The 141,412-nt window shown below is 43.1% G+C and overlaps 7 protein-coding genes, 2 long non-coding RNA genes and 1 other non-coding gene across 18 annotated transcripts; 6 read left to right on the top strand and 4 right to left on the bottom strand.

Annotated features, from left to right (window-relative positions):
- Nucleotides 1–8,984: 8,984 nt before the first annotated feature.
- Nucleotides 8,985–14,587, top strand: LOC139081043 (rhox homeobox family member 1-like). Its single transcript, XM_070604783.1, has 2 exons — nt 8,985–9,273; nt 9,452–14,587. The coding sequence occupies exons 1-2, from the start codon at nt 9,075–9,077 to the stop codon at nt 9,748–9,750; spliced, it is 498 nt and encodes a 165-aa protein (XP_070460884.1). The 5' UTR covers nt 8,985–9,074; the 3' UTR covers nt 9,751–14,587.
- Nucleotides 14,588–30,672: 16,085 nt separating this feature from the next.
- NKAP (NFKB activating protein) lies at nt 30,673–48,756 on the top strand. The gene is made up of 9 exons (XM_070604779.1): nt 30,673–31,289; nt 33,670–33,750; nt 37,379–37,449; nt 37,630–37,770; nt 39,406–39,469; nt 41,210–41,319; nt 41,412–41,487; nt 42,475–42,624; nt 45,728–48,756. The coding sequence occupies exons 1-9, from the start codon at nt 30,904–30,906 to the stop codon at nt 45,900–45,902; spliced, it is 1,254 nt and encodes a 417-aa protein (XP_070460880.1). The 5' UTR covers nt 30,673–30,903; the 3' UTR covers nt 45,903–48,756.
- AKAP14 (A-kinase anchoring protein 14) lies at nt 48,752–64,569 on the bottom strand. Of its 3 annotated transcripts, none has more exons than XM_070604782.1 (6): nt 64,443–64,569; nt 57,692–57,858; nt 57,511–57,602; nt 52,570–52,749; nt 49,466–49,518; nt 48,752–48,920 (listed from the first exon to the last, which is right to left on the bottom strand). In XM_070604782.1, the coding sequence occupies exons 2-6, from the start codon at nt 57,846–57,848 to the stop codon at nt 48,836–48,838; spliced, it is 567 nt and encodes a 188-aa protein (XP_070460883.1). In that variant the 5' UTR covers nt 57,849–57,858; nt 64,443–64,569; the 3' UTR covers nt 48,752–48,835. The 3 variants fall into 3 exon arrangements, with proteins under 3 accessions (XP_070460883.1, XP_070460881.1, XP_070460882.1); XM_070604780.1 differs by lacking the exon at nt 64,443–64,569 and adding an exon at nt 63,644–63,792; XM_070604781.1 differs by lacking the exon at nt 64,443–64,569 and adding an exon at nt 60,989–61,090.
- Nucleotides 64,570–68,203: 3,634 nt separating this feature from the next.
- Nucleotides 68,204–71,351, bottom strand: NDUFA1 (NADH:ubiquinone oxidoreductase subunit A1). Its single transcript, XM_008508938.2, has 3 exons — nt 71,217–71,351; nt 70,211–70,300; nt 68,204–68,350 (listed from the first exon to the last, which is right to left on the bottom strand). The coding sequence occupies exons 1-3, from the start codon at nt 71,316–71,318 to the stop codon at nt 68,330–68,332; spliced, it is 213 nt and encodes a 70-aa protein (XP_008507160.2). The 5' UTR covers nt 71,319–71,351; the 3' UTR covers nt 68,204–68,329.
- Nucleotides 71,352–71,631: 280 nt separating this feature from the next.
- RNF113A (ring finger protein 113A) lies at nt 71,632–72,719 on the top strand. The gene has a single exon (XM_008508939.2). The coding sequence runs from the start codon at nt 71,632–71,634 to the stop codon at nt 72,664–72,666; it is 1,035 nt and encodes a 344-aa protein (XP_008507161.2). The 3' UTR covers nt 72,667–72,719.
- Nucleotides 72,720–90,958: 18,239 nt separating this feature from the next.
- LOC139081041 (uncharacterized) lies at nt 90,959–97,416 on the bottom strand. Its single transcript, XR_011535986.1, has 2 exons — nt 97,311–97,416; nt 90,959–91,099 (listed from the first exon to the last, which is right to left on the bottom strand). It is a non-coding gene; the product is annotated as an uncharacterized lncRNA (long non-coding RNA).
- Nucleotides 97,394–113,113, top strand: UPF3B (UPF3B regulator of nonsense mediated mRNA decay). Of its 5 annotated transcripts, XM_008508940.2 has the most exons (11): nt 97,394–97,880; nt 98,774–98,880; nt 99,052–99,158; nt 103,083–103,181; nt 104,620–104,730; nt 105,762–105,805; nt 106,272–106,454; nt 106,851–106,889; nt 108,716–108,876; nt 109,200–109,494; nt 112,116–113,113. In XM_008508940.2, the coding sequence occupies exons 1-11, from the start codon at nt 97,725–97,727 to the stop codon at nt 112,260–112,262; spliced, it is 1,449 nt and encodes a 482-aa protein (XP_008507162.2). In that variant the 5' UTR covers nt 97,394–97,724; the 3' UTR covers nt 112,263–113,113. The 5 variants fall into 5 exon arrangements, with proteins under 5 accessions (XP_008507162.2, XP_070460875.1, XP_070460878.1 ...); XM_070604774.1 differs by lacking the exon at nt 106,851–106,889; XM_070604777.1 differs by lacking the exon at nt 98,774–98,880 and having other exon boundaries at nt 97,475–97,880.
- Nucleotides 113,114–119,348: 6,235 nt separating this feature from the next.
- Nucleotides 119,349–127,412, bottom strand: LOC103542031 (uncharacterized). Of its 3 annotated transcripts, none has more exons than XR_011535985.1 (8): nt 127,291–127,402; nt 124,731–124,979; nt 124,322–124,553; nt 123,880–123,932; nt 123,348–123,647; nt 120,963–121,260; nt 120,709–120,764; nt 119,349–119,699 (listed from the first exon to the last, which is right to left on the bottom strand). It is a non-coding gene; the product is annotated as an uncharacterized lncRNA (long non-coding RNA). The 3 variants fall into 3 exon arrangements; XR_011535984.1 differs by lacking the exon at nt 119,349–119,699 and adding an exon at nt 119,886–120,100 and having other exon boundaries at nt 124,731–124,911; nt 127,291–127,412; XR_011535983.1 differs by lacking the exon at nt 119,349–119,699 and adding an exon at nt 119,886–120,100.
- On the top strand, nt 127,366–130,747 carry RPL39 (ribosomal protein L39). Its single transcript, XM_070604778.1, has 3 exons — nt 127,366–127,505; nt 128,975–129,078; nt 130,505–130,747. Exons 1-3 carry the CDS (start codon nt 127,503–127,505, stop codon nt 130,551–130,553), a joined length of 156 nt encoding a protein of 51 aa, XP_070460879.1. The 5' UTR covers nt 127,366–127,502; the 3' UTR covers nt 130,554–130,747.
- On the top strand, nt 129,892–130,024 carry LOC139081239 (small nucleolar RNA SNORA69). Its single transcript, XR_011536361.1, has one exon. It is a non-coding gene; the product is annotated as a small nucleolar RNA SNORA69 (small nucleolar RNA).
- Nucleotides 130,748–141,412: the final 10,665 nt, after the last annotated feature.

Here is a 141,412-nt window from a genome sequence, read left to right as displayed (position 1 = left end):
TGCCAACAAATTAGATAATCTAGAAGAAATGCATAAATTCTTAGAATCACACAACCTCCCAAAAGTGAATCAAGAAGAAACAGAGAATCTGAATAGAACAATCACCAGTAAGGAGAGCAAAACAGTAATCAAAAACCTCCCCAAAATGAAAAGTCCAGGACCAAACGGCTTCCCTGGTGAATTCCTCTGAGCATTCAAAGAAGACTTAATACCTATCCTTCTCAAACTCTTCCGAAAACTTCAAGAGGAGGGGAAGCTTCCTAACTCGTTCTCATTACCCTGATACCAAAACCAGACAAGGAAAACACAAAAAAATAAAATTACAGGCCACTGTGGAACCTGATGCAAAAATCGTCAACAAAATACTAGCAAATCGAATATAACAATACATGAAAAATATCATACACCATGCACAAGTGGGATTCATTCCAGGGATGCAGGAATAGTTCAACATCTGCAAATCAATCAATGTGATACACCACATTAACAAAATGAAGAATAAAAGTCGCATGATCATCTCAGTGGATGCAGAGAAAGCATTTGACAAGATCTAACATCTGTTTTTGATAACAACTCTGAATAAAATGAGTATAGGAGGAAAGTATCTCAACGTAATAAAGTCCATATATGACAAACCCACAGCTGATAAATCCTTCCAACAGATAGTAGAGAAAGTCACACCAGCATCAACTAAAAAATCCAGTTCCTGATCGTCTACTTTAAGTTTAATGGTAGGCTCAGGGGTGCGAGTGAGGACCAGCTGACCCCATCATTTTAGGGAGAAATGCCCCTGAGGAGGAGAAAAACAAGCCTTCTGGGGGTTCTGGGGCCAAGCAAGGATAATTTTTAAACTTTCCCTTCTCTTAAGAGCAGGACATTCTCTTTCCCAATGCCCTGCTTTCTTGCAATACCTGCAACTGTCTGGAGGTCAATAGGGAGGCCTCTGAGCGGGCTTTAGTTTACTTTCAGAGCTGCCTTTTTGCTTCTCAAAAGATTCCATTTGTAAAGCGAGAAGAGTTGTCTTTAATTCTCTTTTTCTTTTACTCTCCTGCTATTTTCAAAGAATTGTGTAGCAGCTACCATTATTACATGTAATGGTTGCCCTGACCCACCAACCACACTATTTTGAATCTTTCTTGTATGTCTCAGGAAGAAAGTTTCCAACTAAAGCAGAAATTAGGAGATTCCTATGTTCTGGGGCTTCCGGGTTGAATGCAGTGTGGCTTTGAAAAGTTTGTGTAAAACGCTCAACAAAGGCTTCCGGATGCTCCCCTTTTTTCTGAGGGCATAATTCAATTTTTGACCAATTAACTTTGGGAGAAAACGCCTCTAAAATTGCTCCTATTAAACCTTGAATATCAGCCTCTAGTTGCACCACTTCCTGGTCATTTGCAGGCTCCTGGGAGAGGGTCTGGCCATCAATCCCCCCCCCACCCCCCCTACCCCCCCCACCCCCCCCAGCCCCCCGCCGCCGTGAGGGGTGTTTTCTCCAGGGAGTCTTCTGGCCTGTCTGATAACTACAGTGTAATCACGGGCTGGAAGAACGCCCCTTAGCAGCCAGTCAAGATGTCTGTGGGTGGGGTTATGAATAGCCACTAATCTTTCTTTCTTTCTTTCTTTTTTTTTTTGAGGAAGATTAGCCCTGAGCTAACATCTGCCAATCCTCCTCTTTTTTCTGAGGAAGACTGGCCCTGAGCTAACATCCGTGCCCATCTTCCTCTACTTTATGTGTGGAACGCCTACCACAGCATGGCTTTTTGCCAAACAGTGCATGTCTGCACCCGGGATCCAAACCGAACCCCGGGCCAACGAGAAGCGGAACGAGCGCACTTAACCGCTGCGCCACCGGGCCGCCGGGCCGCCCCGCCACTAATCTTTCTAATTCCTCTCTAAACTTAGTAGGATCTTCTGACAATGGAGGCAGGAGAGTTTTATAGTTCAATAGATCGGCTGCTGTCCAGGGGACGTGAATTCTCTGCGGAGGAGGTCCAGGATCCATCCGCAATGGACACTGCATAGAAACCCCTGAAGCTGGCACAGCCTGATGACAGAGCCCTGGAAAGCAGGAGGAGTTGTAAGGGACAGCAAAGCGAACCTTTCTGCTTTTCCTGGCCACCTCTACTAAATTCACCTCCTGGCTTTCAGCATTTACACAAGTAACCTGTATGCCTCTCACTTGGAGGTCAGGCCTGAGTGCCCCCTGTAAGTCCTCTAGAGAGACAAGTTAAAACAGGCAGCTGAAAGCCCTTTGGAGAAGTCGGCATTCTAGGATCTAAGGGAACTGGCTGAGGAGCTAAGTCCTGGGGGAGAGGGTTTGAACCAGGGTCCCAGAGATCCAAAAGATCTTCTGGGGAATCAGGGACAGGGAGCTGGGGATATAGGGGAGCATAGGAATGAGGAGAAGGGGAATTCTCATTGAATTTGCTCCTTTTTTTTTTTTCTGAGGAAGATTAGCCCTGAGCTATCGTCTGCCACCAGTCTTCCTCTTTTTTGCTGAGGAAGACTGGCCCCGAGCCAACATCCGCAACCATCTTCCTTCACTTCATATGTGGGACGCCCACCACAGCATGGCTTGCCAAGCAGTGCCATGTCCACTCCCAGGATCTGAACCAGGGAACCCCAGGCCGCCGAAGCGGAACATGCGAACTTAACCACTGCGCCACTGGCTGGCCCCTGAATTTGCTTATTAATCTTTGCTCTAAGTCTGACTTCTGTTCTTTCAATTTATTAAGAGATTCCTTAAGGCTAGCCATGATATTTTGGGGGGTTTTCTTTTCAATTTGATCTTCCCATAACTACAAATAAGGCAGCTGCTTCTTATGAGAGCTCTCTAAAATATTTTTCAAATATAGAAGTTTTTCCAATTCAAAAGATCTGTTGTCTGGCCTTTGACGAGTAGGATCTCCAGTTGTATATTTATTCCAACAGTAACTCAACCCAATAAGCCTTTTTAAGGAAAGACCCAGAGGTAACTTTCCAGGCTCAGAATAAGTCTTTACCATGGACACAAGAGGCGTCCCTGGAGAGGGCGCAGGTGATGCAGCCCCCATGACCCAAAAGTTCACTCCCAGAACTAGTCAGAGAAAGGAAAGACCTGCGTTGCACAGGCGGTAAGGATGGTGTAGTGAAAATAGCGTCTCCGGTCTCCCACGAAAGTGTGGGATGCCTCCAGTCGGAGACCTGCTAATCTGTGACACCAGGCAGGTGCTACTGGAATGGGATTTTTCCAGCACTATCAAGCAACGAAGGTTGAGACGACAAAGGCCCTTATGGACTGGGCCCTTTATGACAAACTCTCCTGAGAGCTTGGCACAGCCGGACAGAGAGATAGCTCGGAACCCCAGGCTATTTGACTGGCCACCAATGTGCACTCTGGTAAATGCCCCTTCCATATGGTGGAGACCAAGGAGAATATTCTCACTGGTCAAGAAGCCGAATTCTCAGGACACAGAACAAGACAGAAGGAGAAACCTCATCCAGTTTTTTTCTTATATGCACAGTGACAGTTTTAGCTAAGCCTTGGGTCCCTTGGAGCCAGAATAATACCTAGGAGGGAGGTGCCAAGGGGTTGGGGATTGTGTATGCTTTACAGAGTGCCTCGTCGTTGCATGGACATTTTCTTGAAGTTGGCAGGGGACCCGTGTCATCTACCCCATTCCGTGACCAACTTATCCTTCCACGAGAGACTTTTTGAGGTGGCGAGCTCCCTAATGACTCTTACCTGCTTCACCCGCGCCCGCCAAAGTTGTGGTCTTTTTGGCTTCCAAGATGCCCTTAGCAATAGCTTTCACTTCGTGTGCACATTAACCCACAGCAAAGTTTGTCTAGTTAGACGCCGGTCTGGTGAGACCACCAACTCACCAGCCTGTGGGGCCGGCCCGGACCACAGGCTTACAGGGCCTATGCCTGCGTCCTACCCTATGTACACACGACACGAAAGACAGAGACAAAAGAAAAACAGTGTCTATCTCTGGGAGGAAAAGGATCAATAAAGCCAAGAGTACTCTACCCAATTTACCAGAGTCACACAAGAAACTAGTTTCCCAAATATTTTCTCCTGCTAATCTAAGTTTAGAAAGAGAAAAAATTCTCACTACTTGCTTCCACCGGACCCCGCAGATAGAGATTCCCATGAATCGCCGATAGGACTGACATGTTCCAGTGAGAAGAGGCGAGTTGAGAAGTATTTGCTTTTCAGCCTTCTGCCTTCACTTAGTCATTCAGATCATATCCAGTTACCTCTGTATACGTCTACACTCGGTAAACCCCCTTACTTGCAGCACTCCTTCCACATGCTAAAGAGATATGGAAGTGTCGACGAGAGAAGGAACAGTGGTTTTCTCAACATCATCAATAGACCAGTGTACCTTGTTGTCTCTAGATACCGCTGATCAAATAGCTCCCTAGGTAGGACCAATGTCCTCTTGGACTAGTGCACACATTCAACAGCACAGAAGCAGCTAGATGTGAGAATAAGTCCCTTTCCATTTCCTGGCTGCATGTCATGATCACCTGCTATCTCTACTCAACTTGTGGCCTAGGGACCAGTCGCTATGTCTTGTACTAAGTCCCTATTCCAACAAGAGATAAAAAGCTAGTGTTGAGAAGAGGGATCTCCCCACTTCCTGGATTCATCAGTTCTCTTACTCACCTCCAGTTAACTCTGGTAAAGGAGCTGCCCAGGTATCACTAGTTCTCTCCAGCTGGCACTCATCTAGGATTCCAACAGGAAATGTGAATTTAGGGTGGAAAAGATGGTGGTCTTCACCAGGCCGAAAATGGCCTCTGTCTACTGGCCCCAGCCTGTTGATGTCTTCACCGCAGGCTGACACCTATGACCTCACAAGCCTGCTGGAGACACGCTCCAATTTTCACACATGCAATTCTTTCCAACATATAGGAAATAACCACATTTTTGGCCATGGAGAGCCCAGCTCCTCGACATGCTCCGTGAAATTGTGCCCATCATCCGCTGGCCACAGAGAGGAGAAGACCTGGGCCCCAAAGCCCATAAGCCACCACTGCCCTTTGGGGCTCTGTGACCCAGCTACTCTCCGAGGTGCTGCTAAATGAGGTCACCTAGACCCATAAGCCCCCCGCACTGATCCCCTTTTCCCCCAGGCGTTCACTTGCCTTCCTCCCCTTCCAAATGGTGGCACCCGTGAACCCTTGCCTGTCTCTGGACAGTTCTCCTGCTGCGAAGGACTTCCCCACACCCAAAACTCTCAAGTCCTGGCTCAAAGAAAGCTTGTGCGTCCTACTGCCCCCTTGTGGTCATAAGTTTTCCCTGGGTCCGCCCAGAAAGCCCTCACACACCTGCAACTCGTTTTTCTGGTTCCCTCAAGGTAGCCCTAGTTATCGCGTTCCCTAGATCCCACGGGATAGCCCTACAATTTGAACTCGTGATTAGAACAAGGAGGAAGAATTTGGACATGAGAAGATTGTGGTGCTCAGCTTCCCGGTTGGGACTGGTTATTCTAGCTATCCCTCATAATCTAGACTCAACTAATCATCCAGGTCCCCCTCAGTGTCTATCATACTAACCCCTTATTCCAAAAGAAAGAATTTCGATTTGAGAAGAATGTCTTTCTGCACTTCCAGACGTCAATGAGTATCTGTCATTCTCTCTAGATAGCTCCTGTAAACGAGGTCCCTAGGCACCACTGTTCCTCTCCAATTTATGATGCATTCAACATGAAACACCAAGTTAGATGGAGAGGATGTGTCTTCCACTTCAAGGAAGGCCTCCCCTCCTTCTACTCACATTCTTTCGGGAATTAGTTCCCTCAGCCCCAGGATTCATCTACACGATTAACTCATGAGCCCGCCAGGAGACAAAGAATTGAGAATCCAGAAGAACCTACATTCCTGCTCCCAACTTCAGCTACTTCTTCTGGACATCTCTCCCTATCGCTAAGGAACTAGACCCCAAGCGCCAGTCTCTATAGGACACAATCGTTACTCCACCGAGAATTGAGACTGCTATGGTTTTCCTGCAATAAAATGCACATCACATAAGATGTGCCATCTTCATGCTCTTTCAGCATACGGTTCAGTGGCATTAAGTATGTTCCCGTGGCTCTGCAACCATCACCACCACCCATCTCCAGAACTTTTTCACCTTGCCACACTGAAACTCCACCCCCTTTAAACCATAACTCCCCAACACCTCTTCTCCTCGCCCCTGGGACCTACCACTCTCCTTCCTGTCTTGATCAATTTGACTACTGTAGGGATCTCATGTAAATGGACTCATACAGTATTTGACCTTTGGTGTCCGGCTTCTTTCACTTAGCTTCATGTCTGAAAGGCTCATCTGTGTTGTAGCACGTGTCAGAACATTATTCCTTTGTAAGGTTAAAGAATACGCCACTGTGTGTCTAGACCACGTTCTGCTTCCCTGCTCTTCTGGCGATGGACAGGTTTCCATCAACATGTTTCCTCCTCTCAGCTGTTCTGTATAGTGCAAATATCTGCTCACGTCCTTGCTTTCAGTTCCTTGGGGTGTATACCCAGAAGTGGAATCGCTGGGTCATACGGTAATTCCAGGTTTCACTTTCAGAGGAACCACCACAGCACGATGTCTTCCACAGCAGCTGCACCATTTGCATTCCCACCAGGAAGGCACAGGGTTCCAGCCCCTCCACGTCCCCACCACGCTTCTCATTTTCTGTTTTGTTGAGAATCGCCATCCTGCTGGGTGTGAAGTGGGATCTCCTTGTGGTTTCGATGAAGACTAACACTGAAGAAAAATGTGTTTTTAGCCTTCTGGCTTCAAATATTTTTATTTATACGGTTAACTCTACTGAAATCTTAACTAAGTCTTTGTCATGATCGACATTACTAAGTGAAGAGTCAAAAAAAAAAAAAAGAAGAAGAATGCAGAAGAGCAAATTTACCAGCACCTTAGATTCAAAGTGTTCTAGATGTCTGGTAAAGTAGTTACCAGGTTACTCCCAGTTATCTATATTCCTGATGCATCCTTTCAATGAGAAATAAGAGTTTTAGAAATCTTATTGTAAAGAATGCCAATATGACATATATTTTTTGATGACTATAAAGAATTCATGGAAATCTCAGATGTGAGAGACTACACAACCCCAAGTGTAAGGGACGTTCTAGCTCATCTAACAGGCCATGAGCATCACCACTGTAGGTCTCTCCTGTGATAACGGATCCCAAGCCAAAACTGATCCCAGGGTATCCAGCCAGGGAAGGGGGAGGCCTGTAGAATCCAGCCAGGGCCAGCCTAGGAGGAGACACCTCCCTCAAAGTCAGGGACAGGCTGTGGGAGTGAAATCCCTTGGAAGCTTTTTCCCAGTGAATCCAACCATCCTCCTCTAACTGGTTTCCTACCCACCCACCCTCGGGGAACAGGAGGCGGAGGCCACGGATCTTTAGCTGTTTTGCACAGTAGCTGAGGTGAGTAGGGCCCACGCTACTTTGAGGAGCCTATGAAAATGATTGCAGCGGGCCGCCCTGTGGCCGAGTGGTTAAGTTCGCCGGCTCTGCTTTGTCGGCCCAGGGTTTCCTGGGTTCGGATCCTGGACGTGGACATGGCACCACTCATCAGGCTATGCTGAGGCGGCATCCCACATGCCACAACTAGAAGGACCCACAACTAAAATATGCAACTATGTACTGGGGGGATTTGGGGAGAAAAAGCCGAAAATGATTTCACGTAATTTATTAAATGGTCTGATGATGTGTAGATCATTGAGACCTTGTGAAGGTCTAAACGGGATAAATCTCAGACATCGTCAAGCAGGGGCCATTATCAGAAGCTGGTCCCAATACTACTCAGGATATCAACAGGTCCCAGGGCACCTGCAACACACTTCTTGATGGAGAGACAGAGGCCTCACTCTGCCCTGGCTCTCTTTTAGGTGGCCTGTATCAGTGGAGAGCAAGAGCTCAGGAAGACAGGTCTAGAGGAAGAGAGGGAAGAAGAGGAAGAGGAGGAGTAGGGAGAGGAGGGTATGGGAGGGCAGGGGGGCAAAGGACCCGGAGCAGGAGGGGCAGAACAAAGCGGGAACTAACCCCAATCCCCGGCCCTGCCCCAGGACCCGCACGGGAACCCCGCGCTTTCATAGGGAACCTGCGGCCAGAGCAGGTGGCAGAGCAGAGCAGAGCCCAGCAGACGCTGCGTGCTCCGCAGTCGCCACCAGGGCCAAAGGAAGGGCCAGGCGCAGTGGAAGCATTCTCGGAGGCACAGAACACCGGGCAGGGTTCTGCCCTTGTACTCTGACGTGGGCTCCTTGCTCCGACCTGGAGGACTTGTTGCTTTGGCGAGGGACGGCTTGGATTTCTGGCAGTGTGCATCTGAGCAGCGAGAGTGCTCTGCAAACCCAGCCCCAAGCTCCCGCTTCCCCGCACCGGTGGCGAGCAAGGCGGGCTCCGCTCTCAGCGCGTCTGGCAACCACCCAGCAAGCAATCTCCTAGCTCACTGTTTCATCGGAACCCCTAGGCTGCTGTGTGGACTTTGGGGGAGAATGGAACACAACCAGAGTCCCATTCCTCATTGGTTACGGACTTCCTGGAGGGGAGCGTCCTGCTCCCAGCCCACAAGGCGAGGAAAAGTCCCTTCCCTTCAGCGCGCTGGGGCCGCCAGAGGCTCGGCGCTTGCTCCAACGCCAGGTCTGCGTCTCTCGCTCCTCAAGACCTCGGGGCCAGGAGCCCCGCGCCCACGGGCGGGCCTCGAGGGCCAGGCGGAGAGACGTCCTCCCAACATTTCCCCCAGGGCTAAGGGGCTTAGCGTGACGTCTCGTATCCCCCGGCTCTAGCCGCGCCCCTAATCGGCTGGCACCGTCCGGCAAAGCCCCTTCCTCAGGCCAGTCCCCCGGCCCCGCCCCAGACGCGGGGAGGGCGGCGAAGCTGCGGGGTGCAGCTCCCCTGCCCCACCCTTACACGCCCCCTCCCAGCCCCCTTCTGGTCCGAGCTCCACCTCCTTTAGGGTCCCGCCCTGGCCGCGTGCGCGACCCCGCAGGTCCCACCCACCAACGCACCGCGCGACTGGACGTGATGGGAATAGCGGTCCTCTAACCCAGAGCCTGCAGACCTTGAACCGGAGGTAGATGCACTGTGGACCGGCAACAGGAGCCGACCCGGGCATCGCGGCGGCTCTCGGAGCAGAGCACAGCCGCAGCGACAGCGCCCGGGACAGGGAGCCTCCGCCCGGGTGCAGCCGCCGAGACCCTGGCTCCCGCAGCCGGGAGTCGAGGAACCCCGGCTCCCGCAGCCTGGGAGTCGAAGAACCCCGGCAGGAACTGCAAGGTGAGTGCCTGGCCCGGGACAGGTGCTGTGGCCAACTCAAGGAAGCGTCCTTTCCCTGGGAGAGGGCTGAGCACGGGCCACCGCTGCTGTGCGGCCGCGGTCGCTGCTCTCAGGTGGCGAGCCTGTGCCCCACGCTTCCTGCGCTCCAACGCCCAGACGTCTCTCTTTTCCTTTCCAGATACCAAGCCTGTCGTGATCTCAGGGATTGGAGCAGGGGAAGACGTCGTCGAGGAGGATCCAAGGTCCGAAACTGAGCAGGAAGCAGCAGCAGAAGGACAAGGCCACATTGTCACAGGAGCTCCGGGCCCCAGGGACCAAGAGAAGCAGCAGCAGCAGGCGGCCCACGCGGCCACCGAGGGTCCGCAGCCCCGCGACAGACAGCAACGTCTCCACCGTCACACGTTCACCGGGTTGCAGCTGAAGGGGCTGGAAAGCGTTTTGCAGCGCACTCAATACCCCGACGTGTTGGCGCGGTAAGCGGCTTGCTCTGGAGGCGCGCATTCTCTAGGACACTGGACTCCTCAGTCCCGGGGTGCCTTGGCTTCTTTCCCAGCTCTCTGTCCCTCCCCCCACCCCCACCCCCACCCCGGAGCCAGAGCTCCCCAGGGGGCTCCAGCCACTGGCGTCTGCCCGCCCTGGAGCCTGAGGTGGGGGCGATGCCTCCAGGGCATCAAGGGAAATACCTGCAGGCCGTCCCTAAGGGAGTCCAGTCAGGAAACCGGGGCTGCGCGTCTGTTTTGGTAAAGAACCTTCTGTTGCATCGGGATGGAGATCAGGGCGAGGAGACGGAGGCACCGTGGTGCGAGTGCGCGGTGGGATCTTGCCTTTATTTCAAACTGTGATCATTTGGTCGTCGTGGGATTCTTGTGCATTCGTCTTGAGTTTTAAATACTCCCTTAAAATGTACGAATCCAGAGAGCTGAGCTTTTCAGTGCTCCCTTCAACTTGGCACACAAAGGAAAATCGTCCCTGAGGCGAGCCTGCAGCTGGGGCTTACAGAAGTGCACGATGCTGGGGCATTTGGGAGAACAGAGCTTGGAAAACAAGCATGAAACCTACCTTATCTCTCGGGTTTCCTCCGTGACTCCGAAGCCGGTTTGCCATTTTCTCCCCTCAGAAAGGAGCTTGGACTACTTCTGGATGTGGCTGAAGCCAGAGCGCAGGTCAGGAAACCTGCAGAAAGCGAATCTGCAGGGCAGCCACTCTAAAACCTGCTTCAGGACTTGGATGCTTTTGTTCTCGACAATCTCACCTTGTTGTTTTGGTTGCCTTCTGCATGTTTGGGAAGTGAGTTTTGAATTTTGGGGGCTTGGGCGAGTCGAACAGGGGACGTGTAAAGCCCAGCTTACCAGAATGGTGCACTGTCAGAGGGAACTTGAGGTCCTAAAGGGAAAACAAAAAAGTCCAAGAGAACCAAACTGCTTCTCCAGTTCCCTGTCCAAAGGGAAACAGAAGTAAAGGTCAGTTCCTTCTAACACTGGGATCTCCTAGGGAGCACTTCTGTGTGGAGTCATGTCGAGGCTCCGTCTCATCTGGGAAGGAGGGACCTTCATGCATCGAGGTCTTAGGTTAGGAGAGGGGTCCACTGTATTAAGTTCTTGCAAAGATTGAACACCGGGCCTGAGCTCTTAGCTAAAGGAGCGAATGTGTGCGTATTCAGGCACTGGGGTCAGGGAATGATCCCCACTCCAAGAACACACAACCCGAGCAAGGCGCGCAGGTCTATTTACTGCCACCGAGACGGAGACCCTTCTGGACTGGCAGGCCGGCTGGCGGACAGCTGAAAAGTCCCAGGGCCTGGGCCTCCTGCAGTGGCTGTTAGCCTGTAGGAAAGCAGGGCAGCAAGGGGCAGCCCTACCGTTCGCTTTTCTCCCATGGTCTCCTGGGTCAGTCTGCAAACCTTGCTGAGAGCATGACTTGATGGTGGAGGCTGAGAGAGAGGTTTGTGAACTGGAACTTTGTCTAAAGCTTGAAACAGAGTAGAACGATTTTGGATAAAGTCCCACTGACCCAAGAAGGGTGAACTGGTTAGAAAAGAGTGGCATCCAGCCCAACTTGGGGCGCAAAGCCAGCATTAGGAGTGAGTATTCTCTTGAGGAATTTCTGACCTGGAAGGGTCTCTCTTTGGGACGGTACTGTCTGGAAGAGGCAGGTTCTGTGGCATTTCTTTGGTGGGTCGAGGGAGGCTTTCCATTCCTCTGAAATACTTTTTCCTTGGCTCAGGCAGTGATGTCTGACTCCTATGTGAAAGGTTACCATGCGAGACCATAGAGGACCATCAGTTGTGTTAAGAGAGAATTTGTCCAAAATAAAAACAGCGTTCAGGATGACCTTCTTTGCTCTGCTCCACAGCACGTCCGGGAGTGCAGTGAGGGGAATGGGCTGCGGGTCTGATGCTGGTGAATGTCAGTGAATTTAGACCCAGTTGGGCTAAATTTTCCTTACCCCTATAGGCTGAAATAGCAAGGCGGTGTCCAGGGCATCAGCAACTCTGAGATCCCAGTCAGAGGAGCCACACACCCCTGGGCCCTCCCTGACTAGCCCTTCCTTGTCACCCCATCTTTTCCCCTCCCCAGAGGTTTCAGAGGGTGAAGGACCCCTTCGATACCCTTGAGGGAAACCTGTTCCAAAGTCCACCCCCCTCCTGCTGGATGTGGACTTTAGACTGAAGGAGCTCTCACCATGCTCAGCTTCCCCCACAGCCAGGGAGACACGATCCCCCGAGAGCACGGGGCAGAGGCAGCGGGACAGCAGGATGCTCCACTGTCAGGAGACCGACACTGCTTCATCCTGTGACCAGGCACGGCATGAATAGCAGGAAGAAAGTGCCATTCATCAGCTAGCCCCACATCCAAGAGCCGGGAAAACCCTCCAAGAACATCGAAGGCGGGAGGAGAGAGACAAAGCCAGAAGGCTGGTCCAAAGCTCGGCACGTCATAGATGGTCACTGCGGGTGAATGGAGGGGAAGGGGCTGGGGTGGTCACTTTCCCAAAATATCTTACCAACAAAGACCTAGCTCCTCCCAGTGGTGTTGACAATCTGATGTCATAAAGAAGTTTATGTTGTAGTGCTTTTCTATTATGACGTTAATTGCTTAATATACTAGGCTAATCTCTTTTTTCTCTGACTCAAAGTTTGGTTTAAGTACAGGAAATCAAATTGAGAAAATCTCAGAGGGCATTAGTGTTCAGAAATGTGCCCCCCATCTTTTTTTTAAAAAGGGCCCCCAGCCACCCTGTGAGCGTAATCCTTGAAGGGCCCTATATGCCATCCTTTTTCTGGAGTCCAATTTGAAATGAGTTCTTCTGAAGCCACTGTCACCAGGGCAGCCTGTGCCACCCATGCCTCCTCCACCCTTGCCTCCCTTTGGCCTTGCCTCTTGTGCCCTGGAATGGGCCCCTATCATCAGTGGCCATTTTGTGGTCCCTCTTTACTAAGTTATGGTCTCCATAACTGTGTTTGGAAAACAGTGTTCTGCCACATTCTAATTGTGCATAGCACAGCCTCTAGAGCACTTGCCCAAATGCCTGTTAAATGAGTTGAATAAATGAACAAAGTCAGTGCCCTGTTTATTGAGTAGGGCACACTTTTGTATTTTTCACTAAAGATGTGCCTTCTCAGCATGTTTGTTTTTGTGCATCAATTGTAGTTAATAGCGCAGGGATGGGAATTTCTAATGGAATGCCATTCAAAGAGAATGGCAAGGAGGCCTCCTTTCATGAGGTGAATCCCTGAGTCACCATCAATAGGTCTGTACACATCACAGAAGTTTTCCAAGTACCCAAGGCTTGTTTACGCTGACCCACACTTTTTCTCCTCTGTCTTCCATCATTCCATCCTCATCCTCACCCTTTGGGACCACATGCATATGCAAGATGAGGCGGGATGAGTCCCTAGTGTGAGAACAGTGTGTTTCTAGACAGGGTGGAGCCCCATCCAGGCTAATTTGAACATTTAGGCCCAATGCTGGACTATAAGGGAACTTCCTAAGAGGCTAATCACAGGGCTTTATGGGAAGGTGGCTGCTGAACTCTCATTCAGTATGCTCAAGATTCTGTTCACTGTCCTCCATTTTTGTGAAAGACGTTGGGGAATAGGAGGCATTCTGGCCCGAAGGTCCTGCTGCTTCCAAGGAAACAGAAGAGGAGACTCCATCAAGGCCAGAGCGAGGCTTATTGTACCTGCCCCAGCTCCAAGGCAGACAATCACATCTTCAAATGTGTTATGTCACCTGCATCATCCTCGAGAGAACCTGGATTCCTGCTAATTCAACGCTGAAAGGGAATCCTTTGGTTCATGGCTGCTCGAAGCAGGGAGAGTTGGTCCTCTGAGGAATGACCCAGAACATCACTCAGTAGATAGAAGCAGTCGTTTGTTCATGATGCCTTCTTCATGTGAAATTTCCAGCATAGAAAATGACAAAGACAAAAATGGAGCACAGAGAAGGAGGCCAGGGCACTTTTTGAAAAGCATTAAGTTCTTCTTAGTACAACCTTAGCTTTGAGCAATCTCGAGCAATGCAACGCTTCTTGAAGGGAGGTTTCTGTTAAAAGTGGGGAATTGTGAACACCAAGGTCCTACTATGAAGTGAATGCTAGGATAAGGTGCCATGGTTACAGCAGAATTTCTTCCCACAGTCAAAGACCAGTTTCAGGGCCGGCCCGGTGGTGCAGCGGTTAAGTGAGCTCGTTCTGCTTCTCGGTGGCCCGGGGTTCGCCGGTTTGGATCCCGGTGCGGACATGGCACCGCTTGGCACGCCATGCTGTGGTAGGCGTCCCACATAGAAAGTAGAGGAAGATGGTCATGGATGTTAGCTCAGGGCCAGTCTTCCCCAGCAAAAAGAGGAGGATTGGCAGTTGTTAGCTCAGGGCCAATCTTCCTCAAAAAAAAAAAAAATTAAATGGCCAGTTTCACAGAGCTTATATGCTCCCGGTGGAAAGAAAGGTCTATTTTTTGAGGAAAGCATGTGCTTTTTGCTACGTTGTCCACAACTTTCACTCCTCTCTTCTCTCCTCCCTTCCGACTGGTAGGTATTAAACGTAAGCAAAGCAGTTGCATGTAACGTGGGCCTTCTGCACAGAGAGGAGATTAATGCTACCCTGAGGGGCCAGCCCGTGCTGGGAGTGAGGAACACCCAGGAATGCACCTGTGCATGCCCATGGCCGGCCACACCAGATGATTCGGAAAACAAAATTTCTTGTCTCCCAGTGTTGACCCCATCCTTCTTTTTGAACATCAGGTTCCTCAATGCTTTAAGTACCCTAAGAACAGAACTACAGGGTCTGTACAAATAAAAGCCACAGGACACTATCAGACCAAGTTCTGACTCTACTCTCTGTTCCCAATCGAACACGTGACTTTGCCGTGCTGGGACTGAAAGCCAAGTGGTCCTCAGCTCGAATCCTGCAGTTAACACTCATATCTAGTCTCACATGCTCTAACAGAGAACATGCTTTTTCCACGCTCAGGGTGCCTGGAAGAATAGCGAATACCCTTTCCCATGACATATGGGGTCTCAAAGAGACATATATACTGTTTTCAATGCATCTCTACTTCTTCCAGGTTCCAGAAGAATTAAGTCAGGGTGCTGAGATGTAGCAGAGGGTATATCCAAAACATTGCTGCAGGGGCTGGCTCCGTGGCCTAGTGGTTAAGTTCGCGCGCTCCGCTGTGGCGGCCCAGGGTTCAGATCCTGGGCGCAGACATGGCACCGCTCGTCAGGCCACGTTGAGGCGGCGTCCCACATCCCACAACTAGAAGGACCTGCAACTAAGATATACAACTGTGTACCAGGGGGGTTTGGGAAATAAAGCAGAAAAAAAAAAAAAAAGATTGGCAACGGTTGTTAGCTCAGGTGCCAATCCTTAAAAAAAAAAAATTGCTGCAGATAATAATTTCCTCTCAGTCTAAGTTCCAAAAGGGAGAGATCTTCTACAAGTAATCCCACAAAAGCATTTCTATTAAAATACACTTCAAATACCTCAAAAGTAAAGATCAGAAATTAATTTTTCTAATATAACGAAATAACACTGATTTGTAAAACAGTCATTAACATTGGCTACCAGGAAGCAGGTTGACCCAAGACAGGTGGTCTTCGTAGATGTTAATTTTGGCTGAAAAGTTGTAGCCACGATCTGGGGAAGAATATAGTAGTTTCAGCATTTTACAGTAATCTAAAAGTTCTGGATCTCGCTTTCTAGAATGTCTAAAGTTGTTTCACATCAAATCGTACAATCTCCCTTGAGACAAATGTGAATAGTGAGTTTTTACATAAAGAGAAAAGTTACTAGAAATGTATACAAAGTAGGGGAATGGAGTTTGTTCTGAGTTGTTTTAAAAAGAACAGAAATACCTTTGCCTGAGTTCTGATTATGGGGTGTTGTGCTTATAACTGGACGTGCTCTAAGGACATATATGGAGCTCCTGTTTTACCATGCAGCCACTTGGTGCTGAGGTCACCCCTCTGGGAAGTGTTGGAATCCTGGAAGTAAAATAGTGGAGCTCAAATAGAGTCCTTCACTGAACTTCCTGACTGGTAAGCCCAACTTGGTCTCCTTTGACTTCTTATACCCCAGGATGTGGACCGGGGTTCTCAAAACCTTGAATGGACACCTCAGGAGTCAGTTGCTATGACAACATAACCCTCATCACATACCCCTCATCATAAGAATGCTCCATGACATGACTTTTATTTGGGGATTAATTTAAGGCTTTCCTGATGCTCTCTCCCATTAAGCCAAGGCGGTATGGCGTTCCAGTGAGAGCAAATCCTTGCCTTAGCCACATCATCTTTCTTAGCAGGCATATTCTCATTTTCCTTTGTGGAACTCTCACACAAGATATCTTGGCAAGTGAGACAAATGTTCATGGGCCCTGCAGTAAAAGGCTGGCAACCACAGAGAACCAGTCCCATTGTGTCACGTGGCTCTTCCAAGCAAAGCACCTTTCTCTTGTGTACTCGGTTTAAAGGAAGAGACCTCAATAGTCTTTCTGCACTGCAAGGGGTTTTTGGGGTCATCCAATCTTCTCACTTCATTTCACAAATTTGGGACATAGGCCTAGAGCAGTGGAGTGGCCCGCCCAAGAAAGCACACAGAGTTCATCCCAGAGAAGACCAGCCTCTTGGTGGCCATGCCCTCCCCTGAGACCTGGATCATCCAGCTATGGGCAACACATACCAGCCTGGGTCCAATGCCTCAGTGCTTACCACCTCCATCCTGCCCAGAACTCTTTCCTTCAAAAGGCTGAAGACCCAAAGCTCCCACCAAAGCCTCATCACTGAGTCATTCTACCTTTAGGAAGAGTCATCAACCTCTCCTGCAGGCATTCAGTCTCCTGGCGTCCACAATTTCAGTCCTTGAGAGAGGGATGAAATGTGTACCCTCCTCACAAAAGGCTATATGTGCTTCCAACACAGCAGCCCTCATTTCTCCCCATCTCCTTGCAAAGCTCAGTCTGCCAACCAGTGGCACACCCATGAGCAAAGGCCAGCTCTGCACTTGTGCTGAATTAACTCTTTTAGGAATAAAGGTTAATAGCTTGGAAATTGTCATTAAGCAATTAATATTCTCCTTGAAATTGATAATTTGTGGTTTGCCTTGTTCAATGTCACACTTGCTCCTTCTCAGATATCCACATGTAGCTATGGGGAAGGGACCCTGGGTGAAATGGTATAAGTATAATTTTCAACTGCAGTGAGCTGTATTCCCCCACCCCATGCAAAGGGTACATCTTAAGGTGAATGTCTGAATTCCCAACATTTACATGACAATATTTTAGACTCTAGAATAGAAAAGACACCTCCTACACACGCTCTTTACTTTCCAAATCAAGGCACACAAAAGTTTGAATTCTGGCATTCAGGCCTGGGTACCTAACTGATATGCCTAGACCCATCCGAAGCACAGCACCCAGACAAAATGAGAGCTGCTATGAGCATCACAGATTTGGAGCACAACTTTCTCCTATTCCAGGCCCAAGAATCTTGCTTTAGGGAAACAAAATGAGGCAAGGTAGAGACCAAGAAAAAGTCTTTGTCCACTTCTCCCTTGAATGCGGGAGACAAAGGAGGAAATAAAGGATGTTTTTCAATAGGAAGTGGAAAAGGAGGCTGTGGTGACCTAGCAGAGGAAGAAATCCATGTTGACAGCTTGGTCCAGAGCTGTTGATCAGGTTTAGGAGGCTGGGTAGTAAAGGGAGGCTGGCAGTTCGGTACCTCCTGTGGGTAGTAGCCAGTGGGACACAAGGAGATGGCTCTGGCCAGCTGGGCTGTATAAGAGAAAGGAAAAACAGAACTCAGGTTCTTAGGCAAAAGAGTTCCTGACATCTCCTTCCACAGCCCCCATCCCAAGGTCCAGCAACAGAGCTGGCTTTTTCTCTCTTTCCTACTCTCCTTTTCACTCCACTGGTCACCTGAAGGGGTTTCACCAGAATGGAAATCACCATAAGGAGGGAGGGAAAGTCCAAAAGCGGGGAGGGTGGGGGGTGTCTCACAATGTGGTTGGCCCCAGCCCACGTCCCCAACTCTAACACCCCACCTTGGTCGTTTCTTGGATATTTCTTCATTTTAACCAGAAGAAATTTCCAATAATATCCAATGAATTCTATGGGCCCACCCACCACCTCAAAACTTCTGCTGCAACAGGGAGTCAGACAGAGGAATTGCAAGGCATTAAATTGGCCCTTCTGCCCTTTTTTAACATAGAGACTTAGACTTCAGGGGTCTCCATGGCCAAACCTGTCCTTCCATTAGACGAATGCATTCTATCATTTCCAAACTCTGCTTAACACTTCAGCTTAAAAGAGTGTTTGGTCCGTTCCTTCCAAACAGGACCCAAGAAGGCTGACCACCACGCTGTTCAAGATTGGGGTGTGAAGAGATGAGGAAAGAGAGCTCTTGGTCATTTGGTGGCTGCCCAAGAGTAGCAACCAGATCCAAGGCAGAAATTGAGGTCCATTAGCCTCAGCCTGCTCCTTCTCACCAATCCTTCCCCTGAGAACGATGAGATGACCTTAATCCACAGGCAATAGACAAATGGCATGATTTCGAATAACCTAGAATACTCCCTCGACATTTCAGGGCCCTTTTCACAAGCACACCTTGTTCTCCCTCACCACTGGTAGTCTTATAGTACTGTGCATCAGTATCTCAATTAAACAGAATCACACTAGGAGGGAATTTTGGTTTATAATATTGCATATTTATTGCAGGAAAAGGCACATTGTCAAGAAAGAGTCTTTTGTTTTCCCTTGTTGAGTTTTTATCTTTTTTATTTTTCCTACTATTTCCATTGTCACCATTTAGAGAAAGTCCCAAGAGTCAGGCACATTCTGTCAAATTGTCTGACTTTTCTAGCTATAGTCTTCTTGTAATGAAATTTGGTACGTGAATGATGACTCTGAGACACTACAACCTCACAGCAGATCCCCAGAACATGCCATGTTCATTTCTCAATCTGATTTTTTTTTTTTTTGAGGAAGATTAGCCCTGATCTAATCCACCACCAATCCTCCTCTTTTTGCTGAAGAAGATTGGCTCTGAGCTAACATCTGCATCCATCTTCCTCTATTTTATATGTGGGACGCCTGCCAGAGCATGGCTTGATAAGCCGTGCCTAGGTCCACGCCGGGGATCCAGGCCAGGGAACCCCAGGCCTCCAAAGTGGAGCACGCGAACTTAACCACTATGCCTTTGCTTGTTCTGTTCCTGTTCCCCGTTTTTAATCTAGCCAGTTCATTGAGGTCTTGCCTATTTCCCTCTTGCCTTTTCTTCCTTTCATTCCTCCTCCTCCTTCCTTTTTCAACCTAGCCTGCCCAGCTGTTGTCTCCCCTCTCTGTACTTCTATAGGCCTGAAGTGTGGATCACTCATTTGGCAAGAAAGGTCATAAACAATGGCCTCCCAATGGAACTTAACTGTTTTGTGTTGTAATTCTTGTATCCCTTACCTACACAGTAAGTACCTTAAGTACTCGCTGAGTCTTCTATGCTTTTTGTTTCCCCTACTACAGCTACCTAGGTGGTTCTTTACATGTACCAATAATGAATAATGACAATAATAACAGCTACAATTTTCTGAGGGCTTACAGTGTACCAAGTACTGTGCTAAGTAATATGCATGAATTACCATTACTCTTTTTTGCAGATGAGGAAACTAACACAGAGAGGGATTAAATAATATGCCCAAGATAACAAAGCTGACAAGTGGCTACAATGGAATTCTTTGAATCGAATATTTAATTCACTTCAATAATTCTTTGTAAAATTTGAAAAATGTACTAATGCATGTTTTCACATTTCAACAGAAAAGATGGAAATAACAAAAAACACAGGTTGTCTGTTCATTCTCAGTTCATCATAACATTCCATTAACCAAAATAACACCATATCTTGGACATTATGCTGAATTAGGAATTCAATTTACTATATCTCCATACAATATTTCTGGATAAAAATTAAGCAGATTAAACCATTGGGTATGAACCAGGTATTTCTCATTTATTCTTCTACCTTCACCAATTAAATGAGTTCCCTTTTCTCTGCTTTAAACTATCTTTCTTGTTATTCATTCATTCATCAATTTATTCTCTGTATTAGGATTTAAGGCAACGTATAACATGTAAGATACATACAACATAATAAGAAAAGAAAAATGAAAAGTGGTTGTTTCAAAAAAGTTATTCCAGGGGCCGGCCCCGTGGCCCAGTTGTTAAGTTCGTGCACTCCACTTTGGTGGCCCAGGGTTTCACCGGTTTGGACCCTGGGTACAGACCTGGCACTGCTCATCAAGCCATGCTGAGGTGGCATCCCACATGTCACAACTAGAAGGACCCACAACTAAAAATATACAACTATGTACCGGGGGCTTTGGGGACAAAAAGGAAAAATAAAATCTTTAAAAAAAAAGTTATTCCAGGGGCCATCCCCGTGGCCGAGTGGTTAAGTTTGCACACTCCCCTTCAGTGGCCCAGGTTTTGCCAGTTCAGATCCTGGGCACGGACATGGCACTGTTCATCAGGCCATGCTGAGGTGGCGTCCCACATAGCAAAGCCAGAAGGACCTACAACTAGAATACACAACTATGTACTGGGGGGGGGGGGCTTTGGGGAGAAAAAGAAGAAAAAAAAGGGGAGGGGAATAAAATTCCGTAATAAATATTGAAAATGAAAGCTTTGACTCAAACTGAATATAAAAATAAATTAGTGGATTAAGCTGTTATCTTTCAAAGAAAGCATGATGTCTCTTTCCCTGTGTGAATGATAAGCCATGTGTGAACACATAATATTATGGAAATATAGAACTCTCATACTTTAAAAAGCAAGAAAGGATTTACTTCCAATTTCCTGTCCAACATGTAGAGTATGGAAGTCATTCTCATTTTCACAACAAGAAAAAACTGAACAGACTAAAAACAACTCGTCTTAGATCCTTCAGAGAATTGAGATCACCAGGCAAACTGCTGCCCTGAAAAATAGAGAGACGGACCAATAAAGAGAAACACAGTTCACCAGGAACATAAGCCCAAGAGCAGAAATCCACAGTTGGAGCCAGTATGAGAAGGAACACATTAAACTGTAATTGACAAATTTCTAGAAGCTCAGTATGAACTACCTTGAGTGTTAATACTTTTGGGGTATCTTCCTTAAGGGAACTCCACACTTTCATGAGTTTTACCTCTAGGAACCCCAACAAGTTGTCACTGTAAAGATTGGAGAAAAACGCCCTTCTGCTTACAGCAGGAGGAGGAGAAAAGCAATCATTTTGAAACATGTCCAGAGCTCCCTGTTTTCCTTAACCAAGGCCTGCCCTGAAGGGAAACTGTTTTAGCAGAGCCTAAGCAACTTGGGTTTCATCAAAGCCTAGCTGACCAAGGGGGAGGGAAATACTTAACTTCAGCCCCTTCCAGCCTTCCTGTCTCAGCTGAAGAGAAGGGTGGAGAAACTGAGAAGCACTTGTAAAGGTCACAGCTCAGGGAGACAGGCTCACTAAAAGACTAAGATCTAACCATAAGACTAGAATGCTTCCCCTCCCCCCAACCTTACCACTATATCAATAGTGCTCCTGTATGATAACAGTGGATTATAGCTAAAAGAATTGCAAGCCTCAGACTCTATTTAAGAACCAGCCTCTAGGGAAACTCAACAATGACAGGGGAGACAAAAGCAAGGACGCTAGAGGAAATTATAGCCTTTGACATCTACAGCTATAGCAAACAGTAACACAGCCTAATTCCTAGCCAGCTAAACATAAAACCTCACACTAAACTCTATCTACTTCAGTTCTTTTACCCAATACATCATGTCTGGCTTTCAACAAAAAAGTATAAGGCATGCTAAAAATAAAAAAAAGTACATTCTGAAGAGACAAAGCAAGCATTAGAACCAGACTCAAATATGGCAGAGATTTTGGAATTATTTTATCTGGAGTTTGACTATTATTAATAAGCTAAGGGCTCTAGTGGAAAACAGTGGACAACATGCGAGAAGAGATGAGTAATTCTGGGAGATAAAAACTCTAAGAATCAAAAGGAAATGGTAGGGGCCGGCCCCGTGGCCCAGTGGTTAAGTTCGCGTGCTCTGCTTTGGCAGCCCAGGGTTACACCGGTTCAAATCCTGGGCGCAGACATGGCACCGCTCATCAGACCATGTTGAGGTGGCATCCCACATGCCACAACTGGAAGGACCCACAACTAAAAATACACAACTATGTACCAGGGGGCTTTGAGGAAAAAAATTTTTAAAATCTTAAAAAAAACCAACAAGGAAATGGTAGAAATAAAAAACACAATAGCAGAAATGAAGAATGCTTTTGATGGGCTCATCAATGGACTGGACAAGGCAGGTAAGAATCAATGAGCTAGAAGATATGACAACAGAAACTTCTCAATATGACAACAGAAACTTCCTGAAATGAAAATCAAAGAGAAAAAGGAATGAAAGACAAAGAACAGAATATCCAGGAACTGTAGACAATTACAAAAGGTGTAACATATGTGTAATGGGAATACCAGAAAGAGAAGAAAGAAAGGAATGTTTAAAGTAATACTGGCAGAGAATTTTTCCAAATTAATGGCAGTCACCAAATAACAGATCCAAGAAGTTCAAAGAACATCAAGCAGGATAAATAGCAAAAAATCTGCACTGGGGCATACCGTATTCAGACTGTAGAAAATCAAAGACAAAGAGAAAATCTTGAAAGAAGCCAGATGAAAACAGTCTCTATAGAGGAGCAAGGAGAAGAATCACATGAGACTTCTTTTCAGAAAATAGGCAGGCAAGAAGAGAGTGAAGTGAAATATTTAAAGCATTGGAAGGAAAATACCACCAACCTAGAATTCTGTATCCATCAAAACTGTCCTTCAAAAGTGAAGAGAAATACTTTCTCAGACAAACGAAAAGTGAGGGAATTTGTCACCAGTATACCTGCCTTGCAAAAAATGTTAAAAGAAGTGCTTCAGAGAGAAGGAAAATGATACAGTTCAGAAATTCAGACCTACGTAAAGAAAGGAAGAATGTTAGAGAAATAATAAATAAAGGTAAAATAAAATATTTAATTTTTCATATTCCTAATTGATTTAACAGATAAGTTTGTTCAAAATAATGATATCAAAAATGTAGTCAGCGATTATAGCATATGGATAAGTGAAATGAATGACAGCAACGTTATAAAGGACAAGAGAGAAGAATTGGGAATACTGTGTACCAGGTACTTGAACTACCAGTGAAGTCATACAGTGTTATTTGAAAGTGGACTTATATTCGTTGTAAATGTATATTGCAAACTCTAGGGAAACCACCAAAAAAATTTTTTAAGTATAATTGATATGTTAAGAGAGGAGAGAAAATTGAATCATTATAAAAATCTCAATTAAAACCACAGAAGGCAGAAAAAGAGTGGAAGACAAAATAGAAACCAAGACAACAGAAAAGAGTTACAAAAATGGTAGATATTAATCCAAATATATCAATAATCATTTTAAATGTGAATGGTCTAAATATGCCAATTAAAAGACAGAAACTGTCAAAGTGAATAAAAAAAGAAGACCCAACTGTATGTTGTCTACAAAAACCCATTTTAAATATAAAGACATAGATAGATTAAAAGTAAAGAGATGGAGAGAGATGGAGAAAGAAACACCAAACAAAAGAATGCTAGAGTAGGTATATTAATTTCAGACAAAGAACACTTCAGAACACAGAAAATATCAGAGATAAAGAGGGGCATTACATAACAATAAAGGACTCAGTTTTCCAATAAGACTTAACAATCCTCAATGTGTACACGCTTAACAACACAGTGTCAAAATACATGAGGCAAAAACTGACAGAACTGCAAGGAAAAATAGAAAAATCCACCATTGTACTTGGAGACTTCAATACTCCTCTATTAGTGATTGACAAATACAGCAGGTAGAAAATCAGTAAGAATATAGTTCAACTAACAGCATCATCAATAAACTGGATCTAATTGACACTTATAGAATACTTCATCCAACAATAGCAGAATGCACCTTCTTCTCAAGCTCACATGGAACATTCATTAAGATAGACTACTTTCTGGGCCATAAAACACACTTCTAAATAACACATAGATCAAAGAAGAAATCTCAAGAGAATTTGAAAAAATATTTTGAACTAAATGGAAATGAAAATACCACTTGTCAAAATTTGTGGGATGCAATGAAATCAGTGCATAGAGGGACATTCATCACATTGGATGCATATAGTATAAAAGAAAAAAGATCTAAAATTTATAATCTTAGTTTCCACCTCAGTAAACTAGAGGAAGAAAGCAAATTAAATCCAAAGTAAGCAGAAAAAAAGATATAAAAATCAGAGCAAAAATCAAAGAAATTGAAAATGGGAAAATAGAGAAAATCAATGAAACTAAAAGTTGGTTCTTTTGAAAATATAAAAAATGATAGATCGCTATCCAGGCTAACCAAGATAAAAGGAGAGAAGACACAAATTGCTAATATTGGAAATGAAAAAGGGGCCATCACTACGGATCCCATAAACATTAAAAGGACAATAAAAAATATTATGAACAACTCTATGGCCACAAATTTGATAACTTAGAAGCAATGGACCAATTCCTTGAAAGAGACAATCTACTAATATTCATACAAAGAGAAATAGATTATCTGAATAGACCTAAATCTATTTTTTTAATTGAATTAATAATTAATAACCTTCCAAAACAGAAACCACCAGGCACAGATGGGTTCACTGGAGAATTCTACCAAACATTTAAGGAAGAAATGATACCAATTCTCTACAATCTGTTCTAGAAAATAAAAGCAGAAGGAACACTTCCTAACTCATTCTATGAGATCAGCATTACCCTAATACCAAAACCAGGCAATACATTACAAGAAAGGAAACCTAAAGACCAATATCTCTCATGAACATAGATGCAAAAATCCTCAATAAAATATTAGCAGATCGAATCCAACAATGTATGAAAAGAATTACAAACTGGGATTAACCCCAGATATGCAAGGCTGGTTCACACTCAAAAGTCAATTAATGTAATTCATCACATCAAAAGGCTAAAGAAGAAAAATTACATGATCATATCAACAGATGCAGAAAAAGCATTTGACAAAATCCAACATTAATTCATGTTAAAAACTCTTGGCAAACTAAGAACAGAGGGGAAGTTCCTCAACTTGATAAATGACATCTATAAAAAGCCTACAGCCATCATCATACTTAATGGTGAGAAACTAGATGCTTTCACCTTGAGATCAGGAACAAATCAAGGACATCCCCTCTAACCACTCCTATTGAATATCGAACTGGAAGTCCTAGCTAATGCAATAACACGAAGCAAAGTAAAAGCTATAAAGATGGGGAAGGAAGAAATAAAACTGTCTTTGTCTGCAGATGACATGATTATCCAGGATGAAATTCCCAAGGAATTGACAAAATAAAAAAGATTCCTCCTGGAACTAATAAATGATTATAGCAAAATTGCAGGACACAGGTAAATATTCAACAGTCAATCACTTTCCTATATATCAGCAATGAGCAATTGGAATTTGAAATTAAAAACAGAACGCCATTTATATTATACCCAAAAGTTGAAACACTTAGGTATAAACCTAGCAAAATATGTGAAATATCTCAATATCTATATGTGGAAAACTCTGATGTAAGAAATCAAAGAAGATATGAATAAATGGAGAGATATTCAATGTTCATCAATAGGAAGAGTCAATATTAAGATGTCAGTTCTTCGACTTGATCTATAGATTGAACACAATCTCACTCAAAATCCTACAAAGTTATTTTGTGGAAATTGACAAGCTGATCCTAAAGTTTATATGGAAAGGCAAAAGACCCAGAATAGCCAAATTCATACTGAAGAAGATCAAAGCCAGAAGACTGACACTACCCAACTTCAAGACTCACTATAAAGCTACAGTAATCAAGACAGTGTGGTATCATCAAAAGAATAAACAAATAGATCAATGCAACAGAATAGAGAGCCCAGAATAGACTCACGTAAATATAATCAACTGATCTTTGACAAAGGAGCAAAGGCAATCCAATGGAGAAAGGATAGTCTTTTCTTTTTTTTTTTTTTAAAGATTGGCACTTGCGCTAACATCTGTTGCCAATCTTTTTTTTTTTTCTCCCTAAAGCCCCCTGGTGTATAGTTGTATATTCTAGTTGTGAGTGCCTCTGGTTGTGCTATGTGGAATGCCGCCTCAGCATGGCCTGACAAGCGGTGCTATATCCGCACCCAGGATCCGAACCCTGGGCCACAAAAGTGGAGTGCGAACTTAACCACTCGGCTATGGGGCCGGCCCCAAGGATAGTCTTCTCAACAAATGGTGCTGGCAGAACTAGATATCCACATGCCAAAAAAAAAATGAATCTTACACCTTTCACAAAAATTAACTTAAAATGGATCATAGACCTAAATGTAAAACACAAAACTATAAAACTTCTAGATGTCATAAGAGAAAATCTAAGTAACCTCGGGTTTGGCAGTGGGTTTTTAGATGCAACACCCACAGCACAATCAATGAAAGAAAAATTGATTGGACTTCATTAGAATAAAAAAATGTGTGCTCTGCAAAAGACATTGTTAAGAGAATGAAAAGACAAGCCACAGACTGGAAGAAAATGTTTGCAAAACATGTATCTGATAAAAGACTTGTATCCACAATATGCAAAAAAAATCTTAAAACTCAACAGTAAGAAAACAACCCAATTAAAAAGGAGGCAAAGTGGGCTGGCCCTGTGGTGTAGTGGTTAAGTTCGTGTGCTCTGCTTCAGCGGCCTGCAGCTCACAGGTTTGGATCTTGGGCACAGACATAGCACCACTTGTCAAGCCATGCTGTGGCGGCATCCCATACAAGATAGAGGAAGATTGGCATAGATGTTAGCTCAGTGACAATCTTCCTCAAGCAAAAAGAGGAAGATTGGTAACAGATGTTGCCTCAGGGCCAATCTTCCTCACACACAAAAAAAAAGTGGGCAAAAGATTTGAACAGATACCTCACCAAAGAAGATATAAAGTTGGCAAATAAGCATATGAAAAGATGCTCAACATCAAATATAATTTGGAAATTGAAGACAAAAACAACAAGATACCAATACACACCTATTAGAATGGCTAAAATCTAAAACACTGACAACACCAAATGCCGACAAGGGTGTGGAACAACAAGAACTCTCATTCATTGCTGGTGGGAATGCAAAATGGCTCAGCCACATTGGAAGACAATTTGGCACTTTCTTAAAAAACTAAACACCCTCTTACTTTAAGATCCAACAATCCCACCTCTGGGTATTTACCCAAGTAAGTTGGCAATTTATGTCACACAAAAACTTACACGTGAGGGGCTGGCCCCGTGGCCGAGTGGTTAAGCTCGCGCGCTCCGCTGCAGGCGGCCCAGTGTTTCGTTGGTTCGAATCCTGGGCGCGGACATGGCACTGCTCATCAGACCACACTGAGGCAGCGTCCCACATACCACAACTAGAAGAACCCACAACGAAGAATATACAACTATGTACCGGGGGCTTTGGGGAGAAAAAGGAAAAAAAATAAAATCTTTGAAAAACTTACACGTGAATGTTTACAGTAGCTTTATTCATAATCACCAAAACCTGGAAGCAACCATGATGTCCTTCAATAGATGAATAGATAAACTGTGATACATCCATGACACATGGAATATTATTCAGTGATAAAAAGAAATGAGTTATCAAGCTATGAAAAGACATGGAGAAATCTTAAATACATACTGCTAAGTGGAAGAAGCTAGTCTGATTCCAACTATATGACATTCTAGAAGAGGTACAACTTTAGTGACAATGAAAAGATAAGTGGTTTCTAGGAGTCGGGGAGGAGAGGAAGAGGGCAGGGGAGGAAGGATGAATAGGTGGAGCACTGGGGATTTTCAGGACAGTGAAATTATTCTGTATGATACTATAATGGTAGATACAGGATATTATGCATTTGACAAAATCCATAGAAAGCACAACACAAAGAGTGAACTCTAACATAAACTATAGGCTTTAGTTAATTATAATGTATTGATATTGGTTCATCAATTGTAACAAATGTACCAACACCAATGCAAAATGTTAATAACAGGGGAAACTATGAGGGCAGGCGTGGTGGGGGGAGTATATAAGAACTCTCTGGACTTTCTGCTCAATTTTTCTGGAAACCTAAAACTGCTCTAAAAAATAAAGTCTACTAATTTTTTCTAAAGCAAGACAAGATCAAAGTGTGAATATTGCTAGCATCTCCACATGTTTGAATCCAATGTTTTCAAGATGCACTGACTTTGGGTTTTTGGTTTATTGGTGTGGTTTATCCGATAATAGATGTAAAAGTATGTAGTGATGGTTACATTTTGCAAAACTGCATTCTGAGGGACTCCTGTTCTTTGATTTTTAAAGCAAAAGGAGGAAGGGGGAGATGGAGAAGGAGAAGCAGGCAGAAGAGAAGAAGGGAACAGCCTGAGGAAATCAAATGCCACAGTTCCATATTTAATATTTGTCCTTAAAGGAATAGCCAGTGTGCAACACGTTCATCTTTTAATATCATCACAATGAAAGCTTTGTACCCTAAATGCCATAAATAAAGAACATCAGTAGATTGGAGTTAAGCAATGTAGGAGCAGACGGCTGTATCTTCTTTATCTCTGTATTCGACCTTCTTTCCCTTTTTTCCTCTTTCACACATAGATGTGAATTTATGGTTCTTCAATTTTATTTGGAATCTGTGACACCGCAACCATTGGCTGTGCTTTGGGAGCTGGGTTATTTGCCAGATTTTGGAGCTTCCTTATGCTCCACCTCCCTCAGATATTAAGGATGAGCCTCCTCACGCTCAGTATTAGCCTCTAGCATAGTTGGCCAACATCCTATTCCCCTAGGGGCCTGGTGAGCAGCAAAGCACTCAAATTCTTCATCCAAGTCACGCACTGAGCAGTACATTATTCACTCTTTCCTCTCTCTATCTTTTGTCACACACACACACACACACACACAATCTTTACCTCACATGCATCCTGGAATGGTCACATCATTCATTTCATTCTGTGTTATTTTTGGTCATCAGAATACTCCCACAAGCTTCAGCTACATTTCTACCTGTTGGCAGGAACAGCTCATCCCAGTGAGGTAAATTAGAAATAATTTTCCATTTATGGCACAGTTTTTCCAATGTGAAATTCATATTGGCTGACCCAATATTTTGAGGAATTTTCCATACATCTAGAGGCCTAATATCATCAAACTCTCTATAAATGGGACATCAATGCATCATCAGAGAAGAAATCCTGGTGAGCCATGTGTTAAAGGTACTGAAAAAGCCAGCATTCCAGTAGAGTTGCTAGAGATCACAAGTTTGTATCAACCAAGAAGTATTTGGGAAGACGGTTATTTTTTAAAAGTATGTAGTTCAGGTTTTGAGCCCATAAATCCTTTCAAAACAGTGATTAAAAACTTTGTTTTAGTCTTGCAACTTCTAAAACAATTGTTGGTATAATTGTGAAGCAGCTACAAATTCAAACAAACACAGACCACAAAAGAGTCCCCCTAACTCTCAATACCTCAACCCCCATTTCCACAACCCAGACCCTGCCTTAGTGCTCTGGGTGACAGCCGTGCACCTGTCCAGGCAACATCAATTGCATAGAAGTAGTTAATGGAAGCCCGTAACACACAGACAAATTAATTCCTGTAAAGAATGGATCAACGTAAGTATGAATGATTCCTTGTCTTGGCTGGGCTGGGCTTCCACAGGACTCAACCTCTGCCCAACTCCACGGACTGCCTGTACCTGCCTGTGTGTTCTGGCTTCCACCTCACTTCCTATTCAAGAAACAGAGGCTGCTCCAAGGAAATTGAGCAAGAAGAGTATCATGCCAATCAGAGGTGCAGGGGTAGGGGTTTTCTCATTGGAACTAAAGTGCTTTCCTACCAACCACTGGGTAGGTAGGCCAAGCACTATTGCAAAGTTGGCTTTTATAGGCAATTGATGCAAAAGTGTACAGCCTAGTGTCACAAAAGTTAGGCATAGGTTTTCCACTGAAAACTTTTATTAGAAATTTCCCAAACTTCCCATCCCAAATCACATAACTTCTCTTACTCAATTCAGTTCTTGGTCCTCACCCCATGACCAGTTGTTTTAAAATAGAAGATATCCAATAGCATAGTCCACTTTTTCCATTTAACATTATGCCATAGATCTTTCCCTTAAATTCCAAAAAAAGGAGATTTCCAATATCAATGGCATTAGTTTTCACTGTCTAATAAGTTATCTCTTAGGCAGAAAGGCCCAGAGACCATCTAGCTACTAGTACACTGGATTCAGAATTTCGTGCCTTCAAAAATCAGTCAGAATTAGTGTTCGAATGGTTTTTCATTTAAAAACAGTATAAAATGAATAGAAATAATGACCATTAACCGTGTATTGCTGAAGTAGCATATGATGGGACCAGTTTAAGGGGCTGGATGAGGAGGAGGTTACAAATTCCTTTTGCTGGAGCACATTGGTGGCGATAGGTGGCTGGAGGATAAATACGCAGTTTTTCTCTGGGTTGCGAACTTAATTGGAGTGTATCAGGCTCAAGTCACTAACACAGAATTTGTGCCCTCTAAGCTAACTGGGCAATATGGGGCTTAGACATCATAGCTCACCATCAATTTGATAAACTCTCCTTATTTTGCTTGGGATTGGAAAGAAAAAATTGTGTGTGCGTGTGTACTCCTACATACATACAATATACATACAAACATATACGTATATAAAATTACATAGGTTTTGTTGTTTATACGGCTGCTCAGTGAAATGTGTCATGTCGCCGTGTGTCGTCCTTTCCTTCAAGTATTTCAACCGAGCAGCTTCACTCGGAACCGGAAGAATGCGCGGACTCGGTTGCCTCACCGGCTCCTTTATACCGATACACACATCCCGTCCTGTCGGCAGAAGGCCCTCCTTGGTTGGGGACGGGATTTGTCGACTTACCCGGAACTGTTCCCAAGCTTTCCCAGGTTTGGGTAGTGGCGCGGCCTGGGGTCCCGGGAGCTAAGGCGCCGAGATCTTCCCAGGCTCGCGAGAGCGCCCCTCCTCCCGCCCCGCGGGGGACCCGGCAGCAGGGATGGCTCCGGTGTCTGACTCGCGCAGCCCAGAGGGGGAGGCCTCGGGCTCTGGGGGGAAGCGCCGCAGTTCGTCGAGGAGCCCTAAGCCCAGCAAATCCGCCCGCTCCCCGCGGGGCCGCCGCTCCCGCTCGCACTCTTGTTCTCGGTCCGGGGATCGGAACGGCCTCAGCCACCAGCTGGTCGGCCTCAGCCAAGGCTCCCGAAACCAGTCCTACAGATCACGTTCGCGCTCGCGCTCCCGAGAGCGGCCCTCTGCGCCGCGGGGCACCCCCTTCCCTTCTGCCTCCTCGTCCGCGTATTATGGCGGCTACTCACGCCCCTACGGGAGCGACAAGCCGTGGCCTAGCCTCCTGGACAAGGAGAGGGAGGAGAGTCTACGGCAGAAGTGAGTGACACGGCCGCATCTTCTCTTGCACGAGCCCACCTGCCATCCGAGTGCGATTTATCGTTCATCCCGCTTCTGACTCTTCGCATTTCTTTCTCCGCCTGCCTGCGCCCATTTTCATCCCTTCCTTCAATCCACCCACGACAACACCGTGTTCGCCCTTTTCTTCCCTTAGGATTCCACTCATCCTCGAGCCCCTTCATGCAGTGCCTCTGGTCTCCCGCCACCCCCTTCTGCCTCCTGGCTTGTATCGGACATGGCCAAGAGCCTCAGACCTACCGAATTACAGCATTTCCTTGCTTGTCTCGTTGTCATTCGTGAGCATGTTTTCATTCCCCACTAGACTGAGCTCTTGGACAGGAGGAGCCCTATTTTATTGATCACAAAATTCACAGTGCCTAGCACTTTGTAGGCGCGCAACCATTGCTTGTTGAATGATCAGACAAGTTTGAGATGATAACACGATATGTAAACGGAAATGCTTTGTAACGAGTTGGGAAAGGTTGAGATTAAGGGTTTAAATTGGAGAGAAGAAGAACCTCTTGAGACAAGATGATTGAATGAATGTAGGAAAAGTGACCGGCTAAACTGGAGGTTAGGCTGTGTTGATAAAGGTCTTGTTAAGAGGTCTCAATCTTGACCGTGAAAAATGAGGTCAGGGTGAGATCGGGTCGCCTCGAATGAGAGTATTGAAGTAGAAACATGGCTAGTTTAAGAAGGAGAAAGGAAAAGGGTTATAATTATTGCTGTGTAAGCCTTAATATCTAATGCTTATTGAGTGTTAAATGATGTGTCAGACACTGTACTAAGTGCTTTAGAGACACTGTGTGTTTAAAAAAACAAGGAATTTAAAAGTATTGTTAGAAGCATTGAGGGGCAGGTTAAGGTTCGAACCGCTGAGAGAGGTCTTCATGAATCGTTTTCTTCCAGGAGTGGGAAGTCGTAAAGCACAGTGATGAAGAGGACGCGCTCCGGAATCAGACTGCCCGAGTTTGAGGCCGTGCTTTGCTACTTAATAGTTGCGTGACTTTGGGCAAATTACTTAACCTCTCTGAGCTTCATTTCTTCCCAATTTAAAAGGGGATACAATTAGCAGGAAGGCTTTTAGAGTTGTGATGATTTAGTGCCTGGGCCCTAATAAATAGTCTTTAAGTGTCAGCTATTAGGGTTTCGTGCGTGGGAGCAGCAACAGTGAAAACAGGCCTGAGTTAGGTTGGAGACCTACCTCTCCAGATTCAATGTTTCCAAAGTTCCCCCCCAGGCTGTGTCAATCAAAAAGCAACCAGCTTCTTAGTGGACAGTCTTCACCAAAAGATGTTGGAACTTCTTGGATGAAATTTACATTCGTCCATTTAGAAGATAAGTGATTTATCTTGAGAGTACACATGAAGCCGGGTGGCAGCAGGAAGGAGAACTGAACTACTTGCTCTCTGCAGCCTGTCAGGCATTCTTCCCTGTGTGCATATATTCCAGCTTCCGTCCTAAGGATGGCCCCTTTTAGATTGGCTGTTTCTTCCAAGTGGGAAACCTGAATCTGATTCTGCATGATTATAATACCTTTCCCTCTGAATAAAGAAGTAAAAAAGTAGTTTATTCAGACAATCAAACCAATTATATTTACTTTGTAAGGTTTTTTGAAAAATAAGTGGAGTCACAAGCAGCTAAACTTTGAGGAATTGAGCCTTAGTTGTTGTGGTTTGTTTGTTTATGAGTAATAGCAAAAATTAAAAGAAGAAATCGCAAACATAAAACAAGAAAAAGAATTTTAGTGTCCTTCAAGAGTAGAGAATGTACTCCTTTTCCAAAGAGGAATTAAAGAGAAAACAAAAAACAAACCCGTGTCTCAGTGAGTACAATTTTTGTCCAATAAAACTTTTCTTTCATTTTCAGAGCTCCCTTTGTTTTCTGCTTCTAATGCTTCATTTTTATTTTCTTCATTAGTTCCTGAGTTTCTGAAAATGGAAGATTTGACCAAATCAAAAATAAAGACTTCTGTTTACTTTCATAAATGTGTGTAAACAAATGAAGTGATTTCCACACGTGAAACTGTTTCTGTCACATACTGGGGAAGGTGAAATGAGCAGTTAGGAGCTTTGTCCTGCATGCGGCAGAAGGGATGCACTGGCCAGCCTCCCGGGCTGCGTTTCTGGCCCGGCCTCTCTGGCTGTCTGTAATCTGTACCGTTTGATAGTATGATCAGAACATAAGTGTTGTTCTGATAGATCGTAAGTGTTAAGTTTACGTTTAAACCAAGTTTTTATTAATTTGTTTAAAATGTAAAGGGAAAATAGGACTTAACTGGACTCCTTTGAATTTGATTATATATTTAGGAAACAGAATTTAGTCATGGAGTTATAATTTACATGCTTCTGTCTTCCAGGAGATTAAGTGAGAGAGAGAGAATTGGAGAATTAGGAGCTCCTGAAGTATGGGGACTTTCTCCAAAAAATCCAGAACCAGAGTAAGTGATTAAAAAAAATATTTTTTAAATATAATGTTTAAATCCAGAGTCTATTGTCAAAATTTTGTTAAGCAAAGAACTTTAAGTGCAGCTCATGTTTTTTCTTCTTTCTTTTTTTTAATGTTCCTCATTTTTTTTATTGAGGTAATATTGGTTTATAACATTATATAAATTTCAGGTGTACATCGTTACCATTCGATTTCTGTATGGATTACATCATGTTCACCACCCAAAGACTAATAACCATCCATCTCTTTCTTGTGATTTACGCAGTTCTACCCCTTAAGTTTTAAAAACATGGAACGTACCTAAGGATTAAAACCTGTTACTAGTGGATTTTTAGCTTGCTAATTGTTGTCTTTAAATTATAATTCTTGGGGTGCTAATTTCCTGTTCATAGGAAGTTCAGTCTTAAGTAATGCATTTATATTATTTTGAATTATTTTTTCCCAACCCAGTAGCAGATTGCATGTCCAATGTTAGTATTACAAAAGGATTTTTTTTAATGAATATACCGATATGGTTTTGTTTAGTTTTCCTGTATCCAATACTATCTAAAGGCTTAATGCTTTTTTTTTCCTTATTTTTTTTTCTCTTTAGCGCTAATTGTTAGCTGCTTCTTCCCTCTCCTCTATTTCTTTGTCTCCTTGAGGTTAGTTGAGATAGTGTGCTTGACAGGGAAACCTGTCATTTGTGACAGGCTGATAAAGCATTGTTATCTGAAACTTGTCCTTTTTTATTTTTAATTTTTAGAAATGTTTACAATTTTTTTATTAAAGTATAATTGACATACAACATTCTATTAGTTTCAGGTGACAATATAATAATTTGATATTTGTATATATGGTGAAATGATCACCGCAAAGAGTCTAGTTAACATCCGTCACCATACATAGTTATAAAAGTTTTGTGTGTGTGATGAGGACTTTTAAGATTTCCTCTCTTAGCAACTTTCAGATACGCAATACAGTATTATTAACTATAGTTGCCATGCTGTACATTACATCCCCACGACTTATTTCTCTCATAACTGGAAGTTTGTACCTTCTGACCACCTTCATCCATTTCACGCACCCCCCACCCACCATTCTCTGGCAACCACCGACCTGTTCTTTGTATCTATGAGCTTGGGTTTTTTTTCCTTTAAGATTTCACGTATAAGTGAGATCATATGGTGTTTGTCTTTCTCTGTCTGACTTATTTCACTTAGCGTAATGCCCTCAAGGTCTATCCATGTTGTCACAAATGGCAAGATTTCATTCATTTTTATGCTTTGATGAACATGGGGGTGTGTATATCTTTTTAAGTTAGTGTTTGTGTTTTTGGATAAATACCCAGAAGTGAAATTGCTGATCATATGGTAGTTCTATATTTAATCTTTTGAGGAAACCTCTGTGCTGTTTTTCATAGTGGCTGCACCAGTTTACATTCCCACCACTGTGCACAAGAGTTCCCTTTTCTTCACATCCTGGCCGACAATTGTTATTTCTTGTCTTTTTGATAATAGTTATTCTTTCAGGTGTGAGGTGATATCTCATTTTGGTTTTGATTTGCATTTCCCTGACGATTAGTGATGCTGAGTATCTTTTCATGTACCTGTTGGCCTTCTGTATGTCTTCTTTGGAAAAATGTCTGTTTAGCTCCTCTGCTCATTTTTTAATTGGATTGTTTCTTTTTTTGGCTATTGAATTGTGTGAGTTCTTTATATATTTTAGATATTAACCTCTTATCAGATACATGATTTGCAAATATTTTCTCCCATTCTGTAGATTGCCTTTTCATTTTATTGATGGTTTCCTTTCCTGTGCAGAAGCTTTCTAGTTTGATGTAGTCCCACTTGTTGATTTTTGCTTTTGTTGCCTTTTCTTTTGGGGCGTCAAATGCAAAAAATACTGCCTATGTTTTCTTCTAGGAGTTTTATGATTTCAGGTCTTACGTTCAAGTCTTTAATTGATTTTGAGTACATTTTTGTGTGTGATGTAAGATAGTGGTCCAGTTTCATTCTTTTGCATGTGGCTGTCTGGTTTTCCCAACACCTGTTATTAAAGAGACTGTCCTTTCCCCATTGTATATTCTTGACCCCTTTGTCATAAATTAATTGACCATATATGTATGGATTTATTTCTGGGCTCTCAATTCTGTCCATTGATCTGTGTGTCTGTTTTTGTGCCAGTACCATGCTGTTTTGGTTATTATAGCTTTGTAGTATATTTTGAAATCAGGGAGTGTGATGCCTCCAGCTTTGTTCTTCTTTCTCAAGATTGCTTTGGCTATTTGGAATCTTTTGTGGTTCCAGATAAATTTTAGGATTATTTGTTCTATTTCTGTGAAAAATGCCATTGGAATTTTTATAGAGATTTCATTGAATCTGTGGCTTGCTTTGGGTAGTATGCATATTTTAACAATATTAATTCTTCCAATTCATGAGTATGGAAAATCTTTCTATTTGTGTCTTCTCAGTTTCTTTCATCTGTGTCTTATAGTTTTTAGCATACAGGTCTTTCACTTCCTTGCTTAAATTTATTTGTAGGTATTTTATTCTTTTTGATGCAATTATAAATGGGATTCTTTTCTTAATTGATCTTTCCAGTAGTTCATTATTATTGTATAGAAATGCAGCAGATTTCTGTATATTGTTTTTTTATCCTGCAACTTTACTGAATTCATTTATTAGTTCTAACAGTTTTTTTTGTGGAATCTTTAGGATTTTCTATATATAATATGTCATCTACAAATAGTAACAGTTTTCTTCTTCCTTTCCAATTTGGATGCCTTTTATTTCTTTTTCTCGCCTAATTGCTCTGGCTAGGACTTCCAATACTCTGTTGAATAAAAGTGGTGAGAGTGAGCATTTTTGTCTTGTTCCTGCTCTTGAAGGAAAAGCTCTCAGCTTTTCACCATTGAATATGATGTCAGCTGTGGGCTTGTCATATATGGCCTTGATTATGTTGAGGGGCTGAAACTTGTTCTTATAGATACCTTTGGAAAATGCTTGAAGAATCTGAACTCAAAGAATTAGAATTGGAAGGAATCCTAAAAATAATTTTCTAGGCAACACCTAAATTATTCTAGCTGTGCTCTTCAGAGGAAAAGATTCTATGACAGAGGAATTCCCTTTCTAAACGATTAGAGAACTTTAATAATACTCATTTTCAGGATTCTCTACAACAGAGTGAGGTCTCTTTATACTGCAGAGTGTTAAGTTCTTTCTGCTCTGGGGAAACGGAACACTTGCTGCCCTACTGTATGTCCGTTACACACGTGGAGTAAAATTGTGACTGAAGTCTGCCCTCAGCCTTCTTGTCTCCAGTTTCTTTCATCTCTCCTTCTGGTTCCTCTTTGCTTACTTTTGTCCTTTGGTCTCTTCGGAACATATAAATCCTCCATGCTGCTGTCAGTTTGAATGGCGCTTTGTAAACTGTAAAGGCATATGCAAGAGTAAATGATTCTGTTATCACGAAGGTGGCAGAATCTTGAACTGGACTCTTACAGAAGCGCTCCAGTATCGCTTTTAATGGTCCTTGGACAGTCAATTTGCTACTGAAAAATTTTAATTCCATATTTTTATACTCTAGGGTCCATATGTCATCACTTTTCTGATTCTTACAAGCATTTTCTTTAAATTCAGCTCTGATGAACACACACCAGTAGAGGATGAAGAACCGAAGAAAAGCACCACTTCAGCTTCCTCTTCAGAAGGTATTTTTATAAATACGGAACTTTTTATTGAGAAGTTAAAGTTTATAAATAGTTGAATATTAGACTTCGCCTTTACTCAAATTGCCTATCATCTATTCCTTTTCAGTATTTCAAATACAATAAAATTGATACTCAGAAATACTTCTTTAGAAATTACTTTTTTATTTGTATTTTATGTAGAGGAAAAGAAGAAGAAGAAGAAATCTAGTCATTCAAAAGAAAGATCTAGGAAAAGAAGAAAGAAAAAATCTTCTAAAAGAAAACACAAGAAGTATTCTGAAGATAGTGACAGTGACTCTGATTCTGAAACAGACTCCAGCGGTAAGAAAACCATCCTTCTGCAAGCCTTGCTTCAAAACTAGTTGTACTTCTTAAAGCTTATCTTAGAAGAAGGCTCTTAAAAACAATAGTAATAGCCAAGAGTTTTTGAACAGTCACTGACTTCGTGCCAGGCACCCGCTGAGTGCTGATACTCGTTCTCTATTTAACGCACACAGTAACTGTAGGCTCCATCTTAGAGACGGGGAAATGGAGGCGCAGAGCAGGTTATAAGTACCACACTCCAGGTCACACTGGTGGGATTCAGTCTAAGCAGGGTCACTCCAGATTGGTTGTGTGTAGTTGTACAAGGCCTGTGGCACCAAACTAAGTTGGGGTTGGTCTGCAAGACGCGTGGTGCCAAACCGAGTCGTACAAGCCTGCATCAGCCCCGTGGAAGGGTTCTTTTGTGTAATTCTCACACTCCTTGGGCACCTTTGTGCAATTTTCAAAAAGGCACACCCTAAAGGACCCCCTTCAGGCTGGCAGCTCATTTATGGAAGACACGGCCTGTGGGCTGGCGCATCACAAAAGCCACCTCTTTGTGCCTTCTCCTGGCTGATGACTGACAGGGTACCTCCTCTGGGGACACATCACACAAAGGGGCCCCTTCCTCTGATGTCGCCTGGGTTTCCTGGCCCCCGTGGTCGCTTTTCTTCCTCATTGCTGGAAGACTGAACTTTCTTAAAGCACACACCTGAGCATGTCAGCCCCTGCTTAAAATCCTTCGGCCGCCTCAGGGTAAAGGTCAGACCTGACTGATCCCCCTCTAATCACATGTACCCTGTGCCTCCCTCTCACAGCGTCCTCTGTAGCCTGAGAACGGCTTCTGTTTCCTCAGTCTGCCATCTTCCTTCTCTTGACTCTTACTTGGTGCCAAGAGCCGGTCTGCCTACAGTGCCATCTCTCCCTGCGTGCGGCTCGGCTTACTCATTCAGCGGCGGGCACGTGTTACTTTCGTAGTAAAACTGCTTCAAAGAAAACTAGCTTGAGTCACCTTTTCCTGGTCCACCATTCCTCAACCACCCTCCCCAAATCGGCCTGATTTTGAGACTCCTCTGTATACCCAGAGCACCCCGCACCTCCGTCTCTCACTCCGGATTCTAATTCTCTCTCCACCTCTGTCTCCTCCTTAAGCCTGAGCTCCTGGAGAGCATCCTCCCCGACACACAGATTTTTTTCTCTTTTCATCATGAAAAGATTCAAACATTCAGGAAAGTAAAGGGAATAGTATAATACCACATACATATCACCTAGATTTTAATAGTTGTTAGTATGATGACATATTTGTTTCAAATATGGGTTCTTTGCTGAGATATTCAAAGTAAATTATAAATATCACACTGCCACCCTAAAGATTTCTGTATGCAGCTATAAAAAGTAAGAACATTTTCCAACTTAATCACAATACTGTTATCTCACGCAATAAAATGAATAATCCTACCCTCTATCACCAAATACTGAGCGTGACTTTAATTTCTAGTGCCTACCACATTTCCTGACAAGTAACAATAAATGTTTGAATGAATTAGTTTCTCTGTAACAACAAATAGGGCAGTAATAGGATATTTATCTACTCGAAAGTATTGGGGTTTTAGAGTTAAAATTTTTTTAATTGTAATGTGCTCTAATTTACAGATGAAGATACAAAAAGGAGAGCAAAGAAAGCAAAGAAAAAGGAAAAGAAGAAGAAACACAGATCGTCAGTTTTTTCCTTCAACTTTTATCATGAAAAAGTTCAAATATATATAAAATTACATAAAATAGTATAATGACCCCCCATATAACCATCACCCAACTTTAACAATTATCAACTCGTGGGCAGTCTCCACTGTCACCCCATTATTTTGAACCAATCCCAGATATTATTTAATCCATAAGCCAGCACATTTCTCTAAAAACTAGGCATTCTTTTTTTGTGTATGTGTAAGGAGGTTTGGCCCCGAGCTAACATCCATTGCCAATCTTCCTCTTTTTGCTTGAGGAAGATTGTCACTGAACTAACATCCATGCCAATCTTCTTCTACTTTATGTGGGATGCCACCACGGTGTGGCTTGATGAGCAGTGCTAGGTCCACGCCCACGATCCTGGGCTGCTGAAGTGGAATGCGTGAACTTAACCTCTACGCCACCAGGCTAGCCCCCTAGGCATTCTTTTTTAAAAAAAAAAAATCATAACCCACAATACTGTTATCAATAACAATCCTCAACTCGATAATTCCTTAACTCACAGGGGTTTTTTGTGCAGTTTTTTCAAATCAGTATCCAAATAATGTCCATAAATTGTGATTGGTTGATGTCTCTTACATCTCTTTAAATTGATAAGTTCTCCTTCCCTTTTGCTCATGTAATTTATTTGTTGAAGAAACTAATTCGTTTGTCCTTGGGAGTTTCCTGCAGTGTGGATTGTGCTGATTATGTCCTTGATGTGTCCTTTTAACGTGTTCTCTGTCCTTTGTATTTCCTGTGGATTGATAGTTAGATCTAGAGACTTGACGAAGTTCAGATTTGAGTTTTTGGCAGGAATACTTCCTAAGTGGTACTACGTATTTCCACCAGGAGGCAGATAATGTCTACTTGTCTCTTTTTGTCGTATTAACAGCCATGCATGTTCATTGCCTAGGTCCCTTATTTCATTAGGAATTGCAAAATAGTGATAGTCTAATTCTGGCTTTCTTCACTTATTAGCTACAATAATTCTATAAGACAAACCTACCCGCATCAATTATTTGGTTACCCTGAAGTACAGTTTGCCTAGGAAGGGCAGGATAATTGCTTACTTTTGTTGTTGTTGTTGTTTTTAAAGATTGGCCCTGAGCTAACAGCTGTTGCCAATCTTTTTTTTTTCTTCTTCTCCCCAAAGCCCCCCAGTACATAGTTGTATATTGTAGTTGTAGGTCCTTCTAGTTCTACTATGTGGGACGCTGCCTCAGTATGGCCTAATGAGTGGTACCATGTCCACGCCCAGGATGCAAACTGGTGAAACCCTGGGTTGCAGAAGTGGAGTGCACGAACTTAACCACTCAGCACCGGGGCTGGCCCCTACTTTTTTGTTTTATGAGTTTTCAAAATAATGAGTTGGATTTGTTTAGTATCGTTATAAACCCAAGAATTCAAACATATTTGATGTATATTAATCCATTACACTTAAAATTATTTATGTTCAAATTGGTAAGAGCTGTTTTTTAAACTGCTTTATTTCTGTTACCTTTCTACAACATGAGAATAGTATTTCATTGTTCCCTTTAGGGATCTTTTTTATAGCGAAACATGATTGGTTAAATAAGTGAGAATATTTTTTAATTAAAATTCTTCTGTAACAAGTTTGAATAAGCTGAGAAGTCAGATCATTTTAATGCAGTCTTTCATTGCCTTGAAAAAATAATGTGCCCTTTAACATGGGAGTATTAAGTTCATTTGTATCCAATTATAATCATTACAGGAAGAAATACAAGAAAAAGAAGTCTAAGAAGAGCAGAAAAGATTCCAGTGATTCAAGCTCTAAAGATTCCCAAGAAGAGTTTCTGGAGAATCCCTGGAAGGACCGATCAAGTAGGTTCTTCGGATAGACTTTGACTCAGAACAAACATTAAATTAACCAGTTAGTCAAAATGTGAATATGTCTCTAAACATCTTTTGTGCAGAGCCTGAAGAACCCTCAGATTTGATTGGCCCAGAGGCACCAAAAACACTTGCCTCTCAAGATGATAAACCTCTGAAGTAAGTAACAGTGTATTTACAGTACCTACAGTACCTTCCCCAAAGTGTGGCCCTAACTTACCTTTCCAAGCTTCTGTCTCTCTAATCCCTTATTTATATCCCAGGTTCCAACTGAGCTGAACTAAAACTTCCTTGTATTTACTGGGTACTTTCCCACATCGTGCCTTGTTCACTTTATTTCTTCCTCCGACATGCCCTCCCTTGTTTTCCCAGCCCTGGTTTCTCCCCAACCCCAATTTCTTCCTGTTAAAATCTTTACATCCTTCAAAGCCATTTTCAAAAAGAGGGGGCATGTGTGATTCCCAATACCTCCCCTCCATAAGTAGATGTGATTCCTACCCCTTTAATCCTTTGTTCTTCATAGCGTTTTCTATTTCTTTTGTGCAATGTATTATGTAATCTATGTTGTATTGCAGTTATATCCTTATTAATATGTAAATTACACAGGAAGAGAGATTAGTTTTGTATTACCAGCTTTGAATTTAATAAGTGCTCAAGAAGCATTCAATGAATTGAATGAAGGGATGGTAGTTTTTAAAGTGCCCTTGAATGAAAGTTAAATAGATAATTGTTACTGTAGATAATTGTTACCATTATTATTGGTGATAGGTCTAAAAAGTCAATGCTATTTTGAGATATATTATTTCTTTACTTTTTTTGTTTGTTTAAAGGCAAAAGGAATTCACTGGAGGCAAAAGCAGTAAAGGCAATATCTGTAGGGATAAATTGATCCCTAAATGTAAACCATGAATATGTACTCACTCACATCAATTCTTTTGTTCTTCCAGAGTATCTCTGCGTTTCTGGGGTAGTTATATAGGTCATAGTGCAGTGTTCACTAATTAATTTCATATTGGGCTTCCCAGCATGCTGCTACTCAGTAACTGTTGTTCCTGCCTTTTTCTGAGAGAAAATGTTTTTTTGTGATCTCTTTAGATGATGTGCTTTTTACAGTGAACCTTTTCTGAATTCTGAATTACTTTGTAGCTATGGCCATGCTCTGTTACCTGGTGAAGGTGCAGCTATGGCTGAATATGTAAAAGCTGGAAAACGTATCCCACGAAGAGGTGAAATTGGCTTGACAAGTGAAGAAATTGCATCATTTGAATGCTCGGGTTATGTAATGAGTGGTAGCAGGTATGTTCTTGGCATTGAGGTCAGTTTCCATGATTAGATCTTTTCCTTCTTTTTCACTATCAGAATTATATTTTGGTGGTTGATTTTCATTAAGTGATCATTCCTAATGAAAAGTAGAGTATAAATATTGGTTTAATATTGGTTTTACTGGTATAAATGTGGTTGTCAATTTTAGTTGACAGCCTCAAACTCAAACTCAGCTATATCTCCAACTTTAAAGAATCAGTCTTTCCAGTGTCCTTTCCTAGTTCATCTTTTGGTACAGATAGTTTATCATCTGGAGGATATAGTTAAATTCAGCTATTTATCACTGCCCCAGGAGGAATGTGACATTCTGGTAGTTAGGAAAGGATTTTCATGAGACAGTGCTTCCTAGTTTCTGAGTTTGCCTTCAGTTCTCTGTGGATTCTGAGAATGAAGAACAGAGATTATGACAGACATCAGGTTCAACATGGGGAAATGAATATAAAATTAGGGAAGAGAAAGGAAAGTACCAAAAAGAACGATGAGAATGAACTAATAAGGCATCAGTACCAAGATCAAACTGAATTTTGGATTTTTTAAACTTTATAAACCTTTAAAAGTAGGTAAATATTTTTAAATGAGATTGGAGGCAAATACTTGTAGAACCCCTGAAGCACCTCCAGAATCTTGGAATTCTGAGGACTGACATTTGAAAGCATTATATCTGAGGGCCAGCACAGTAAGAGAAAAAAGAAATCAAAGGCAGAGGATTGGAAAGGAGGATGTAACACTGTCAGTTTTTGTGAATGATGTGAATGTTTACACAGAAAATCCTAAAGAATCTTCAGATGAATTATAAACAATAGGAGGGTTTAACAAATGGCTGTATATAAGGTTAATACACAAAAATCAATTGCCTTTCTATGGACCAGCAACAAACTACTAGAAAATGTAATTAAATTTCAAAAATAACATTTTTAATAGTAGCAGAGAATATGAAGGACTTAGGAATAAATCTTAACAAAAGATATTGAAGACCTCTACAGGGAAAACTATAAAACTTTATTAAGAGGCATTAAAGAAGACCTAAATAAATGGAGAGATACCATGTTCGTGGATTGGAAGGCAATATTATAAAGCTGTCAGTTCTTCCCAAATTGATCTGTAGATTCAGTGCAGTTCCAATCAAAATCACAACAGAGTTTTCCATGAAACTTAATAAGGTGGTTCTAAAATTTATATTTATATTGGATGGTGGCCAAGAATAACCAGGTCACTTCTAAAGAAGAGCAGGAAGATAAGATTTGCCCTACCAGATGTGAGGACTTATTATGAAGCTTACAGCACTTTAGAAAGCGTGAGGGAACAAATGAATTATTCAGTGGAGTAAAATCCAGAGCCCAGGGTCAGAGCCATACATGTATGGAACTTTGGTATATGAAAGAGATGGCATGTCAGATCAGTGGGGAAAGAAGGAATTATTCAGTAAATGGAACAGGAAAAAAGTGGTTATCCATATGGAAAAAGATGAAAGTAGAACCCTATATCACCATATTTAAAAATCAGTGCAGCTAGATTCAGGACGTAAATGTCGAAAACAACTTTAACACTCTTAGTATAAAACATGAGCAGATATCTGTTAGATCTTGGGGTGGGGAAGCGTTTCTTAAAGAAGACAAAAAAAAAGCACTAACCATAAAATAAAATATTGATAAATTTGCCTAGGTTAAAGGTAAGAACTTTTGTTCATCAAAAGACATCTTAAAATAAGTAAAAAGACACGTTCCAAGCTGGAAGGAGATCTTGCAATATACATAACTGATAAAGAGTTAGTATTGAGAATATTTAAAGAATACCTATAAGCAACCCAAAAGAAAAGTGGGAAAATGACACAAACAGGCATTTGTCAGAAGAGGAAATATATATGGCCTACACATACATAAAAAGATGTTCATTATCATTGGAAATGGAAATTAAGAACATACTGAAATACCATTTTACACCCATTGGTAGACAAAAGTTCAGAGTTGTAATAATACCAAGCATTTGAGACGATGTGGATCTACAGAATCTCTTAAATGTTGCTAGTCGTGGTGTAAATTGGTACAACCACTTTGGAAAATAGTCTGACATCATCTTGGAAGGTTGAGCATTCATATACTTTATGACCCAGCAACTCCATACCTCCATACTTCAAAGAAAATCTTCAATGTACCAGGAGACATGTACGTAGATGTTTATTACAGCATCATTCACATAGCACTTCCTGGTCCAGATAAACTGCTCTACTCACAGTACCCTGAGCAACCTAAATACATTGCCATTTCTATCTCCTTGTCATACATTGACTCTCCATCCTGCCACTCCCCCACCTTCCAACAAATTTGAAATGATTCTACCCTCTTCTCCTTACTCAGTTTTCTCTTTTTCTAGACATAGCTCAAGCTTCATCTTGAACTGATTGTGTAGGATTGGTTACATATACATAAAAGGCAGGTTTTCATTTAGAGGAAAGTTTTCCCTCTAAATAAGCAGACCTTTTGAAGATGATGAAATAGTTCCCCTCTGCCCCTGCCCCTGTACTTTCCTGATTTGGCCCTTGGGCTAAATCCCTTCTTTCTTTTCTTTGAGCTGCTACTAGATTCTAAGGAAGTTAAATCCACTCACAAAACTCACCAAAAAATTCAATTGTAGATTTAGACTTGGTTCTTTTGGTTGTATGATAAATTAGAAACTTGAAGAAGTTCTGCCTGATAGAGGACAACTTAAGTCTTTCATCTATCCTACTATCAATTCAACAAAAGCACACACCACCTAGGAAGTTTAATAATTTGACCATTTCTCTTTGTTTTACTGGAAACAACAGAACTAGACTTATGCCCTTAGTATTTGAAATTAATAACATTCACCATGTTGACAGAACCTCAGAGATCATTATTTGAATACTAGAAATGAATAAAAAATGAATAAAGGACACATCAGCAGATGAAACGAATGATCTTTTGAAAATCTAACCCATTATAAAAAGTTTCTGCTTGTCAGTTTTTTAAATAGACTACTCTGTATTAAGAAAGGATTAGTGAGGAAGTGTATGAGAATAATTACTGAGAAATTAAGCCAAAAATAAAATTATCTCCAGGCATCGCCGAATGGAGGCTGTGCGACTGCGGAAAGAGAACCAGATCTACAGTGCTGACGAGAAGAGAGCCCTCGCATCCTTTAACCAAGAAGAGAGACGAAAGAGAGAAAACAAGATTCTGGCCAGTTTTCGAGAGATGGTATACAGGAAAACTAAAGGGAAAGATGACAAATAAGGATTTTCTGATTGTTCAGCAGACATTTTTAACAACAGGAAAGGAAGTCTTGGTTCCATATATACGTACAAAAGGATTATGATGATCTGAAAAAGCTTTACAGTGCTACTGTGCCTTCTATTTAATTTTTTCAGTCCTTCAATAAAAAGCTGCTCATTGATGTAACTTGAGCAAGTTCTTCGGGTTATTTTGGATTGACCAATATGAATTTCTGGTTTATAAATCCAAATTGTGAATGCAATCCTACTATATTGGGGGAGTGGCATTGAGAGAAAGTGTCAGTGAGATGTGAGAAACCGAACTCTCGCACCGTGCGACCAGGCTCCTATCAGCTCTACGTGATGCCCGCCCCCCAACCCCACCCCAGCCGAACTTGTGGCAAATTATCATTCCTCTACGCTGAATGTGTTATAAATGGACTTGACAGAAACATACAGGAGGCCGCTTTTGTTAACAAAATGAAGGCATTGCTGAAAAAAGTTAATCTGGAATTTGAAGATTGGCTTGTATCATATATAGTCTGCCCTGGAAATAATGTGTTTTGGTTTTAGTCCCTACCTCCATCCCAAAACCAACAAACAAACCAAAAAGCAAACTAACCCACGGACTCACTGAATTGAAAATGTGAATGTTAGTTTTTAAAATTCTTAATGGGTTACTTAAAAATGGTTCCTTGAAATTACAAAATATTGGAAAGTCTACTGTTGTGCCAATGTAAGTACGTTATTCCCATCTAAGCTGTGCTTAGATCATGTTTGCATACTAGAAATGAATGGGAGTCAACTGTGACCAGAAGTTTAATAGGGAAAAATATAATGAACCATTATTTTAACTTAGCTGTTTTATAAAGATGAAGCTAAAATGATATTAAACATTTTTAAGTCTGTCCTTTATGTAATAAGCAGATTTCGTTTTAAACATTGTTAAACCTTTTGGTTTATTTTTTGCATCTATCATTCAGTTTAACTTTGTATAGAACCCCCTCACTTTATCACTTTTTTATGGCTACTGTTGACTTTTACGTTTTGAAGAAATGGAGAATTCTGGGACTCCGAGATTATGGTCTTCTTCCTTCCCTTATTTTGTTCAGTTTTAGTTGTTAGGCCACAAGAGTGAAGGGGGCGGGGACAGTGGAAGTTTTGGCTGTTTTTGTTAAGGTGGTTTTGAATTGCATTGTTATCACGTGCCCAGGATAAATTTAAATCACCTGTGTGATGAGGAAATTCTGACTCTCCTGTTATAAAATACCCTCTCTCCTTATAATAGTTTAAGGTGGTTTTTTTCAAAGTTTTAAAATAAGGCAGTCATATTTTAAGTATAGATCAAGAGTTTTACTATTTAACATATGTTCTAGGAAAATGTCTACCTTTAATCCACAACTAATTAAACAGCCAATTGGCATGTAGCGACATTTATGACCCCTGAATTCAAAGTAATTTCTATTTCTCATCATTGCTGCCTCCCCTAATAAATCTGTTGTTTCCAAACGTTAAAAAGAAACTAGGTCCCGAATTTGAGAGTCATAATCCATCTACTTCCCTGTGTAATAAAACCTAAATTTATAATCCCCATTGAAAAATGCTGTTCTCTAAGAACATTATTTTTTGTTACTGATTCCTAAACTAGAGACTGAATGAATTTCTTCTCTCGTTTTCAGTAGGCAAGGTAGTTTAAATGCAACAATTTTGTGATAAATGAATATTGTGGATTTTCATTGTGTTCTCCTGTCTCCTCCACAGAGTAGATGCTCAACAAACGCTTGTTGAGTAAATGGAAGAAAATATATTAATTTATCTCAGAACTTTACCATTTCCTTCGTCAGGGTTTGTTCCGGAAAGATCTGCCAAAGAACAGCTTCAGTAGCGTATTCTTTGGGAAAGAGGAGGGAAGAATAGAAGGGCTAGAAGTATTTTCTTTTCAGCTCATGAGAGTTACTGCTTCCAACTGTGTTTAGTCACCTGAGCCATGGGTCAAACAGGAGGGCTGTTGTATTTGAAATATATGTTTTATTCTCCGAGGAGACTTATCTAGTTTCCCACGTCCTTTGCCTGTTGCTCTGCTAAGATTTCCCCTCCTTTTTTATTTATTGCACAAATGTTGAAAAGAGAAGACAGAAAAAATTACCCACAGTCTTAGCGTGTCGATTGTCTTTAGTATTCTGTGTTCCCTTCCAGTGCTTGTCTCCGTAAAGACACATTCTGACCTACCTGTAGGTAATCACTTGTAACGTAATTTTGTCTTTGCTGTTTTGAAACTTTGCAACCAGGCAAGACAGCCTCACAGGGATGGTAGGAACAAGTGATGATCTGGTGTGAGGATGGGAAGAAGACAAGAACTAAGTGAGGGTGGTGATTGAACCCGTGCCTGTTTCATTGCCCCCAGTCCTCAAGCTGCCCTGCTGCCATCCAGTTGTGATGCTGTGTTGTGGCAGGCAGCATGCTCGGTCTCAGCGTTTACTGTATTGTTTAACAGTGAGGCTTAACTTGCAATTAATGAAGGGGTCTGTGAGTAGGGAAACCTTCAGACTGCTATATTATGAGCTGTAGAACTGTTGTCATTTTTCTGTCCCTCGGTTACGCGCATAAAGAGGTGCATCTGGGCTGGAGAATTAGGCTCAAATGGGGGAGCAAGCAGCTGAGTACCAACCTCAGTTTGGTCTGACAGGTGAATTTTAGCAACTCTCTAAACTCAGCTTCTGTGCCTGTAAGACTCTGAGTGATGCAGATAGTGATGGAAGAAACTTTACAAAAAGAGGGAACAACTCACTGCTTACTCTGCTAACGTGATGGCAGTTGCTAAATGGAAAACGAATGAATGCATAAGTTTATTATTCAATAAATATTCTGTGGTTTGATGTGCAGTATCGTATTTTTAATACATTCCGATTAGAAATACAATCCTAAAACATTCTGTAAGCACCAGACACAATTGAATTAGAGACCAGTTGACTCTATTACAATATTTTTGGCTTCAACCATGTCCCTTACCCATTTTTCTCGAGGGCGATTCGTGCCTGGTCTGCAGAGGAAGAAAAACAAACACATCAAAAGCTTTTAAAATGAAACAAAACATTGAGCCAGAGATTGATTCCTGTTTTTCTCTTACATTCCTAGTGAGCAAAAAGCCTTTTGGGGTGGGGGTGGGGGGGTGCGAAGGTTTTCTCTGTCTATTCCTTAGGCCCAATCAATAAAAGGATTAATGAGCTCTTAAGTAAAGATTCTTGAAGAGAGCTGCTATACAGATGAAAAGGATTATTATACATGAGTTATTTCCATGTGATTGTGAAGTTTCCCATAGAAATAATAGACATGACCCACTTTGCCCAACTATAGTCCAGCAACTAATCCTCAAGTTTCTGATGACTGAAAAACAAAACACTAAAAAGAAAAATTTCTTGAATGATGGCAGAATCCTACTTTTAGCCCATCCTAATGGGGTAGGTGGTCCAAAAAGGAGAAGTGACCATTATGGCAATTATCTGTGGCTATAGCCTGCTGGGTTCCTGCAGTGTCATGACCTTTTTTCCACCACCCTTTTAAAATAAGTCTCCAAGTGTTCATTACCTGTGAACTAGTGATTGGCCCTCAAAGACATAAGAGACATCAATAGGTGCATCCTAAGAGAGAAACAGGACAACTGTCAGCCTAGAGCAATCATAGCAACTCATAATTCCTTCTGTCCCTATACTTGTCCATATGTATATTCTTAAGTTTCTAGAATTCATTTTCTTTATGATTTGGGAGTCTATAGGTATTAGTTCTTTGTCACTTCAAACCTCTGTTCCCCAACAGATCTTCTTGGCAACAGATAACCTTAAGAATCTCCACGATATTAGAAACAAGACCGGAAAGGCTTATGCTCCTCATTAATAGGAGCGTAAGTCATTTCCCTTTACGTGTTCCAGTTGATAGTACCTACTTGACCTCTTAGGAAAGGCATAAGAATGAAATAAAAGAGGTAACAAGGTTCAAAAACTTTTTTTTTTTTTTTGCTGAGGAAGATTCACCCTGAGCTAACATCCCTTGCCAGTCTTCCTCTTCTTTTTTCTTTTTCATGTGGGCTGCCGCTACAGCATGGCCACCAACAGACGAGTGGTGTAGGTCGGTGTCTGGGATCCGAACCCAGGCCACCAAAGTGGAGCGTGCTGAACTTAACCACTAGGCAACCAGGGCTAGCCCAAAAAATTTTTAAAGCAGCATAAAAATGTAGGTTGTAGGGGCCGGCCCGGTGGTGCAGTGGTTAAGTGCGCACATTCCGCTTCTGTGGCCTGGGGCTTGCTCGTTCGGATCCCAGGTGCAGACATGGCACCATTTGGCAGGCCATGCTGTGGTAGGCGTCCCACATATAAAGTAGAGGAAGATGGGCACGGATGTTAGCTCAGGGCCAGTCTTCCTCAGCAAAAAGAGGAGGATTGGCAGCAGATGTTAGCTCAGGGCTAATCTTCCTCACAAAAAAAAATGTAGGTTGTAATATTGTCTCAGTGGCCCCCACACATTCACCGCTCCAAAATTATACTTGGAATTCTGAGCAAGAGCCTGTCTCCCAAGCCCTTTCTCTGTATGGTCTCCGGTCATGGTCTTGCTTACCTCCACAGCCTTACTTTCTGATCTCTAACCTTACTGGTTAGCAAGACAGCTGATGGTGGGATATATGACCAGGAAAAGTGAGAGCTCCACATATTTTATCTCTTTAGATTACTCCAGGTTCCAAACTTTCTGAAAAGATAAGTTTGTACTAGGGTAGGATGAATACAGGACATAGTTGGTTCACTGTGTGGGCATATATAAAGCCTTAGAGTCAGGCAGAGCCTCAGATAACTCCTGTGGAAGGATGGAAGGCAGAGGACAAATAACATTTGTATGTCTGCTATGTTCTAGGCATTATGCTTGGTACCATCCCTGGCCTCTGAGAACCCTAATCCTGCATTCATGGATGTTATTTTGACTCCTTTCACACCAGCTATCGATGTATTTCATCTTCACCGTCTACCTAGAGGCTACAAGCAGTCATTCCTTCAAGAATTTATTGAGTGCCTACTATTTGCCAGGTCTTGTTTTACAGCAAGGCAAAAATCCCTGCCTTCGTGGAGTAGACAGTCTGGTAGAGGGAGCAGACAGCGAGATAATATAGAGGCTATCAGAAGATGATAAAGTATTATGGAGAAAGCAAATGCATGGTGGGTGTGATAGAAAGTGCCATGTAGGAGGTAAGAGAGCAGGCCATGCACATAGCTAGGGGAGAGTGTTCCAGTCAGAGAGAACAGCAAGTGCAAAGGCCCTGAGGCAGACTCTGCCAGGATTATTAAAGAGCACCAAGAACAGAGCTGCCGGAGCAGAGTAGGTGAGGGAGGAAGAATAGTAGGAAGCAGAAATAGCAAGGGACCAGATCACACAAGGCTTTGTGGGCCCTCACTAGTCAAAATGTAGTTTCTGGACCTGCAGCATCAGCATCACCTGGGAGCTTCGTAGTAAGGCAGAATCTCAAACCCCACTCCAGACCTGCTGAATCAGAACCTTCCTTTTAACAAGATCCCCAAGTAATGTGCATGCACTTTGAAGTTTGGGAAGTACGCTTTAAACAGAGGAGTGACATAAATTCATTTTACATTTTACAAGGCTCACTCTGGCTGGCTGCTATATTGAAAAGACACATGATGAGGGCAGGGGTGGAAGCAGAGAGACTTGTTAGAAGGCTACTGAAATAATTTTTTTTTTTTTAGAGATTGGCACCTGAGCTAACATCTGTTGCCAATCTTCCTTTTTTTCCTTCTTCCTCTTTTTCTTCTCCCTAAAGCCCCCCATCACATAGTTGTACATTCTAGTTGTAGGTGCCTCTGGTTGTGGCATGTGGGACACCGCCTCAGTGTGGCTTGATGAGCCGTGCCATGTCGCGCCCAGGATCCGAACCAGTGAAACCCCGGGCCACTGAAACGGAGTGCGTGAACTTAACCACTTGGCCACAGGCCCAGTCCCCTGAAATAATCTTGATGAGAGATGACGGTGTCTTGGACCAGGGTGGTAGAAGTAGAACAGTAAGAAATTGTTGGATTCAGGACCTAGTTTTGAAGGTAGGGCCAACAGGATTTCCGATTGGATCGGATGAGGGATGCAAGAGAGTCGAGAGTGACACCAAGGATTCTGGCCATCAGGTGAGATGAGGAGGACTGCAGGGAGGTCGGGCTGGGAAGGGCAAATCAGAAGTTCAGTTTTGGATACAAGAAGTGAGATGTGTATTAAACATCCAAGTGGCAGAGGTCTGGGCTGGAGATAGATTTGGGAATCATAAGCTGGAGGTAGCGCTTAAAGCTAGGAGACTGGATAAGATCATCAGGGAAGTGAATACAGAGAAGAGGTCCAAGGCCTGAGTTTTGGGACATTCCAAGATGAAGAGGTTGGTGGGAGGAGGAGAAAGTAGTAGAGAATGAGAAGGAATGGTCAGTGAGGGAGGAGGAAAACCAGGAGAGTATGTTGTTCTGGAAGACAAATGGAATGCTTCACGGAGGAGGGAGTGATGAGCTTTGGCACGTGTGCAGCTGGGCCGAGCAAGATGAGGAGAGAAATATGACTATTAAGTTGTACACAAAGGGGTCATCGGTGACCTTGACAAGAGAAGTCTCCATTCTCATTGGTCGCATCTAAGGGAGCAGGGCAGAAGAGGGAGAGCTTACCGGAGGCTTGTTCTTGTTGATCTTGATGGTGAAGCGGGCGGCGACACTGACTTGTAGGAGGGGTTTCTGAGCAGTTGGGGCGCTCCAGCGTACACAGTAGATGTAGTGGAAGCTGTGAATCAAGTCTCGCCTCTCTCTAAAATCTGTGTAGTGCACCCAGCGCGGCTGACACTCCCAAGTCTGTTTTGCAGAAAGAAGAACAAGCACACAGAGAAAGAAAAGCACACTTCTGTTCACATCCTCTAGATAAAGGCAGCGCACAACAGTAGGCATCACAGCCCTGCTTCTGGAGTCCATTTCTAACATTTTTGATTGGAATTCAAAGTAGAGTCAACTCTTAGATATCTGCATGGCGGAGGAGAGTAAAGGTGGAGCTGAAATGAAACGAGGGAATACCGCGAACATCACTTGAGATGGGGCTTTGGGATGCTGAGGCGCCTGCTCAGATGCCTCTGTGTACATCCACACCGCACACACGTACACACTGACCTCCTTCCACACCCTTACTTGGGAGGCAAGTTTGGTTAATTGGAAAATAACTAGAAAGTGATTTGAACCTGTGTTCTGCTCACTGCACTCTGGGAGACCCGAAGGTGGGACTAGAAAGTAAGGAGGCTGATTTCACAAGCTGGTTTTGAAAATCAGGCTCACTTCATTGCAGCCATAGGTGGCATGTAAAGAAAACAAGGTCAGAAAAGGAATGAGGCAGGCAACAGGATCATCCAGATCCCTGTCTACACCCTCAGAGAAGCTTCCCCTCCAAAACACGATCTTCCTAATGCCTACGGCCCACAGAAGTCATGGTGCATCCCTGACTCTTAGCACGGACCTTGGATGCTCTAGGTATTGAATGAGTTCAATTCAGCTGAGGCCCCCCGAGCTGGCTCCTGGCGCACGGGAAGCTTCTGAATCCAAAAAGCCTCTGAATCAAGATGGAGGTGCCCAGAAGGAAGGCAGTGGGGCCGTCTAATGATCCCAGGGATTGGGGAGGGAGTGTGAGCGGAGACGGTAAAAAGGCTTCAGGCCCTCCTTAAAAAAAAATAGTAGGCTGTCCTTCTGCCTCAGCTTACTTTATTTCAAACTTGCACCCAGTCGGTTGTTTTAGTCAGCCAGAGACGAGCACCAGACTCCAGATTCCTTGAGATTAGGGACTGTGTCTTCTTACCTAGATCATTATTCCTTTTAACGAAAGAGGCCGACAGGAAACCCCTTGAGGCCCATTGGAGCATGCCCTTTTTTTCCAACCTTTCTATATTACTCGATATACTTTTTCAGCCCTAATATTTAGTCTGTCACAGAATCACAGACTGTAGCATTGGAATGGTCCCTAGAGACCATCTAAGGAAGTCCCTCACTTTGTATATGAGGATACTGGGGCCTATGGGAAGGGACAGTTCAAACAACAGCTGGGGCTAGGACCCAGGACCCCGGAGCAGCCAGCTCAGCGTGCTCTCCACCCCGCTGGAGGCCTCAATTCTAAGATTTCCTTCTTCTCAACTTGGCTCCTTAGCGTTTCTTTTTCCTTTTGTGAACTAAGACAGCCTTAGACACATTAAATTCAACTATCTCCATCAGGCCAATCTCTTCCCATTTTTATCACCGCGCGGGCAACCACCTTTTCTGTAGCTCCAGTGAGTGTGCGTTATCCTTGTGTTTTGTGTTTTTTTTTTTTTTTTTTTTTTTTTTTTTTTTTTTTTTTTAAAGATTTTATTTTTTCCTTTTTCTCCCCAAAGCCCCCCGGTACATAGTTGTGTATTCTTCGTTGTGGGTTCTTCTAGTTGTGGCATGCGGGACGCTGCCTCAGCGTGGTCTGATGAGCAGTGCCATGTCCGCGCCCAGGATTCGAACTAACGAAACACTGGGCCGCTTGCAGCGGAGCGCGCGAACTTAACCACTCGGCCACGGGGCCAGCCCCAGTGTTTTGTGATTTTTACGTTACATTGCTTCATATACTCGCTTCCAGGAAACAGTATCTCATTGTGCTACTCTACTGTGGATGGCTTAGCCAATTACATATTATTGGATGCTCAAAATCAACAGGCCCCTGGAAGTATATGCGCAAAACTGTTATCAATGGTAAGTGACCTTTGAGGGAGTAGAACTGGGTATTGTGGGGATGGAAGGGGAACTTTCATTTTCTGCGTTGTGTCTTTTTGCTCACTGGGTTTTTTTTAATAATGATGTCTTATTTTATTATTATAAAAATAATTTTATCTGTGTGTTAGGCATTGAGGATTTTCCAGTTTTTCTCTTATAAAGAACTTATTTGTATATTCTTCTTGCCGGATTGTGTTCCTGAAGAGAAGAAACCTATTACTGTGCCCACTGGCAATGTATAAGTGTTCCTATTCCCTCCCCACAAACACACAGGCCTTCTGACACCAGGTTTAATCATTCTTATTCACATTGCAATACCTTAAAATATTTTGAATTTGCATTTTTCATTGATAGTAAAACTCTGTATTATTTTTGTCATCAAAAAGTACCTCTCCTACTATGGTGGAAAAAATATATCAGACAGACCTATGGTCAAAACTTTACTTTGCTGCTTAATCAGAAAGACTTTGGACAAATTGTCCAACCTCTCTGAGCCTCAAGGTTCCTCATCTGTAAAATGGGTGCACTGATTTTACACACACACACACACACACACACACAGGTTTGTTGTGAGGATTAAATGAGATAATGCATGTGAAGTGCTTAGCAGTGCCATCCTCTGGTGTACGGTGGAAATCTGCAATAAGCTTGAGAAAGTTCTCCATGAGAAATGCCTGGCACGGGGCTGTCCCCGTGGCCGAGTGGTTAAGTTCGCGCGCTCCGCTGCAGGCGGCCCAGTGTTTCATTGGTTCGAATCCTGGGCGCGGACATGGCACTGCTCATCAAGCCACGCTGAGGCAGCGTCCCACATGCCACAACTAGAAGGACCCACAACAAAGAATATACAACTATGTACTGGGGGGCTTTGGGGAGAAAAAGGAAAAAAATTTTAAAAATCTTTAAAAAATAAAAAAAAGAAATGCCTGGCACTTAAGTGGTCCACTCACTTCTAGGGCTCGCCGCATTAGTGGCGCTAGGTCCAGGGTGATTTATGTCGGCAGTTATATAGAGCTTTTAGCTTTTCAGTCACCTTCTACTTTCTGATCATTTCTATCCACACGACAGCCCTACAAAGTAGGTCAGACAAATACTTTGACCTAGCTTTTCATCTGTGAAGAAATAATGGTATGAAGAGACTAAATCTGTTCATGTATTCAACATATATTTTTAGAGCATCTGCTGCTTACCTGACCTTTCTAGGGGCTGGGGACAGAGCAAGGAACAAAAGTCTCCGCCCCAGATGTTAGCTCAGGGACAGTCTTCTTCAGCAAAAGAGGAGGATTGGCAGCAGATGTTAGCTCAGGGCTGATCTTGCTCTAATAATAATAATAATAATAATAATAATAAAAACAAACCAAAATCAAAACAAAACGAAAAACAAAAAAATACAAAAGTCTCTGCCCTCATGGACCATATGATCTGGTTGAAGAAGGAAGGCAATAGGGTAATGAAGTAAAATCTAGTATCTTAGGTACAGCTAAGTACTGAGAGAAAAATAAATCAGAGAAGGAGAGAGGGTTGCAATTTTAGATGAGGTGGCAGGGAAAGACCTCAGTGAGCAGGTGGCATCTTAACAAAGACCTGGAGAGAAGTAAGACATGAACCATGATAATAGGTCTCAGGGGAGAGAGTTCCAAGCAGAAGGAACAGCTAGTGCAAAGGCCCTGAGGTGGGAGCATGCCTGGCAATTGAACAGCAAGGAGGTAATGTGGCCGGAGTGAGCAAGGTGAAGGAGAAAAGGTAGTAGGTGATAGAGTCTGAGCAGCAAGTAGGGAGGGAGGAGGGGACTCAGATCATGTGGGGCCCTGTAGGCCATTGTCAGGACTTACTTTTGCCTTTTGCTCAAAATAACCAGTAAGATTTGCATGGGAACATTTTCCTCCTTGTTCTGTGTCCCATTCCAGTCTGATTCATAAACCCTGGGTACAGCAGGCAGGGGCTTTTGTCCAAACCCAAATGGAAGTATGCTCCAGAGCAACAAGGCCCAATAGTAACTAGTACTTTGCCCCATTCATCTGCGTTATGCTCTAGATACCTCTTGTAATGGGAATGGTGAGTTGTGCCCACTAGAGCACAGAGAGAGGATATAGAGCCAGAAATCCCTGACCTTCCCTTGTTCCCACCTGATCAGGCTTCCTAGGGCCTAGGAAAGTGCCCTTGGGGCTGTAGGCCTTGATGGGCTGGCCAGAGGAACAGAGACAGAGGTGGGGGGATCTGCCTCCACCAGTTTCAACTGGTCTCTGTTCCATGGAAGTACAATGAGAAGGGATTTCAAGCCATTCTTCTTTATCCACCCTACCAGTTATTCAAAACATCCCAAGGCCCTCTCCCCAGAGCTGCCAGGATAAGCCACACAGATGGGTCAGAGGCAGGCACAGGAGGAAAAGAAAGAGGAGTTCATCATCATGTACATCTTAGTATGCGGGCAGTACCTTCCAGTGCTAAGTCAAAGACTTTGGATCTAGCCACATCCCTCTGTTTATATGAACATTCACATGTTGGTGATGGAGAACTCCTGTTTTGCAGGAGCAGCTCCCTGCCTAGACCACTAGGCCCCCCATTTAATGCAGCAACATGGGAAAATTGCTTAACTTGGAATATCAGAATTTCCTAGGGAAATATAAAGTCAGAATGATACAACATTGAGAAATACGATTGTACTTTTCACCGTCAAAGACTATCCCATCTTGATTTTGGAACCCAGATGAAGACAATGTTTACTTACTCTAGTCACCTTTTGGTATCATCTCCTAGGGTTCCTAGACTTGAAACTTTTCATCCAAGAAGAGCCTTTTTATTGTTTTTCACCCTTGTGTGCCAAACTGGAGCGGTCAACAAACTTACCGAAACGAATTCCGCAATTTGTCTCCGCCCCCTTTCTGCTGTGAATTCACCATGTGTGATCCACTTGATGTTTTTGATGGGGTAATCAGTGTCTGCAAACAAGTTGTGAATGTGTCAGTTGCCTGGCCGTGTGGCATTACGTAATGAGACAATCCTTTAGGCGTCTAAACAGGATTACTACCTTCCACAGTCTTAACAGCAGCAGCGATGGCCTTCGTAACTAAAGCTAGCGCGAGTTCAGTCACCTTGCTTTTGTCTTCTCTAGCTGGCACCTGTCTTGTAGGACTTTTCTTCACATCCTCTATTTCCTGAAATCTGACTCTTTTTTTTGGTTTCATTTTCTTTTGCCTGGAAAAAGAAACTCAGTAAGTTGCCTTTAACTTGTGCACGTGTGCGTGTGTACGCCCTTGTACGAGTACAGAATATCTCTTGAAAAATCACAAGACAGGAAACTGTTGTTGCCCCTATGGGGGCGATGAGGAGTTGGGGTGGGAGTGAGGCCTCACGGTTTAGCCTTTGTGCCTAGCTGCTAAGATCTACTTTTCCTGAAAACCAGGAATTTTCCGATTCTCATGACCATGAAGACTTCAATCAAGATCCAGTAGAATGAGTTCTAACTTCTGGAGTCTAACGACATTGACTACTAGTTGAGGCTTTAATAGTATCTCATACCCCAGTCCCTGCTTTAGGTGACGGACGGCACGTGGCTCTTTAAGGATAAAGTGAATTCAAATGATTATCGGCAATACAGCATAGGAGGGGTTGGTTTTTCAGTTTTTTCTCTTGGATTTTTCAAGTATATGACTATATTATCCATCAGAAACTATTATTTTTTACTGCACCTTTTTCTGAAATGTAGAAGTACTAGCTTTGGTTAACACTTCCAGAAAAATGTTAAGTGAAAGTGGAGATAATGAGCATCCTTCTTTTGTGTCTGACGTCAATGGGCATGCTTTCTGGTGTTACTCCATTAAGTATGATGCTGGTTTATGCCTTAAGATTTGTCACGTCAAGAAAATATTTGTCGGGGGGCCACCTGGTGGCGCAGCAGTTAAGTTCGCACTTTCCGCTTCGCTGGCCCGGGGTTCGCCTGCTCAGATCCCATGTGTGGACCTACGCACTGCTTGTCAAGCCATGCTGTGGCAGGCGTCCCACATATAAAGTAGAGGAAGATGGGCACGGATGTTAGCTCAGGGCCAGTCTTCCTCAGCAAAAAGAGGAGGACTGGCAGCAGATGTTAGCTCAGGGCTAATCTTCCTCAAAAAAATAAATAAATAATTTTAAAAATGAAAAAAAAGATATTTGTCTGCTCCTATTTTAGTAAGATGTTTATCACAAATGATAGCTAAAATTTTCCAAGTGCCTTTAACATCTATTGAGATTGTGAAAATTAGAGTTATCAGGGTTGTGAACAAGGGTTCATCACACAGCTAGGAGCCTTCTGCACATTTTCCATCTTTTTTACATTGTTTCCCTTGAATCTTGGATTCTCTTTCCCTGCTATACTTAAGTCTCTTCACTTGTGAGGAATCACTTACTTCTAGCACAGTTATAAATCTCTTGCGGGCAATCCTTGCATTGAGGGTGCTGTGTGAAAGTAGCTATCTCTTGCCAAAGGGACCTATTTATTTTCCTATAACTAGCAACTCCCCATTTTGAGGTGTTTAATGTGCCTCGTTGCATTTAACTTCTGCACAGCCCTATGGGATCATCCACTGGATGCCTTCCATTTGCCCTTCCAGATCCCCTCTCTCCCATCTCCCCTGCTCTCTGCCCTGGAAGGCTGACCTGACTGGACCGCATCAGTGGCTCTCCCATGCCTTCAGGCTTCCAGGAGGTTTCACACAATGGGGAGACCAGGCTGAAGGGAGGAGAGTGAGGTCGAGGTATATATTCCCCACGGGGCTCTCTCCCTACAGGGTCACCTGTGGCTGGCTGCGTGAAGAAGGCCCCTGCTTCTCCCAGGGCAGCCCTCTCACAACTTGGCAGTCTGGTAAGGGTAACCATTCTCTCCCCTCGGCCCTGTGGCCCCACCGTTGCTAGACCCGGGGAGCTGCACTTGCCCTTGTTCCCCTACTGTCTGCCCACACCTTTGTAAATATTCCCTTTACTTAACCCTTCTCTACCTATGCTAATTTTCATAAACCAACAGTTCCCTGCTGGGACCCTGAGTCATAAAGAGAGGGACTCTTGTGATCACGTGAAACGAGGAAGCCAAGCTCACACCCAGACTGTCCGGCTCCACAGCCCCTGCTCTTAACTACACTGCTCTCCTCCCTTCAAAAGTCACAAAGGATCGTGGTGCCCTGTTCTCACATTCCCATCTGGAGTCCAGAATGTGCTTGCTCTTTCTGTGAGCCTCTTTCAAGAAGGTTCACCCTTGGGGGCCACCAGTGGCGCAGCGGTTAAGTGCGCACCTTCCACTTCAGTGGCCTGGGGTTTGCCAGTTCAGACCCCAGGTGTGGACATGGCACCGCCTGGCAAGCCATGCCGTGGCAGGCGTCCCACATATAAAGTAGAGGAAGATGGGCACGGATGTTAGCTCAGGGCCAGTCTTCCTCAGCAAAAAAGAGGAAGATTGGCAGATGTTAGCTCAGGGCTGATCTTCCTCAAAAACAAAAGAGAAGGTTCACCTTTTGTTCCCTTTCTCTCGACATCATTGTTGGTCCCAGGGTGTGGTGGGTGTTGCCCAAGGCAACCTAGTTCCCATGGCGTCAGTCCAGGAATGGTTTGAAAGCCTTTAAACATTCCGGCGATAGTGCTGACTTGTGTTCATTTGGGTCTTCATATCAGCACTTTAAGCTCAGTTTGCCCTGCCTCAGTTCCCTGTTGCTGCACCCGGGGCCGGGGGCAGGGTCATCTGCTGGGCAAATGGAATCTTCCCAGGCTGTCCTTGACCCTAGAGAACTGGCTCCCCCCAGCCCAAGGGCCATGCCAATTTGGCCAAAGCAATTTGCTATAAACTCTGTAATTAAAGACAACAACAGAGTTTTTTAGTAAATTGGTAAATTCAGTAGGCTATGGTGAGTTAACCACACAGCAACTTGATCCTTCAGAAAATGGCCCATTGGGTGACTTGGCTTTCAGCAAACTGCCTATTGATGAATTGATTGGAAGCTAAATCTGTGACCTCCAACAGCAAGCAAATGAGGTGGGAGCTTTATCCATGCAAGGACCTCCAGAGGACTTCCCTGGGAGAGCCCTGTGCTCCACCAGGAGAGGGGACGTGGGGAGCAAGGCTCAGGAAGCAGCTCAGGTCTTATCCTCACATATCCCCGGGGACAAATCACTCTTTGTCCTCCCTCCGACTGGCCTCTTAGTTCTTTTTCTCCCCTTCCCTTCCTAATGAGAGGCCAGATGGGCAGAATGGGTGGGAAGGGTCCGGGGTGTGGTGAAGTTTGGGGTCTCGGTGATGAATGGGGAGAACCACTGTAGGTCCTTTTTGTGGAGCCCTCCCACCCTTAACAACCCCCGATACCTGACTGATCAGATCCTTGTTTGGAGCTGTAGTAGCCAGGGGAAGCCTCAGAGTCTTTCGGCAGCTCTTCCCCAGATTCCCAGACGGAATGTTTACAAGCGCTGCCAGGGCAACACCAGTTTCAACCAATGGGGAGCAAAGCCCAAATATTTCTGACTTCTGTTAGTGACGGAGAGGGATAGTCGGTCATGACAACAATCTGACCTCATTAACAGGACCACCTGTGGTGTCCATACTCAGCTTCTTTCCAGCAAGAGGTGAGCTTGCGGGGCCGTGCCAGGAGGAATAGTAATAATAAAGTTGCAGCTGATGTGTATGGGGTCCTTATTATGTGCCAGTCACTGTGTGAAGGGCTCAGTGTGTGTCCAGTCATTTACTCCTCACAACAGCCCCCTGAGGCAGGTATTCCTATTTTCATTACAGCTGAACAAAGTGAAGCACAGAGAGTGTTAAGTAAGTTGCCTCAAACTCAAACCCAGAGCTGTCTGACCCCGTTGACTGAGCTTTTTACTTATTTATTGCCAAATTCTGAGGTTAGGACCTCCCTTCTGTGCTTGATTGTTCTCCAAGATGTCTTTTATGAATCAAGGATGATCTTATACTATAATGGTTATCAGCACAGACTCAGGAACAATTTACTTAACATTTATGTTTCCTTGTCTATAAAATGGGAATCATGCCTACAGAATAGGTTTTTTTATGAGGACCAAATCAGAAAACTCATGTAAAGACTGAAAACAGCGCCTGATACATCATAAACTCTATAATGGTTAGATATTATTTCTGGTATTATTATTAATTGTAGTATAAATAGTGTTCTTTTAAATGGTGAAATCAAAAGTTGCTGGCCTTACATTAGGACCCAGTTTTATTTTATTAACTTTATTAATCTACGAAGAGCCTAAGTCTCAGAACTCCTGCCCTTAAACACTGTGCTTTGTATCTGGAGTGGGTGGTTTCTCACCCTGAGACAATTGGTTTCAATGCCACCAAAGACAAGACAGTGCTTTGCTAAGTGTCCTCTTTATCCAGGGTGAAATGCTGAGCTCGCTGCCTGGAAGACACCACATGCATCCAGGTCCCGCACACAGAGCCTGCTGCTGAGATGGTGGAATGAGGGAGGGGAAGCGGATTGGGAAGGGAGAAGGGTGGAAGGGAGCGAGGCTTCGTCGGAGGGACAGAGACTCTGATCATAGACAGCGGGTTTGAAATCCCTGCTGTGCCACATAATGGCTTTGTGACTTTAGGCAGGTTGTTTCACCTCTCTGAGCTTCATGTGTACAATGGGGATCTTAAGAGGAGTCACTTCATAAGACTGGTAAGAAGATGAAATGAGGCGATTCATGTAGAGCACTCAGAACAAGGACAGGCACACTCTACGTGCTCAATAAACATTAGCTCCAGGATCATGATGGGGAAGAGACTAACTGCAACAGACAGAATCAAAAAGAAGAGTGGGCTGGCCCCGTGGCCAAGTGGTTAAGTTCGCGCGCTCCGCTGCAGATGGCCCAATGTTTCGTTGGTTTGAATCCTGGGGGTGGACATGGCACTGCTCATCAAACCACGCTGAGGCAGCGTCCCACATGCCACAACTAGAAGGACCCACAACGAAGAATATACAACTATGTACTGGGGGTTTTGGGGAGAAAAAGGAAAAAAATAAAATCTGAAAAAAAAAAGAAGAGGAGTCAGAAAGAGCCCGCCACCTCCCCAATGGGGACAACAGGGGCAGGTGTGTCTTGAGCTCCCACTGTTTAGGCCCAATACCCAGCAGCCAAGCCAGGAGGAGGACTTGTGTGTCATTGGTGAGCACGCAGGCTCCAGAGCTACATATACTAGTGATGATGATGACTGGCTTCAGGTCTGATGCACAGCCTTGCCCTTCTCCTGGGTTCCCCGGGGGAGAGTCGGGGAAGCTGGAAGCAGTAGGCCCACAGTAGCTGCATTCCAAAAAGGCAGAGCTCCAACTTGGTTTGTGTCAAGCTTTTGTGGGCAAGGGCAGCAAGACCTCTGCTAAGAAGCCCTGGGGCCACTGGTGAGAGGCCTGGGGTGAGGACCTGCCTGGGAGGGCGGGCGGTGGGATTCTTAATTGTGCGGGGGAGGGAGACATGCAGGCAAGCGATGAGAAACTCCTTGTAGGCAAAATGTTTCCCTGGGGGGAGCCAGGAGAGATTTCCCAGCAGATTAGAAAGGCTCTTCTTTGAAAGAGGAGCTTAAACTCCGGGGGCCAGAACTTTACCTCCTCCCCCCCAGCCAAGCCCCTCATTGAAGCGACAAATTCTGGCCTGGGGGCTGTCCAGATTGAGAGGCCTTTTGAACCCTCAGGCAGTACTGAGGGCAGGTTCTTCCAAACCGCGCCCTGCTTGGATGCTTCCGCTCTCCCCGGGGCAGGGAAGCGTGGAGAAGTGGCTTGGAAGCCCGGAGATGGAGGGAAGCTAGGAGAGGAGCAGGTGGGGTCGGGGAGGAGGAGCTGGCCAGAGGCTCTCCAGGCCCAGCCCCTCCTTGCTTAGGAAAGGAAGAGACTGGGCAGGCTGGGAAGCCCCCAGCCCAGGTCCCCCCTTGCCGGCCCCCGCCCCGCCCCGCCTGGAGCCTCCCCCAGCGGCGGGGCGCCGCCTCCCGAAGCCCAAGCCCTCGCTCGTGGCCGAGCCGGGTCACCTGCAAGGCGTGGAGCCTGTGCTCAGAGACGCGCCGCCGCGGAAGTCGGGGACCCTTCAGGAGCAGGCCGAGGACGCCTCGGTCGCCGAGGACGCAGGAGAGGCCACCGGGAGGGGGCATCGCGTCTGCCCGCTCCCCGGGAGACCGAGGGGCGGGCTATGTGACGGGCCCCGCGCCGCCCGCCTGGGGGCTGGACCGACCGCCGCGGGAGGCAGGCGGGCGCCTCACTCGCCCCGCCGGTGGGAAGTGGGGGCGAATTTGTAGCAAGGATATGGTGCTCACTAGGGACAACTGCATTGGAGACCCATACCGGTCTCCACCCTGTTCGCTTCTTCCTAAATTGAGGACAATCGGGGATGAGGCCCCGGGGGCAGGGGTGGTTTACGTCACAGCACAAGGAAGACCGGCCAGAGCTAAAGTTGAGGGCCCTCTCTTCAGGACTCCACACCCTGGGCCTTGAATTATATCCTTTACCCTCTGTGTCCCTTCAGTCTGGTTCATTCCCTCTCAGTTTCTGCCCTCTTCACCCCTTGTACCCTTATGTTTACCTGTCACCCCCTTCCCTTAGTTATCTTATTCTTTCCCCCTCTTTCCTCCCTTCTCTTGCCTCCTCTCTGCCTATGCCTCGCAAGACTGTCCGCTCTCAGTGATGAAGCTCTGGCTAAATGCTGACATTCTCTTTTCAGGGGAACCCAGTCAGCCAGCACATGTGTTGAAGTATCTGCAAAGTGCACAGGTGGCGGGCACTGTGGGGAAGTGAAGCTGAGTAAGACAAGGTTCCCACCCTCAATGCACTTACCGGCCAGCTGGGAAGATAAGGGGTGCTCACCGGAAAAGATAACTAGCAAGTCAAATGTAGCAAGGCCCCTTCTCCAACAGTAAAGGCCACAAACCCTGAGTACTGTGCTGGTCAGTCCCAGATGGACAGATCCCTGAGAGTCATGACGTCACAAAGACCTCCCAGAACATTCCAGCCATCCCTGAGCATGCAGGTCTGCCACAGGGTAAGTGACTCAGTGAGCAGTGCCTTGCTCAGAACAAAAGTATTATGGCAGAGCTGTTCCCAGATGGCTGGACTTCTGATGCCATGCCTTGATGTTCTGATCCACAGTCATAACTACACTGGGCCGCTCTTACACTGGATGAAATCTCCAGGGTTGCCCTGGAGATCTGACCCACCCCACCCCAAACACTAGGGTCTTAGACATAAAAGAGGAGAGTGGGCTTCTGGGGGCTGTGCTGTTTTCTGGCCTCTAGAAACAAAGGGTATTAGGCCTGGAAGGAAAAATCTATCTACTGAATGAAAGAGAAACTCCCCGGCCATGTTGTAGGTAGCACACAGGGAGATAGGCAAGGTATACCAAAGAAACTCAAACACTTAGGAAGGTTTTTGTTTTCTTGTAGCAATAATGCTCAGTGTTTCCACTGTCTTCCCCACCTTTTTTCTACTGGAATCTGAACTTTAATGAAAAAGAACCAGGAGCGGGAGGAAGAAGGGGAATTGCTCCCGTATACTCCTGAATAAGTAGGAATTTTAAAGATTTTATTTTTCCTTTTTCTCCCAAAGCCCCCCGGTACATAGTTGTGTATTTTCAGTTGTAGGTCCTTCTAGTTGTGGCGTGTGGGACGCCGCCTCAGCATGACCTGACGAGCGGTGCCATGTCTGCGCCCAGGATTCGAACCAGCAAAACCCTGGGCCGCTGAAGCAGAGCGTGCAAACTTAACCACTTGGCCATGGGGCCGGCCCCTAAGTAGGAATTTTTAAAAAACCCACTTCCTGGTGTATTCCTTGATGGAGATCCTGCTACTGTTTTCAGGGTTTCTCAATCAGCACTATGGACATCTTGGGCTACCTAAAACTGTCCTGGGAGAGGCCAGTGCTGTGCGTTATAGGACGTTTAGAAGCATTGCTGGCCTCTACCCACTAGATGTCAGGATCACCTCCCCTAACTCCCCCTGCTGTGGCGATGAAAAAACGTGCCCAAATTTTCCAAATGTGCCCTGGGGGACAAACTCACCCTGGTTGAGAACCACTTTCAGTGCGTTCTCTACAGAGCAGCCAGGCCGATGTATGCAAGTCACCACCTCACTCTCCTGCTCCCTGCCCTGGGGAGGAAGTCCAGCACCCTGAGGGAGATAGACCAGCCCCTTCATATTCCGGGCCCTGCCAACCTCTCCAGTCCCTTTTCCCTCTCCTTCCTGCCTCGCACTCTTTGCTCTAGTTCTGCACAACTGCTTGTAGATGTTTCCCACACAGCCATGCTAGTTTGTGTCCCCACACTCATGTTGTTTTCTTTGCGTGGAATGTCCTCCCCTCAGTTACCTTGTAAATCCTACCCAACCTTCAAGCCTTGGCTTGGTGTGGGCAGCACCTGGAAACTGACTCTAAGCCCTTCCCCCTTCCCTGCAACAGGTGGCTAGGTCAAGCCCCACCTCCAACTTCTGTCATAGCACTCATCACCCCATCCTGTAATTAACTGTCACCCCTACTGACTGTGAGCTCCTTAGGGGCAAGGCTGTGTCTTATTCACATTTACAGCACAGTGCCTGGCATGTAGCATTTACTCAGCAGTGTTTAAGTGAACCACAAAGAACAGTTAAAAGTACACTAAGTTGGGAGTCAAAACACCAAGATCCTGGACCTAGTTCTGTCACTAGCTAGCTAAGCAACTGCTTCCCATCCCTGACCCTTTGTTTCCTCATCTGAGGAATCAAAACTTGGAATCAATGTCTAAGGTCCTATAAGTTGGAACTGCTGATTCTAGAATGTTCTTTTTTCATAAATATTTCACTTAAAAATATTTCCCAAACAAAGGGCAGGGCCATCTCTTCCTCCCCCTTGTGAATGTGTATGGCTTCCTCTAACCTTTTTCAGTCTTTTCCTATTGACTATTTCATTTGACCCTAGAAATAACTATGGCAGCCTGGTGGATGTAATTTCAAACAAGAACCATTCTTCCAAACAAGTGACTTAAAGGTAAGCCGTGTGTCAGATGTTACCATCACGGAAGACAGAACACGTTTGTATTTATATGTGCATAGATTCTTCGGGGTGGTGTGACAACAGGGAAGGTGCTGGACAGGTGATTAGAACAAGTCTTTTCACTGAATACCTTATGTTGTTAGATTTTGGGGCATTTTTGGTGAATACAATCTCTATTTAAAAATTAAAGACAGGGAATAAAACCAAATGAGTGGCATCATTTCCCAAGCATCATTTCAACTGGCCTTAAGTGAGGCAACCTCCGGGCCCGAGGTCAGTGGCTGGACCACATCTTTCAGAGCTGCTTTATGAAAACCCTTCTGGTTAATTGCACTTGCAAAGAATCAGAGAAATGCAGGCTATGAAGCACCACTATAATCTTTTAGCTTCAAAGTGTTTTCATCTGGTTCACTCCCGGGCAGTAGAGTATAAAAATAAAGCTAAATTTCACAGCAGGTGCCACAGAAAAGGGAGGTGAAGACCTCGGACCCGAATGCTGAAGCTGACGCGAGGTCTACCTGTCATTTTGTAGCCCCCAACTGTACAGCCCTGACACTCACCTAAGGAGGCAAACTCAGTGGACGATCCCTGCCTAGGGGCACAGTGGAGAGGTAACAGACCTGAAACATCGGTAGATTTAGTACGTTGTCACTAAGTCCTCCGTATCCCTATCTGTACTCACCGCCCTCTTTCTTCCTTTCTAGAGACAGTTCTCTTAACGATCAACCAAACGAGGCCTGTGCAGCACTCAGTGTAGACTAGAGGTTGTACTAAGTTTGTAGTCTTGACCACGGCTTTCCTTGAACAATTTCATCCTCACAGGGTGGCACAATATAGAATATTACTCTAAGTGTGACTGCCACCTCCTTCCCCTCTAAGTCTTGCCCTCTCAGATGCAGTTGACGGAAACCACAGAGTACGGGTGTGATAAGGGTCATCAGCAGATCAAATGTTATGCTAGATAAAGAATGGAGGTGAAAAACAATTTCGTTTTCTCACCTATAGGTCCGGTGGTCATCTGGGGTGTGGATGTGTACACATGGACTATCACCACCTTTACAGCAGTTACCTGTTCAGATCCTCACATTATTTGGTTACCTTTAGTGTTGAACATGCAACTCTGTATTTCAAACCGTCAGTACACTCATTTTCACAAACATGACTGTTGCTGCTGCTCTGCACTAAAACAGAAGTCAACACTTAAGCGAAGACTGTGTGTTAGATACAGAATGAATGAAAGTTGAAGGTGCAATCTCAGTTTTAAAGCATCCTAACTGGAATTTTAACCACTATAGGATTCACCCAGAAAAGGAACTAGAAAAAAAGTACTTCTCTTTCTGTATTCTCCTGGCAATCTCTGAAGCAGCAACGGTTTTTAGTATATTAGTATCTATTACAATAGTAGCAACTACCATTTATGACACATTAGGCATTGGGAACAGTGATAGGTGCCTGGTGTACAATTGTGTCTGTAGTTTTACAAGCCTCAGTTGCCTTCCAGTTTTTTTAAAGTGATAAAGCTACATTGGGTAGACTGCTTCATCTTGTGTAGTACTATGAAAAAATATAAAGAAAACTTTTGGTTTTACTTTTTTGTTTTATTTTTATTAGATACTACATAACACACAATACACTGCATAACCTTCTAGCAGGGGTAGATGAGCATAACTGAGTTATTTTTCATCAATCGGGAAAATGCTTCCTTAATCAATGTTCTCCAAACCCTGAAAAACAGTTTAAAAAGGAAAATGTGAGAATTCTTCTCCCATCAAAGATGTACATGTGTTATTTCCAGTGTCACTAAATGGCACTCTCTGTTATTAAAGAAAGGACCTGCACATCCTACACTGCTCTAACTCTAAAAATAAACTGGACTGAATTTTATAATCACTAAAGCGAAAAGAATCACCTATAATGATTTCTAGTTTTCTTTTTCTGACAGCAGCAAACACATCACTTTATGTAAAAAGACCCCCCCATAACAGAACTAAAGTCAAGCAACTAGATAGTTACCATGTGGATCCTTCTATAAAGCATCCTCAGAGAGTCAGGGGACAGCATAGTAAAACTGTTCTATAAAATGACAGCCAACATGAGGAAGATACTACTAGCCTCATTCCACTGTTTTACACATGAAGAAATAGAGGCTCAGAGAGGTTTAATGTCTCTTGCTCAAGTCAGTAAGGAAGCAGCAGAGCCAGAATTCAAGTTCAGGGACCCTCGCAACTCCAGAACTCTTGCCCTGTAAGCATGACACTATTGATTCAGAAGACCCACTCTATCTTACTCAGTTCACAACCAAATACTTGAGAAACTATACAGTAAAACATTAATCAGTGATGACATGTCTTCCAGGTGTTAAAATAACACAGTCCAGATATTTGTTTACTATTGTAGAAAGAATCACCTTGAGAGGAATTAAAATTGCCACCTTGTAGAAACTTTAATTCATTTGGTCTGGCCAAGGGCCTAGGAATCTGCATTGTATCTCATATGCCAGGTGATCCTGACAGTTATTCTTGGACCATACTTGAGAAATACTGCTCTCGATTTGTAGATCTCTATCATCACCTTCATTAGATTAGATTCTCACATAGCACTATACTGAGAGGCACATCACCTAGGCTGAGTCCTTTTGTGTTATCTAGTCACTCAGACCCTCTGTTTTCTCATCTATAAAATGGAATATTTACCTAGGTTCACTGTGAAGAATGAATGAGCAAGGAGAAAATATAAAAAAGTAACAAACATTTTCAAAGAATAATGAGGACAAACTCCTACAAGATATAAGAACATACTATTAGGTTGAACCATATGAAAATGCTACTACTTGGCCATTTTTAACCTAAAAAAACCCAATTTCATATGATTCAATCAAATATAAAATTACAGTAATTCTTTATATATGGCATTGGTGCAGGAATTGGTAAACCAATGGATTACAGAAGAGTGCATTGATGAAACAGGCCCATGTGTATATGGAAATTTACTAGAGTGGTATTTCAAATAAAAAAATGGACTGTTCTATAAATGGATAATTGTGACAACTGGCTATCGGAAAAAAGTAAAGTTAAATCCCGGTTTCACATTATGCCCCAAAACGACCTGTAGAAGGGTCAAAACACTAAATGTAAAAACAGAAAAGAAAAAAGAAACTGTAACAGTATTTGGAAAATTTGTAAGAATGCATTTTTATCATCTTGAGTAGTAAAGTCATTTGTAAGCAAGACATAAAACCCCAAGTCCAGAAGGATAAAATATGGTAAACTGAACATCAAATTAAAAACTGTCTGATGAAAGACATCATACGTTGAAAAAGACAAACAGCAGACTGGGAAAAATATTTGCCACATATAAAAGATTAATATCCATAATATACAAAGAACCCCTATAAATCAAAAAGTAGCAAAGGATATAGGCAAACAATCCACAGAAAAGGAAATACAAATATTAAATATGTAAAAGGCTACTCAACCTCACTAGTAGACAAGAAAATGCAAATTAAATTAGCACTGTAAGACTTTTGGCAAACTATTACCAGAACCCACGTCCCTGACAGATGGCTAGCATCAGAGCCATCTTACCTTTGACACATAATAACGATTCACTCCAGAGACGCGCCTATCTCTTTCCATCAAACTCCATTGATATGAATAATGGGCAACTCTTTTTTCCTACAATTAAAAGAAATTATTATTGCAGTTTATAAAGATAAGTGACCCAATAGAGGGATACTAGAACTTTAATAAGTGACATTATAGGAAAATGGAATCATTACTGAAATAAAAAACAAATTAACAATAAGACAATAATCCTAAATAACATCGGACCACTAAATTTTACAATTAAGATGGTAACCATGAGTTCTTACACTTTCCATTTTAACCAGCATCATTTTTTTCCTTTCCTCCTTACGTTTATTTTTTTTTAAAGACATGACTGTTTCCTTTTGGGACCCTGATGAGCAGAAAAAGCGGTAGATCACACATGAAGGACAATCACAAAAGCAGAAAACAAATACATTGTGCTCTGTATTCCCGAGATGATGTGAAGTACTAGGAAGAGAGGAAAATTACAATCCTGATGTGAATAACAGGAGCTTGCGGTAAATTCCTAAAGGATTGCAAGAGAAAGCGGGGGATAAAAAAATGTCAAGGTAAAAACCTAATTAAGGGTGGGGAAGAAGTAAAAACCGAGAAGCTACCGAGACGTGGAGGCGAGAAATTAAAGTCAAAATCCAGCAAGAAAGGAGACTGGAGGTCGAGCGAGCGGGGACAAGACTAACTGATGCCTCCCTCTGCCTAAGAGTTTGGACCTACCTCTTCGAATCTCCTACCTTCCAGCCCCCGAATCTCTACTCTACCCTCTTGTCCACTCTTCACCCAGCAACTTCTTGCTGGAGTAGAATGTGCTCTGCGTTGGGCTTCATTCCGCAAGCCTCCGCTTTTTGGCAACACAAAGAAACGGGAGGGCCGCCCTCGGTGCTCCCCGTCCCGGAGAGGCTCCGGAGTCGGCCGGCCCCCTGCCCCACCGCCCAGTTGGTAACGCCAGTCCGCCGAGTCAGCCGCCGGGCCGCGGAAGCTGCCTCACCTTGCCCCCGTTAGTGAACCTGTGGATGCGAGCGGTGGCCACCCCGGGGATGAGCAAGCACACGGCCATGACGGCCATCCCGGGGAGAATCTCGAACCACATCGCGGGACGGTCCCCTGCGCCAGACGCTTCCCTCCAGGCGTCTTAAAGGTGACCCGGCTTCGGTCCCTTCCCGGTAAGCTCCGCGGCAGCCCGCGAGCGGCGCGGGGTCACGTACGCCTCTGGAGGAAGCGACGGAGTCCGGCAGGGCTCAAGAGTGGCGCATGCTCGCGCTCTCGCCCTCCCGCGCTCCCGCAGTCCTCTTTCCGCAGCTTATTTTGCTGCGACTCGCCGCCGAGCGCTCGCCGCGAAGTGACGTGAACAGGCCCCGTACTACCCACCACGCCGCAGCCGTTTTGGAGCTCGGGACTCCAAAATGGCAGAGGAACTTTCTCCAGGAAAGATGACAGAGCAGGTGTGCACCTTCCTCTTCAAAAAGCCTGGGCGGAAAGGAGCTGCAGGTCGCAGAAAGCGCCCAGTCCGCGACCAAGAGCGCGGAGACAGCAGCAGCAGCAGCAGCGAAGAAGGCAGCACTGTGGTTCGCCCTGAAAAGAAGAGGGCGACCCACAATCCAATGATACAGAAGACCCGTGGCAGTGGTAAACAGAAGGTGGCTTACGGGGACTTGAGTAGCGAGGAAGAGGAGGAGAAGGAGCCCGAGACTCTCGGCGTGGTCTATAAGTCCACCCGCTCGGCGAAACCCGTGGGGCCAGAGGATATGGGGGCGACTGCTGTCTACGAGCTAGACACAGAGAAGGAGCGTGACGCACAGGCCATCTTTGAGCGCAGCCAGAAGATCCAGGAAGAGCTGAGGGGCAAGGAAGATGACAAGATCTATCGGGGAATCAACAACTATCAGAAATACATGAAGCCCAAGGATACGTCTATGGGCAATGCGTCCTCCGGGATGGTGAGGAAAGGCCCCATCCGAGCTCCCGAGCATCTACGCGCCACCGTGCGCTGGGATTACCAGCCCGACATTTGTAAGGACTACAAGGAGACTGGCTTCTGCGGCTTCGGAGATAGCTGCAAATTCCTCCATGATCGTTCAGATTACAAGCATGGGTGGCAGATCGAACGTGAGCTTGATGAGGGTCGCTATGGTGTCTATGAGGACGAAAACTATGAAGTGGGCAGCGATGATGAGGAAATACCATTCAAGTGTTTCATCTGTCGCCAGACCTTCCAAAACCCAGTTGTCACCAAGTGCAGGCATTATTTCTGCGAGAGCTGTGCACTGCAGCATTTCCGCACCACCCCGCGCTGCTATGTCTGTGACCAGCAAACCAATGGCGTCTTCAATCCAGCGAAAGAATTGATCGCTAAACTGGAGAAGCATCGAGCTGCGGAAGAGGGTGGTGCTTCCGATTTCCCAGAAGACCCCGATGAGGGTCCAATTCCCATTACTTAGTTTTCCCATTATTCTCAAATCTCAAAATAAATATTTTGTTTTGGAAATTTCAATTCGTGTCCTTCCTTTCTAAGGAAAGTGACAGAGGAAAAGGCGGGTGGTGAAGTAGGGTCCTGGATGGATAGCTTGTAAAAGCATCGAGGTAGGTATAATCTGAATTTTTACTTTGTAAATGCTGCCTGTGTGTAACAGATACTTCTCACAATCCTTTGGCATAAATCCTGGGGGTGGGAGAAGTCCGAGAAAAGGGCTAGACTTTGCTGAAGTAACCAAAGCTGTGATGAAAGCAAGAACTGAACCTATTTGTTCTAGCACATTTCCGTATCACTTAATAGTTTACAAAAGTACTTTCATGCATTATCTCTATTGGGAGCCTGTACTACTTCAAACACACCCCAGCCAAGGTCGGGGGGTGGGTTTGAGTGGGCGAATTGGGCTGGGGGACTGGTAGCTGGCACCACAGGGTGCATGTGTGGGAAACTGCCCTTGCTCTCCTTGAAGCACCTATAGGTAACTCCCCTTCCATGGATGACTGAAATGGTCTGTGCCGTGCTGTCCAATATGATAGCCACTATTTCATGCAGCTGTTAAGCACTTGAAATGTGGCTGGCAGCCACTGTACTGGATATCGCAGTTCTAGACTGAACTTGTGAACCTGCAGAGGGCAAAAACCTAGTATTTATAAGCCGTTATCTGAAACTATTCTCACAGACTCTGTAATAGAGCTGACCACGCCCGATTAAAGTCAATCTATGTACCGGATGTCCCAACTAGTTTGTGAATTCCTCAGTGACTAGCCCACTGCTTGGCATATAATAAGAACTTAATAAATAAACCCAGAGAGGTCTGAAAAGGGAAATTGGAGCCAAAGCCTTGAATCCAAGCTGAGGAGCTTTGCTACATTCTGTAGGTAATGAGATAGCAGAGGTTTGGGGATGGGAACACAATCGGACTTTTTCTTATGTTACTGTGGTTGCAGGCTATTGGATGGATTGATAGGCAGGGAGGCCAGTTCAGCCAAATGATTAGTATATTTGTATTGATCTGACTAGAATCTGGGCTGATCCCAGGAAACAGATACAAAAATAAACTGTGGGTTAGAGTGTTTTTTTATTCACATTCATTAATCCATTTAAAGATATTCTTTGAGCAGCTGCTCTGTCAGGCCTATGTTTGGCATAGGGGATATTAGAAAAAAAAGACAGACACAGCCCTTGTCCTCATGGAGCTGGACATCAAACAATGACAAATGTAATGAGTACAAGGAAAAAAGTGCACTGGGTTGAGCTCTCAGGGTTAGCCCAATCCCAGCTTTAGAGGAGTTCAGAATCATAAACTCACTTGATAGAATGAGAGACATTCTATAACAGAATGTATAGAGAGGATACATGAGAAGCCTGCTGGGAAAAGGGCTTAAGAAATCGTCACACAGGAAACAGTATTAACCGATGGGACAAAGAAACAGCCAAATAGGAAACAAGAAAGAGAACATTGTAGAGGCAGACAGAAAAACAGGAGCATACACTGCCACAGAAGGCAAAGGAAGAGAGTGTTCTAAAAAGTGTCATGGAAAGAAATATGGCAACGAGTAGCAAAAGAATCATAAAAAATGGTTCTTACATATATTTTTTACTATTCTTTAGAATTTATACTAAGAAAGTTATTCAAAAGTAATAAAGCTTTATGGAAAAAGATATACATTGAATTGCTATGTATTATATAAGCTGAGGGAAAAGGTCCAGGAGAAAACAAAGAAGATGAAAGAAAAAGAATGGTGCTGATGACTAAGCTCTAGAAGGTGTCTAGAAATGAGAGGGGGTGGGATTAAAGGCATAAATCAAGAAGTTAGTCTTAGGGGCCAGCCCCGTGGCCAAGTGGTTAAGTTCACGCGCTCTGCTTCGGTGGCCCAGGGTTTCACCCCGGTTCCAATCGTGGGCGCGGACATGGCATCGCTCATCAGGCCATGCTGAGGCGGCATCCCACATGCCACAACTAGAAGGACCCACAACTAGAATATACAACTATGTACTGGGGCTACTTGGAGAGAAAAAAGCAGGAAAAAAAAAGTCTTAAAGAGCTGAAAGACGAAAGATGATATTCGTCTACTACTCCACATACATTTTTTCATACCTGTGTGTGAAACTTAAGAGTATTCAAAATATATGCAAATGAGTATTATTCTTGGGATCCACAACATTCAGCAGATTCTTAAAAGGTATCATAACTTCACAAAAGCACATAAATTGATAGTGTACTCAAAGTATTTTTCATGTTTACAAGTTTATGATTATATTTTTAAAAGTCAGAACTATTTTTATCTCCTTTAATTAAATGGTGCAACTTCATTTCATAGGGGGAAAGTAAACAGTTGTTCTTACAAATGTAAAAAAATTAAATATGGAAAAAAAAGAAAACAGCAGAGATGAGATTGCAGCCGGACTCGGAAGGAGCTAACCTAGTCTGAGAGGTGAGAGGAGGCTCCCCTAGAAAATGACCCTCAAACAGACCGGAAAGGGGAGTGGGAGGAAGAGGAGCCCAGGCAGAAAGAAGCATATACAAACGACCTGAAGTGAGAGACCGGCTCCAGCTGAGAACTCAAAGCAGTCCAGGATGGCTGGAGGCAAAAGACGAGCGGGCCAAGCAGTCAGGGCCAAAGAGCAGACACCTTGCAAGTCATGTGAAGGACTCTGGACTTTATCTGAAGGGCCAAGGGACATCATCAAAGGGTTTTCAGAAAGAGAGTGAGATGACCAGATGTGAATTGTAAAAAGATAATTCTGCAGCGTGGGGAAGGAAGGAGCCAGACGTGAGACGGGGGGATCAGCTGGGGGGGGGGAGCTGGTGCACTAGTCCAGGTGGTACGGTAAACGGGACTAGATTGCAGGCTGTGGACAGTCACTGAATAGTTTTTGAGTACCCACTACCTGCCAGGCATTGATTTAAGCTCACTGGAGATACAGCCATAACAAAAGCACTCAAGTCCCTGCTCTCACAGAACTGACATGAGAGACAGTAATAGATTTGTATGTACAGATACGTAATATCAGATTGAGGTAAGTACTATGAGGAACAATAAAGCAAAGCAAGAGGATAAGAGTGCAGTGTGGGGGGATGCTCTTCTAAATAGGGTGGGCAGGGAGGGCCTCTTCTGATCAGGTGATATTTGAGCAGAGACCTAAATGAAGTAGGTATCTGAGAGAAGAACATTCTAGACAGAGAACACCAAGCAAAGGCCCTGAGGCAGAAAGTGCCTGACATGTCCTAGGAACAGTGAGGAAGAAGTGTAATTGGAGTGGACTCAAGGAAAAGGAAAGAGCTCTAGGATTAGGTAAGTAATGGAGGGAGGGGCAGACTGTGGACAGCCTTATTAGCTACTGTAAGGACTCGGGCTTTTCTTCTCAGTGAGATGGAAGCCACTGGGAGGTGTCGAGCAGAGGAGTGACATGATCTGACACTGGCTTTAAAAAGGACCTTTCTGGAACTTTTGGGGGATAGTGGAAATGCTTTATATCTTAATCGGGATGTTTGTTACATAAGTGTCTACATTTGTCCAAACTCACTGGAATGTATACTTAATGTGCATTTCATTGTATGAGATTATATCTCATTAAGAAATATCTTCAAGCCAAAGGGGAAAAAAGGAACTCTGGTTGCAAGGTAGAGAATAAACCCGGGCAGGAGGGTCAAGGGATGAAGCAGATGGGTCAGTTGGAAGGCTACTGCCGTTGCCCAGGTGAGAGATGACAGTGGCTCAAACCAGGTAGTGGTGAGAAGGAGTCAGATTCTGGATGTATTTTGAAAGTAAAACTGACAAGGTTTCCTGGTGGGTTAGATATGGGGCGTAAAATAAAGAGTCAAGGTGACCCCAAGATTTTTGACACGAGCAACCGGGTGGAAGGTGGTACCACATATTGAGAAGGAAAGATGGACATACAGAAAAATGCAGAAAACACAACTTTGCAGAATAACAAGCGATTATACAGGAACATCTGCATAACTACCACCCAGGTCACGAAATACAAAACTGACAACACTCAAGAAGCCACTCATGTACCTTCTCCTGATTACAACGGCCCCCCCACAGACACAGGTAACCTCTAGGCTGACTTTTATGGCAATCACTCCATTGGTCTTTTTCCTTGACCCCAGCCTTCCTCTTTAGCTATTTCTCTCTCCTTCCCTCTCACCAAACCAAGAATAATGTATACTTAAAGGCTTTCCTTTTTCACCTCCCATTTACTCTTTTTTTGTAACAACTTTATTTAGATATAATTCATATATCATTCACAATCTTAAAGTATATACTTGAGGGGCTTTGAGTATATTCACAAGGTTGTTCAACCATCACCACTATCTAATTCAAGAACATTTTTAACACCCCCAAAAGAAACCCATACCCATTAGCAGTCACTCTTCATCATCCCCCCTCACCCCCGACCCCAGGCAACCGCTAATCTCCTTTATGTCTCTCTCTGTTTGCTTTTTCCGGACATTCCATATTAATGGAATCATATAATATGTGGTCTTTTGTGACTGCCTGCTTTCACTTAGCATGTTTTCAAGGTTCATCCATGTTGTAGCATGTATCAATACATTCCTTAATATGGCTGAATAATATTCCATTGTATGGATATACTACATATTTTTTTATCCACTTATCAGTTGATGGACATTTGGGTTGTTTCCACATTTTGGCTATTATGAAAAACGATGCTATGAACATTCATGTACACATTTTTGCGGGGGCATACGTTTTCATTTCTCTTGGGGAGATACCTAGGTGGAAATGCTAAGTCATATGCTCTGTTTAACTTCTTCTAAAACGTTTTTTTTTTTTTTACTGAAGTAAAATTCACATAACATTGATCAGTTTAAAGTGAACAATTCAGTGGCATTTAATATATTCACAATGTTGTGAAACTACCACCTCTATATAATTCCAAAACATTTTCATCACCCCAGAAGAAAACGCTGTGCCCTTAAACAAATGCTCTTCATTCTCTCCTCCCTCCACTCCCTGACAACCACCAGTCTGCATTCTGTTTCTGCAGATGTAGCTATCTAGAAATATCTGCAGAAATATCTATTCTAGATATTTCATATAAATAGAACAATACAATACATAATCTTTGTGTCTGGCTTCTTTCACTTAATGTCTTCAAGGTTTATCCACACTGTGGCATGTACCATCAGTACTTCCTTTTTGAGGCTGAATAATATCCCATCATATGTATATACCACGACTTGTTTATTATCCATTCATCTGTTGATGGGCATTTGTGCATTTGCCACCTTTTGGCTCTTGTAAATAGTGCTGCTCTGAAAAGGAGTGTACATATACTTACTTGAGTACCTGTTTTCAATTCTTTCGAGTATTCACCCGGGAGTAGAATTGCTGGGTCATATAGAAAGGCTATGTTTAACTTTTTGAAGCAAATGCTCCTTATTCTTTTTGAAGAACTGGCAAACTGTTTTCCACAGCAGCTGCACCATTTTACATTCCCACCAGCAATGCAAGACAGTCCCAATTTCTCCACATCCTCACCAACACTTCTTATTTTCCTTTTTTTACAGCCATCCTTGTAGATGTGAGGTGGTATCTAACTGTGGTTTGGATTTGCACTTCCCTAATGACTAATGACATTGAGCATCTTTTCATGAGCTTATTAGCCATTCATATATCATCTTTGGAGAAATGTCTGTTCAAGCCCTTTACCCATTTTTCAATTGGGTTGTTTGTCTTTTGGTCGTTCACTTGTAAGAGTTCTTTATAAATTCTGGGTACTTATCAGATATATGATTTGCAAATATTTTATCCCATTCTGTGGGTTGTCTTTTTACTTCCTTGTTGGTATTCTTTGGAAGCACAAAAGGTTTTAATTTTGATGAGGTACAATTTATCCATTTTTCTTTTGTTATTCATGTTTTTGGTGTCATATCAAAGAATACATTGATAAATCCAAGGTCACAGAGATTTACCCCTGTTTCCAAGAGTTTATAGTTTTAGCTCTTACATTTAGGTCTTTGATCCATTTTTTTTTTAAGATTTTATTTTTCCTTTTTCTCCCAAAATGCCCTGGTACATAGTGTGTATTTTTAGTTGTGGGTCCTTCTAGTTGTGGCATGTGGGACACTGCCTCAGCATGGCTTGATGAGAGGTGCCATGTTCACGACCAGGATTCGAACTGTCGAAACCCTGGGCCGGGGGCTGGCTCTGTGGCCGAGTGGTTAGGTTCGCGCGCTCCGCTGCGGCGGCCCGGGGTTCGGATCCTGGGTGCGGACATGGCACCGCTGGTCAGGCCACGTTGAGGCGGTGTCCCACATGCCACAACTAGAAGGACCTGCAGCTAAGATATACAACTGTGTATGGGGGGGTTTGGGGAGATAAAGCAGAAAAAGAAAAAAAGATTGGCAACAGTTGTTAGCCCAGGCGCCAATCCTTAAAAAAAAAAAAAAAAAAAAGGAAGATTGGCAACAGTTGTTAGCCCAGGCGCCAATCCTTAAAAAAAAAAAAAAAAAAAGGAAGATTGGCAACAGTTGTTAGCCCAGGTGCCAATCTTTAGGAAAAAAAAAAAAAAAAGAAAAAAGAAACCCTGGGCCACCAAAGCGGAGCGCACGAACTTAAACCACTGGGCCACGGGGCCGGCCCCCTCTTTGATCCATTTTGAGTTAATTTTTGTATACAGCATGAGGTAAGGGTTCGATGTCATTCTTTTGCCTGTGACTATCCAGTGACCCAGCACCATTTCTTGAAAAGACAACTGAATGTTCTTAGCACTCTTGTAAAATATCAGTTGAACATACACACATGGGTTTATTTCTGGACTCTCACTTCTATTCTGTTTATCTATCTGTCCATCCTTATGCCAGTACCATAAGGTCTTTATTACTGTTGTTTTGTAGTAAGTTTTAAAGTCAAGAACTGTGAATCCTCCTACAGTTTTGGATATTTTGGATCTCTTACAATTCCTTATGAATTTTCAAACCAGCTTGTCAATTTCTATAACCAAATCAGCTGGCATTCTGCCAGAGATGTCATTGAATCTACAAATCAATTTAGGGAGCATTGCCATCTTAATATTAATTAATGTTAATATTAATCTTCCAATTGAACACAGGATGTTTTTCCACTTATTTTAATCTGTAATTTCTTTCAACAATGTTTTTTAGTTTTCAGATTGTAAGTATTAAATTTATTTTATTAGCTTTATTCCTAATACTTTATTATCTTTTATGCCATTGGAAATAAAATTGTTTTCTTAATTTCGTTTTCAGATTGTTCATTTCAAGTGTATAGAAATGCAATTGATTTTTTATCTTGATCTTGTAGCCTGTAACCATGCTGGACTCCTTAGGATTTTCTGTGCACATGATCACTGCATTTGCCAAGAGAGATAGCTTTACTTCTTTTCCAGTCTGGATGTCTTTTAGTCATTGTCTTCACCAATTGCCATGGCTGGAACCTCCAGTACTATGCTGAATAGAAGTGGTGAGAGCAGACCTCCTTGTCTTGGTCCTGCTCTTAGGAGGAAAGCATCCAGTCTCTGACCACTAGGTATGTTGTTAGCTGTGTTTTTGTAGATGCTCTTTTTCAGGTTGAGGAAGTTCCCGTCTATACTGAGTTTAAGTGTTTTATCCTGAAAGGATATTGGAGTTCTATAAAATGCTTTTTCTGTGTTTACTGAGATGATTCTGAGGGTTTGTTTTTTATTCTACTAATACAGCGTATTAAATTATTTGATTTTTGGATGTTACATCAACCTTGTGTTCCTGGTATAAATTCCACTTGGTCTTGGTGTGTAATTATTTTTGTATGTTGTTGGGTTCAATTTGCTGGTATGTTGTTGAAGATTTTTGTGTCCATATTCATAAGAAAGATTGGTCTATAATTTTCTTTTCTTGTGAAGTCTTTGTCTAATTTTGATATCAGGGTAATACTGACCTTATAAAATGAGTTAGGAAGTGTCCACTCCTCTTCTATTTTTTGGAAGGTTGTGAAGTATTGTTACTAATTCTTTAAATGTTTGGTAGAATTCAGCAGAGAAGCCATCTGAGCCTGGGCTATTTTTCTGTATTATTTTTATTACTAATTCAATCTCTTTACTTGTTATAGGTCTATTCAGATTGTATATTTCTTCTTGAGTCAGTTTCCATAGTTTGTGTGTTCCTATAAATTTGTCATTTCATCTAAGTTTTCTAATTTGTTAGCATACACTTGTTCATGGTATTCATTTATAATCCTTTTTATTTCTGTAAGGTCAGCAGTAATGTCCCCTCTTTCACTTTTGACTCCAGTAATTGAGTCCTCTCCCTTTTGTTTTTTTAGTCAATCTAGCTAATGGTTTGCCAATATTATTGATCTTTTCAAAGAACCAGCTTTTGGTTTCATTGATGATTTTCTCTATTGTTTTTCTATTCTCTATTTCATTAATTTCCACTCTAATCTTTATTATTCCCTTCCTTCTGCCTGCTTTAGGTTAAGTTGGAAAAGACACTTTTCCAGTGTCTTAAGAATGAAGGGTTAGGTTATTAATTTGAGATCTTTCTTCTTTTTTCAATGTAAGGATTTACAGCTATAAATTTCCCTCTAAGCACTGCTTTTCTGCATTTCATATGTTTTGGTATGTTGTATCTTCATTTTCATTCATCTCAAGGTATTTTCTAATTTTCCATTTGATTTCTTCTTTGACTCATTTATTGTTTTAGAGTGTGTTGTTTAATTTCCACATATTTGTAGATTTTCCAGTTTTCTTCTGTTATTGATTTCTAACTTCATCCCATTGTGGCCAGAGAACATACTTTGTATTCTTTCAATACTTTTAAATTTACTGAGGTTGGTTTTATGGCCCGTCATTTGGTCCATGCTAGAAAATGTTCCATGTGCACTTAAGAAGAATGTACATTCTCCTGTTGTTGAGTGTAATGTTCTATGGATGGAATGTGTTTCTTAGGTCTAGTTGGTTCATAGTGTTGTTCAGTTTTTCTATTTCCTCAGTAATCTTCTGCCTAGTTATTCTATCCATTATTGAAAATGGGGTATTGAAGTCTCCAAAAATTATTGAAATGTCTATTTCTCCCTTCATTTCTGTTAGACTTTCCTTCATGTATATTGGTGTTCTTTTACTAAGTGCGTATGTTTATAATTGTTATATCTTCCTAATGGATTGACCGTTTTATCATTATAGGATGTCCCTCTTTATCTCTAATAACATTTTTTGTTCTAAAGTCTATTATGTCTGATATTAGTGTAGCTACTTTAGCTTTCTTGTGGTTGCTGTTTGCATGATATATCTTTTTCTATCCTTTTACCTTCTGACCCCAGGAGGGCTCCTCCCAGCTGTCTCCTTATGCAGTTCTCTCTTGCAGATTAGCTGGCCTACAGTTTAGTTTATATCTCCACTGAATCTACCAATCACCTCCCAATGGCCCTTCACCACAACCTCCACTGTTTGAGAATATCCTTCTAAGCTTGAACTTCCTCATCTTATGTTGCAAATGAAGTCAGTTCCTTTGGGAAGAAATTAGGATCTATCTATTTTGTGACCTGCTTTTCCCCCAAGGAAAAATCTCCAAACCAAGACTGTGGAGTTGGGGGGTGAGGTGAATGACTTGCTTCTCTGTCTGACATCCCCACTTTAGGACCTGAGTGCTAAGTGGGGGTGGGGCAGTAGCCTCAGGTCTTCTTAGCTTGCTTCTGCCAGTGTGGAAACACCTTACCAGCCAGGGCAAGGGTGATCAGGGCCCTAGTATTTTCAGCCCCATCATGCTCAAAGTAGAGCCTCTATCTCACCTGAGGGGGATGGGTGAAAGAAGGGACCCCCACCTCTCAGCCACACTAGCCCAGAACTTAGCCCTAGCAACAGGCAGTGGGAGGCAGGATGAGAAATGCTGATATCCCGCCTCTTCTGGGAAGATAGCCCTCCAACCAGGAGCTGCATAGAGAGAGCCCTGTATTCTTGGATGCACCAGTCTAGAATGGAGCTTCCATCTCACTGATCTGGGAAGAGAGAGGGAGACGACGGTCTTAGTTCAAATACCACAGGCTCTTGCTGTTCTTATAGAATCTTAGTAGATTATCTTGAATAGATATTTTTTTAATTTGGTGTATACTCTTAGGATTATTTCCAGACACCGTAAATGGCTGTTGTTTTTTAATAATCTTCTCCAGTTGCACTGAGCGGTGGGTGCATGGAGCTCCTCATACTGCCTGCTGGAAGACAATCTCTCCTCCCATTTCCTCTTTAGCTCACCAAAAAGCCCTCTTTTGGCCTTACCATTTCTGAGGGACATGATTAATGCTGACCAATATCCTGTTCCCCTTCCTTCTGGGGCACATGGAAGAATACACTTCCCAATATCCTTGCATTACACAAGGCCACATGACTAGATCAGACCAAAGAAACATGAGCAGAAGCAATGCCTGCACAAAGGCTCTATGTGGTTCTCCAGTTTCTCTCTTCCCCTGCTGAAGTGAACCTGGAAGCCTCATGTTGAGATGGTGAAGCTAAAATACCAAAGCTTATTAAATTGCTAAGTCACCCCATGGAGGGAAGCTGTTTGGAAGAGTTGCTTGGCCCTGCTATATACTTTGGAGGGAGAAAGAGACTCTTGTTGTCTTACACCACTGAAATTTCTGGTGTTGTCTGTAGTTGCAACACAGCCTAACCTATCCTGATAAATACGCCACTCTGCTGTCATGACTTTTGCTAAAGTTACCCAGACTTAGCAAAAGGCTTGTACCTGTGCTAAGGTACAACCCAACTCCTAATTACATTTTTTAGTGTTTACCTTAATTGACCTCTCTGCAGCATACAACAGCTACTATTGATTGAGACACATGTGACCAGCATTTTACAAACATTAAACTCATCATTATAAAAGCAAAATCAAACTTGTCAGATCATGGGTCCTAATTCTAGGGTTTGGAAACTAAGTTATTGTGGCAGAGAGGGTAGCATCTGCTTCTAGAAAGTTTGGACGAGGAGGCAGAGTATCAGGATTAGTCTGGGGAGCAGGAGAAGTTCCCTGGTAAGGAGCTCCCAGGCACCCTGAGGACACCTCCAGGGAAAGAGATGGTTTCCTCTTTCCCTCCTTTCTACTCCCTTCCGCCCTCATCTGTTGGTTCATTTATTCAGTCAGTCAGCAAACTTGACCAAATACTTAAGGCTGTGCAATCACTGGACTAGGCTCTGGGCATCCAGGATGTGAAGACACAGCGCCTGCCCTCAGGAAGCTCACAGTTTACTGAAGAAGACACACAGATAAATTGCGTGAGAGTCAAGCATTAACTGAGGCATGTACAGGATGCTTCAGGGTCACCTGGCTAACACTACCTGGGGACGTGGGAGCTTCACAAAGGTGGTGACAGTTGGGTGGGGTCTTGAGGGATGAGTAAGAGTTTTCCAGGCTGACTAAGAGGAGGAAGCACCTTCCAAGTAGCGGGAACAGCATGGGCAAAGGCATGGAGATGCCATGGGGCATTGTAGGATTTTAACCTGGGAGAACAACGTGATCAGTTTGATTCATTCTGTGACTCAATATATATGTGCCACACACTGCACTAGGTGGTGGGGATGACAGCAGTGGAAAAGCCAAGTCCCTAAACCCATGGAGCTTACATTCTAGGAGAAGAGATCGACACAGAGCAAAGGGATACGATTAAAGCAGGGGATGGGAAGAGAGAGGGCCCAGAGGGGCTGTTTTAGACAGGGTGATCAGAGAAGGCCTCCCTGACCACGCGGCATTTGAGCAGGACTGAATGAAGTGAGGGAGCAAGCCTCGTGGATGAACAGGGAAAGCTCATGCCAGGCAGAGGGCATGGCAGGTGCAAAGGCCCTGGGGTGGGAGCATGCTTGGCATGATCAAGGAACAAGCAGGTGGGGTGGGGGAGGACAGAAGCAGCACAAGGAGGTGGGGGGTGAAGTTGATAGGAGATGGGGTGGGTGAGGGAGAGGAGGACCCCATCATGTAGGGCCCTGTGGGCTACAGCAAGGAGTAGAGAGCTCACTCTAAGTGGGATGGGAAGCATTTGCTGAATCTGCATGTTGGGGTGTGAGAGGAGAGTGAGGTGCTAGGATGACCCCAAGGTTTTCCCTACGCAGCTGAAGGAAGGAGATGCCATGGAGGGCTGCGGAGGAGCCTGGGGTAAGCCCAGGAAGACTTCAATTTGGACGGGCTAAGTTTGAGAGGCCTCTGAGACCTCCCCGGGGAGATCAAGGAGGCAGCTGCATCTGTCTGGAACCCAGAGGAGGGATCAGAGCAGCAGGTGCCCATGCAGAGGGGGCAGTGAAAGACCTGAGTCCGGAGAAGATCCTCAAAGTAGTGAACACACAGAGAGGCAGTCCAAGGCCTGAGCCCTGCGGCTCTCCAACCTCCAGATTCCAGAGGATGGAGGGAGAGTCCAGTAAAAGGCGCTGAGGACCGACTGACTGGCTAGTGAGTCCAAAGGAAACCAGGAGAGCCTGGTGTCCCAGAAGCCAAGGCAAGCAAGGGTCGCAACCATGTCAAATGCCGCCGAGAGGCCCAGTAAGATGAGGACTCAGAACTCACCACTGGATGTGACAGCAGGAAGGGAAAGCCATGGAGGGCCTTGACAAGTGTGATCCTGAGGCCCTGTAGGGGTGTGAACTTTACTGAAGTGAGTTCAAAAGATAATGGGAAGTAAGGAATTATAGACTGCCCTAGTTCAGCTCTCTCTCCTCACTGTCACACTCCCTTCTATTCATCCTGGGAACTGCCATCAGAGATCTCTCTAAAATGCAAATGTCATCATGTGACTTCTCTTTAAAATTCTTCAGTGATAGTTGAAAAAATATTGGCAAAATATTGATCATTGTTATTATTTCTGGGCTTTCTATTCTGTTCCATTGTTTTTAATATCTGTCTGCCGGTACCATACTGTTTTAAATACTGTAGCTTTGCAATATATTTTGAAGTCAGAAAGTGTAATGCCTTTGACTTTGTTCTTTCTTAAGATTGTTTTGGCTATTCAGGGTCCTTTGTGGTTCCATATGAATTTGTTTTTTCTGTAAAAAATTCCATTGGGATTTTGATAGGGATTACATTGACTCTGTGGATCGCTTTGGGTATTATGGACACTTTAACAATATTAATTCTTCCAATCCATGAACATGGGATATCTTTCCATTTGTTTGTGTCTTCAATTTCTTTCATCAGTGTTTTTCAGTTTTCACTGTACAAGTCTTTCACCTCTTTAGTTAAGTTTATTCCTAAGTGGTTTATTTTTTGATGCTACTGTAAATGGAAATATTTTCCTAATTTCCTTTTCAGATAGTTTGTTGTTAGTGTATAGAAACGCAACTGACTTTTATATGTTGATTTTGTATCCTGAAACTTTACTAAATTAAGGTGCCAAAAATATACAATGGGGAATGGATAGTCTCTTCAACAAATGATTTTGGAAAAACTGGCTATCTACATGCAAAAGAATGAAATTAGACCCTTATCTTACACCATACACAAAAATCAATTCAAAATGGATTGAAGACTTAAATATAAGACTTGAAACTGTAAAATTCCTAGAAGAAAACATAGGGAGAAAATTTCTTGACAATGATTTCATGAATATGACACCAAAAGCACAGGCAACAAAAGCAAAAATAAACAAGTGGGACTACATCAAACTAAAAGCCTTCTGCACAGCAAATGAAACAATCGACAGAGTGAAAAGGCAATCTAAGGAATGAGAGAACATATTTGCAAACAATATATCTGAGAAGAGGTTAATCTCCAAAATATGTAAAGAATTCCTACAACTCAACAGTAAAAAAAACCTATTAACCTGATTAAAAACTGAGCTAAGGACTTGATTAGACATGTCTCAAAGATATACGAATGGCCAACAGATATATGAAAAGATATTCAACATCACTAATCATCAGGTAAACGCAAATCAAAACCACAACATCACCTCAAACCTGTTAGGATGGCTATTAACAACAACAACAACAACAACAACAAGACAACAAGTGTTAGCAAGGATGTGGAAAAATTGGAACACTTGTATACTGTTGGTGCAGCTGTAAAGAAAACAGTATGGAAGTTCTTCAAAAAATTAAAAATACAACTACCATAAAATCCAGCAATCCCACTTTTGGGTATTTATCCAAAAGAATTGAAATCAGAATCTCAATGAGATATTAGTACTTCCATGTTCACTGCAGCACTATTATAGCAGCCAAGACGTAGAAACCATCTAAATGTCCATCAACAGATGAATGGATAAGGAAAATGTATATACATACAATGAAATATTATTCAGCCTTAAAAAAGAAGGAAATCTTGCAATATATGGCAACATGGATGAAACTTTAGGACACTATGCTAAGTGAAATAAACCAAAGGACAAATATTGCCTGATTCCACTTAGATGACGAATCTAAAATAGTCAAACTCATAGAAGCAGAGAACAGAATGGTGGTTTCCAGGGGCTGGGGTAGGGGGGAAATGGGGAGTTGCTAATCAATGGGTATACAAGATGAATAAGTTCTAGAAATCTGCTGTAAAACATTGTGCCTATAGTTAACAATACTGTACTGTACACTTAAAAATCTGTTAAGAGGGTAGATCTCATGTTGGGTTCTTACCACAATGAAATAAAAAATTTTAATTAAAAAAAGTTCTAAATGTGAGTGCCAACAACAGAATGAAACTTCCAGCTAACATATCATTTCATCTGCCAGGGAATAAAGTAGCTTTTCCTTAAATGCTAACAATCATGCAAGTTCACTAGTTTCCTCAAAATGAAATGCTTTGATCTAATAAACTAACCTTATCATTAAACACCAATCCCAAAAATCTTGCTGTTTTAAATAAACACACTCTCCAAGATCACATAAAAAAATACTGATAATTGTTGAAACTGAGTGACTGCTTAATAGGGGTTCATTATACCATTCTCTCTACTTTTAGGCACACCTGAACATTTCCATAATAAAAAACTTTTTAAAAAAATTCCTTTATTTCCCCATCCCAATCTCCAGGATAAAGTACAAATTTTTTAGCAGGAAAACAAGATTCTTTAGGATCAGACCTAGCTCTCTGGCTTTATATCTTACACACTCCTACCCCTGCTCCTCTTGCATTCCATACTCCAGGTTAGGATTTCTCAGCCTCAGCACTATTGTGATTTTGGTCCCAATAATTCCTTGATGTGGGGGGTTTACCTGCACATTGTAAGATTTTTAGCAGTATCTCTGTCTTCTACCCACTAGATGCCAGTAGCAGTCCCCTGGTTGTGACAACCAAAAAAATTCTCCAGATGCTGCCAAATGTTCCCTAGGGGGCAAAAGAGCCCCCTGTTGAGACCACTGGTCTACGAATACAAGCCAGCAGTTCCTATTCCCTTTGCCTGGAATGTTCTCCCCCTCCTCCTTTGCCTGACAACTTTTGTTAATGATTCAAATACTTGCTTAAAGCAACACTTCTTTGAAGTGAAGTTTTTTGTTTCCTGTGTTCATTTCATTTCTGTAGCTGCACTGCCTAACACAGGCCCTGGCATAAAATAGGTGCTTAATAAATGTTTCCTGAGAGGATTAATCATTCAAATGATTAATAATGATAAATTAATGATGAGATTTTTATTGAGCTCCTTGTGAGCACTGAATTTTATAAAGGGTCTAAAGCAGGATCCTCACTCTAGGGTGGTTTACAATTTAATGGGTGTGATAGAAACTGTTACCTTTCCCCCATTATCCTTTATCTCCTTTTGTCTTGAATAAAAGAAGTTCTGATGGCTGCCTAGTAAAAACATTTCCCAACCTCCCTTACAGAGTAAGTCTTAGCTAAGGGATGTAAGTGGAAGTGGTACATGTTCTTTAAAAGAAGAGGCATGCTCTTCTTGCCTTCCTCCTTCCTTTTGGCTGAAATGCAGCTCAAGTGGCTGGAGCTCAAGCAGCTATTATGAGCTACGAGGCAGAAGACTCACACTAAGGATGGCAGAGCAACAATAAAGAACAAGCTTGGGGCCAGCTCAATGGCGCAGCAGTTAAGTGCGCACATTCTGCTTTGGCGGTCTGGGGTTTGCTGGTTCAGATCCCGGGTGCGGACATGGCACCGCTTGGCAAGCGATGCTGTGGTAGGCGTCCCACATATAAAGTAGAGGAAGATGGGCATGGATGTGAGCTCAGGGCTGGTCTTCCTCAGCAAAAAGAGGAGGACTGGCATCAGATGTTAGCTCAGGGCTAATCTTCCTCAAAACAAAAACAAAAACAAAAAAGAACAAGCTTGTGTCCCTGATGAGCATTAGGTCACCATACTCACTTTGGACTTCATCTTCTGACTTAATTTATAGCAGAACAAAATAAACTTTTATCTACTTTAAAACACAGTTAAACTTAATCCTAAATAATTGAGTTAGGAAGACCAAAAGCAGAGGAAATTTGATTGAGGAGCAAAACAGAATCCCAGGTAGTTTGCACAAGAGTAAACTAAAGCAAAAAGTGGGTGCAACACTAAGTATGCATCATGCCCAGAGGTGCTTGGGAATAGGGCTTAAATTCCTCACACCTGCAAAGTGCAGATCCCTCAAGCTGAGAAACAAGCAATAGTAACAACAAAAATACAGTAAAAGAGATCTGAACTGGTGAAATCATGGGGCCCAGTAGAGGCAAACACAAAATTTCTCTGTAAGGATATTTTCATATCCAGGCATATGGGACTTTTACAGGGAGCAAGCCCACTGAAGATGGGCTCACAGCCAAGGTTGCAGACCACATCAGGAAATTATCTGCCTTGGGGAGGGGTCAAAAGAGGCAACAAATGGGATAATTTACACCTGAGGAACGAGAGGTAACAGAGCAATCTAAAAGAGTTTTTGGAAAAAGGAAGGAATAGGAACCATAAAACAAAAATATTAAAGCATTAAGAAAGATGGATTTGAAAAATATCCAAATAGAAATTTTAAAATGATATCATTAAATTTTGGAAAAAAAATTTTAATTAATAGACAAAATGAACACTAGACTAGACACAGCCAAGGAAAGAATCAGTGACTTGGAAGACAGATCTCAAGAAATCACCTGCAACCCAGCACAGTAAAACAATGAAATAGAAAAGATGAAAGAAAACCTGGTTACACGGTAGAGAAAATGAGACATTACAACACCCATCTCATAGGGATTCAAGAAGCAGAGACTGGAAGACAGACAATATTTGAAGAGATAATGACAGACACTTTTAGAAATAAAGTAAGTCTTTAAGCTAAAGGAGCAACTTCAAGTACTTAGCAAGATAAATAGAAACAATTCACACCTAGGCACATTGTAGCAAAAATACAGAGCATCAAAAACAAAGAAAAAATCTTAAGAGAGAGAGGTTACCTACAAAGTAACAATAGAAGAATAACCACAGCCTTCTCAAAAAACAGATACCAGATACGACAGAATAACATCTTCAAAGTGATGAAGAAAAATAAAAGTTGATCAAGAATTCTATATTCAGGGCCAGCCTGGTGGCACAGTGGTTAAGTTCACACGCTCTGCTTCGGCAGCCCAGGGTTCGCCAGTTTGGATCCCAGGTGCAGACCTATGCACTGCCCATCAAGCCATGCTGTGGCAGGCGTCCCACATATAAAGTAGAGGAAAATGAGCATGGATGTTAGCTCAGGGCCAATCTTTCTCAGCAAGAAAAAACGAGGAGAATTGGTGGTAGATGTTAGCTTGGGGCTAATCTTCCTCAAAAGAAAAAAAAAAAATTCTATATTCATTCAACAAACTCAGCAACTGCAATTTATTTTTTAAAAACGCAGCACCTTCTATTTGCCAGGGATTTTTCTAAATGCTTGGGATACATTACAAATGAAATAGACAGAAATCCATGCCCCCACAGAACTGACATTCTAGTGGAGAAAGACAGGAAATAAACAAATAGGTGAATTATATAATAGGTAAAAACAGGTAAGGGAGTTGAGATTGCCTGGGGTAGGAAATGGGGTGAAAGTTATTAAAGGGTTGTCAGGGTCACCTCATTAAGAAGATAACATTGGAGTAAAGATTTGAAGGAGGTGAGGTACTTAGTTAAATGGATCCAGCTAAATTTTCATTTAAGAGTGAGAGAGAAATAAAAGCATTTTTTAGACATAAAGAGTTTGGGTGTCTAGTAATCATAGACCCTCACTGATATAACTATTAAAATGAATATTTTTGCAAGAAAGAACTTGAACCCAGAAAGGAAAAAAAAGCAAAAAGAAATGGTGACCAAATACTTTGCAAAATCTAAACGTGTACTAACTGTTAATATAAAAAGGGGAGGATAAAATACTGAAACCCAAATACCTTACAACCATAACATAAAAAAGTAGACAGTGTGGGCCGGCCCTGTGGCGTGGTAGTTGAGTCCAGCACGTTTCACTTCAGGGGCCCAGGTTCATGGGTTGGGATCACGGGTGCAGACCTGCACTGATCATCAAGCCATGCTGTGGTGGCGGCCCACATGCAAAATAGAGGAAGATTGGCAACAGATTAGCTCAGAGCAAATCTTCCTCAACAACAACAAAAAAGATGGTGCGATACAAAGGTTTGGAGTTAAAGCACTGAAAACTCCATATACTGTTTGAAAGAATGATGAAGTTACTTATTAACCCTAAACTTATTAAAAATTAGACAGGCATGTTGAAATTTTAAATCAACATATAAAGGACAATAAAAACAAACAAAAACCATACATCTAAAAACTTAAAACACAACCCTAAATAGCCAATGAGTTACTGAGAAAATCTTAATGGAAAGCATGAACAAGTTAAAACTGAATGACAAAATACGTGTAAAAACATGTGAGATGCATCTAAAATGGAATCATGAAGAAAATTTATAGTGTTAAATGCACTTTAAAAAATATTCCAAAGTAATGCATAAATAATTCAATTTGTGAAGCTAGAGAAAGAGTAGATTAAACCTGAGAAGACAGACAGAAAAAAATAATAAAGAGAAGAGCAAAATGTAATAAAACGAAACAAATATACAAAAAATGGAAATGATCAACAAAACCAAAAGGTGGTTCTGTTTTTGTTTCTTTTTAATTTTTTTTCCTCCCCAAAGCCCCAGTGTGTGGTTGTATATCCTGGGTGTAAATCGTTCTAGTTCTTCTATGTGAGCTGCCACCACAGCATGGCAACTGATAGACAGGTGGTGTGGTTCCACGACTGGGAAGCAAACCCAGCCTGCCAACGTGGTGAGCACTGAACTTTAACCACTAGGCCATCAGGGCTGGCTCAGAAAAGGTGGTTCTTTGAAAAGAATAATATAATAGACATACCTCTATCAAAAAGATCAAGGGTATACATAAATAATATTTTAAAAAGACATAACTACAGATTCAATTTAAACTTAAAGCCATATAGAACACTTTGGAAACATGGCAGAATAAAAATGTTTTCATTTCCACAACATTCAGAGATCCTACTAAAATGATAATAGATAATTAAAAAATAGATGGACCCACAAGGACATAAAACTTGCTTAGCTGAATGGAAGAATTATGAAACTAAGTACATGCATGGGAGAAATCAAAAGGATATAAGCCAAAAAAAAAGCTATAAAAATTTTTTTAATTCAAAAATATATATATATAAGTCAATTTGTGCTGTAGAAACTCAGAAAATTCAGGACTTGAAGGCATCAGTGTAAACAGTACATATTTCACGTTATGTGCAATAACTGTAAAGTGCTAGGAAAAGATCTATGACTTTTATCAGTCAAACTCCCAAGTAGCGCTAACAGTGGTATGGTTTGTTGCCTACATTCATAATTGAAGGAATGCTAAAGTTCATTTAACAATTAATGAAAATAAAGATGTAATTTTTTTCCATCCAAGTTTACAAGTTCAACATATGCACAACCTATGACCCAGCAATTCCACTTTTAGGTATATACCCAACAGAAATACTTGCATGAAGAAACAGGTACAAGAACGTACATAGCAACATTATAGAAGAGCCAAAAATTGGAAACAACCCAAATGAGCAAAGCCAGTAGAATGACATCCAGTAAATAGGAGAATCCAAGAAAGGCAAAGTGAAGTCCCAGGATAAGGCTGGGTAGCAGGCCTAAGGATCAATCAATCCTTACAGGACCAGAAGGGTAGATGGCAGGAGGCAACATTTCTCCAAACAGAAAACAAAAACAAAAACAAAAACTAATACACTACCTGATTTGTTTCACCTTCTCCAGTTGGGTTTTACATCTCTGGAGGGGTTTGGTGGAAAAATCAGTAATAGGTACAAGGAAACAAATCAATCAAACAAAATAATCAAAATAATCATTAACGCCAGGAAAAACAAAATGTCATATATGAAAGGAAGCATAATAACAGTGCATTATATGCCTCATCTATGAACATTTACATTGTCATAAGAATGTTAACAGTAAATTATGATTTAAAGGAAAAATATAACTAAATGAAATAAGGGGAAGTATATGCAAGATCAAGACTTGCATTGTGAATAAATCCTGTCAGAAGCACTACTGTTATGTACTTGTGGTTTGCCAGTCCGCCATGACTTGAGTAATTAATAATGGATAAAATTTGTGAGCTGAAACTATTTTCTACAATAGACATGTTTATGACACCATGAAATTCTCCAAAACATGTTTTACAAGCTATTGGAGCGAATACATGCCTTAACACAGGATGGGTAAAGACAGGTTCTTTAGTAAAATATCACAACAAGAGTCCTCATCTCCTTATACTGAATGTCAGGGAGGCACAATAGAGAGGCCTCCTGTAGCTTATGATAAAGAACACAGCATAGTTGGGGCCAACCCAGTGGTGTAATGGTTAAGTTCTCGTGCTCTGCTTTCACGGCCCAGGGTTCATGGGTTTGGATCTTGGACACAGACCTACACACTGCCCATCAAGCCAGGCTGTGGCAGCGTCCCACATACAAAAACTAGAGGAAGACTGACACAGATGTTAGCTCAGAGTGAATCTTCCTCAAGTAAAAAGAGGAAGACTGGCAACAGGTGTTAACTCAGAGTCAATCTTCCTCATGAAAAAAAGAAAAAGGAAGAAAAAGAACACAGCATAGTTAAATTTACTCTTACTCAGAAACTTGCCTTTGGGGGCCAGCCCCATGGCCGAGTGGTTAAGTTCACGTGCTCCGCTGCAGCGGCCCAGGGTTTTCCCGGTTTGGATCCTGGGCGCCGACATGGCGCTGCTCATCAGGCCATGCTGAGGCAGCATCCCACATGCCACAACTACAAGGACCCACAACTAAAAATACACAACTGTGTACTGGGGGGCTTTGGGAAGAAAAAGGACAAATAAAATCTTTAAAAAAAAAAGAAACTTGCCTTCAAGATGATTAGTCAGGTAACAAGGTTTCCTATTTAGGTAATAGGGTCTTAAATATTCTCCAGCTTTTTTTTTTTATTAGTACAGAGAAATGTAATCTATAGCAAAGTACATAAATGAACAGAATATTTTAGTTCCAAAAAAATGTTTTCTCTCTGTTCAATATTCTTTGTCCATTTTTCTCTTTTTTTGTGAGGAAGACTGTCCCTGAGCTAACATCTGTGCTAATCTTCCTCTATTTTGTATGTGGGAGGCCACCACAGTATGGCTTGATGAGCTGTGCAGGTCCGCGCCCAGGATCCAAATCTGCGAACCCTGGGCCACCGAAGCGCGGCCTGCAAACTTAACCACTAGAGAACCAGGCCAGCCCTTCCATTTTTCTCTTTTAATTGAGAGTGGACAGAAGGCACAAATAATTGTATGCCACACTCCTCCTCTCATACACTTTCTGACTCTACTTGTGTGCCCACACGTGTGTGTTTGTGGGAGGTGGTGGCTGTAAGAAAACTCAATGCTCATCTTCAAAAAAATTCAATAGGTAATTGTTACCTTTGCTTCTGTGTGCATCCTGAGAAGGATTTGGGGAATTAATTAGGCAAACAACTTTAAGTTTTGAGTTTAAAATTTAGAAAAAAAAATCCAAATGATTTTTTTTATTGTAGCAGAAAGACTAATTTAAAATTAGTCATCATAACATCATCAAGATAAAGCTTTTCTATTTTGAATACCCTGTTCTTAGCTGGTGACGCTCAATGATTTCATTTTTAAACTCAGCATTATTCTTTACTCATGTGATTATCTGAACAATGGTTTAAAGTATTTCAAACAACCAAAAGGCAAAGGCTCTATAAAGTCCGTAAAGAGAAAACGTGAACTAGGAGATCTTTTAACATTGGAACTTTTTTTGTCTTGGGGACACTGGCCTACTCGAAATTAGGAAAATATTAATTTCGAACCATTTTCCCCCTTAGCCTTAGAAGTTGCTGCTTAGTAGTTGTTTACCATACATAAAGAAAAAACATTTCTGATCTTAATGCTTGTGTTTTCTTTATTTTTTTATATTTTTATTTTATTTTTTATTTTTCCTTCTTCCCAAAGCCCCCCATTACATAGTTGTGTATTTTAGTTGCAGGTCCTTCTAGTTGTGGCATGTGGGACGCAGCCTCAGCGTGGCCTGATGAGCGGTGCCATGTCCACGCCCAGGATCCAAACTGTCAAAACCCTGGGTCGCCAAAGCAGAGCACGCGATCTTAACCACTCCGCCACAGCACTGGCCCCCTGTTTTTGTTTTCTTATATATTCTTCTTTTTTTTTTCCTTTGGGGTTTTTTTTATAGCTCCAAATGCCACAAACCTGAATTTCTGTAAGTTCCATTATTACTCTTTCTAACTGTCTTCCTTTACTTATCTATTTAATATCTATTTAATGTGTTACTGTACTTTAATATTTGACATAAAATCTCTTCATATTTTTGTAATATAACAAACAACATTTTATTAACGTTACTGTTACATCTGAGAATTTACCAGTATTTTTAAAATAAATGTAATTTTGGGTTGACGTTTTTTAACTACCAGCCTTAGAGATGTAATTTAGGTTCATGAATCAGTTGTATTATCTGCTAACCATGTAATTTTGAGTCTGAGCCACCAACATATGTCTTAATTTCACCCACTGCAAAAATAGGGACCTACTTCATAGGGCTGGTGTGAGGGCCAAATAAGTTATCACACCTATCATGCCCAGCACAGGGCAAAAATGAGCTTTTATCAGGATTGTTTTTGTTGTGAAAGTCTGTAAGTCTTCTTTCGTCTAAATTTCATCTCATTTTCAGTACACAGGATCTTTCTAAGTCCACATTAGAGAATATGATTAACTTTCAATTCTTCGTTTGACTTTTATACCCTGTAAAATTATTCCCCTGAGAAAATTATACATTTTCAGGATTTTAAAGCTTATTTGATTTCCTTACAAGTTTACAAAAGTGTGGTATTCTCATTCAGAATCTAATGTCACTCTTCCAAGCCTCAGCCACCGATTTTAAACTAAAAAGTTTTTTTAATTAAGAAATTCACCTTCGTTTCCCATGAAACTGGGTCGCTTGTGTCATATCTTCCATCACCTCTTGTTTTATGTCATCAGGAGACACGGGGAACAGCTGGTTAACGACTTTTATTATAATCCTTGACTGATGGGAAGATACCTCAAAAATTATACTATGTAATCCTCCTTTTTATATTGGAGTTCAAAGTTCTCGAAAATATCTTTAACTTGGCTAATATATAAAACAAAGTATTATCCTTTCCTTCACAGCAAACATTAGAATCAGCAGACACTTGTGTGAAATAATTTTTTTATACTTTACAAATTATCCAACTCCTTTCCTAATTGTCTGCTTGGGATTTAGGTAAATTCAGGGCTGGTCTGGGTCAAGAATTAATTTTTTTTTTTGAGGAAGATTAGCCCTGAGCTAACATCTGCTGCCAATCCTCCTCTTTTTGCTGAGGAAGACTGGCCCTGAACTCACATCCATGCCCATCTTCCTCTACTTTATACGTGTGACGCTTGCCACAGCATGGCTTGTTGAGCGGTGCATAGGTCCCCGCTCAGGATTCAAACGGCAAACCCCTAAGCGGAGCACCCGAACTTAACCGCTGTGCCACCAGGCTGGCCCCTGAACTGCTTTCTATCATAATTTTACTTTTTGTAGAATTTGATATAAATGAGGTTGTACAGCATGTACTCTCTTTGTCTGGATTCTTTCACTCAGCATAATCATTTTGCGATTCATTCACGCTGATGGACATTATCAGTTCATTGTTATTGCTAAGTAGTATTTCATTCCATGAATATACCACATTTTGTTTATCCATTCGCCCGTTGGCAGACATTTGGACTGTTTCCAGTTTGGGGCTATTATAAATAATGTATAACTGCCGTTCTTTAAGGCAGGAAGGAGGGTGAGCCCATCTAAAGCAAGTTAGATTCTATTTTATTTTATCCTCCTTGTGGGGCATCAGTACCATCATAGAATCCTTTTACTTAGAAAACAAATCTCATACATTTTGGTCATATTACTCCTTTAAATATCAGTGTCTTATGAGTGTTAATTAAGTATCTCTGAATCTTAATCAAGATAAGGAAATTCCAGAGCTTCTGAAAGCACACTTCAGAATCAATAATAGAAAATACAAATCGCTCCCACAGTGAGGTAAACTTCGGATAACATAGGGTTTATCTGAGGGAAATGAAGCGAAGTACAGCTCGCAGAACCTATCTTTTGATCTGAAAAACACCAAACTTTCAAGATTAGGGATTCCATTTACTGTACTCACAAATAGAGACCCTGAGAAATCTATGGCTCCAGAACTCCCGGCCAGAGGCGGATACCTGCTTTGCATGCCGGGATTTGTAGTCCGCGGCCGAGCTGTTCTAGTCAAGATGGCGGAGTTGCTAATGACCTGCGCAGAGCGGGCCCCGAGGGAGTCTGGGCCGCGAAGAGATTGGGCGGCGCAGGGACCCCGCAGGCGGGAAGTTAAGACCAGGTGTTAAAACCTTTCCACCAAGGGAAGCCGGACGCCCTGAAGTCTCGCGAGATCCTGGCGGGGCCCAATGGAACGCGGGCCCCAGCTTATCACTAGGGGTGTTTGTTGGGGGCGGAGCTCCGACGGGAGTGGGCCGGGAGGCGTAGGTGCCCGGCTGAGCGGCGTTCCGGCCGAGCTGCCACTGCGAGGAGCGGAGTCGTGGCCATGAAGGAGGAGAAGGAGCACAGGCCGAAGGAGAAGCGAGTAACCCTCTTGACTCCCCCGGGGGCCACAGGCAGCGGCGGTGGGGCTTCGGGGGACAGCAGCAAAGGGGAAGATAAACAGGATCGAAACAAGGAGAAGAAAGAGGCGCTGAGCAAGGTGCCTGGCCGGCTGTTGGCCCCGGAGAGGGCGGGACGGGTCTGCTGCCTGTGGCGGATGGTTGGGAGTGGGCTGCCCTCCCCTCTCGCAGTCTCCCCCTCTGTCGCTTCACCTGAGTGCAAATGGCATCACCCTCTCTCATCCGCTCGCCCGAAATGGGGGGAGACCCTCCCGGCCAAGCCCTGGGGTGGGAGTGAGGAGGGGGGATTCCCAGACGGGGAGGGCTTAGGTCGGAGCTGGGGGGCGATCACGGGGGGCGGGGAGCGCCAGGAGAGGGAATGCGGAGTGAAGAGGTTGGCTCGGGGAATGATTCGACACTGAAGGGGCGCCAAGGGGGAGAGTAGTTTGTGGTAGGAACGTTAATGGAGGCGAGCTGGGGGGGGGGGGGGGATTAATGGTCTGGGGGCCAGATCAGGTGCATACTATTTGGGGAACAATGAGGGAATTTTTGGTATTTTTTAGAGTTTTGAATTCTTTATGCTGAATGAAGAGGGATTTTGTTTGAGAATGTGTTGGATGTAGCAGGGAAATAGTAATCAATCAAGAGATCGTGGCACCCACAAAAAAGCAGGGTTGGCCTACTAATTTCTTACCACTACGTCGGTTGCAAAAAGGGTGCTAGAAAAGGATGGGATAACCTAGTAAACTGCGCGGCGTCGGGCTAACACAACCTGAGATTTTCCTTGCTTCAGGCAGTTCTCATTTCTAAGTTTTTAAAAACGACGTTATCATTATGTTTGACTAATTCTGAGCAGTAAAAACAATATTTTCTCCTGGGTTTTTATAAGCGATCTGATCTTTTAAAGCCCAGCTTTCTTCAGGGACGGTGATTCTTTCAGGCATGACAGAAAATTGATATGTACTAATTTTATTTTCCTCATTCATTTCTTAAGGTGGTAATTCGGAGATTACCTCCTACTTTGACCAAGGAGCAGCTTCAGGAACATCTTCAGCCCATGCCCGAGCATGATTATTTTGAGTTTTTTTCTAATGATACTAGGTAAAATAAATGAATAAAAGAGGGAGGGGGTAAATGGAAAAAGGTTTCTAACATTCTTTTTTATCCTACTACTGTTTTCCATTTGATTTTTGAGCCTGTCTCTTTAATATATGCATACTTGTAATTCAGACACCTGCTAGCACATTTACATAATTGCTTTCCTCTCTGCAGTCTGTATCCTCATATGTATGCCAGAGCATACATCAACTTTAAAAACCAAGAGGACATTATTTTGTTCAGGGATCGCTTTGATGGTTATGTATTCCTTGACAATAAAGGTGAGTCCTTGTAACTGAAGGGGAGTTTGTCATTTGTAGGTTTAAGACAATGTGTGTGTATCACGGTGTTTTCTCAATGCCTTCATGGCTTTTCTAAAATCCTGGGTGATAAAATATGCAACAGTTAGAGTTTTACACATTTGAGAATCTTCTAACCATCTTATAAATAGATAGGTGACTTTTCACAGTCTTTGGGTATTTTTGTTAACCTGTTATTTCTGTAGTTTGATCAACTGAATGAAATTACCACTCTTTTCTCCTCCTGTGATAAATTTTTTGCCCGGGATTAGATGTGGTGTTTTGACTGTTTACTAGTTTCAGTAGTAATACTGATAAATGACTCTTTAGACTTGTATGACAAGTTTTAAACCTTTGCTTCTCGTCTTGCTTCAAGGACCAACATTTATTTATTTAATTCACATCCTTTAAGCCAGTAGTTCCTAGTTGGAATACTGTTTAACATCCTATGTCATATGTAATTAAAAGATTGAACTTGTTGATTTCCCACTTTGTATCCAGGAGTCTATAGGGAAGAAAAACTTCTGTTTTAACTTTTTATTTATTACCTGCTGCTTGCAACATTTAGCCAGAGAATGTCCAAGCTGCCATTTGCCACTTTTCTTTTGGCTTTGCAGTCTTAGGTAAATGATGTGTATTATTGTTGGGTTATTTTTTTTCAGTGTTACTTCAAAGTTGGTAAAAATGAAATCTTTGTCAGGGAATATGCCGGTAAAAGTTGAAGGACTGTCACTGTGTTTGTCCAGCTTTTATTCATCCCCCAAACCAGCTACTTCTCCACTCCAACTTTATTCCAGCAGATAACAATGATTTCCTGGAAATCTGAGTTGTATTTTGTTTCCTCTCTTTTTTATCCCGTACATTTAAACAAGTGATGAATCTTGTCTATGTATTTTTTAATATCTTGTTCATCTAGACTTACTAATACTTTCACACTTTATGTCCTCTCACCTAACACTTAGACAACCACTGTCTCTAAACTTAAAGGATTTTCCGTTTTTTTCCATTTCAGTGTAATTCAGTCTGTTATATTGCCATGAAATTAATCTTTTTGAAAATCGTGATTGAAGATAGCAGTTGTGAAAAAAAGTCCAAACTTCTTAGCTTCATAGTCAAGGTCCTCTGTAGTCTGGCCTCACTTGTTTTTCCGCCTATCTCCACAATTTCCTGCTACTTCGGTCTGATTTATCTATTCCTTCTCAAATATATCAGTTATTAATTTAATCTTATTCTGCATTCACTAGGATTTCCAGAATCCTGTTTCCTCATGACTGCTTTGTGATGTGTTCTGGTCAATTCTAGTTATTTTGTTCTGGCTTATGTCTACATGCCAGTGATCTGAGGATAGTGTTTTATACATTGTAAGACATTCTATAGTGGAGATCTGGTGTATTTTTTCCTAGTAGTCACTTTTTTTTTTATTGAGATATAACTCACCATAAAATTCAATGGTTTTTAGTATATTCACAAAGTTGTGCGACCATCACCACTATGTAATTCCAGAATGTTTTCATCACCCCAGAAAGAATCTTATATCCATTGGCAGTCATCTCCCATTCTTCACTTCTCCTAGCCCCTGGCAACCACTAATCTACTAACTATGGATTTCCCTATTCTGTACATTTCATATAAACAAAATCATATGATATGTGGCCTTTTGTGACTGCTGCTTTCACTTAGCATGTTTTCAAGGTTCATCCATGTTATAGCATGCATCATTACCTCATTCTTTTCCTTGTTTGCATTTTTTAAAACTGGTAAAATACACAAATAAAATTTGCCATCTTAACCATTTTTAAGTGTACAGTTCGGTAGTGTTAAGTACATTCACATTGTTGTGCAGCCAATCTCCAGAACTTTTTTTTAAAGATTTTATTTTTCCTTTTTCTCCCCAAAGCGCCCCCGATACATAGTTGTGTATTTTTAGTTGTGGGTCCTTCTAGTTGTGGCATGTAGGACGCCACCTAAGCGTGGCCTGACGAGCGGTGCCATGTCCCTGCCCAGGATCCGAACTGGTGAAACCCTGGGCCGCCGAAACGGAGCATGCGAACTTAACCACTCGGCCACGGGGCAGGCCCCTGGAACTTTTTCATCTTGCAAGACTGAAACTTTACCCATTAAACAACAACTCCTCATTTCCCCCTTTCCCCAGCCCCTGGCAACTACCATTCTACCTCTGTGAGCCACCATTTTGTCTCTATGAAGTTGACCATTCTAGGTACTTTTCATATAAGTGGAATCATAGAGTATTTGACTTTTCATGACTGGCCTATTTCACTTAGCATAATGTCCTCAAAGTTGATCCGTGTTGTAGCATGTGTCAGAATTTCCTTTTTAAGACTGAGTAATATTCCATAGTATGCATGTACTACATTGTTTATTCATTCATCTTTTTTTTTTTTTAAGATTGGCACCTGGGCTAACAACTGTTGCCAATCTTTTTTTTTTTCTGCTTTATCTCCCCAAACCCCCCGTGTACACAGTTGTCTATCTTAGTTGCAGGTCCTTCTAGTTGTGGGATGTGGGACGCCGCCTCAACGTGGCCTGACGAGCGGTGCCATGTCCGCGCCCAGGATTCGAACCCTGGGCCGCCGCAGCGGAGTGCTCGAACTTAAGCACTTGGCCACGGAGCCGGCCCCTCATTCATCTTTTGAGGGACATTTGGGTTGCTTCCACCTTTGGCTCTTGTGAATAATGCTGCTATGAACATGGGTGTAGAAATATCTGTTTAAGTCTCTGCTTTCACTTCTTTGAATATATACCCAAAAGTGGAATTGCTGGGTCATATGGTAATTATATTTTTAACTTTTTGAGGAACCACAATACTGTTCTCCATAGCAGCTGCACCGTTTTACCTTCCCACCAGTAATGCACGAGGGTTCTAATTTCTCCACATCCTCGCCAATAGTTGCTAGTTTCTGGTTTTCTTTCCTGTAATAGTAACCATTCTAATGGGTGTGGGGTGATATCTCATTATGGGTTTTGATTTGCATTTCTCTAATGATTAGTGAGGTAATATTTTAATCTTTTCGTATGCTTGATCATATAAGCATCTTTTCATATGCTTATTGGCCATTTGTATATCATCTTTGGAGAAATGTCTATTCAAATCCTTTGAACGTTTTTTGATCAGGTTATTTTTGTTGTTGTTGATTTGTAGGAGTTCTTTATATATTCTTTATATTGACCCCTATGAGATAAATGATCCACAGATATTTTCTCCTACTCTGTAGGTTGCCTTTTCACACTGTTGATTGTGTCCGTAAATGCACAGAAGTTTTTAATCTTGATGTAATCCAGTTTATCTGTTTTTTACTTTTGTTGCCTGTGCTTTTGGTGTCCCCTGGTGTATTTTTTAATAACAGCTTTATTGAGATATAATTCACATGCCATAAAATATGTACAGTTCAGTGGGTTTTTTTTGTATATTCAGAGTTGTGCAGCTGTCACCACAATCTACTTTTAGAACACATTTATCACTCCAAAGAGAAACCCCATACCTATTAGGTGTCACTCCCCATTGTCCCTACCACTAAGCCCCAGCTCAAGGCAACCCCTAATCTACTTTCTATAGATTTGCTTATTCTAGAGATTTCTGATGTATTTTTTCAATGAAAATTAGTTTGTAGATTTTGTTCCTACATATCAAAATATCACACGTTAGAAGTTGAATTTAAATGAGTATTTTACTTCCCTGCCATATCTTTTCATTCTATTATCAGTATGAATTTGGGGTTCCTTTGGTGACATGTTGATTTTAGTTGTCCCAGTGTGATTTATGCCCGTTAGCAGACTCTGTTCAGATGACTGTGACCAAAGGGGGCCTAGAGAGTGATGGGTTGACCCTCTTGTATCCACTTTTGACATTTTCTTTCTTATAGCAAGTGTGGTATTTTTTCTAAACAGGTCAGGAATATCCTGCTATAGTAGAATTTGCACCTTTTCAAAAAGCTGCAAAAAAGAAGACTAAGAAAAGAGATACTAAAGTTGGGACTATCGATGATGGTACAGTATAGCTCTGGTTATGTAATACTATTGCCGTGGGTTTTTAAAAAAAATATTACCTTTGTGGAAATTAACTGGACTCCAATCTTTTAAATAAGAAAACATACGGAATAAAGTTCATGAGAAATATAGTCTGCTGATGAAAGGTTTGCTTAATTGTTAGAATGGAGGTAGCTTTCCTGTAGTTTCCACTCTCTTTAGCTAGTGGCGTTTCATTCCTCCACCATTAAGCAATTTATTGTTGACTATTGAGTAATAAATTACTTTTTAGGTTTGTTGATTAGAAGACACTGGGAAAAAATCAGATGTTTCAAAGTACAATTCCTTAAGGCCTCTTACCATTTTTATGGTTATTTGACTTTTTTTTAATAAAGAGGAAGACTCATCACTGAGGGCTGTGATGGAAAAATTTCTGTACTTTAGTAACTTAATATAAAGTAGCTAAAGTGACCAGTCCTATTTTCTAGGCTTTGAATATACAGTTAACTGCACACATAGTAATTACATTGAAGTGAAAAACAGGAACTGAAAAACTGGAATAATTGCCATTTAAGGTAAAGTGGATCCAGATTTTGAGATCTCTGTAATGTTGTTATCTTGGATAAGGACTTAGCTGCAATATTTTATATCAGATTGATATTTTAGAATCACCTAGCTTGATTTCCATTATTTATTACCCTTACTTTATAAAGAAAACACAGAAAAGACTCAGCCCGCAGCTGCTTATTGATTATATCATAGATTCAGACCTGAAAGACTAGATCAAGTGACATGCTCCATAGTGCATAGAAACTTCAAATACAAGTAGTATGATGCCTCAGATGTATTACCCTTTCTATGTCAGCGGCATCTAGGAAAGAACTCCAGGAATTACCATCACCTCCAGGCCACATCTAGACATCCCCCCTAATTTATCTTTTTGGAACACCTGATTTTCATATGTTGTTTACTTATAATGAGGTGTGCCCATACAGGAATTGTTTACATGCCATACGTAATACTCTCTGAAGGTCCCGTGACTGTAACTTTCAGTTCTCCCCTAAGTGTCACTCTGGATTGGTAGGAGCAGTGACTTTTAAAAGCAAACCACTTAACATTCCTGGAGGGTCTGTTATAATGTGTGGTGTCTCATTTCCTGGACCCTGACACCAGACTCCCTTAGTGGGCATCCCTAGTAGGAGTTCTGAGAGTAAGTGACCAATAAAGCCCTAAATAATCTATCTTGTGGTTACACTATACCATGGTTAGGTTTATTTTCAGGCTTCCATGAAGTAGAAAATTATCTTCTTTGATAAATAATAAATATTTTGATACTTTCATAAAAAACATCTTCTTAGATAAATAATAAAAATTATCTTCTTTGATAAATATCCTCAATAATATTTCCCGTTTTGTTTAAAGTCTGCTATATTTTCTGTTTATTTAAACAATTATTTAGATCCAGAATATAGAAAATTTTTGGAAAGTTATGCTGCAGATAATGAGAAAATGACATCTACTCCAGAGACACTGCTAGAGGAAATAGAAGCAAAAAATAGAGAATTAATAGGTAAGTGGGCACAAGGAATTAAGGGCAGTGGCTTTTTCATCAGAAAACCTACCTGTCTGACTCCTACTTCTGTCGCTTGCTGTGTGACCAAGGGGAAGCCACTAACTTCTCTGAGACTCTGTTTCTACTATAAAATGCAGATGATAATGCCTGCCTCACAGGATTATGAGAATGTGTGGATAAGATGGGAAAAATTATCTGTGGCCTATTTAGTGCCACATAAATGTAATATAAGTAGTCAAAGTTTGAAGACTCTTGGGACCTTTAGATGTTAGTAAGCCTTTAAAGATTAATTGGTGTTTTCTAGTAAAGAAGCTCACATTCCTAAAAGAAGATGACCTGAAAATATCAAAAAATGAAATTAGTTACTGCAAAACTGAAAACCTCTTGAGAAATTCTAGCTTGAATGTTGGTTCTATTAGTTAAGTTGTCACCACTCAGTTAGCTCTAAACATAAGCATAGCCTCTGACCTAGGATTTCCACTCCTAGGAATTTATCTGAAGGAAGTATGCTTTCAAAAAGCTAGCTACAAGGCCAGATAGCATTGTTCAGAATATTGAAAAATGAATTAAATATTCCTTAAAACTTGGTTTTTATTAATGGATGCATAATATAAGCCCATCTCTGATAATTTCCTTAGGATAAATTCCCAGAAGTGGAATTATAGGGTCAAAAGGATTAGATATTTTTAGCCCTTTCCCTCAATTTCTTCCCAGTGAACAAATTTATATTCCCATCTATAAAACAAGAGAATGTCCTTTGCACTGAATCCTCGCCAACATTGGGAATTACTCTTTTAAAATACTGTTTGATTGTTTTAACTTGAATTTCTTCATTTTTTAAAAAGTATTTTAAACCTTCAGAATTGAAATAGAATACTATAAAATTTCTTTCCGATACTATAGTTGTGAACTTTCTGTTTAAGGGGTATAGTTTTCCCACCTTGGGTGGTTGGTAGGGAATGTCAGAAAATGGAATCCTTTTCTAGGGGTTGATAAGTATTATTAATAATCTGTTTACATTTATGTAGCTAAAAAGACAACCCCACTTTTGAGCTTCCTGAAAAACAAGCAGGTAAACCTTTTGTTTTTATAGTTCTCTCAATACTTTTATTTCATTGATTCACATTCTGTAAACATAAGAGCATTGGGATCCTATAGGAGAAATAGCTGCTTTTTGTACCATTATTCTAAAGATCTGGCCCACTGGCCTCACTCTCTGGCCCTCTCCTTCACTCTGGTTATTGGACCAAAGATTCACTCTGCAAACCCAGAGTCCTTAGACACTCTTGATTTTCTGAAAGCCCCTGGCAATAGAGCAAGGCAGCAGTGGGAGATTCTGATACTAGCAGGCCGTGGTCTTTATTCTCTCTCATATTCTGAATGGGGTGGGGAGGGGTTAAGGAGGTAGAGTCCCACTTTGTAGAAAGTAGGAAGGAAAGATGATCCAGTTTAGTGGGTCCCCACCATACCTTTGGGATTGATTAAGTTTTTCATGATGATTATCTCGTTTGAAGGCTTGTGTTGATGTTTCTTTCTAGAGAATGAGAGAAGAAAAAAGAGAAGAAAGAAGGAGGCGAGAAATAGAAAGAAAAAGACAAAGAGAAGAAGAGAGGAGGAAATGGAAAGAAGAAGAGAAACGAAAAAGGAAAGATATAGAAAAGCTAAAGAAGATAGACAGAGTTCCAGAAAGGGACAAATTAAAGGATGAACCAAAGATTAAGGTAAGAAAATAACTTAAACTGACTGCATGTTGCTGAAAATTGCATGTATCTACTTCTTTAAATATGCATGCATCTTGTGTTGGTGTAAATGTAGTTTTTTGGTTTTGTTTTTGTCGTTTTTGGGGGGAGTGAAACAATAGAAATCTTTCCTTTGATACTAATAGTATTATTTTTTAAGTTTAAGATAATTTAAAAGAATTAAGTAGTTTACATTATATTTCTTCAGTGCAGATCTGTGTTATTTTTAATCATCGAAAATGTTCAATTTGGGGATTATTCAATTCTTCATAAATAAGGGCTTAGGGCTGGCTGGCATGAATTGTGGGTTTTATTCAGCTTTTCCTTCATATTTGATACATGAAGTTGCTTCATCTGTTTGTTTTCCACTGTCTTCAGGTACACAGGTTTCTGTTACAAGCTGTGAATCAGAAAAATGTAAGGACCAAGTACATGATACAGAGCACCTAGTATCATGTCACACACACAGGTCTTAGTTAATAAGTCCTTTTGGTGGTGGTGGTAGTGTTACCTGTAGAAACTCCTTCAGACTGGCTTGAGTCTTCTTAAAAGCTGAGCCATTTTCAATACCTACTTTAGAAGGAAGCTCAGATGACTTGCTGATGCTCTGCTGTGTATTCAGCTAGAGAACAACCATGCCTCAGTAGCTCTTTCTCTTCTTTTTCTCTGCCTCTCATAACTGGCTGCCTTGTGGGAATACTAGGGAGAAATGTCCTGCATTACCTGCTTTCCCCTCTGACATGATCCCCCACGTTGTGTTTTTGCATCTACCTGGGAATCTGAGCAACAGATTCTGATTAACACATTGCATGTAGGGAGAGGAAAACCTATAGAAAGCTCCCAGCCTTGCTGCTTCCCTTCTGAGGGCGTGGCTTGGGCAGCCCCTGTTCCAGTGAACTTCCTGGGGAAGTACTAGTACCTGGGACTTCAGAGAAAGCCAGAAAATCTCCGAGATGGTGGCAGGGTCTCCTCCTTTTTACCTACTCAAAATTCAGCAGTTGATGTGGCTAGGGTTCCCCAAGGCTCTCCAGGGCTCATTATTGGTGCTGAGGGGCTTGACAGCAGGGTGGGGAGGTTCCCATCTTAATTCCTTCTAGCATTCTCTCTGTCCTCCATGCCACACTTGACTTGACTTGCTATTCCTAATTATCAGCAAGGCAGAGGTAGAGCCAGCCATGCTAGAGACATTTGTTAATGTTCTTATTAGAGTAATGAACATCTTGGCTTCTAACAGAGATGTTCATTCGAGAAATAAGAACACTTCCAATGAAACCTGCACGTGGTATCCTCACTTCACGCTGATGCCTTAGGGTCCAGCTGGACCCGCCGTTTGCAGTGGCTGGCTGTGTGCTGCAGTACTTCACGCTTCAGTCTCGTGGTGCTTTGCCTTTTGCTTGGTGACTGTATGATGCCTTCACCCTGAGATGAACCTTTGTATGATGCCTTCATTCTGAGACTCGAAATTCTTCTATTTTGCCTAAGGATCTCTCTGAATATCCAACACTTAGGGGTATTCCAGAGAGATTTGTAGTATTGGTGTGAGAATGAAACTTTTGTTAGCAATTTGGACTTTATAAACCACTTTTATTTTAGAATTGCATTCTGTCATATATATATATATATGACATTGAGCAGAGTTCCTACTCAGTAGGTATGGAACTTCACTGTTCCGTTGTATGAGGTATTTGGATTTTCAAGTCAAAATGCCAAATAATTCTTGCTCTTCACCTCTAATAATATGATTGTACCATCATAAGTATGTTACTCTCAGGCTCAAGGCAAAATTATTCTTGCAATGGATCTCTCCTTTGGTGACCAAGGTATTTGTCATTCCAAGCACTACATTAAAACAGTCCAACAGTAATGATATGCCTAGTATTTTAAACTGTGGCATGGGTTCCCATCAAGTTACATCGATGTGCTGGTTTGCTACAGAAGGCATGCTTGGAAGTGTGCCTTGGTTCACTTAAAGGTTGACCCAACTAAAGCCAAAGGAGTGTTGATCCTATTGCCACAAAGTGATTAAACCACTGCATTTGAGTGGATAACACTTTCACATTAATGGCATCCTTTTAGTAAATTACTGCTCTTGTGCCTAGTTGTTCATCTGAAAGTTTAGGAGTACCTGCAGAGATAGGGGCCTTCTATAGTCTAAATTTAAAATATTTAGTATATTTTCTTTGATAGAATCAGAAGACAATGTCTCGTTCTTCAAAATAAAAATAAATTTGTTCTCTTTAAAGCTGCTCAAGAAGCCAGAAAAAGGAGATGAAAAAGAATTGGACAAAAGAGAAAAAGCCAAGAAACTGGACAAAGAGAATCTGAACGATGAAAGAGCCAGTGGGCAAAGTTGCACATTGCCCAAGCGTTCTGATGGTGAACTTAAAGAGGAAAAGCCTAGGAGGTCGGTAGTCAGGGGCTCTTTGGTACATTTGTTTTCAGTGTGTTTCTAGATGCCAGTTTTACTGCTGTGTCCTGGACTCGTACCTAAATTAAGATACGCTGTTTTGCGAGGGGTGGGGGGAGAAAGAGGAAAAGTTTCAAATATTCTAGTATCTTAATCTGGGTGAATGACTTTTGGTTTTTGTTATGTTTTTCAAAACGTTGTATCTTTGTACTCGTCCAAAAGTGCAACCTCATTGTAGTGGCCAAGTCTCAATCAGAGTGTTCCTGCATTTGTGACTAGGAGATCTTTGAGGGTCACTCTGAGATTTGTTTGTCATGCAGACCTGAAGATGAGAGTGGCAGAGACTACAGGGAGAGGGACCGGGATTACGAACGTGATCAAGAGCGCATACTTCGGGAGAGAGAGAGACTCAAGCGGCAAGAAGAAGAGCGCCGCAGGCAGAAGGAGCGCTATGAGAAGGAGAAGGCTTTTAAAAGGAAGGAGGAGGAAGTGAAAAAAGAGAAAGAAGCACTTCGGGACAAAGGGAAGAAGACTGAAAGTACAGAATCAGTAGGCAGCTCAGAAAAAACTGAAAAGAAAGAGGAAGTGGTTAAGAGAGATCGCATAAGAAACAAGGTGCTGCTTTTCGTTACCCTTGTTTATTTTCCCGAGGATTTTTTGTTGCTTTTCCTGCGCGTGTATAGGAAAGGGCTAGCTCGTTGTTTACGATAGAATTTTTAAAGGGGAACTTTAACTATCTGCAATTTTTTTCCAGTATTGTTTGGGTCCTTTTATTAACTTATTATAGAAATTTCAAACGTAAACATAAAAGTAGAGAGAACAGAGAATACTATGATGTACCCATCACCCAGCTTCAACAATTACCAGCTCGTGGCCAGCCTTCTTTCTACTCTACCCCATCCCTACCCCTACTGGATTATTTGCAAGCAAATCCTAGACATAATTTCTTCTTTAAATATGTCCATATTAGAGATAAAGACTGTTGTTCTTCATAATATAACACCAATAGCATTTCACACACACACCCAACTAACAATAATTCCTTGATATCCTACCTACTCAGTGTTCAGATTTTCCCAATTGTCTCATTAATATCTTCTTTTATAGGCTCTAAACAAAGTCCACAAATTGTATTTGCTTGAAATGTTTCCTTAAGTCTCTTTTAAGGTAAACAATGCCCCCTCCTTTTGTTTTCCTACCATTTATTTGTTGCAGAAACCAGTTTGTCCTGTAGAGCTTCTAATGGTCCGGATTGGCTAATTACATCCTTGGGGTATCATTTAACATGTTCCTCTATCTTCTGTGTTTCCTTGAAAACTGGTAGTTATACCTAGGGTAGGGGTCAGCAAATTTTGTCTGTAAATGTCCAGATAGTAAATATTTTAGGCTTTGTGGGTCATATGGTCTCTGTCACAACCACTAAGTTCTATAGGAAAGCAGGCATAGACAGTATGTAAAAGAATGAGTGTGGCTGTGTGCCAATCAAACTTTATTCAAAAAATAGTTGGCCATCACCTAGTGGCCTGAATATATTCTGGTTCAGTTTTTGGCAAGAATACCTCATAGGTAGTGGTGTACACTTCCTGTTGGATCATATCAGGAAGCATACAGTGTCTGGGTGTCCTTTTAGTGTGATGTTATGATTGATTAGTAGCAATTGTATTGTGGTTGTGTAATAGGATGTCCTTGTTCTTAGGATATACAAGCTGAAATATTTAGGGATGAAGGGTCATGATGCCTGCAACGTACTCTCAAATGGTTCTGCAAAAATAATAATAATGTGTATATATGTTTGTGTGCACACACACTAGAGACAGAAAAGGCACATGTGACAAAAGGTTAGCAATTGAATCTAGGAGAAGGGTATTAGGTATTCATTGTACAAGTTTTACAACATTTCTATAGATTTAAAATTTTTCAAGATAAAAAGTTGAAAAACAACTGATTAGTAGGTTCAGGCATTGTAAGCCTGATCCATCTGTCATAAAAAATTTCATCAGCCTTTCTCCTAATGATTTCGCTTAGGTTCATTATTTCATGTGTTAGGGGGGGTTGGCCAATGGTGAGATAAGAATTCTGCCTTTCCGGTTGCATTTATTATCTGATGTTCTTCTATAAAGAGGAATTTTCCCTCATCAACTGTTCGGTTAGCCTGAAATTCAGTTTACACAGGAAAGGCAAGATAAGCACTTGATCTTTTCCCTTTATTTACCAGTATTCAGAGTAATGAGTTAGTGTCCCAGCAACTTCTAGGGGTTATCAATGAGTTTTGTTTTCTTTAGTCTTTAAGAGCTCATGGATTTAGAAATATGTGGTGCATTCCAACTTGTTATTATCAGTTAATTTTCCTTCTTGATGTTTAAATTGTCCCATCTTTGCACATTGGGAGCCCCATCATCCATTTCTCTACTATGCAGGATTCTCATCTGTTTTAACATTTCATCTTGTGAAAACAGTGACATATTTTGCTGGAATTAGTCAATTGAGAATAATGCTTTAAGGCTAACTTTCATACATCAGGGAGACAGGGTAAGGAAGCCTCATGTAATTTTTTGTTGGATTCTAAAAAAGGCCTATACATCTAAGTTTTCCAGGATCATATTGTCATAAACCAAATACATTACTTGAACTGAGAGATACATGGTGACTTTATTGAGGCTTATTTAAGAATATGACATCAAAAGTACCACCTAGAGAATCTCAAGCTGGGGTGTTACATTGTCATACCTGAATTAAGAAACAGTCGTGTTTGTTGCAAGTTACATGGGGTCTGAGCTCATAACTTCAGGGAGGTCTCCACTTAAGACTTTGCACTCTTTATTATCGTTGTTTTTACTCCCCAAATTTTCTTATGTGGTGATGCATTTTAAAGTCAATTTCCTGATGGGGAGGAGAGCTAGGCAATGGCTATGGTTTTTAAGTAAAAAAAAATTCAGTCTGATTCAGTTCATCTTGAGATGGTTAAGAAAATTTGGCAGTAGATTTATTAAAAAATTTCCCTAGGCATATAAAATAATATTTATGAAATGGTTGCTTTTCTTTGGAGATAGAGGAAAGGAACTGGGCAGTTAGAAGCAAATTAACCATCAACACTTACTGTCACATACTGTGCCCTCACATTTTTGGTCTTATATGAGTTGTTCTTGGTATATATCAATGCATAACTTATAACACTGAAAATCCCCTGTAAACGTTTAGTAACAATGTTGTAACATTAACATTTCATTTTACTTTAGGATCGCCCAGCAATGCAGCTTTACCAACCAGGAGCTCGAAGCCGAAATCGACTCTGTCCCCCTGATGACAGCACCAAGTCTGGAGATTCAGCAATAGAAAAAAAGCAGGAAAGTGGTATTAGCCATAGAAAAGAAGGAGAGGAGTGATAAGTCCAGATGGCCTTAGGTGTCCTGACTGTCTAGGCAGCCAAAGAGCACGTATTAAGCAATCCAGAAGTGCCTTCAGGGCAAAGGAATAGAGAGAGAGAAAGGGGGTCGCTGTGCTGGTGGGGTACACTGCAGAGGAGTATGTTTTGTGTCAAAGCAGGAACCTGATAGCAGGTTCAGATTGGAAGTACAATTTCATTTTTTATGCAGTTCCTACAAATTAATTTCAAAGTGTCAGACAAAGATGAGGGAGAGGACATGGATTGCAATTTGCAAGCAGGAAATGTCGAGTGAGGACTTAATTAGGTATGACACAAGAAGAAAAGAGAGCTGGCTCTAAAATCAAAAGGTTTTGTTAATCCTGGATTGAATTTTCCTAATCTGAGTGGAGCAAAGTCACTTTGAAGTCTTGTTCAGATCTAGTTATAGTCATTGTTGGTGATAACTGTTGACTTTGTATAGTGTAGAAGCAACAAGCATGTAATTGTAGTACAAGTACAGTGAAGGCTATAACAAATTTTCGCTTCTGCAAAAATTTAAATAGTCATGTTCTGTCTATATCCTCTGTCCTAAAGTTTTAGGTTTAGCTTTTTGTTTGCCTATGTGAGCTTAGCATAAAGAATATTTTTAAATGTTTCCTTTTACCTTTAGCAATTTTTATATTAATAAGTAAAATTTAACCCTTGTTTGGTTCTTGACAATCCAGTCTTTGTTTTATCTTAGGTCTCATGATCTGAGTGCATACCCTCCCCAGGAAGGAAACTGCACCAGTTTTTGTTCCTGTTAGATGGCAATTTTCAGTCTTAGCTTGTTTTGCATTGATGTCAATAAATATCAACATTGCTCAAGTATGAAGCTATGTGTGTTTATTAACTTTACTAAATAGCTATTAGTTTTAAGAAGTTAAACTTTTGATACTGAATTAACCTCTTGGGAATTTTGAAAGGGGATGAAAGATACTTGTTTCTGCCTTCACTAGCATTATGCCTTTATTTTGCCCACCAAGAAGATGAAATCATAGTTCACTACACTTGTTCCATAAGAACGAAAATGTTTGGACATCCTTGGGCTGCTGCTTAATTTTCATTCTGCCAGCTTCTCCTAATGTGGCGTCAGTTTGCCTTTACTTCATAAGTTACTGCTTTATGTTTTACTCAGCTTTTAGAAACCAGTATCCTCCCCGCACCCCCCCACCCGCCAAGCAGCAGGTAAAGAGGAAGAGCCATCGAAGATGACTAACAGAGAATGGTTCGGGGGCCGGCCTGGTGGCACAGCAGTTAAGCACACACGTTCAGCTTTGGGCGGCCCGGGCTTGCCAGTTCGGATCCCGGGTGCGGACATGGCACCGCTTCGCAAGCCATGCTGTGGTAGGCGTCCCACATATGAAGTAGAGGAAGATGGGCACGAATGTTAGCCAGTCTTCTTCAGCAAAAAGAGGAGGATTGGCAGCAGATGTTAGCTCAGGGCTAATCTTCCTCAAAAAAAAAAGAATGGTTCTTAACTAGGAGAGAGTACTAAAATAAGGGTAGGGAAAATTTTGAGGAGGAGAATGGCTGGCAGTGTCCCATGCCACAGAGAGGTTAAGGAAGATAAGAAATGTGAGGTGTTAATTGGATTTGCCAGTATTGAGGTCATTAGTGAACTGGTGCGGCAGAAACCATGGTACAGTAAGGGGTGAGTAGCAGGTGGGAAATGGAGATGGGGGCAGTTGGATAAATGAGTCTTGGAGCTTAAAGAAGAGATTGGGCTGGAGATTCAGATTTGGAATTCATCTATTTTTAGGCGATCATTGAAGCCATGGGCCTAGATTTAGTTATTTGGGGAGGGAGAATGAAGAAAGAACAGAAGCAGACTGGGGCCCAGCCTTGAAGAACTCTAAGATAATTATACAGGTTAAGGAAGTATTACCTAACCCAAGAGAAAAGAGTGAGGAAGGAGAGGGCAGCAGCCGTCAGGGTTGCATGCTGCTGGAAGGTCAAGTGTGATGCCTGAAAAAAGGCCATGGGACTCAGTGACTTAGAAATAATTGATGACCTGAATTATGGGGAATAGAGGCCAGACTGGGTTGAGAATGGAAACAGCATAAACAAATTTTTAGAGAAGTTTGGCAGTGAGAGGTAAAGGGTGTTGATGAGGGATTATTTTAAATATGAGAACTACTAAAGCATGTTTAGAAGCCAAAAGGAAAGCTCTGAGAAAGGATGAATACCCAGGGGAAGTGATAACCAAGAGTGTAGGTTTCTGGAGAAGGCAGATGAAAACAGCCTCTGGGCGGCAGAGGTTAGAGGAGCTGGCCTTAGGATAAGTGAGGTTCTGGAACCACCAGTCATGATTTGGCACTGCTTGCCTCCTTACCCAGCCCAGGGCCTGTTGCCAGCCCTCTAGAGGCTGTTTTTGCATCAGCACCTCCCTCTTGTTTTACTTGCCCTGCCAGTCCAACTTGGTAAACCACACTTCTCCACCCCCCTTAAATTTCTTCCACTCATTTACGTATTCATTTAGCAAACATTTACTAATGACTGTGCCAGGCCCTGGGGGTCAAGGGCTCAAACAAGTCCTTGTCCGTGAGGAACCATGGTCCAGTAGTGGCAAGAAACAACTACAGTCATGCGGCAGGTAACGATGTTGTGGTCAACAGCTGACCACATACACAACGGTGGTCCCATAAGATTTGTACGATCTGGCCTAGGTTTGTAGTAGGCCACACCATCTAGGTTTGTGTAAGTACACTCTAGGATGTTTGCACAATGATGAAATTGCCTAATGATGCATTTCTCAGAACATGTCCCCAAAGATATCCCCATGATTAAGGGACACGTGACTGTAGAAATAACCAGAGCACAATGCACCGTGTGAGAAGGGCTGTGGTGGCATGGCCTGCTGTGGGAGTCTCCTGTCCCTAAGCTGCCAAGTGTTGCTGGAGAAAATCCCTAAACCAGATCGACTGGGGAGACTACAGGAGTGCCCTCCCTCCTAAGCAATTTTCTAAATCCATCTTGACTTCCTTTTCCACGGTGCCACCTTTCTTTCTCTAGTTTGCTCCCTTGCTGCACTCTTTCTTGTGTCCGAGGGAGGGGAGGACCGCTTCCTCATAACTCATATTTTCATGTTCTTCATAAAAATAAACTGCTATAAACAATCGAAAAGTGAGCATTCATTCCATTTCTGCCTACTTTTCTTCAGACACAGGTTTGATTTCTCTGGAAACAAAGACAGGATGGAGAGCTCAGACACTGGATATCTGAACATTCACTGAGCACCTCCTATGTGTTGGCACTGAGACTACGATAGTGAGCAAGGTCCCTGCCCTCGTGATGCTTACAGCCCTGGGGAGTTCACTGCTCTGGTGGAGAGAAGTGATGCTAAGGGAAGTAGGCAGGGAAAATTCAAGGGGTGAGGGCAGTGGGAACAGTTATCTCCAGGACAGTGAAAACAGGATGGCTTGGGCATTCATGAGACTCACGCCTTCAAAATCAGGAACCGCACCCTCTTGCCCCAGCAGGCATACACAAGGTAGTCCTGAGGCAGTAATTTAACTCTGATTATAAATTAAGATCTAACTTTCTACGGTACTCACAGACATTATCTTTAAGCTAATTCCATAGGAGAAAGGTTAACTAGAGTTTTGCAGCCTTTTGTTGGTATATAGGTCTGTATATGTTTTCATGGAGGCTGCCCAGAATTTTCTTGACTGTCTCTGGGGCTGTCCTCTATACCACAAAAATTTATTATGACCATAGTGAAGATAGGTTCATACTTGGTGAATTCTTGGAAAGTATATATCGACAGCTACATACATAGGATTAGCCATTCTTAGAAATCTCACAGAGCTCATTTATTCATTCACCAAATATTTATTAAGCTCCTACTATGGAGACATGGGTAAATACATAATTGTTCACTGCTATTGTAATACATGATATATTACCTATGTTTGCAGGCTTTAAGGCTATCCTCTGTATCCCAGCCCTGACCACTCCCCTGATCTCAGATCCTACTGGACATCTGCACCCAAATGACCCCTAGGTATCTCTGGTCCCAAACTGAACTCAGGTTCCTCCCACCTTCCTGTTTTCACAGAGGATGTTAACCCCCTTTCCGCTCAGCAGTGAGGGTCATATTTGACTCCATCCTCACTCCCCACAGCCAATTAATCATTACATTCTGTTTGTCAAGTTCATCTCCCTCCTCTCCATCCCTTCACTGCCCTAGTTCCGGCTGCCATTGTTCATTCATTTATTCATTCACTATTTTTTGAGTATACACCACGTGCCATTCATGTTCTAGATTTTGGAATTACATCAGTGAACAAAACAGACAAAATTCCTGCCTTCGTGGAGCTTACATTCAAGTGGAGAGAGAAACTAAATAAAACAAGCAAAACATGTATTGTGAGAAAGTGACAGGTGCTTAGGAGAAAAAAAATAGATCAGGGAAAGGGAATGTGATGTTTAAGGGTGGGGCTAAAAGGCCTCAATGAGAAGGTGACTTCTGAGTAAAGACTTGAGAAGGAAATGAGGGAGCCAGCTCTGGATATCTGGGGGATGAACCTTCCAAAGGAAAAAGTATGTGAAAAGGCCCTGGGGTGGGAGTGGGACCGGCCTCTTCAGGAATGGCAAAGGCCATTATGGCTGGAATACAGTGAGCAAGGGGGAGAGTAGTTGAAAGGGATGGAATAAAGTCAGAGAGCTAACAGGGGCAAGATCCTATAGGTCATAGTTAGAACTTGGGCTTTTATTCCAAATGACATAGGAACCATTGCAAAGTTTTGAGCAGAAGTGTAATATAATTTGACTTAATATTTTAAAATGAAAGGATCAGTCTGGCTGCTGTGTTAAAACAGACCAAAGCATGGAAAAGATAGAAGGATGTAGAGAAGTTAAGCTATTGCAGTAATCTAGTAGAGACCTGATGCTGGCTTGGACCACGGTGGTAGCAGTGGAAGCAGTCAGAAGTGATCAAATTCTGAATGTATTTTGTAGGTAGAGCCAACAGAATTTGCTGATTGACCAGATGTGGGGTATGAGAGAAGAGTCAAAGGTATTTAAGCACTGGAAGGATGGAGTTATTGAGATGGGGAAAACTGCAAGAGAAACGGGGTGTGTGTTATCAAGATGGGGAAAACTGCAAAAGAAACAGTGTGTGTGTGTGTGTGTGTGTGTGTGTGTGTGTGTGTGTGTGTGTGTGTGTGATGGTGCAGGGGGCTATCAGGAGCTCAGTTTTAGACATGTAAAGCCATGGGATTGAGATCACCACGGAGTGAGTACAATGACTGAGGTCTGGGGCGCTCAAGCATTTAGACATGAGATAAAGAAGAACCAGAAAAAGAGATTCTGAAGGAGCAGTGAGAAAGAGAGGAAGAAAACCAAGCAGGGGTACTGTGCTGGAAGCCACGTGAAGAAAGTATTCCAAGGAGAACTCAACTAAGACAAATGCTGTGCATAGGTCAGCTAAGATCAGATCAGAGAAATTAACTTAGGATTTAGCAACACAGAGGTCACTGGTAATCTTTTTTATTTTTTTTTAATTTTTTCCTTTTTCTCGCCGAATCCCCCAGTACATAGTTGTGGGTCCTTCTAGTTATGGCATGTGGGATGCCTCCTCAGCATGGCTTGATGAGTGGTGCCATGCCCACATCCAGAATCCTAACCTGCGAAACCCTGGGCCGCTGCAGCGGAGCACACAAACTTACCCTCTCGGCTACGGGGCCACTCCTACTGGTGATCTTAAGAACAGTTTCAGTTTGAGTGCTAGGTGAAAACCGAATTGGAGTGGGTTCCTGAGAGGATGGGCGCCCACTAGGATGGCTATAATTTTTTTTAAAGTTTTTTTTAGTTTTCGTTTTTCTCCCAAAGCCCCCCAGTACACAGTTGTGTATTTTTAGTTGTGGGTCCTTCTAGTTGTGGCATGTGGGATGCTGCCTCAGCGTGGCCTGATGAGCAGTGCCATGTCCGCGCCCAGGATTCCAACTGGTGAAACCCTGGGCCACGGAAGCAGAGCACGCGAACTTAACCACTTGGCCACAGGCTGGCCCCTATAATTTTTTATTAATGGAAAACAGTGAGTGTTAGTGAGGATGTAGAAAAATTGGAACCCTCATATACTGCCGGAGGGAATGTAAAATGGGGCAGCCACCGTGGGAAATAGTCCAGCAGTTACTCAAAAGGTTAAACAGAGTTACCATAATGACCCAGCAATTCCACTCCTAGGAATATGCCCCAAATAAATGAAAACAGGTACTTAAACAGATAATTGCACACCGGTGTTTATAGCATTATTCACAATAGCCAAAAAGTGGAAGCAACCCTAGTGTCCATCAACTGATAAATGGATAAACAAAATGATATGTCCATATAGTAGAATATTACACAGCTGTAAAAAGGAATGAAGTACTGACACATGATACAACATGAAAGAACCCTGAAAACATTATGCTACGTGAAAGAAGCCAGACACAAAAGGGCACATAATGTATGATTCCATTTATGTGAAATGTCCAGAATATGCAAATCCATGGAAACAGAAAGTATATTAGTGCTTGCCTAAGGCTGGGGGGAGAAGGGGAATGGAAAGCGACTGCTAGTGGGTAGAGGCTTCTTTCTGGGATAGTGAAAGTGTTCTGGAATTAGATGGTGGTGATGGTTACACAACCTTGTGAACACACCAAAAACTACTGAATTGTACGTTTTTAAATGGTGACTTTTATGGTATGTGAATTATATTTCAAAAAAAGAATGAGAGGAGGGGCCAGCCCGGTAGTGCAGCAGTTAAGTTTGCACGTTCCGCTTCTCGGCGGCCCGGGGTTCGCCGGTTTGGATCCCGGGTGTGGACATGGCACTGCTTGGCACGCCATGCTGTGGTAGGCGTCCCATATATAAAGTAGAGGAAGATGGGCACAGATGTTAGCTCAGGGCCAGGCTTCCTCAGCAAAAAGAGGAGGACTGGCAGTAGTTAGCTCAGGGCTAATCTTCCTCAAAAAAAAAAAAAAAGCATGAGAGGAGAGAAATTGGAAACAGAAATCTCGACAAATCTTGCACAGCTTTGTTGTAAAAGGAAGGAGGGAACGGAGTAGCAGTGGAAAGGGAGTTGGGATAAAGAGCAGGCTTTTAAAAGGGGAGAAATGCCCGCCTATTTATTTGTACATTGTTGGGAACAATCCAGTGAAAAGCAGGGACAGAAAGGACAGAACTGCCAGAGCAAGGTTCTTGACTAGGTGACAGGGGTTAGGATTGAGGGCACAAGCAAGCAGAAAGGCTGGCCATAGTGCAAATACTTCATCCGCAGGAACAGGATGAAGGCAGAGGATTCGAGTGCAGGTGCTGGGAGCTGGGACGTGGTAGGTGAGTCATGGAAGATCTCCTGTGATTGCTTAAATTTTCTCGGTGACTAGGAAGCAAGGCCATCATGTGAGAGAACGGAGGAGGAAGGGCTGCAGATCTGAGGACAGAAGAGGTTTGAAACAGTTGTCTAGGCCAAGGGTTGACAAACTGTGGACCAAACCGGGCCGCTGCCTATTTGTGTACAGCCTGCCAACTAAGAATTGTTTTTGTATTTTTAAATGGTTGAAAAAAATCAAAAGAAGAATAATATTTTGTGACACAAGAAAATTCTATGAAATTCAAATTTCAGCTTCCATAACTACAATTTTATTGGAACCCTGCCATACCCATTCATTTATGTATTGTCTAGCTGCAATGGCAGAGTTGAGCAGTTGCAACAGACACCATACGTCACCTGCAAAGACTAAAATATTTACTATCAGAAGAAGTTTGCCAACCCCTGGTCCAGGCCTTTGCTACTGAAAGTGCGGGTCCACAGTCCAGCAGCATGCACATCACCTGGGAAGTTATCAGAAATACAGAATCAGAGTCTGTGGTCTAATAGGATGCCCAGGTGAAGTGTGTGCACATTCAAGCTTAAGAAGCACTGTTCTCGGAGAATGGGAGGGTGGCTAGACTAAAGAAAGGTAGGGTTGTGGGACAGCACTGAGGGCCCACTCGAAGTCAGTGGTCATGAACCTGAAGTGAGGCCGGTCGGCTTCCTCCAGCTTCATTCAGCTGCCAGAGGTGCAGATATGTTGAGCAGGTGGAGAACTGGATTTACAAGGGTTATGCTTTCTCCCAGCAAGTACAAGAAAGGGCAAGGTGTGTACAAGTGAGTGGTTGATATAATTTAAACTGAGTAAGGAGGGAAGAGGAGACAAGGAGGGGTGGCGGAGAGAAAAGGGAAAAGGTACAGGTTCAGTGGATTGCCGGTCCTGGTGGGGTGGAAATGTAGTCAGTGTTGGGGTACTAGAAGAAGGGAGCTGCACGGAGAGCAGAGAATGGGCTAATGCCACGGTCAAAGGAAGGGCAAGGGAGCGAGTGGCTGCAGGGTGGTGGAGGACAAGACACTGAAGGAGAGGAGGCCAAGGGTCTGGAGGTATCTGCATGGATATCAAACTCACCAGGGACTGTGACAGGAGTAGTGTTCGAGAGAGTGACAGTGAGCCAAGAGCTAAATCTGCAAGGAATGAGAGGGAGAGACTCAGGGACTGGTAGGCAACTGCAACGAAAAAGAGCATCAGCGCGTTGGGACTGTGGCTACAGCCTCCCGTGGGTCTCCTTGTTTCCTTGTTTCCACTCTTGCGTCTACCCTCATCTGCTTTCCACACAGCTGCCCAAGGGATCTTCCTAAAATACTTACATAATTGCCACTTACCCTTCAAAAGCTTTCAGCTGCTCCCGTTTGCCTTCAGCAGTCATTTTGAAACTCTTCTCGGAGGAACCCTCTTGGCTGGGCAGAAGCACTTCAGGGGTTCCTCAAACAAATGTCCAGGCCAAACACTGAAGACGTAAACCACCCTGAGGAGCCTGTTCTTGTACTTTGTCTGTTTGCTGTATTAGAGTTCGTTCATTCATTCATCAAATATTTACTGAGCTGCTATGTGCGAGGCACAATTCTACGCTCAGGGAAGAAGCAGTGAACAAAACACACAATTCCTCGTGGAATTTCTATTCTAGGGAGGGAGTCAAACAAAAAGAAATAAAATACATGTTAGTCAGATAAGTTCTATGGAGAAAACGGGAGTGAACTGAAGGTGAGAGCAGGTGGAAATGAGGGCAGAGAGGTGGGGGCGGAAAGGTCTGACGGTGTTTGCCCCCGGAGGCCACTGTAAGAACTTGGATTTTTACAAGACTGAGATGATGAGCCATTAGAGCCATGCAGGCAGATGAGTGACACGATGTGGTAGGTTTTAACAGGATCACTCTGGCTGCTGTGTTGAGAAAAGATCATAGGGGGCAGGTTCAGAAGAAGGGAGAAGAGTCAGGGGCTTTTGTCATGATCCCAGCGAGAGATGGTCGTCTCTTGAGCTGGGGTGGGGGCAGTGAGGAACATTTGGATTCTAGACGCATTTTGAAGAGAGAGCTGACAGAATTTGCTAATGGATTGGAATAGGGGTGTAAGAGAAAGAGAAGAGTCAAGGGTGGGTTTCTATATAAAACGGCTTTCAACCCAAAGAACTATTCTACTAAACAATTGCACATTGTTGGCCTCCAGGATAAAGCTCAGACTCCTGGGCCGACCCTGGGAGGCCCTGGATACCTGCTCTCCACCTCTACAACTTTGCAAATATAGTTCCCTCTTCCTGGAAAGCCATCCCTCACTGCCCTACTCTGCCCACTCCTAGTCCTCCATCAGGATTTCCCTCAAGCAGCCCCTTCTCTGAAGACCTCTCCCGACTCTCTACTGCCGGGGCTGGCGAGGGGATCCTCTGTGCTCTGCCAGCATCCCGTGCATCCCTCTCGGCATGTGGGTCACACTGTTCTGTAAGTGACAATACAATCTATTGCTCATAGTAAGGGCATTCAACTTCTTGAGCGAAGGCATGTATCTATTCCAAATCCTGTCTTCTTTCTCCAAATCCCTTTATTCTCTGCAGAAGGCTGTTGAGCCTCCTCATTTCCTACCTTCCGAGCCATCCGCTAGGTGCCACTCCGGTTTTCCTTCTCTCCACCTCCAAGTTCTCTCTCCTGTACATAACATGTTACTTTTACCATAGGAAGGCAGAGGTGGGACTTATTCAATATTTCATTCAAAATGAAAATGAAAATATTCAGATATTTTCCAAAAGAAATAATGGAAGGAGAAATCAGCAACTAATCAAAACTACCTATGAGGAAAAAAATAGCTTATGGAGGATGGAGAGAACAGGGGAGGGAGGGAAGACTGGGATGGCAGCTAGCCCTCTGGAAATGTTTCATTTAGAGTTTTGTCTGTAGATCCACATAAAGTGTTCTTAAGTTTATATTGAAATATAACACCCATACAGAAAAGTGCAAAAACCCGAAGAGTACAGCTAGATGATTTTTCACAAAGTGAACACACCCAGAGAACTGGCACCCAGAGCAAAAAACAAACATGACCAGCAGCCCCTCCCGGCAAGGATAACCACTCGCCTGACTTCTAATGGCATGGATGAGTTCTGCCTGTGTTTGGTCTTTAGGTAAACGGAATCACACAGTACGTGTGCTGTTGTGGCTGGCTGCCTGTGCTCCACGTTCTGTTCGTGATCCATCACCCATGTCATTGTGGGTAGGCATAGCTTGTTCATTTTCATTGCCGTATAGGAGCAGTTCGCCAACATTTTAGTCTTAGGACTCCTTCACACTTAAAAATTACTGAGGACCTCAAAGGGCCTTTGTTTGTGTGGATTGTATCTATCAACATTTGCTGTATTAGAAATGAAAACTGAGAAATATTTCAAACCCAAGAACACATAAGCCCACATTCCATTTCCTGTCAGAGCCACGATGTCATTACAAGTCATGGAGCCTCTTGAAAACTACCACACTCAGGAGAGGAGGAGAGCGAAAGAAGCACATCACTTCTTTGTCTTGTTATCAAAATAGCTTTGATCTCACAGAGCCTCTGCAAGGGTCTTGAGGACCCCCCTGAGTTCCCTGGCTCACACTTTGAGATCTGCTGCTGTACAGCAGCCCTCGGGAAATATACCACAATTTATCTGTTCCTGGTGATAGATTAAGACAGTGTCTAGTTTGGGCCCATTAGAAATAATTCTGCTATAACTAATTTAGTACATACCTTTTGATGCACACGTGTACACCTTTCTGCAGGGGAAACACCTAGGAGAGGAGATGTGGGGTCATGTAGGATGTAAACGGAATCATGTAAAACATTTACATCATTAAAAAACAAAATTAAGGGGCCAGCCCTGTGGCCGAGTGGTTTAAGTTCACGCGTTCCGCTTTAGCGGCCCAGGTTTCACCAGTTCGGATCCCGGGCACGGACATGGCACTGCTCATCAAGCCATGCTGAGGCGGCGTCCCACTTAGCACGACCAGAAGGACCCACAACAAGAATATACAACTATGTACAGTGGGGCTTTGGGGAGAAGAAGGAAAAACAAAAAATGAAGATTAGCAACACATGTTAGCTCAGGTACCAATCTTTAAAAAAAAAATTAAATTTACAAAAAAAAATTTCTCTTCATCCGTCCTTCTCCTTCCCTCCCACTGCAGGAAACAACTGTTCCCCTTTTCAGGGCAAACTCCTCTCCTAATGCCCTTCAGCCCACCCCCATGTCCTCTGAGACCACCCCCACTATCCACCATACCTGGGTTTTCTCGCATCTTTAATCTCTCTTCTTCTCGTCCTCTTCTCCATGATCTACAGAAAGCACCGACTCTTGAGCTCACCGCTCTCTCACTGCCCTCCCGTGTCTCCGTCCCTTCACACTCAAACATCCTAAAAGCATTTCCTCCCCTCGAGTCCTGCCCCACCTCACCACCCACTCTTTCCCCTTCTTGCTACCTTCCCCACCTCCCATCTATACTGCCCAACTTTCACGGGCCCCAAGGAGCACCTTATGTCAAATCCTGGAGCCTCTTCACAGCCCTTGTCCCTTCTGACCCCAGGGGGACCCAGCTCTGTCGAGTTCCCGCCCTTGAAACGTGCCTCCACCGGCTCCGGCCACTGCACATCGACTCTTGTGACTGGCAAGCTGTCCCTTCTAGTTGGAATGCCCTTCTCCCCGTCTCCCCATGTCCTGGTCCCACCTGTGTTAGTCTGCTGGGGCTGCCATAACAAAATACCGCAGACGAGGTGGCTTCACCAACAGAAATTTCTCACAGCTCTGGAGACTTGAAGTCTGAGAGTGTCGGCAGGTTTGGGTCTCCTGAGGCCTCTCTCTTTGTCTTGCAGATGGCCAGCCACCTTCTCACTGCATCCTCACATGGTCTCTCCACACGTGCGTGCATCCTGGTGTCTCCTTGTGTGTCCTAATCTCTTCTGAGAAGGACGCCAGTCAGACTGGGTTAGGGACCACGCTAGCAAGCCTCACTTAACTTCATCACCTCTGTAAACGCCCTACCTCCAAATAAAGTCACATTCTGAGGTACTGGGGGTTAGGGCTTGAACATATGAATTTGAGGAGAACACAATTCAGCCCATAACACCACCACTCACCTTGTAAGGCTGAATTCAAACGCCACCTCTTCCTCTTAGCTGGCAATCAGCACCCCTTCAACATTCTTGTAGGGGCTGGCCCGGTGGCGCAGCAGTTAAGTTCGCATGTTCCACTTCGGCAGCCTGGGCTTCCCCAGTTTGGATCCCAGGTGCGGACCTATGCACCGCTCATCAAGCCATGCTGTGGCAGGTGTCCCACATATAAAATAAAGGAAGATGAGCACAGATGTCAGCTCCAGGCCAGTCTTCCTGAGCAAAAAGAGGAGGATTGGCAAAAGATCTTAGCTCAGGGCTAATCTTCCTCGAAAAAAAAAAAAAAGGTACAAACTTCCAGTTATAAATAATTAAGGCATGGGGATGTAACATACAGCATGGTGACTATAGTTAATAATACTGTATTGCATATTTGAAAGTTGATATGAGAGCAGATCTTGTAAGTTCTCATCACAAGAAAAAAATTTCTAACTATGTATGGTGATGGACGTTAACTAGACTTATTGTGGTGACAATTTCGCAATATATACAAATATCGAATCATTATGTTGTACACCTGAAACTAACATAATGTTATATGTCAATTATACCTCGATAAAAAAATTTTCTTTCTTTTTACTCATTTTTTTTTTAGGAAGATTAGGCCTGAGCTAACATCCATGCCCATCTAAACATCTACTGGAGCTAACGTCTACTTTACACGTGGGACACCTGCCACAACCTGGCTTGACATGCAGTGTGTAGGTCCACACCAGGGATCCGAACCAGCGACCCTGGGCCGCAGAAATGGAACGTCCGAACTTAACCGCTGTGCCACTGGGCTGGCCCCTCAATAAACAATTTTTAAAAATAAATAAAAGAAAAAGAAAATATTGATTCTTAAATAAATAATAAAAATCCAGGTTAAGAAGCCTAAAGTCTCGCTTCAATTTAATGTAAAATTTTCTGGATGAGGGTCTGAATTTAAAAACTGGATGGCATTAATGTAATAAAACTTTTGCTGTTAAAAAATGGCAATTATTAAATTGGGCTCAAGCTTCCTATGGCTTCTGTACTCCCTCTCTAGAATCTAAGGCACCAGCGTCCTGTTGCCCAAAGCAGAAACCTGGAACCAAGTCCTGTCAATTTTATGTCACAATCATCTCTTCATTTTATTTCCTCTTATTCAGTGTCATGGGGACTGTCTTACTTTGAGCCACCATCATTTCTGGCCCAGACTATTTCCAAAGCCTCCTACCTAGTTTGTTTGTTTTATCGTCTGTCACTATACTCCAACCCAAGGATTCGTAACCTTTTGTGCCTGGAACCCTTTGGCAATCTGATGAAGTTTATGGACTTATTTTCAAAATAAATGTATCAAACAAAGTACATAGGATTACAAAGAAAACCAATTACACTGCAACATTGTTATCAAAATATTTTCTGAAAGAAATGTGTGTTATAAGATATGGGCTTCATAACTCAGTTCTACTTGTGGAACTAATAACTACTGTCATTTCAAAGAAGTGATGAGTGTATAAATGTTAAATATTTCAAGACATCTCCATCAACTGTAATGGGATATGAAACCATCTTTGATTTCTTCTTTTTTTTTGAGGAAGATTAGCCCTGAGCTAACATCCGTGCCCATCTTCCTCTACTTTATATCTGGGATGCCTGCCACAGCATGGCTTGACAATGGGTGCATAGGTTCACACCCGGGATCCAACTGCCGAACCCTGGACCGCCCAAGGAAGCATGGGAACTTAACCGCTGCGCCACCAGGCTGGCTCCTCATCTCTGATTTCTATTGGCAACCAAGTACTGTAGTTTGTTGCATACATTGTAAATAAAGAAAAACGCTACATCTTAGTCAGTTTGATGGAAATGAATTTGTGACTTTTTATCCAAGTTCACTTTGGAGTCTACACATCGATGCTTTGTTGACCCCAGATTAAAAACTCCTCCCTTGACCTCTGGTGCAAATATGCTTGAGGTGACTGCAAAGACACAGAGGTTTTTGTTTTCAAAAGGGGAGAAGAAAAGGATGAACAGGGGAATCATTACCAAAAAGTATGCCATGAATTCCTATACATTTTGCCAAAGTGAGCTACAGCCAGTCTGGGCTTCCTAGTGGCCAAAGAAGAGGTTCTGTCCAGAACTCGGCTTAAACCTTGACTGGCAACCGCCTGCCCAGCCTAACGCTCCTCGGCCGGCCCTAGACCGACAGGGCCCACTCGGTGCAGCCCCCGCCGACCTCTCCTGCTTCCTCCAACCTCACTGTCCCTCCTGGTCCCGCACCGCGCAGCCAGATGGAAACCACCCCCAGCAGTCAAGCAAAGGCCAGGCGGTCGTCACGCCAGGCCGCTCGGGCGGGGCGTGCCCAGCTGCCACCCCGCGGCGCGCTCACGACCGAAGTCCCTTGCGCTCGGACGTGACGTGTCCCTGGCCCTCCACCGGAGGCAGCCCTGCCTCCCCCTCGTGCCTTCCGAAGGATCTCTGCTTTGGCCGTTATCGCGGGCCGTCTGCCTCGGCCACAAAGTGGGGTGCCCTGGCATGCTGACGGGCCCCTGAGGAGCCCACTTACGGAAGCGAACCCCATTTCGCACGAACCAGTGCGGTCTCCCACGGCTCCATGGGACCGAGCAAGGGGGTGCGGCCTGCGGGAGGCGGTGGCCAGCGCACGAGGTCCCGCCCAAGCCCGGCCCCTGGAGCGCTTTGTAACCACGTCCTTCTGCCCGCCTCTTCCTCTTTCTCTCCTCGCCATCGTCGTGTGCGCGGTAGCTGCTCCTCCTCGCCATGGTGAGTCCATCCGTTACCATCAGCTCCGGGCTGGCTTCCCGCGACCCGAGGTCTCCGCGAGCTCGCCAGCGCGGCGGGCTGCATCGAAGTTCCGGGGCATTTTTCAGGCTTTTCCCGGAGAAGGTCGAGTTTGGCCGCCGCTTTCGCCCGCGGGCCTGGTGGGCTGTGGCGAGTAGACGAGGCCCTGGGAAGGGTGAGCTGCGCCCTCGGCTCCAGGCGCCGCCCGGGAGGGAAGAGACTCCCGCTTCCCTTCGCCCTTCTGCCGGAGCGAGCTGTGCTGCTGGGGCCGGGGGGCACCCCACAAATCGGGGCCTGGCGGCGGCTGCCCGCAACACGCAGGACGTGCCGGGCATCGAGAAGGGAACGTGGGCTGCTGGTTTTCGGAGGTCTTTTCATTGGGCGGCCAGGAACATAGCACGCTGTGAGCTTTCGGGACTTTTTAGCCCTTTTTTCAGGGTCTTGAGCGGCACCCCGTGGAAGCTCCTGGAAGAAGGGGCGTTGTGGCATGAATCTATGCCGAATGGGCGTTCTTCGTAAAATGTCAGCTGCGTAAAAAGCCCATGTCGTGAGTTTTTCCGGCGATGGTTTCCTGAGAAAATCGTTTATGGAGAGAATCAGTGTCTAGCGTTTGGTAGTTTTATCAGTCAACGGAAAATTTACGACTGCCGCTGGGAGCTGGCAGGGAGGAACGTTGGCTCTGCCTTCTTTATAACAGCCCCTGTTACGCAAGGGTGTGTTGGGCCACATTGGCCCGACTTGAGAGCAGCACTCATATGCCATTTCTGCGGATTGTCCTGCAAACTGGGGAGGAGGGTGATCGGGTTTGGGTCTAGATGACCCAAGTTCATGAAAGCCAAAAATGGAAAAGTCAGCCTTGAAAAAGTGACATTTTAAATAGAAGTAGTACCAATGGTCGGTGGGTTAGAAGGGACCTAGCGAATGACAGGGACTTTTGTGCAAATCCTAATTACTCTCACAATGACCCTTGAAAGTGGATACCCCTGTTTTTCAAAGTAACGCACTGCAGTTCGTTGACTTGCAAAAGAGAGATTTTTTTTTGGTTGACCGAAAGCTGTGTTCTTTTGTGAAAACCCAAGTTTCCCAGCCCTAGCCATCTTTCATGTGGTCCTGAGTCCTAGGGGGAGCAGGGAAGATTGGCCAAAGGCACCCCAGCCTTGGAGCAGAGAGGACCTGGGTTTGCATCCCAGCTCTGCACGTTCAGACTCTGAGTTGGGGCAGATTACCTACCTCCCTGATTCTGCTGATTTTTATTTGAACAATGGGAATTACAGTATGTGCCTCCAGCGAAGTTGTGAGGAACAAAGCAAAGGGTGGGATGGGTTTAGCATAGAGGGGGGTTGTTCTTGGTATATGTTAAGGATTCAAATGTTGGATTGAGGGAGTTCCTGACTTTAGATTATGAGCTAGCTCTGGTATTGCTGTCTAAGCTGATTGCATTTCCTTCCCAGTCTTCTCACAAGACTTTTAGGATCAAGCGATTCCTAGCCAAGAAACAAAAGCAGAATCGTCCCATTCCCCAATGGATTCGAATGAAAACTGGTAATAAAATCAGGTAAGGACCCCACCACCCCTCGCTTGTTTTTTGTTAAATTTAAGATTACTCTTTGAGCATAAGTATGCAATTGAAAGTTATACGCGCTCCACTTCATCCTGTAACGTCATTCTGAACTCTTTCTTTTAACGTGCTTCCTTTGGATTTCTGGACAGTACCCAGCCCACAGCTGGGCTTAGGGTCAGACACTCCTCCAGTATTAATTTATTAATATTAATTTCCTGGTTGTTTTACGTCTGAGCAGAACATAAGGTGGAAGGCGATCTCATTACACAGCCCAGCGGGGACGACCATGTTGCTCACCCATTGAATTTTTGAGTGTTTCTTTTCTAAAGGTTGGAAGATTACCCTCTACTGTAGTAGTAGTTGAATTGATGATTTTGGAAGAAAAACATTGCTAGAATTGGTTTGTTTAAAATGGAGTATGAGCTTTCCTGGTTCTCCCAAATAATTGAGCCCAGAAGACCACAGAAGACACGGCAGCAAATATTACCAAAATTCTTATTTTCAAAGCATTTTTCAGCTGACACTGTAGAGTTGGCCTAGCAAGTAGGGTCCCTCTTGCAAGATGAAGGCTTTGAAACGCAGGAGCACAAAATGATGAAGCTAGTGTACAAGTCTGGTTTATATAAAGCTCGGTGCCTAGCTCAATAGAGGGTGCCTGTGGTTATCAGGATTAGTCTCTTGCTCTGTCCTCTCCTAGAGCTGGGAAGGCACTTTGTATTTAGGATTACACACTCTTGGCCCAGAGAATTGGCAAATTAAATAATTTTTCTCTTGCTTGAGTTATCTTCTAACTTTGAAAATGTCTTTTAAGCAGGTTGCAATTACAGTGCTTCATTTTGTGGAAGTACTGACATTATCCTGCTGAAAGAAAATCTTGTGTGGATCATTTTTGATTTTGCCTTTGTGAGGGTAAAATCATGACAGATTGACATGGACAATTCTGAGATGGCCTTAGCTCTGCAAATCACTTGGTTTGGTGTTAAAATGGGGATGTTAATCTATTGTAAAAATTACACAGGAGCTTTTATGTGTGTAACCTATTATATAGAAATGACTGTTTTTGGTGTAGTTTACGGGGGGGTGGGGGGGGGAGGTGCAAAATGTATGTCTCTGGCTACCCCAGGTCTGTGGAATCAAGAATGGGTGCTTGTCCACTTGCGGAGAAAAGAGCTTCTCTACTACTACCGTCCCAATTAGGAACCGCTGTGTTTTCCTAGCCTGGAATCGTTTTGAGAGGTAAAAAATTGATTTGACTAGTTCTTAAACACATCTAGCAAATCATTTTTTACTCTCCAAAAAGAGCTCCAAACTTGAAGGAAGGAAAAACACGGGACCCTTTGCCTTTCGAGGATTTTATGGTACTTAAAAGGCAACGTTGAGGTCACATTGCCTTTGTAACTTGCAGTTTCCTTCTGTGTAGGTACAACTCCAAGCGGAGACATTGGAGAAGAACCAAGCTGGGTCTATAAGGAATCACAGATGAGATGACACACATATTTATGCTGTATCAAAGTCCTTCTTACATCTTACCATACCACTCTGAAAACGTGACTGTCTGGACAGTTGGATGTGTTTTATTCAGGAATTGATTTTTCTCTTTGTTGCTATGCTTCTGAACTAGTAGGTTGGTTCAGTAATAAATATGTGAGACGTTTTGTTTGAACTACTCTTGTGTTCTGGTTTGTGAAGTGTGGAATTCCCCCTCCTGCCAGATCTCACGACACTGTCCAGTAGAACTTTCTGCAATAATAGAAATCTTCTCTGGCTACCAATTATTTGAAATATTGCTAGTGCGTGTACAGAACTGATTTTTAAAATTTTACTTAATTGTAATTGTAATAGCTCCATGTGGCTGGTGGCTCTTAAATCTTATGTTATGGGAAGTACATGTACTGCATTTATGTGTCATCCTTGTACCCCAGGGTAGCACGTTCTTAAATAGCATCTTTGGGGGCTGGCCCAGTGGCACAGCAGTTAAGTTCACGGGCTCCACTTCAGCAGCCCAGGGTTCGCTGGTGTGGATCCTAGGCTCAGACCTAGCATCGCTTGTCAAGCCATGTTGAGGCGGTGTCCCCACATAGGAGAACTGGATGACCTACAACTAGGATATACGACTATGCACTGGTGCTTTGGGGAGAAGGAAAAAAAGAGAGGAGATTGGCAACAGATGTTAGCTCAGGGCCAATCTTCAAAAAATTAACAAATTAAAAAAATAAATAGCATCTTTATATTCTCTTCTATGGTGCCAGTCCTCAATAAGAGTAGAAATCTGAACCAGGGGTTTGGCAAACTGGTCTGCTGCCCGTGAGCTAAATTTCTCCATTTTTAAATGGTTGAAAGAAATCAGAAGAATATTTTATACTTAATAAATTTGAATTTACTGGGCATGTATGTGCTGGGCACTGTTCTAGATACTTGGGATTAATCGGTTGATAGACAAATGTATGTTATGTTAGCCTAATGAAAGGCCAATACGCAAGCCATAGCAAATGTCTGAAAAAGGTGGGAAGAAACAAAAGTGCCCTAATTACTTGTGAATGGGGATGAAACTGCAGCAGCAAGGGAAAGGGGAATCAAGTTTGGGGGTAGCTCCCTCCCCAGCCTGTAGGGAGCCTGCACTGGACAAAGCTGAGAAGGCAAGGGGCAGGAGATGGTGGGTGCCGTGTATAGTATGCAGCAAGTGGGGGGCGGGTGTTGCACAGCAAAGGGGTCCCTGCCTTACAGTCACACTAGGAGGCTCAGAGGACTAATCCTTCAGAAGGATCCCTTTTACCAGAAGTTTGAAGAGTGGGCTATGGACTACCAACCAACCCAGGAACCTGGGAGCTGCCACCAGATCTTTGAAACTCATCTCAACTTGTTTACAAGCCCCTGGATTTCAAATATTTCCTCTAATTGCGTCAATGTTGCCTTCGCATTCAAAGACAGTTGCTACTGTGTGAATAGCAGTCGGTAAAGTTTCAAGTCCGAAGCAGTGGGGCTTGATACAGTTAACTGGCAGTCATGTGACGGAAATTTGTAACCATTTTGGAGTATTACAAATATCTCAGCCTCACTATGCAGAGTAGGTTGTAACAGGGCCAGGGGCACACTAATGACAAAGTGAGCTTTCTCTACAGGCCTTGAGTAGGTAATAGGTAAGATTAGAATTAAAAGGGAAGGGACCGGCCCCGTGGTGCAGCAGTTAAGTGCGCACATTCCACTTCGGTGGCCCGGGGTTCATGGGTTTGGATCCTGGGTGTGGACATGGCACCGCTTGGCAAGCCATGCTGTGCTAGGTGTCTCACATATAAAGTAGAGGAAGATGGGCACAGATGTTAGCTCAGGGCCAGTCTTCAGCAAAAAGAGGAAGATTGGCAGCAGATGTTAGCTCAGGGCTAATCTTCCTCCAAAAAGAAAATTGTGAACAAATAAAGTGCTTACCAAAAAAAAGAGTTGAAAGGGAAAATGGGTTGGCCATGTGATAAGGCGTCTTTTGAGCCTGGCAGGTGGACACAGTTCTGGTTCCAGTGGCCCCTCAACAGCTTACGTAATTGCTAAGATTTGTTTCCTCATCTGTGAAGGACTAGACCACTGCTTCCTGAAGGGAGGAGTGGGAGCTTTGAGCGGTTTAGGATTTACATTTATCCACAAGAAGTGCAGCCTAAGATGGCAGCTTTTGCAAGATACACGTTTGACCCTGTGGTGATACTCCCCATCCCTTGATAGCCCCACTGAAAAGCAGGCGGCAGCAGCATGGTCGGGAGTTGGCAGTCTGAAGTGTGACACCACTGAATAGTCTGGATTCCAGTGTTGCTCTTCACCTTTCACCAGCTGTAAGCCTCATTGTTATCTGCAACATGGGGCCCATGCGATCTCCCTCAGGGCTGTGAGAATGAAATGTAATGCACTAAGGCACTTGGTTCAGTGCCTGACTAGGAAAGGGAGAAGAGGAATGGGGAGTGAGCAGGATTAAAGTTCTGGTGTTGATCCCTCCCCAGCAGGCAAGTGCTATATGTGGGATAAAGCTAAAGTAAGAGGGCCGGCAGAGTGGGGAGGGCAGGCCTTCATGGGAGAGAGCGGGCACTGAGATGGTGCTCAGTGTCAGCTGCTGGATACACTCGTTCCCTTCCAATTCCAGGATTACCACCTTGGAGGAGTAGAGTAACCCCTTGAGGACTTGGAAGGGAGGCAGAGTGACAAGAATTAAAATCCTGGGGCTTGCACTCAGGCCTCCGGTTGAATCCCGGCTCCATCACTGAACTAGCTGAGGAAAATTGATCTCTTAAGAGACTTAATCCCGAATCCTTCCTGACGACTTCAGGTTTGTGGAGGACTGGATGATAATGTCTGTAAAGGATCAGTTCTACCAGGTATTCTCCCATTTTACAGATGAGAAAAGGTTATGCACCTCATTCTTGCTAATAGCAGCTAACAGTTTGAGTGTGTAACATGCCAGGTAGCTGCTGTTGGCAGGAATGGCGATGAGAACCAGACTGAGCAGGGAGTAGATTTTGTAAGTTCTTGGAAAGAACAGGGTGAAATAGAACCATTTACGCTTACCTGGTAGTATATTCTGGAGAAGTGAGCAGCAAGCCCTTGCCTATGCAAAGCAGTGGAGGGTGGGGAGCCAAAGGCAAGTATGATTTGCAAGCGTGCTGCAGTCAAGACAGCATGCAGGTGTGTTTGTACCTGTGCGCATCATACATGCGTGTCTCCGGGAATGGAGGGAGGGAAGATGGCAAACCGTCATCAGAGAAAACTCGCTGAGCTAAACCAAGTAAATGGTGTGGTACATTCTTCATCAGGAGCCATTTTGCCACCCAGGGGACGTTTGGCAATGTCTGGAGACATCTTTGGTTGCAAGAACTGGGGGGAGGGGAGGTACCACTGGCGGCTAGTAGATAGAGACCGGGGATGCTCCCAAACATCTTACAATACACAGGACAGCCCCTACAACAAGGAATTACTGGGCCAAAGTGTCATTAGTACCACGGTTGAGAAGATTTTTTTTTTTTTTGGTGAGGAAGATCGTCCCTGAGCTAACATCTGTGCTAATCTTCCTCTACTTTATATGTGATATGCCACCACAGCACGGCTTGATGAGTGGTCTGTAGGTCCATGCCCAGGATCCAAACCAGTGAACCCCCTGGGCCGCCAAAGGAGAGCGTGCAAACTTAACCACTATGCCACTGGGCCAGCTCCTCAACCAACTTTTCACCTCCACAGGGGGACCTTCCCTGACTGCCCCTTTCTCCCCTCAGTCCAGTCAGGTCCTTCTGCTTAGTGCCTCTCATCACCCTGTAGTTTTCCTTTACAGTTGGAACTAAGGAATATGTGTGGTTAATTGACGTCTGCCTCCCTCACTAGACTGACCTCTACAAGGATGGCGTGTGTCTTGCTCACTGCTGATTGCTCTCACCTAATAGCATCTGCAACAAAGGGGGTGCTCAATAATTAAATTTGTAGAGTGAATGAGGAGATGGGTATGCAAGTGAGCAAGAACAGTACAAATTGTGTGCCTTAACGTGTATAAAAATAATGAAGAAGCAATGACTTGCCTGGAGAGTCGGGGAAGACCTCACCCAGGTTCACCAGGAGGCAACCAGCATGTGTATGTTTGTGCATGCGTACGTGCCCATGCATACACACAGTGAGTCCATAGCCGGAGTTTAAGGCACTAGGGAAAGGATCTGAAGAATTAGATAAGAGCAGATCATGAAAGCTCAGGCATGCCACGAGTTGGGAATGGCACTGTTCTCACCGCTCACCCTCTGTAGGAGTGCCTTCTTCATCACCGCTGGGCCTCCGCATGCACTTAAAGTACAGTCACTGATGAGGCCACCTGGGGCTGCATGGTCAAGGCTGCTGATGGAGACTGTCTCTGTAGCAGCAGGACAGGACTTGGCTCTCAGCCTCACCCTAAATGAAACTGTTCTCTTGGTCAATTTGAATAACTTAGAGGGGCCAGCCCAGTGGCGCAGTGGTTAAGTGCGCACGTTCTGCTTCTTGGCGGCTCCGGGTTCGCCAGTTCGGATCCCGGGTACGCATATGGCACTGCTTGGCAAAAGCCATGCTGTGGTAGGTGTCCCACGTATGAAGTAGAGGAAGATGGGCATGGGTGTTAGCTCAGGGCCACTCTTCCTCAGCAAAAAGAGGAAGATTGGCAGTAGTTAGGGCTAATTTTCCTCAAAAAAAAATAATAATTTCGATTCGAGCAGAGCTGATAATACAGATGTTTACAAAGATGCATATAATAGTAGCAATGAGGGAAAGGATAGAAAAACCCACCAAAAAAGCAAACACCAGCAGCATAGGCCAGACCAGTCATTTTCTAGAATAAGCAGAGAAAAAGTTTAACCCCACCCCCTCAAAAACCGCCTGCTAACAGTATGGGAGTTATAGCCTATTTTTTTTCCTATTTAATTTAATTTAATTTTTTTGGTAAGGAAGATTGTCCCTAAGCTAACATCTGTGCCAATCTCCCTCTATTTTGATGAGTGGTGTGTAGGTCCACACCCGGGATACGAAGCCACGAACCCCAGGCCACTGACGTGGGGCATGAACTTCACCACGACACCACTGGGCCGGCCCCTATAGGCAATTTTTTAAAAATTCTATTGACCTATAAGATGCATACAGAAAAATACAGTTATCATACATGAATAGCTCGGTGAATTTTCACCGGTGAATCCAGTCATGTCACTACCACCCAGATCAGGAAACAACTGCTAAGCATCCCAGAAGCCCCTCCTCAGACCCCCGTTCAGCCACCATCACCCTCGGGTATAACCACTGTCCCAACATCTAACAGAGTAGAGTGGTCTTGTCTATCTGCATTTCATATAAATGGAATAGTAAACTTCACACTTTTGTGTCTTATTTTGCTCACTCACCATCACGAAATTAAATTGTTGCATGCTGTTGTAGATAATTTGTTTTCATTACCGTATAGTGTTACGGTGTGTGAATACGCCGCAGTTTATTTCCCCAGTTTCTTGATGGGCGTGTGGATAGCTTCCAGTTTGGGGCCTTTATGAATAGTGCTGCTACGAACATCTTGGTGCACATCTTTTGTCGAACATATGTATGTATCTCATTACAGGTAATTTAGTTTTCGTTTTTATATTTTCAGAATGTACAGATGTAACAAAAATGCTTTTATAATGAGAAGGAAGCTAATTAAAATTTCTACAATGAGCATGTGTTTAGAAAAAAAAATTTTTACATGCCACAACTTAGAAGGACCCACAACTAAAAAAAAAATACACAACTATGTACCAGGGGGCTTTGGGGAGAAAAAGGAAAAATAAAATCTTTAAAAAAAATTTTTTTAAGGAACGAGAAAATTAAACAACTTCCAGGGTTAGGATACAGCCATTCACATGTTGCTTTTTTTAAAGCAAAAGATTGGAATTTAATAGCCTTTAAAGATATTTCATGGAACTCAAGAGCAGGAGCAGCCAGGCTTCAAGAAGAACCAGAACCAGGGTCTTGAAAGCCATTGAGAAGCCAGGCAGGCTGCTTTCCCTCTCGGGGCCTTTCTTTCAGCTGCTTCCTGCATGACCGCTTTACTCTTGTCCCTCTTGGCAGACCAGCTTCCTTGGCTTCTCTCAGCACCAGGCCAAACACATCGCCCTCCTCATCCCAGGTCAGGCGACCAGTGGAAATGGGTGGGAATTTAAGGCACTAAGCAAGATCGGGAGAGGGTGAGCCCGATTGGCCAGTCAAGAGTCAGTCAACTATTGGAGGCAGGCCCAGTGGTGGCATGGCGGTTAAGTTCACGCAGTCCGCTTAGGCGGCCCGGGTGGGCATCCTGGCACAGACCTAGCACTGCTCATAAAGCCACACTGTGGCAGCATCCCACTTAAAATAGAGGAAGATTGGCACAGATGATAGCTCAGCGACAATCTTCCTCAAGCAAAAAGAGGAAGATTAGCAACAGATGTTAGCTCAGGTGAGGAATCTTCCTCACAACAACAACAAAATGTCAATGGTGGCTAAGGCGGGCAAGGTCCTGTATAAGCATGACTGCCCTGTGGGTGGGCTGGTGCTGAGAGAGCACGGTATAGGCTGAGCAGATGTCCCCAGCAGCATTTACTCCAGTGGAGCTTGGAGCTGGGGACACGAGACCTGCGCTAGTCCTGATGTTGCCTCAAGAAACCCCTTACCTCTCTGCGCCTTTGTCCTCTTCTGCTTGCTCTGTTCACGTGCTTTCTATGGTCCTTTCTGTTGATTTGTGTTTAAGTTTGCTTTTCTGTGGGTATTTTCAGAGACTTCCAAGAATACTGAGAAATGGGAAAGATGACATGTCAAGTAAGCAAGAGAGAATCCTGAAACAAATCAGACAAGCTTATGAGCTGTGGGATTTGAACAAGACATACCTTTTTGACCTGAGACCAAATTCTTGGGTTTGGGCTACAAGGCCAGTTAGGAGTCCAAGCTAGAGTTAAATGTTACCTCTCTCTGGAGACTCAGGGACGAGCCCCATGTTCTTAGTGGAACCATTCCTTCCGGAGGAATCCCTTGTGACTGCCTTATGCACGAGGCCTGGCACCTGTCTCTCTGAGTGTTCTCGGAGACGGATTTTGGTGGGTTCCAAACAGTACAGGGTAGAGGTAACTTTTTCTATTATTATCAATTCATTATTGTGGTTGTGATTGAAAACATTTAAAATATAAAGTAACCTTAGGGGAAACAGCGCAGGGTATACGGGAACTCTAATATTCTTACAACTTTTCTGTAAATCTAAAACTATTCAAAAAGAAAATGTTTATTTAAAAATAAAATAACCAAACATCTAAACCTAGGGGTGAAATTGATTAAGCAGGCATTTTCAAGCGTGGCGCTCCAGGAGACGTCCCGGTGGGCGCGTGAGTTCCTACAAATCGCCAAAAGCTGTTGAGCTGCACCGATGCTGTCACATCAAAAACACCTACTGGAAAGCCGTGTCTACACGGGTTGGTCCCCGGGTGGTTGACAGAGAAAATAGACTATTTGTAGGCTGTCTGGTCTTAGCACAGCCCTTCATGTAGGTGCTTTGGTTAGCTGTGTGGGGACAGCAGGGTCACGTGGAAAGCTCACAGAGCTCTGGGGCTGGACGAGAGGGGTTTACATCGCATACCTTTCGCTTACTAGCTGGGTGACTTTAGAGGAGTTACTTAACCTCCTTGAGTGTGTGTGAAGCGGGAGTTAATACTGTGCCTGGTCTATTGTCGGGATTTAGAAAATGGCAGCAATTCATCTTTAAGAGTTCCCTGGTGTAAACTTGTAACTGATAGTTTTTCCTTCTTTCTTTCTTTTTCCTCCTTCCTTTTCTCCCTCCCTCCCTTCCTTTTCTTCCTTCTTTATTTTTTGACCAGATTGGGGAGGGGATGGACAGTTTCTGTGTCAGCAGGCAGTTAACAGAAAGCTCACACTGGTGTGGGTATTTATGCGCAAACTGAAAACTGAAAGCAAATGGATAACAAACTGCTGTGAGACTCTCTAATTTATGGAGGAAGTGGAAGTCTGGAGCCCAGTGGTGTTCTTAGGAAGCAGTAAAGGGTCCTAAGAAGATGAGGATGTTCATCTCCAAATAGGAGCAGTCAACAATACCATCCTCAGGCCGGCTGGTGGCGCAGCGGTTAAGTGCACATGTTCTGCTTCGGCAGTCCAGGGTTCACTGTTTTGGATCCCGGGTGCGGACGTGGCACCGCTTGGCAAGCCATGCTGTGGTAGGCGTCCCACATATAAAGTGGAGAAAGATGGGCATGGATGTTAGCTCAGGGCCAGTCTTCCTCAGCAAAAAGAGGAGGATTGGCAGCTGATGTTAGCTCAGGGCTAATCTTCCTCAAAGAAAAAGAAACAGTAATATTCCTTAATTTAACAAATATTTATAGAACATCTACATGTGCCAGCTTCTGGGGACACAGTGGTGAATAGGCTGGGCATGGATGCTGCGTTAGGGATCTCACAGTCTAGTGCTATGGCCTCACACCCACACACCCCTGCAATTTTCTTGATTTAATACTTGTGTGTAATGCATGCTTATATTTTTATTTTATCCTATCTCATTAAAAACAGATTTCATGACCTACTAATAGGTTGCATCCACACTTTGAAAAACACTGATCTACTCAGGAGATAGACACATAGACAATTAATGATCACACAGCGGTATAGGTACAATGATAGAAAAGTATTCCTAGGGGCCAAGGGAAGTATTTTGAACTCACATATTTTAAATAAAAAAGGTCTGGTTAAGGCTGATGCAAAAACAGCATATGTCCGTAGTGTGTAATGCAATTTTACATATTTTAATCACCAAAGTAACGTTTATATGTTTGTAATATGCATACACACATATGTAGTATGTAATTTGGGGATCCCAGAGTGGCAACATTTTATACAAACAAAAGCTTTGTGCTTTAAAAGACAGCTTTTCACTGATATTTTGAAAAACACTGGGAACAGTATATTTTTCCATTATCTATTGTTGGGTAACAAACTATCCCAAAACTCCGTGGCCTGGAACAAACATTTTGTTTCCATGATCATTTTGTGGGTCAGGCGCTTGGCCAGGCCTTGGCTGGGTGGCGGCACAGCAGGGACTGGAAGATTCACTCTCCAGATGGCTTCTTCACTCACATGCTGGGCACCTTGGTGCACCTTGGCCTCTCTCTCTCCACACGGCATCTCATCCTCCAGACCTCTCCATGTGGCTTAGGCTTCTCCCAGCATGATCTCGGGGTAGATTGCTTCTGTGGCAGCGGACTTGACTGAGTGTTCCAGGAGAGAGGGACTGGAAACAGTTGCCAGTCTCTTAAGACCTGGGCCCTGAAACTGGCACCAGGCCCACCTTCCTGGGTGTCCCACAGGGCCCTGCACTTAGTTCGATGCCCTGCTTTTGCCATCTTGAAATTCTTAACAAATTTTTAGGAGGGGGCCCACATTTTCAGTTTGCGCCCTGCCCAGTATATCTCTTTTGCTATATTTTATTGGTCTAAGCAGTCACAGAACCCACCTGGATTGAGGGGAAGGGGATGTAGACGCCACCTGTCATTGGGAAGAGGACCAAAGAACCCATGGTTGTCTGTAATCCATCGCAGCATGGTGTAAGAGAGGGCACCGGGTACTGGAGTCAAGAAATCTGAGGCCTCGCCCCAGTCTTACAGCTACAACGAGCCTGGCACTAACAAACCACTTCAGCTTTTGGGACTTCAGTTTTCTTCCATTTGAAATGAGGAAATTGGTTCTAAAATCATGACCATCTAATGCCACATTTGTAACTCTAAATATACATCTGATATGACGTTCATTAGCCAAAGCGTTTCCACAGGGCTCACCAAGGGAGAAGGGCATGGGAACCAAGGCAAATGAGCTACAAAAAAACAATTACTTTAACTAGAAAGCCTGTGGATGTCAATTCAAGGTCAGCTGCCTCCAACTCCCACTTGTTCGTTCCACAAACCCCCATTACAGGCTGCGAGGCAACGCACCGTGCTGGGTGCTGGGCTGCAGCGGTGAGCCACATCCACAGGCCCCGTCTTCGCGGGCTCGCAGGCCAAGGCGGGCAGGCGAGTGTGCAGACAGTTGCAGCCCCTCGTTCTGAGAGCTGTGGTGAGGAAGGCACTAGGGCTTCACGAACCTCTGAACGTGGGAGGGGCTGAGGAAGAGCAAGCTGAGCCCTGAAGGCCAAGGCAGAGTTAGGTCTGGGGGCGGGGGTGGAGTGTGGTGTGTTCATCTCCTAGGCAGAGGAAACAGACTGCGAAAAGGCCCAGTCAGGAGAAAGCTGGGAGGCTAGGGAACTGAAAGTCAGTCTGTGTGGCAGAGGTGTAGGAAACAAACATATTTGGGGGTGGCAGGAGAGGGTGCCGAGAGGAAGTAGTGATGAGGCTGGAGAACCAAGCAGGAGCCAGATCATGGGGAGCCTCTAAGCCTTGAGAGGGAGCTTGGCTTCTATCCTGAGGCCCAGAAAAACACTGAAGGGTTCCAAATTGGACAGTGGCCTATCTGGTTTGGGTTTAAGAAATCACCGAGGTTAGTGTGTGGACTGCTGAGATCAGACTGGTTGAGGGTAGGCTAGAAGCAGAGACTGGTAGGTGTGGTTTGTAGTCCAGGTGAGAAATGATGGTGACTGGGGCGAGAGGCAGTGAAGATGGGGTGAAATGGACAGATAATAGAGGTTAAGTAGAATCAATAAGACTTGTGATGGACTGGCTGTAGGGAAAGAGGAAGAGGGAGGTGGCAAGGATGACGCCCAAGTTTCTGGCATGAGCAACAGGGTGGATGGTAGTGTCATTTACTGAGAGGAAAAGACCATGAGAAGAATAGTTTTTTGGTGGAAGAGCAGTGGGATCAAGGGTTC

The sequence above is a fragment of the Equus przewalskii genome, chromosome X (assembly GCF_037783145.1).
Source record: "Equus przewalskii isolate Varuska chromosome X, EquPr2, whole genome shotgun sequence".
Classification (NCBI taxonomy): domain Eukaryota; kingdom Metazoa; phylum Chordata; class Mammalia; order Perissodactyla; family Equidae; genus Equus; species Equus przewalskii.
Note: the sequence above shows the minus strand (reverse complement) of the source record. Positions and strands in the feature narration are given on the sequence as shown.

What these genes read in the sequence shown, in the direction of transcription:
- RNF113A (XM_008508939.2), top strand. Translation starts at nt 71,632, where the DNA reads ATGGCAGAGGAACTTTCTCCAGGAAAGATGACAGAGCAGGTGTGCACC.
- AKAP14 (XM_070604782.1), bottom strand. Translation starts at nt 57,848, where the DNA reads ATGAAACCAAAAAAAAGAGTCAGATTTCAGGAAATAGAGGATGTGAAG. An exon ending in TGCTGTTAAGACTGTGGAAG is followed by an intron (nt 57,603 to 57,691) that starts GTAGTAATCCTG and finishes ACTTGTTTGCAG; the next exon opens with ACACTGATTACCCCATCAAA. An exon ending in TCAACAAGAACAAGCCTCCG is followed by an intron (nt 49,519 to 52,569) that starts GTAAGCTCTCCC and finishes TTTCTCTCTTAG; the next exon opens with GATGCACCTATTGATGTCTC.
- NKAP (XM_070604779.1), top strand. Translation starts at nt 30,904, where the DNA reads ATGGCTCCGGTGTCTGACTCGCGCAGCCCAGAGGGGGAGGCCTCGGGC. An exon ending in GAGGAGAGTCTACGGCAGAA is followed by an intron (nt 31,290 to 33,669) that starts GTGAGTGACACG and finishes TCTGTCTTCCAG; the next exon opens with GAGATTAAGTGAGAGAGAGA. An exon ending in AAGAAGAAGAAACACAGATC is followed by an intron (nt 39,470 to 41,209) that starts GTCAGTTTTTTC and finishes TAATCATTACAG; the next exon opens with GAAGAAATACAAGAAAAAGA.
- NDUFA1 (XM_008508938.2), bottom strand. Translation starts at nt 71,318, where the DNA reads ATGTGGTTCGAGATTCTCCCCGGGATGGCCGTCATGGCCGTGTGCTTG. An exon ending in GGTTCACTAACGGGGGCAAG is followed by an intron (nt 70,301 to 71,216) that starts GTGAGGCAGCTT and finishes TTTTAATTGTAG; the next exon opens with GAAAAAAGAGTTGCCCATTA. An exon ending in ATCGTTATTATGTGTCAAAG is followed by an intron (nt 68,351 to 70,210) that starts GTAAGATGGCTC and finishes ACTGTTTTTCAG; the next exon opens with GGTTTGGAGAACATTGATTA.
- LOC139081043 (XM_070604783.1), top strand. Translation starts at nt 9,075, where the DNA reads ATGCACTGTGGACCGGCAACAGGAGCCGACCCGGGCATCGCGGCGGCT. An exon ending in ACCCCGGCAGGAACTGCAAG is followed by an intron (nt 9,274 to 9,451) that starts GTGAGTGCCTGG and finishes TTTCCTTTCCAG; the next exon opens with ATACCAAGCCTGTCGTGATC.
- UPF3B (XM_008508940.2), top strand. Translation starts at nt 97,725, where the DNA reads ATGAAGGAGGAGAAGGAGCACAGGCCGAAGGAGAAGCGAGTAACCCTC. An exon ending in TTTTTTTCTAATGATACTAG is followed by an intron (nt 98,881 to 99,051) that starts GTAAAATAAATG and finishes TCCTCTCTGCAG; the next exon opens with TCTGTATCCTCATATGTATG. An exon ending in AGGATGAACCAAAGATTAAG is followed by an intron (nt 106,455 to 106,850) that starts GTAAGAAAATAA and finishes CACTGTCTTCAG; the next exon opens with GTACACAGGTTTCTGTTACA.
- RPL39 (XM_070604778.1), top strand. An exon ending in AAAACTGGTAATAAAATCAG is followed by an intron (nt 129,079 to 130,504) that starts GTAAGGACCCCA and finishes CCTTCTGTGTAG; the next exon opens with GTACAACTCCAAGCGGAGAC.